The sequence below is a fragment of the Copadichromis virginalis genome, linkage group LG14 (genome assembly GCF_057382275.1).
Source record: "Copadichromis virginalis isolate Kocher_CV1m ecotype Utaka linkage group LG14, C_Virginalis_male_GT1.1, whole genome shotgun sequence".
In the NCBI taxonomy this organism is placed as follows: domain Eukaryota; kingdom Metazoa; phylum Chordata; class Actinopteri; order Cichliformes; family Cichlidae; genus Copadichromis; species Copadichromis virginalis.
This window is the reverse complement of record NC_140631.1, coordinates 9,010,728-9,154,906: the sequence shown is the minus strand read 5'-3', so window position 1 is coordinate 9,154,906 and position 144,179 is coordinate 9,010,728. Positions and strand designations below refer to the sequence as shown.

General features: G+C 42.7%; 2 protein-coding genes across 6 annotated transcripts; one reads left to right on the top strand and one right to left on the bottom strand.

Annotated features, from left to right (window-relative positions):
- Nucleotides 1-36,267: 36,267 nt before the first annotated feature.
- Nucleotides 36,268-41,542, top strand: LOC146693380 (uncharacterized). 4 transcript variants are annotated; one of them, XM_085479224.1, is made up of 6 exons: nucleotides 36,287-36,349; nucleotides 37,241-37,301; nucleotides 37,414-37,458; nucleotides 39,014-39,169; nucleotides 39,373-39,465; nucleotides 40,415-41,542. In XM_085479224.1, the coding sequence occupies exons 4-6, from the start codon at nucleotides 39,098-39,100 to the stop codon at nucleotides 40,727-40,729; spliced, it is 480 nt and encodes a 159-aa protein (XP_085335350.1). In that variant the 5' UTR covers nucleotides 36,287-36,349; nucleotides 37,241-37,301; nucleotides 37,414-37,458; nucleotides 39,014-39,097; the 3' UTR covers nucleotides 40,730-41,542. The 4 variants fall into 4 exon arrangements, with proteins under 4 accessions (XP_085335352.1, XP_085335350.1, XP_085335348.1 ...); XM_085479222.1 differs by having other exon boundaries at nucleotides 37,414-37,462; XM_085479223.1 differs by lacking the exon at nucleotides 36,287-36,349 and adding an exon at nucleotides 36,699-37,139 and having other exon boundaries at nucleotides 37,414-37,462.
- Nucleotides 41,543-43,828: 2,286 nt separating this feature from the next.
- epha4l (eph receptor A4, like) lies at nucleotides 43,829-106,542 on the bottom strand. 2 transcript variants are annotated; one of them, XM_085479221.1, is made up of 18 exons: nucleotides 106,239-106,542; nucleotides 104,385-104,452; nucleotides 100,972-101,635; nucleotides 79,279-79,434; nucleotides 70,668-71,003; nucleotides 65,432-65,556; nucleotides 65,164-65,323; nucleotides 63,349-63,460; nucleotides 58,952-59,007; nucleotides 58,381-58,494; nucleotides 57,663-57,848; nucleotides 54,179-54,240; nucleotides 53,504-53,713; nucleotides 53,244-53,393; nucleotides 52,671-52,867; nucleotides 50,347-50,505; nucleotides 47,567-48,849; nucleotides 43,829-45,559 (listed from the first exon to the last, which is right to left on the bottom strand). In XM_085479221.1, the coding sequence occupies exons 1-17, from the start codon at nucleotides 106,333-106,335 to the stop codon at nucleotides 48,735-48,737; spliced, it is 2,967 nt and encodes a 988-aa protein (XP_085335347.1). In that variant the 5' UTR covers nucleotides 106,336-106,542; the 3' UTR covers nucleotides 43,829-45,559; nucleotides 47,567-48,734. The 2 variants fall into 2 exon arrangements, with proteins under 2 accessions (XP_085335347.1, XP_085335346.1); XM_085479220.1 differs by having other exon boundaries at nucleotides 58,952-59,010; nucleotides 106,239-106,541.
- Between the last annotated feature and the right edge of the window lie 37,637 nt (nucleotides 106,543-144,179).

The following is a 144,179-nucleotide window of genomic DNA, read 5'->3' as shown; positions in this document are numbered from 1 at the left end:
ATCACACATTTTGTTTGTTTAGCAGTCTGATATTGGTACGGTCCAAAGGACAGCTCATGGCGCTTGGATTTACATTTCCTGTGAATGCCTCGTCAATGGGCAATAGTGGATATTCATTTCAAGCTAACACATGAGCCAAACAATCAAAACTATAATTTTTAAACAATGACATTACATGATATTTTAAATCTTTATACAGTTCTTTAATAATATGTTGACATATGAGAATCATAGTTATAAGGCATTTTGTCAATTTGGGGCCAATAAATCATTAAGCTGATCTTAAAAACCTTGGTGAATGTGAGCCAAATTTGAATGGACTGTTGACATGACCCCACTGTACACCCCAACAAGGATTTAACAGAATTAATTCAAAACCTTTTGAGCTGTCGGGGTTTTAGACAGAATGATGAGACATGCACAAATGCTACCAACCAAAACTCAACCTCCTGGGCTGAGATAATAATTAATTTTGCTGAAAGTGGACAGCTTGGCATCTAGTTTTTAAGTGGTTGGTTCATTAAAACAAAGCAAAAAACTTTACATTACTTTACACTAAAGAAAGATGGGGTTTTATGCGGTCACTTTACTGGTCAGGCCCACCTTGGCTCATATTGGGCTGCATGTGGCCCATTAACTAAAATGGCTTGTGTAGAACCGTGAATGTGCTCGTCACCATTGTTTTGTTAACTCTGCATAGAGACAACGTGGCTAAAGCATGGTGGATAGATGAGTACAGCCCACCTCTGAACCTTAAAATGCCAAATGCTGCTAAATGTGTGTTAGAGAAGACTCTGGCCAGAAACAGAGATCCTGCTCGTGCTCAGATCCAGTCAAAACAAAAACTGACAGCTGGAAGTTAGAAGCATTTTTTTTAAGTTAAACATGCTTCATGTACAACTGCTGTTCAAATAATAAAGATATTTGAGGCAATTTTTAAATTTGCATCTTACCTTCTCACTTCTTTTGTTTTCGCTCTTTGGAGTTGGCATATGGGGGGATTGTCAGAATCTTCTGAAGAAAAAAACCTCCTCAAACACTCCTCAACCTGCTCCTGATAAGAGAAGAAAGACAAAACCGTTTTCATGCAGATATTATTAATATAAACACATAAAATTCAATTTTAAGGCTTTAAAAAACAAAAAAAAGGGTTAGATGTTTTTGAGTTAAAGAAATCCATATTTTGCTCTGAGGACTAGAAAAAGAATAATTAATAATAATTTTTTTTTAAAAAGACCATCTGTTTCTGTGTAGCTGATTCTGCATATTTCTCATATGTCTAAAGAAAAAGGAAGGGAAAGGCCCACCAGGAGAGCGCTGGGAGGAAAAAATGCAGCGCAAGGCCGAGACTAAAAAAGGGAGTGAGAGCAGTGGAGAGGTGTATTTCACAGCACTAGGTGCATTGGAAATTTACAGCGTGTGGTCTCTTGCTCTAAATGCAGATATTAAAATTATTACCGCTGTGTGTTAGCATAAGCTTTCCTCCGGTAGAGCCAAAGGGCTGTGTTTTATGGCTCTTTTATTTAGTAATCCACAGTGGTTTCGGCGAAGCGCAGTTTCCCCTCCCAGCCTCCTGCTCTGACTGTGTTTCCTTTATCAAAGACGGCCATTGTGTACTTAATATTGAGCCTATAATCCAGTTATCAATCCTGGCACTGGGGGGAAAAGTACATACAGTTAGCTCTGAAGGTCGGCTCACAGACAAATAGATTTTGAGACAATAAAGATAGAGGTTGAAAGAAATATTTCCACAGTCGGAACCAAAGTCAGAGGCAAAAGCACCATCGTACGCACACGCATTCACACACACAGACGCCCAGACACCTTGTCCTCATTTTAACAGCGTTGTAAAAATTACAAATAAAAATGTGATGAATTTAAAACTCTTATAGGTGTGTGCGTCAGTGTGAGATGGCGGTCATCCGATATGTAAAGCCTCAGGGAGAGAAGCAGGTCTGTGTATCTGGCATTCCACTGCAGGGTAAACACAAAGTCAATGCTATGTTTTATGTCAAGCCAGAGAAATTCATTACGTCTTATCACACATTCAGGTTTCGGGGTCAGCGGCAGAGCGTAAACCCACACATGTACTCAGTGTTTATTATTGCGCACTTACATATTATTAGACTCCTACATTTTCATAACTCACATATGGGGCAAAAAGGCCGGCCTGAAATTCAGTGTTTATTAAATGGGCTGCTATGCAGGAGAATGAATGGAAAACTCATTGCTGGCGTTCCCCTGCACATAAACAGAAGCAAAGAAACACGGCAGACGGAGAAAAGAGAGAAAAGCAGCGGCATAAACCCAAAGGATCCCTTTAAACCAAATAATCAAAGTGCATTTTGTCTTTCAGTAAGCGGTAGCTCGCCAAGTCATGTGTGTTAGGTTTATTTATTTATTTATTGGTCTCAGATATTTAGAGGTTTCTTCAAAGTCTTTCTGAACTACAGTACTACAACACTACAGAAAAAATCCTATAAAAAATGCTGACAGATTATTGTGTGGCTCGTTTAGAGTAATGACCGCCCCTGCAAATTTGAGTGGTTCTCCTCCAAATTAAACAAAGAAATGTGCAGACATCATTTGCCTGTGTGTTTCATTAAGTATAAAAAATGAACCACTGAGGTTCAAGTTTTGTTTAAGCAAAAGGGAAGAAAAAAAAATATGGAGTAACGATCATTGTTTGGGTGAAAATGCCTGCTTGTCTCATGTAAAACAATTGCTGACGTTCAAAGCACCTAGAAATACCTGCCTTTCATGATCACTCACTGGTGTCAAAGTGTGTTTGCATGTCGACTGCTATCCCTATTTTTAATCCTGATATTGATTACATTTAGCAGGCCTTCACCTCTCACGTCTCAGCCTTCTTGAATGTTGAGAAAACTTGATAAGGGCTCTTTGTTTAAAAGGCCATAATATACTGGTTTGTAGTCCAAGAAGGATATCCATGTCCATGCTCATAAACCCTGGCCATAACCAGTATACTTATGTAAACAAAGTGGCTGAAATTAAATTTTGACTTCAAATTATGGTCATCAAGACTTGAGCAAGACAATTCTTTATTGGCGGTGCCACGGTCAAAGGAAACCAACATTAACTGCAGAAAAAAGGAAGCAAACAATGGTTTCCCAATGGAAGTTTGATGTTTTGTTGACCCTTCCTACAACCCCAGCCTCCTACGTCTCCTGACTTCCTGACTCGATAACAATTTTACACTGTTTCCACTCTTGCTCATCGCTTACATGACTCATTAGTCATGGCCGCCCGTATCTTGAAAGTAAACACATGTTGTTGCAGGGCTTTTGTCAGAATGACTTGCTACAACAATCTCCCTGTTCCTGCCAAATCTGGAAAAAAAAAGAAACCCAGACTGAGACTGGAGGCTATATTTTTCGTTTACTTCATCATGACTGACTGTTACCATGCCAGGCTCATGCAACACATTTGCCATGCTGTGTCCTGATCTCTTACTCCCCACTGGGCATTGTAGATCGACTTACAACACATGACAAACATAAAGGCAGAAAGGAGAAATATCTTAATAAATGACATATAAGTGAAAATAACCAGAACCATACCCAGCTGGAACCTAGAAGCTTTACGCAACAAAATGGCACAAACCCAAAGCAGGACTCAATAGTTGGTGAGGACCTGGTAAATCTGAAAAGCCTTTTGCAGTAAAACATTTTCAGTGCTTTCACATATGCAATTCAGTGTATTGACTAAAAGTGCATTTTGTTAAAGGTATGTTTAACCCCAAGTAACACCAAGATAATCTTTACACATGGACTGCATAAAGTTATAAGTGAGGAATTGTTTCTTTTTTGTTTAGTGACCCCTCAGAGAACCTAAAAGAATGACTCTGAATGTGAGCTGTTGAGAATGAAGGACAAATAGTTGTTTTAAAGAGAGTTGATTTAGATTCAGGCATTCCTGGCGTCCCTGACAGGGACCTTTCACTTTTCTCCTGTTGTTTTATTTTTTATTTTTTGCTGTCTTCAAATTGTATGCTTTTGATAAATAGCTCTATTCAAGGCCACGGAAAAAAAACTTCGCTTCGCTTGTTTCAAGCTATACCATTGTATAATTTACATTAATGATCACACCATGATTCAGAGCTCGTTGACTGTTAGCTCTAGCATAGCCTTGTCTTTTCTCAGTTGAGGTTTTCTACCTTGATATATTATATCCAAGGGGTTTGAAGGCCAAAGAGAAGAAACGCACATTCTGATATACTGCATTATTTGTTTTGACTGGCTGTTGCATGAGCTAATTACACCCAAAACCACACATTAAGCCCTTCCAGTCCTGCACAAACACATACTTTATTGATTTAAAATCCTGTCTAACTCCTCATTACCGAATGGCTTCGCGCTTGCACGCTAAGGCTTCCTCCCGTCTCAGTTTTCCTTGCATACAACTTTCTTGGCCTAGAAATGAGGGTGCTCTTCTGTGGATAGAGGCTCCCTTGTGTGCAGGATGGCTTTTCATCTGACTGTAGCAGATACCCTTGGCCCAGTTCATCTGCAGCTCATCACATGCACGTCAATATGGCAGCCGTGTAGGCCCGTTTCACGTGCTGTTGAGCATTAATGGCTGCATCGTTCACCTGGTGGCGTGCAAAAAGCCCCACAAATCACCCTGCGAAGTCACACTGCAGCGGTGCTCAAAACACAGGCTTGTACATGTGCAGTGTGCACCGCAGGTGACTTCTTTGATGCTTTCGGTTGCTGCTAATTAAGCCGTGTGTGTTTTACCCCGTACTGCATCAGTTACTGGAAGAGCTGAGTGTTAGGGGGAGTAAAACTGGCAGAGATCTGAAGCTACAAAGCAAGAAAGACAAATGGAGTATTTGTGTCAGTGTGCACAGCCGTGTGTACGTGTTCGAGCTTCTCAGTGTGTGTAACTTTGGATGTGGTGTGCTGCATTCTGCGGTTTGCAGCTCCGGTGACTGATGTCCCGTCCTTCCTGTCTTGCCTGTGTGGATTGATGTGCTCGGCTGCTCTGCTCTCAAGGCCGGCTCTGCCCCTCCCTGACCCTCCCTTAGCCCTGGCTCGGCTCCCATTAGCTCAACCTGACCCTCCCCAGCCTCTTTTGACCCTCACCAGCCTGGCTCGGCTCTGTTCTGCTCTGCTCATTCAAATCGGACTCGCCTCAGCCGAGCAGCTCTTACCGAGGGGAGGATGGGATGGCTGAACCTTGGGGCCGGCAGATATATGAGCCCTAACTGCTATTTCATTAAGCTGACTGTCATTATGAAAAAGCCCTTTCTTTTTCCTTGTTTTCCTTCTCTGACTTTCTCTCCTCCTCCTCTGCAACCTCCACCCACCTTGTCTGTCTCCCTAATACTTTTACGTTCAAGGACGGAGCAGTCGTTCGATGCTTTACGGTGGAGAGGAGATGAAACAAAGGTTTGTTCTACTCTGTGTTTGCGAGGGGAAAAAATGCACTCCAGGGGAGGAAACTGGGAGGTTATGAGGGTCTCGCAAAGCCTGAGGAGATGGATGGCGAGACATTGTGAGGTGGTGACCTCGGTGGTGTGGAGATTTAGTGTAGGGCAACGCACTGTTTTGAGAAATGGAGATCAGGTGATTAGCCAGCACTGGTTCCACTGCGGCACAGGCAAACAAAGTGTGTACTGTATTGAAAAGGAGAGTGCTAGTGCCCTTTTTCCAGCTTTGTATTTTGCATTTGCATCTCATGCAAACCTGGTGATCAAATATTATCACAACTCTGTTGCATGTGTTCCATTCAGTTGATTTATTCGTCTATCTAATGGGATGTAATGACAATTTGACGCAACAGCACCCGCACCAAGCATGCGCAAAGAGTTACGTGCACGACACGTCCCCCTCCCCCTTTTAAATTCTCCACACATGTGAAGCAGACAATCTTCCTTGACATCTCTGACACAGCAGGGCCGTATAGCATTTTTATTTTTCTTCTGTCCCAAACAAAACCCATAACTCAGCCACCCTTTCCCCTCCAGATTGTAAAGGCAGGGTGGAGGGAATGAAAGGCGAGCAACTGTTTTTACGACAGAGTGAGGGATGTAAATCGTGCAGGTCGTCAAAGCAGAGGGGCTGAAGAAGGCCCCTATGACTCTGGGGTACAACTCCAAACAAAAGATGTCGGCCTTTCTCAAAAATCATGAAGGACTACACCCCCACCACCACCCTCCAATCCATGGGTTTGTTACAATGGAAGCGTGTGACTGTGCAACCAGCTCAGCAGCAAAAACATTATATCATCATATTCTCGTCTTCATCCCTAACTCTCCCTGACTTGCTCTGCTAACTAGCCGGGGTTTGGGTGACCATAAGTGCTGAGAGGGTGCCATGCTGACGAGCGGAGCGACTGTATTTATGGCTCTCTCACAGGTCCCGCATGAATTATACATGAGTTCTCATTGTGGCGCGGAGGAGCTCTGGATGTAAATCGATAGGTGTTCACTTCCACTGACACAAATTATATCTCCCCTAAGCAGCTCCCTCATCTGCCTCTCTCTTTTTCTGTGTCTCGCTGTCATTTTACACCTCGTCCTGGGATAATAATGTTTACCAATCCGACATCACTCGCGCTTACAAAAACACATGTGAGCAAAACACGGGATTAGGGTAGCTTTGATGAATGCATTGATGCGTCGCTCGAAACGGATAAACAGATGAATAAGTAAATGCTATTCATTGCCTGAAAGGAGACGGGGACGACAAGCAGTGATTGGAGCTTCTCTTTCTTTCTTTCAGAGAATGCGTCTCGTCTGAAAGGGGAGAAACTGATGTAATGGAATGCAATAACAGTATGATCTCTGGATTACAGCACAGGATAAAAAGGTGTAATTTAGGTGCTAATTACTGTTATCATTCACATGATATCATTTCTAGAAATATTAATTTTTTTCATACTTGTCAAACTCTGTTATTTTTGATGGGCCCTGGAGTCTCATCCTTCATCCTGTCCAGATAGATAGAAATTATGCATTCTCCATGAAAGTTGTTGCAGTCAAGGTGAAGGAAGCATCTGCCTCTACCTTTTTTCTCATCCATCAGTGAGAGGGCTGAGTTCAGTTTCTCCATAGTGTTTGCCGGCATTAAATGTTCTACTGAGCATTTGTATTACATTAGATTTTGACTATAGATTACATGTCTAATTCTGCTACCGGGCCTGTTTTCATTCAGTATTTATTCCTATTGCATCAGTGTTTTGTATGTTACTCTGTCATCGTTTATGTGATTTTTACAGTTGCTTCTCCCATTTGATATTTTTCCTAGGGTTTTACTACTGTTACTGCTACTGCTATCCAGCTCAGTGGTCAGGACAGGTTGCAAATCTTTCAGAATCAACGTTATGATTTAGGGCCCAGTAACTGCATAAAACAGCTACTCTTTTTCTCTTTTAAGGAACAGAGAGCTACAAAATCAAAATTAAAGGCCATCTTATCAGCTTTGACAGTTTGAATATTGTTATTTAGTGAAGAAATGTTCACTGTGATGTTTAGTTTAGCAGACAGATATAAGTACATTAAAAAATAATTTTTTAAGATATTATATATCAGGACATAATGAAAATCAGTCCTTACCTCAGAGTCAGTCTTCTAGTCCTTGTTAGGGCTAAATACTATTTAAGTACAAACAGAGATGAAACCTGAAAACACATGAAAAATAACATTGTGCCATTATTTATGTAACTATATAACACTTATTTAACAATTAAACAGTTTAATATGTCACGTTTTGTACTTTATTTGAGGCTGCATTTATCAAATTTTAATACCTGAGATGGACCCAATTGTTTTTATGTTATAATATATAACACCTTTAGAATTTAAAGAGCATGTACATCTTTTTTTAACCGTGACTTGTTTCAGTAGTCTCCTGGCACTTAGCAACTAGAGCAATAGCATTATAGTTGCTCAGTGCCAGTAGTTGCTATTTTCTAGACGTACATGAAAACATAAACACACTCGATTTATGATTTATTAGACATTTCCAATACTGTTTTTTTGCTGAAGAATTCCCTATAGCAGGCAGACACAAATACATATTCTGAACAATAATGTTTTGAGCTATATTCCTGTTAGCGACCAAATTGGCTAGCTTTCTTGCATATAGCAAATTGGCTAGTAGGCTGTTAAATAGCAGCAAAAATAAAAGAATAAAGAAAAATATGGGTCTGGCTTCTAAAAATTAAAGCAAATAGAGAATGCCAAGATGGGCTACATATCTGGTTGCCTAAAAGTAATATGATTGTACAGATGTTTACAAAAAAATAACACTAATATAGACTAAATATCTTAGTTTTCTTCAATAATACATTAAGTTTATGATTTGAATAAAATCAAAAAGCCTATCTAAGGTTTTATGTATCCTACATCTGTTTTAGACTGTGTTGTTTTTGACATGTTCGTAGCTTGTACGCCCGTCCTCAGTCAGAATCACTCATAGTTTGTGACATCTGGCTTAAAAACCATGATGTTAATGTTTCAGCCAACAGGAAATAAATGTCACTGATTTAAATCAAATAAATGTATTTCAAATATATATTTAATCAGAATGTAATCCTCCTCTGTGTGTTTTTTTTTAACGTTCTCAGGTCAATCGCTCCTCTTCTGACTTTTTTCCACTTCAGTGCCATCCGTCACTTGTTGTTGTTTTTGAGCCTGAAGCTGTGTTTCTAAGAAATTGCCTCTGTGAGGACCCACTGACACACCTGTTTTAGAGGTCAGAAAGGTCATGGCCTACAGGTGAAGAGGCAGGGGAAGTACATATCCTTGACTTTAGAGTTTCCAACCAACTCAGAGCCGACACAACCACTGTTTGTGTTGTCTGGTTAGGTTTTCAGTGCACATTTTATTTGAGTCACATTTTATTTTGTTTCATTTAATGTAGTGCCCGTGGTTTGCCTTCTTTATTTTGTTTTCTTTTGTTTAAGGCGGCATTTTTATGCCTCTGTTATACATTTCAGTTCTCTTACACGCACACCCACACACACCCGCTTTCAGCGTGCTCACAGGGGCAAGTTCTCTTAATCCACCTGGCTTTGCCTCTCAACTTTCCAAATGCCGCCATGAGAGCCGGTCATAACTCATCACACACATACACACTTTCTTACACACGCATACACAGTCGCACAATGGCCGTTACTCCAGAGCCTTTCTTTGGTGAGCCATCGGCGCCGTATTACATTAAAGGTCAGTTACTGAGTTTCCATTTTAGCCTTGCCTTCCTCCGGTAGCATGCTGTGAGCTAAAGAAATTGGAGGATTGTCTGTCAGGCCGCCTATTTGATTTTTTTTGGATGGCTGGGATGGTTTGGCTTGAAGGAAACCATCTCTCCTTCACCCTATCCTCCCTCCTAGTTCATGCAACTTTATACTCCACCACATTACAGAAGGAAAATGATTGTACTTTACATTTATTTGGCAGTTTTAGTGACAAGTTATCATGTAAATGTAAGATTTTTTTGAGGAAAAAAAGGAAAGTAGCTAGTATATATAAAAAGTTGGCTCATTAATAAATCGATTGTGAAAAAATAAATCATATGGTAATATTTTTTTTTCTCTCTTCTAAAATGACCCCATATATTTCATATAGTCCAGTTACTTAAACACCCTATTTTATTTTTTTTAACCCTTAGATGCACACATGGGGTCAAAAATGACCCCATGGGTTGTTTTTCTTCAAAATCTTTAAAATGCAAAGTTGTAATATATTCATATTCCAGGTATTCCTCATAAAATATGTTTGTAACATGAGGCCATTTGCATTTTTATTTATTTTTTGCAGTTTTTGTATCACTACCCCACTCTTCCACAAGTGGGGTCAAAAATTACCCCAAGCAGTTCCTATGGAATCTTCTATGGAACTTTCATTCTTAGCAACTCTGACTGTCCCACTTACACTTCTGATGGATCAGGAATTAATTTTTACACTGTAACATATATGATTTATAGTCAGGGCTGCACATAAGTGGTCCGCAGGTGCGCATTCGCTGTCAAAATAAAAGTATTCCCGGAAATTCAGAGAATACACACTTCTTTTGCGGTGGAGGAACACCAAAGTAATTGCTTACGGAGCTTGCTTTTTCGACATCTTTAAGAGTTCTGAACAAATGTCTGTCCTCCTCCAGAACATCTAATTTACACAAACGAGCGTCCCAACTTCTTATCTGGTATGCGTTTTTTATTTTGGCAGCAAATGTGCACCTGTGGACCATTTATGTGCAGCCCTGTTTAAAGTTTCCTGTGCATTTCAAACATTGTCCTTTCTGATTTTTTTTTTTTTTTAATATTTAAAGTAACATGGCTGCTATGAGGCCAGCTGTGGACCTTGCCCTACAAATGATCCAGGACGGATGGGATGACGAGCCCATCGGAGGCACTGACTCAGAATCTGACATCTCCCCCCCCCACTGAACAAGGCAGTCAGACACAGAGGAGTCCTCTGATGAGTCCTCTGCAGAGGAAATAAATATTTAGTCTAACAGAATGAGCCCATCTTACTGCTCTAGCCACAATATTCTGAATTAGTCGGCCAGGGCTTGCACCTGGGTCTAGTACTGTCTCTCCAATAGATGCATGGAAGATGTTCATGTCTGATAATATAATAGGAGAGGTGCTGACATGCACAAACATGGAGGCACGAAGAGTAGCCACAGACAGGGGAAAAGAGTGGAAAAATGTAATCAAACAAAAGCTCCTGGCCTTCATTTGATTGACCATTCTTGCAGAAAGTGAGAAGAACTGGGATGTACCAGTCAGTGTGTTTTTTGGGAGTCCTCTGCATAACCCATTGTTCAAGGCCACTATGTCAATTCAAAGATTTAAAGATTTTTGCAGTTTCTTGCACTTTGATGACAAGAGGACCAGAGCCTATGGACTGAAAACAAACCACATGGCAGCTTTCCGCTACATATGGGACCTGTTCCTGGTCAACTGCAGGCAGAAATTCATCCTCAGTGATTGTGTTACAGTGGATGAACAACTTGTGCCTTTCAGAGGGAAGACCCAGCTTCTGCAGTATATGCAGAGCAAGCATACAAAAGTGATACAAGTGATACAAAAACTGCAATTTCTTAAAATTAATGAAAAAAATAAATAAAAATGCAAAGGGCCTCATGTCACAATCATGTTTTATGAGGAATACCTCAAATATGAAAATATTACAACTCTTTGTTTTAAAGATTTTGAAGAATAACAACTGAGTTTATAGCAAAATGCATTGTTTCTATTTGGGGTCATTTTTGACCCCATTCGTGGAAGAGAGTAGGTACTGGTAGGTTGTGCATCCAAGGGTGAAATGACTCAAAAAATTTAATTGCTGGTAAAGGTTTCTATACATTAGTATTTACGAAGAGTATGTTGTGACTTACCTTAAAAATTACAGCGGTCCCTCGCTAATAACGCGGTTCACCTTTCACCTGCTGTTTCGCAGATTTTTAGTGCAAGTTTGCATGCTTATTTTTTTTTACATCACATTGTGTCCTGCGTCCTGATCGCTGCAGACGATCTCCTCCGTGACGTCTCTCCTGTACAGTACAGAATCGCTGCATCGATCGCTAGCAGTGTGACTCTGAAGTGCAGTACTGTATGTCCACGATGTCCACGAAACGTTTTGCACCGTCAAAAAATAAAATTGGCAACTTGATTTCACCTATCGCTGGTTATTTTTAGAACATAACACCCACAATAAACGAGGGACAGCTGAGAAATATAACATTTGAATCCCTTTTCTCTTTTGCCCTGAGGTGCGGGGAAAAAATATCAACAAGTCGATGAACATCATTTACAGATATATTGGGTAAATGCCCAAGACATCTATAGAAATGTAAATCGCCGCTTGATTCATTCATTTGCTTAACTTGTTTTGGACCATAAACCAGGCGCGAATAGGACACCGGAAACAAAGCTCCCCACAGGAGTTTCCGCACCGGAAGTAGCATATGCTAACGTGCACACAGTCAATTACACAACTTAAATTTAGTCCCAACTTATCACATATGATTAGGTAGTGTATTTGTGAATCAATACAAGTTTGTGACATGTTCTTTTAAACGACTCAACCTAATAAATTAACAAGACACTGTGCTACATCGAGAAATATACCAGGTAATTATTGCTGCTCAACAGTAGCCGAGGGTGGAGCTTAGCAAATGCGTCAGATGCATTTAGAATGCGTTTTGTTCAAATGAATGTTGTCGTTGCATTTATTGAAAAAACACATTTTGAAGAATGCTGGCAGAGCTGGTACATGCACTTTGGATTACAGAGGAGAAAAAGAGAGGAGAGGAAAGAAAAAAAGATTATTTTTTAAGGTAAGGACTGCTCGACAAGTGACATTTGCTAAAGTGGAATTATTAAGGGGACATGCAGTGTCCACGTTTATGTTAAACTTTTCTAAACTCAGTGTGGAGAGGACAGGAGTGTTATTGTGGCATGGGTGTGGTGTGATCCTGTGCGCGTGCAGGAGCAGCTCGGAGTGACATAATCTGGTGCGCGTGCGAGAGGTGGCCCGGATTGAGTGGTGGGCTGGGTGTGGCCCTCTCTCGTGCGCGTGTAGGAGGGGCTTGGTTGGGGTGTAATCTTGTTGCGAGTGCAAGAGGTTGTCCAGTGTGACACTCTCTTGTGCACGTGCAGGAGTGTGAGGTTCAACGCTGGAACGTTGAACCTCCTCCCCCCCACTTCCAGGTTATGGATCGTTCCTCAGTGGGTTTGTGAGAGGTGGCCCAGATTGAGTGGTGGCTGGTTGTGGTGCCATCTTGCAGGACGAGCTCCGAGTGGCGTAATCTTGTGCATGTGCAAGAGGTGTGCAGGAGTAGCTCAGAGTGTGAGGTTCATCTGTAGAACGTTGAACCTCCTGAATCCCTCCTCCCGGACCAGGTTATGGACCTTTCCTAAGTGCACGTGTGAGAGGTGGCCCGGATTGAGTGGTGGCTGGGTGTGGCCCTCTCTCGCGCACGTGCAGGAGGAGCTCGGAGTGGTGTAATCTGGTGCGTGTTTGAGAGGTGGACTGGATGGCGTGGGCGTTGCGCACTCTTGTGCGCGTGCAGGAAGGGCTCAGAGTGGGTAATCTTGTGCGCCCAGATTTTATGTGGGAGCAGCGCCCTTTCACACATTAGCGAGAGGGCGCTGCTCCCACGCGTTTTTAATGTTAAACTTTTCTAAACTCAGTGTGGAGGGGACCAGAGTGTTTTTGTGGCGTGGGTGTGGTGTGATCCTGTGCGCATGCAGGAGCAGCTCGGAGTGACATAATCTGGTGCGCGTGCGAGAGGTGGCCCGGATTGAGTGGTGGGCTGGGTGTGGCCCTCTCTCGTGCGCGTGTAGGAGGGGCTTGGAGGGGTGTAATCTTGTTGCGAGTGCAAGAGGTTGTCCAGTGTGACACTCTCTTGTGCACGTGCAGGAGTGTGAGGTTCAACGCTGGAACGTTGAACCTCCTCCCCCCCACTTCCAGGTTATGGATCGTTCCTCAGTGGGTTTGTGAGAGGTGGCCCAGATTGAGTGGTGGCTGGTTGTGACGCCATCTTGCAGGACGAGCTCCGAGTGGTGTAATCTGGTGCGTGTTTGAGAAGTGGACTGGATTGCGTGGTGGCGTGGGCGTTGCGCACTCTTGCGCGCGTGCAGGAAGGGCTCAGAGTAGGTAATCTTGTGCGCCCAGATTTTATGTGGGAGCAGCGCCCTCTCGCTAATGTGCGAAAGGGCGCTGCTCCCACGCGTTTTTCCTGTCCCTGCAGGAGCAACAGGAACTGAAGGAGGAGCAGGATCGGCTGGAGATGCAACAGGAGTAGCAGGACCTGCCGGACGAGCATGAGTAGCATTCTTCACCTGATGGAAGAGACAGGAGCAGCAGCCATCATTAATAAATGCAACATCATATCAAAATAATAAAATCAATCAGTGTCATTCATAAAGTTGAAGTTGTGTCACTTCAGTCTTCAGCACTTCCTCAAAACATGCAGAAATCCTTTCTCCTTACAAATATCTCTGCCTCAAGGTTTTATGACAACATGATTCTTTGATTAAAACTCATTGTTTAAGTTTATTGGTAAATATTGACACTGATACACACTGTGAATGTGTATGTCAGTGTTGGTGGTCATCTCAAGTTCACTGTACAGATAAATATATATATATATATATATATATATATATATATATATATATATATATATATATATATATATTAGGGGTGCAACGATATTCGTATCGATATTGAACCGTTCGATACAGTGCTTTCGGTTCGGTACGCATATGTATCAAACAATACAACATTTGTAATTTATTTTATCAACTTTCCTTCTGACGATGCTGTCTGTGTGGAGCGCTCAGTGAATCTGCGTTCGACTACTCCGCCTAGGCTGCACTGTCGAGCGCAGATCCACTGAGTGCTCCACACAGACAGCATAGTCAGAAGGAAGAGCGCAGGGCAAGCTAGCGAGACAGAAGTTAAGCTCTCCTTGCAACATGGACCTCCCCCACCCTCATTCAGATCTGGCGTTTGGAATTATTTTGGTTTTCATGTGACGTATGACCCTGAAGGTAAGCGAGTCATGGACTAAAGTAAAACAGTATGTTGGATGTGCCATGCAATGCTCAATTACATGGGTGGGAACTAGTGTGTTAGCGCAGTTAGCTCGTTAACGTGTTGGCCGTCTAGCCCCATGCAAGGGGCGATCGGCGGTAGCTCGTTAACGGAGATTTGCCGTGTTGTGGCGTTAAGGTCATTTCAACGAGATTAACCTGAAAGCACTAGTGGGAACACAACGAATATGACTGCACATTTACGCCGACATCATCCTAGTGCAAAGACAAAAACAACAAGCATGCTACTAACTTTAGCCGAGTCATTTAGACAGCTGTTAGCACATGATTCTCCTTATGCTGCTGAGAATATAGCCCAGAAGAAGCGGATAGTATAGCTTTTATTTTGGAAAGAGACATTTCTCTGTAATAAACTCTCTTTTCCAAAGATGAGTGATTCCTCAATCAGATACAGGGCTTGCAATATCGCTAGCCTGACGTCCTGGGGCTAGCGATTTTTTCAGTCGGGCTACCCTGCCCGTCGGGCTATTGTAGGAAGAAAAATATATGTCAATGCTTTTGCATTCTTTCAGAAATGTAGCTGGGTAATTATGTCATTGGCATTGGTGAGCCACTGTCAATATGTGACATATTGAAATCGCGTTTGAATTTGCGCTTGTTTTTTTGCTTTCACTTTGCAATCGTGCGAACTGTGTATAGAGAGCGACAGCACTGATCTGTGAGTGATGATAATTTGCGCACCAATTCCTCTGACATTGTCTTATTAATCGTTAGCTTACTATGCAAACATGACAAGTGAAATCTCCTGCAGCAAGCTTAAACATGTGAGAGGTTGATCGCGCAGAGAATCGCTGAGCTTATGTGAGTGAGAGATTAGCCTGAAATATATAAAACACCCAGCACGCCCCTGCGGGCGGTTTATCCTTCAAGCTCGGGTCCTCTACCAGAGGCCTGGGAGCTTGAGGGTCCTGCGCAGTATCTTAGCTGTTCCCAGGACTGCGCTCTTCTGGACAGAGATCTCCGATGTTGTTCCCGGGATCTGCTGGAGCCACTCGCCTAGCTTGGGAGTCACCGCACCTAGTGCTCCGATTACCACGGGGACCACCATTACCTTCACCCTCCACATCCTCTCGAGCTCTTCTCTGAGCCCTTGGTATTTCTCCAGCTTCTCGTGTTCCTTCTTCCTGATATTGCTGTCATTCGGAACCGCTACATCGATCACTACGGCCGTCTTCTTCTGTTTGTCTACCACCACTATGTCCGGTTGGTTAGCCACCACCATTTTGTCCGTCTGTATCTGGAAGTCCCACAGGATCTTAGCTTGGTCATTCTCCACCACCCTTGGGGGCATCTCCCATTTTGACCTCGGGACTTCCAGGTTGTACTCAGCACAGATGTTCCTGTACACTATGCCGGCCACTTGGTTATGGCGTTCCATGTATGCCTTGCCTGCTAGCATCTTGCACCCTGCTGTTATGTGCTGGATTGTCTCTGGGGCATCTTTACACAGCCTGCACCTGGGGTCTTGCCTGGTGTGATAGACCCCAGCCTCTATGGATCTTGTGCTCAGAGCTTGTTCTTGTGCTGCCATGATTAGTGCCTCTGTGCTGTCTTTCAGTCCAGCTTTGTCCAGCCACTGGTAGGATTTCTGGATATCAGCCACCTCCTCTATCTGCCGGTGGTACATACCGTGCAGGGGCCTGTCCTTCCATGATGGTTCCTCGTCTCCATCCTCTTTCTTGGGTTTCTGCTGCCTGAGGTATTCACTGAGCACTCGGTCAGTTGGGGCCATCTTCCCAATGTATTCTTGGATGTTCCTTGTCTCATCCTGGACTGTGGTGCTGACACTCACCAGTCCCCGGCCCCCTTCCTTCCGCTTAGCGTACAGCCTCAGGGTGCTGGACTTGGGGTGAAACCCTCCATGCATGGTAAGGAGCTTTCTTGTCTTTATGTCAGTGGCTTCTATCTCCTCCTTTGGCCAGCTTATTACCCCAGCAGGGTACCTGATCACGGGCAGGGCGTATGTGTTGATGGCCCGGATCTTGTTCTTACCATTCAGCTGACTCCTCAGGACTTGCCTGACCCTCTGCAGGTACTTGGTGGTTGCAGCCTTTCTAGCGGCCTCTTCATGGTTCCCATTTGCCTGCGGGATCCCCAAGTACTTGTAACTGTCCTCTATGTCTGCAATGTTGCCTTCTGGTAGTTCAATCCCCTCAGTTCTGACTACCTTCCCTCTCTTTGTTACCATCCGACTACACTTCTCCAGTCCAAACGACATTCCAATGTCATTGCTGTATAGCCTGGTAGTGTGGATCAGTGAATCGATGTCTCGTTCACTCTTGGCATACAGCTTGATGTCATCCATGTACAGGAGGTGGCTGACAACTGCTCCGTTCCGTAGTCGGTATCCGTAGCCAGTCTTGTTAATGATCTCACTGAGGGGGTTCAGGCCTATGCAGAACAGCAGTGGGGACAGAGCATCTCCTTGGTAGATCCCGCACTTGATGGTGACTTGTGCTATGGGCTTGGAGTTGGCCTCTAGTGTTGTACGCCACATCCCCATTGAGTTCCTGATGAAGGCTCTTAGGGTCCCATTGATCTTGTACAATTCTAGGCATTCCAGTATCCAGCTGTGGGGCATTGAGTCATAGGCCTTCTTGTAATCAATCCAGGCAGTGCACAGGTTGGTCAGTCTGGTCTTGCAGTCTCGGCTGATTGTTCTGTCTACCAGTAGCTGGTGTTTTGCACCTCTGGTATTCTTGCCAATTCCTTTCTGTGTCCCGCTCATGTATTGACCCATGTGCCTGTTCATCTTAGCCGATATGATGCCTGACAGGAGCTTCCATGTAGTACTGAGGCAGGTTATTGGTCGGTAGTTGGAGGGGACCGGTCCCTTCTTGGGGTCCTTGGGGATCAGGACCGTCCGGCCTTCAGTTAGCCATTCCGGGTGTCTCTCGTTAACTAGCAGCTGGTTCATTTGTGCTGCCAGACGCTCGTGGAGTGCAGTCAGCTTCTTCAGCCAGTAGGCGTGAACCATGTCGGGCCCTGGTGCTGTCCAACTCTTCATACTGGAGACCCTTTCTTGGATATCTGCCACTGTGATGGTTACTGGACCCTGTTCAGGGAGGTCGCTGTGGTCTGCCCTCAGATCCACTAGCCACTGAGCATTGCCGTTATGGGTTGCATCCTTCTCCCATATGCTCTTCCAGTATTGCTCCGTCTCCAGCCTTGGTGGTGCTGTTCTCTTATTGTTCCCTTGCCACTGAGAGTACACCTTTGCTGGTTCTGTGGAGAACAGCTGGTTTATTCTCCTGCCTTCTATCTCTCTGGTGTACCTCCTCAAGCGGCTGGCCAAGGCTGTGAGTCTTTGCTTGGCAGTTTCCAAGGCCTCAGGTATGGACAGCTTGCTGTATTTCTTAGGCACCTTATTTGTCGCACCTTTCTGCAACTCCGTTAGTTGGCTAACCTCCCTCCGTGCTACTTTGATCTTGCCCTCTAGCCTCCTTCTCCATGGAGGATACTGCCCCTTGTGGCTGTTCAACTTGTAGCCAAGCATCTCACTGATCACTGCTGCCGTATTGTAGATCAGCTTGTTAGTGTCGGTAATCGTGGTTGTAGGTATTGCCCGTAGTGCTGCATTAACATCATCTAGCAGACCTTCTGAGGGTACTTCACGTAATCTTGGTAACCGGCTACGGGGGATCCAGGTTTCAAGCTTGGCCATGATCCTATTTTTCAGGTCAGTTCCTCTCGCACTCAACGATCCTTCTCCTATCGCACTTGGGGCTATGTACCCAATCTTGGGTGGGGGTGATGATATCTCCCCCCTGACCTGGCGTCCTGACTCCTCCTTGCCGTAGCATTTGTGTTGTACCTCGTCAATCTCTAGCTGTGAGAGCAGTCCCTTCTTTCGAATGTTGGAACACTGAGCTACTAGTTGTTTCGCCGTCATTGTGGATGTTGGGTATCGAAGAATCCATAGGTCCCTCATCCTATTCATGTAGCCCCTTCCGCCGGGGTTACTTGCGTAGTAGCATTCCAACAACGCCCTGTTTTCGTCCCTTGCCCACCGATGCCTTCTTGTTCCAGTAGCCCACTTTTCGTCAGGGTGCCCTGGTTCCTCAACACCTGACGCAGACCTTGTTGATCCGGGCGACGTCCGAGCCGGCATGCCTTCATATTTATCTGTCTCGCTCATGTCTGCGGTAGGCTTGCTTAGCATAGGGGGTCTAGCCTTAGGACCCTTACTGGATACAGACGCCCCAGGCAGGAATCGAACTTGCGATCCTCTGTTCCAAAGGCGTGTAGTTTAACCACTACGCTACCGCAGCAAGCTTAAACATGTGAGAGGTTGATCGCGCAGAGAATCGCTGAGCTTATGTGAGTGCGTGTGTAAAAGCATTTCAGTTCTGCTGAGCCAAATAAGACAGGTCAGGGTGAAGAAGTGACAGCCAAAGAAAAGCTTACCACAAAACGGAGAAGTTATGACAAATCAGACTATAAGGCAAAAAGAAAGTGCAGCTTTATGGTTTCATGGACAAAAGAATTTCTGTGGCTGCAATATGATGAGCTAAATAACCAGGGGTGCACATAAGTGGTCCGCAGGTGTGCATTCGCTGTCAAAATAAAAAACACGCACAAGGGTTAGGGTTAAATTTAAAAACTGTACTTTTGAGTTAAAATATATATTTATAATTTTAATAAATGACAAATTAAAAATGCATGAACATTTTTTTGTATCGAAAAAATATCGAACCGTGACACCAAAGTATCGAACCGAACCGAACCGTGAATTTTGTGTATCGTTGCACCCCTAATATATATATATATATATATATATATATATATATATATATATATATATATATATATATATATATAACACCCAGCACGCCCCTGCGGGCGGTTTATCCTTCAAGCTCGGGTCCTCTACCAGAGGCCTGGGAGCTTGAGGGTCCTGCGCAGTATCTTAGCTGTTCCCAGGACTGCGCTCTTCTGGACAGAGATCTCCGATGTTATTCCCGGGATCTGCTGGAGCCACTCGCCTAGCTTGGGAGTCACCGCACCTAGTGCTCCGATTACCACGGGGACCACCGTTACCTTCACCCTCCACATCCTCTCGAGCTCTTCTCTGAGCCCTTGGTATTTCTCCAGCTTCTCGTGTTCCTTCTTCCTGATATTGCTGTCATTCGGAACCGCTACATCGATCACTACGGCCGTCTTCTTCTGTTTGTCTACCACCACTATGTCCGGTTGGTTAGCCACCACCATTTTGTCCGTCTGTATCTGGAAGTCCCACAGGATCTTAGCTCGGTCATTCTCCACCACCCTTGGGGGCATCTCCCATTTTGACCTCGGGACTTCTAGGTTATACTCAGCACAGATGTTCCTGTACACTATGCCGGCCACTTGGTTATGGCGTTCCATGTATGCCTTGCCTGCTAGCATCTTGCACCCTGCTGTTATGTGCTGGATTGTCTCTGGGGCATCTTTACACAGCCTGCACCTGGGGTCTTGCCTGGTGTGATAGACCCCAGCCTCTATGGATCTTGTGCTCAGAGCTTGTTCTTGTGCTGCCATGATTAGTGCCTCTGTGCTGTCTTTCAGTCCAGCTTTGTCCAGCCACTGGTAGGATTTCTGGATATCAGCCACCTCCTCTATCTGCCGGTGGTACATACCGTGCAGGGGCTGTGAGACACCCGGAATATATATATATATATATACGTATATATATATATATATATATATATATACGTATACATAAATATATGTATAAAGTATGCATTTTTAATGTGCCGTGCTCAGTTATGTTGCAGCACTGACTCAAAACTCAAAAGAAACCCTTCAGATTTTTCAGCAATGTCTTAAAACCTGGCTTTTTACTAGTCAAACATGATAATTCCATTTAATATCACATGTAATTGTGGGTGCTAAACTTAAGGTTCCAATGCTGTAATCCACAAACCTATGGGTGATGTCAGGGTGGCTGCATTGATCTTTTACATACAGTCTGTGGTTACGATGCAGAAGTGCATCTTTTGTACCCCTCAAACATAAACTGCATCAAGAAAAAAACATAAATCTGTTTTTAAGCAAACTGAATTCACACAGTGATCACACTTTCTGCTTCTTTTACCTGCACTGTTCACAATTGTCTGCAATGGATATTTAATCTCCTCTGTTTCAAGGCTTGAATTAGTCCAGCAGAAACTTCATTTAGATGAGAAAGAGAGAGAAAGTTGAGGGGTGATGATTATAGGAGTCTGTTGATAGAATTAACAATCTCACAATCATGTAGCCAGCATAAATTATGAAAATATTCAGGACTCTTTGTGGCCTGCAGCAGAAACACCTAAGAACCTGAAAATTAGCAGCACCTGTTACAGTCAGCAAGTAGTTGCTGGAAGTTGCCAGCTGTTGCTAAATGAAATTGGTCACAAAGTGAGTGCTGTACCGAAAACCTCCTTATGATTGCTCCCTTGTGGATCTTCACCCTAAAATGTCACGGTCAGAATGAGGGTCAGGGGAGGGTGACCCATGACATAAAAATTACAATTACTTTATGCTGCTAACACAACTTGTGTTAGCAAACATGTGCACAGACAGCATGATAACACTAAGAACCCAGAGTGATGTTAAAGCAGAGTGCATGCAGACCCCAGGCCAGCAGCCAGAGCCTGAACAATCATCAGGTTGCAGCGTCACTTTTTACCTGTTCATATTTCTGGTAGAGAATCACTTTGCTTTGAAGCGTCTTTGGGCTGGTTTCGGCTTGTGTTGTTGGTTTTCTGTTACATTACATCAAGTAGACTCAGATTTATATTGCTAACCTATAATTTTGTGACAGTGGGTTTCAGGCCAGGGCAACATGGTGGTCAGCACTGTTCCCTCACAGCAAGATGCTCCTGAGTTCAAATCCACCGTTTGGCTGGGGCCTTTCTGTGTGGAGTTTGCATGTTCTCTGTCTGCTGACATGTCCAGGTTGTACCCCACCTCTCATTCTATAAGCACAAGAGAATAGATGGATTTTATGGAGTAGAGTAACAAATTACTTACTCTGGTGCATAATTAAGTAACATACTGCACTACTAAGTAATGTGTGACGCTGTTTTCTGAGTAATGACCTCAACACTGCAGTGTGTGTGATGTTTATGTGAGAGACAACAGTTCCTCTAATCTTGACTATTTTTAAGTTTCATCCTATTAAGTTCCCAGTATTTAAGTTTTAAAAACATCTCAAAGAAGAAAAATGAAATCCACTCTACACTTATAATTAACTATGAATTCTGACTGGAGAAAAGAAAACTCCTGAAAAACGTAAAAGAGGTTCTATTATGTTCATTTCATGCTCTATATATTTAGTGCTGGGCTCCACTAGAGTTGCTTAGCATGATTCACAAATCAAAGCAGTCCTTATTTGTTTTTCTCTGAGCTTTAGTGCATGCTCCCCAGTTAATCCTCGAGCTGAAACAAGCCGTTTCTGCTCACTTCTCCCTTTAAGCCAGCTTTCTCCGGACTCTGCCCCTGTCAGGGAAAATATTTGAATAGTAGGTGGGGGTTTCTTTGCTCACAGTCAGAGCTGTGTGCCTGAGACAGCTATACTATAAGGGATGTCCCCTCTCACTGACATCACTGTAAATCCACGAGTAGAAAAATATGTAAGTGTTTAAAGCCTGCTGCCTGAGGTTTTGTCTCACAGGGATTAGCGGTCCACATATGCTGACCTCATTATTTGAATCTTTGGCCACGTTTAATATGACACAAGTAAGAAAAGATTAACAAGTCCACATTAATCATGTATCTACTTCCTGCTCTTGCCCGTGTACCCGCTAATATGCAAACCTCGCCTTCATGCTTCACTGGTTAGCTGTTCACTGTTCTTTTAGTAATATCACACATGCTCGTGGACGAGGAGGACATTTAAAGTGAACCTCTGTGATTTGTTAAGACAAGTTTCTTGACCTAGTTTAATTGCCAATTAATAAGGGTTTGGTTTCCATGGTAATAGTCTAGCCACAAGTTCCCTTGATAGCTCCGCTGACCTGCAGTAATGATGGTATAGATACAGCAATTATAGTTATTAATAGATACAGTAACAGAGCTGAGCTGAAAATAAAGGTTACATCCTGATAACCAAAACTGAACCTTTCATGGAGCAGTGGCTTTGTGCTTCATATTGCTGTCACTTGTAATGATTTCTGCCCTTAAACTTCCATGCAAAGCCCCTCTTCTTTGGGCACGTTTACTGTTGGCCTTTTATTAGTACTTAATGGACTGTACGATCAGTGTCATGGGTTCAAAAAGCGCTAGCAGGCTAACCGGTGAACCAAAGCATGAGCCACTTCATTTAATTAGCCTGGCTGTAATCTTATTATGACACAGCCCTGTCTCCATCAGTACATGCTGTGTGGTCCCCCTGAACTAAAGTCAACTCATCAGATTTACAGGCAAAAAAAAAGCTCCCACAACAAAGAGACAAATAATAAAGAAATCTGCAGATACTTTTGTGAAATATAGCTGTTTTGATACATTTTATACAAGCGCACGCTCACTAAAAATTATACAAACACACACTCCTCCAATGTACACACCGTAATTACCTAACAAGGGTTGCTATCTTAAACTTTTATCCCCATAAGCACATTTTCTCACAAACATATAGAAACACACTCTGGCTCATTGCTGCACATTTATTTTTACTGGGTCTCCTGGGCTTATTATACATGCACACACACACGCTGCAACCGACTGGCCAGTCAGCCTTAGTTGTTTTTGGACTCAGGAGTCTAGTTAGCAAAGCCTAGAATCAATCATTTAGGCGGTGTAGAGCAGCTCAGTCGATGGGGTCGCGCATGGGTGAAGAACCCAGACCGGTCCCAGAATCCCTCACTCTGAGGGGGGGTGCAGGAGCCAGGACAGCAGGGGTTGGAGATCACAGATTGAATGATGTCTTCAATGGGATGTAAGGACACAAGCTGAGTGAGGGTGGGTGAAAGAATTGTAAATAAGTATGTCGGCACACTACCGGCGATGCTTATTATACGACTTTATTAAGCACTCCATTTTCACTGCCCAGCTGAGCACACTCCTCCTGCCTCAAATCAGATTATATCACTCTGTCAGAGCTTAGCTCAGCTGCTTTTGGTGATGCCTGATCTTAAGGAAAAAAACTTCTGTGAGTCATTAGTTTTCAATAATTTCTCATTCGGGATCACAGAGGGACTGGAGCCCATTCCAGCATGCATCAGGATATTTTTCATACAAAAACATACTGTACCCACAGCCTACTGAGAGCCTGTTGTTGAGCTGACCTTCTTGTTCTGTGATTGGGGAATCCATCAAGAATCCAAACAGCAGAAACATAAGTACCCACACTGTGAGTGTTCTATTAAGAGATTTGTTGGTAATGATTCAATCAAGACATCGCAATCCTTCAGGTAAAACTTTTTGCTTGAGGCACAATAGCTGCACGTAAGTCTTATTTCAAACAGGGAGCCAAAAAACATCAATTTAATTGATTTGTCATTGCCCCTAATTAATATGTGGGAAGGCTTAACCTAATGTAGAAAGGTAAGCTTTTCTTTGGATATAGCAGTTTGTACACAGAGTGAAAGCCTGAGTTGTGCTCCCTGCTAAGGATCAAACATCGCATCTGTTATTAGAACTCCCCAAGTGGGCTGTTAGCAGGCTGCAGAGGATAAGGGGGTTATATAATGAAGGAGAATCCGTAATGAACTGTTGCTCCTAATCATCAGTGAGAAAATTGTTAGTTACACCGCCGCATTTTCATTTTAGCTGTGCATTTTTTCACAGTTTGTAGCACGTTTGTTCAGTGTGTGGACAGGCAGTGCTTTTTTGTTGTGAGGATTCAGGTTGTCATAGGAGAGATACGACAAACAGCCCATTGCTAAGTACCATTGTTGTCTTCCATTATCCATCCATCCATCCATCCATCCATCCATCCATCCATCCAGCCATCCAGCCATCCATCCATCTTCTTCTGCTTATCCAGGGCTGGGTCGCAGGGGCAGCAGCCTAAGCTGAGAAGCCCAGACCTCCCTCTCCCCAGCCACCTCCTCCAGCTTATCCGGGGGAACACCAAGGCGTTCCCTGGCCAGCCAAGAGATATAATCTCTCTCCAGCATGTCCTGGGTCTGCCCCGGGGCCTCCTCCCGGTAGGACATGCCCGGAAAACCTCGCCCAGGAGGCATCTTCGTCAGATGCCCGAATCACCTCAACTGCCTCCTTTTGAAGTGGAGGAGCAGTTGTTCTACTCTGAGCCCCTCCTGGATGACCGAACTTCTCACCCTATCTCTAAGGGAGAGGCCAGCCACCCTTCAGAAGAAGCCCGCTTGTATCCACAATCTTGTTCTTTTGGTCACTACCCACAGCTCGTGACCATAGTCCTTAATAAAGTCTCCAATAAACCTGGAGAGATAGTTCTCCAGGTTTCTTCAAGGACATTAAAACCTCTTTTTTGGATGTTGGCTGCCTTTTGTTTTGTTCTCTATTAATGTGATCCAACACTGCTTTCATAATACTGAGGATAGATAGATGACACACATACTACCCAAAGGTGATGCTGAGAGTGAGATTTTATTGATTATATTTTAGCTATCAATGCTATCTACTGATAGAGACTACCAATGTACATGACATTACTGGGCAATGCTCTTTTGTATATTTTTCCATGTCCCATAAGTATTTTTTCTTTGTTTTGAAAATGCTTCAGCAGGAACGTTGTGTATATTATAAGCCAAACCATTCCCATGTTTGTATTTAGCATGGCTGTAGAAGTTGTAGTACATTTTTAATGTGAAATATTAAACCACTTTATCTTTTATATCACAACCGTGCATATCCCAATTTAACAAAAAGCAGCCAGACATGAAAGAAATGCTTACACACAAATGAGCTAAGCTGTTGCATACTATATTTCTCATGATCTTATCATAGAATGTTGTATCACTATTCCCTGGCACGAGCGCTATTCCCCAACCTGCTGAAAACTAAGGATTAAAATTGTACAGATCATGTGTCCATATGTTTGTGTGTGTGTGTGTGTGTGTGTGTGTGTGTGTGTGTGTGTGTGTGTGTGTGTGTGTGTGTGTGTGTGTGTTGGGTTGCATGTGTTGTAGCCCACATGTGAGCAGTGATAGGAATCTTATTGCTGTCAACAGACCAAAGGCCAAAGCTGTGCTGAACAGAGAAAATCCCACAGCCCGACTCTCAGCAGCATTACTGAGCTCTCTGTCTCTTTTAATCTAGACTCCCTTTTCTCAGCACGAGGATCAAAACAGCAGATGATGGATGGCTGCTGTGTCACATGTTACCTTTTCCCCTTCACTCTATCGCTTTCTCGCTCTTCTTACCTTTTTTCTCCCCAACTTTTTAAATAAAATGAGGTTAAAAAACTAGTTTGAGGGGCAATTGTTGGGAGTTTGAATTGAATCACTCGGCTGTCTCCCAAGTTCTCCTTTCATCAACAGTTCTCTTTTCACTCCTCCTTTCCAATTTTCCCCCTCTGTCTTTCTGTATATACATAGCTGTCTGTCCATCTCAGTCTATCAGACAGTTATCAAGGGGATTTTGAACATTGCTTTCACCGTGATAATCAGGTTTCTGCTTGAGCTGATAGCCTGCTGGACCTTCATCAGGCTTCCATCCAGACCCAGAGGGGGAGGATGAAGAAGAGTGCAAGGGCTAACTTGATTATCTGTCATCCAGCTTGCATGTTGAGAAGGCCTCACACAAGAGACTTGGTGCTAAGAGAAAGTATTTTGCTTTTAAGATTAGCATGTTTGTATATTTGGTTGTGTTGTGCATGTGTGCGTTCAGGGAGGTCAAAGGTTAGCCTATCAGGTGGGGTCAGTCTATCCGTGTGGCCAGCAGCCATGGATAAGAAGCCACTCAGTGGTCAAGTAGGTGACCTCCCTTTGGCTTCATTTGGGAACAAGCCACCCTCCAGCACCCTTTGGCCTGGAGGTGAGATTAGTCTGGTGGGGCTGATAAAGCTTCTCGTTCTCCCAGAGGACCAACAATCAGTGAGGATTATGCTCCTGGAGAGAAACGGGTTCCACAATAAGCAGGTGGGGAGAGATGAAAAGACTCCATACTTAATGGCTCTTCATGTTATTGCTTCACCGTCTGTAGCCCTGTAGCTTTTTTTTCCCCAGAAAAGAAGGTGCAGTCGTTGACTGGTCACCTTTTCAACTTGCAAATAGTTTGGCTTTGATACAAATGTGTCTTCCAGTGTTGACGTCTTCACTCTCAGACAGATGTTCATGGCCATGACATTTCTGAAAACAGCCATGCTTTATGAGGTGATAAATAGTGAGTTCATAAACTGTGGAAGCCTCCGAAAGTCTTCATTCACCTTTTCCCAAAATCTCCTTTCCATCCCTCTGTGTCCTGCAGGGATAAACTGCTAGTTTAGTCACTGGCAGTGCAAAGAGCGACGGTACCAAGATCAAGACAAGTTCATCTTGCTCTGTGATTCTGTGATTAGCAGTTTTGTTTTAGCATCATACTAAATAACCAAACTTTTAGAAACTATTAGAGTACATCTTTTTCTCATAAATACATTTATTTTGGCAGTGTAGTTCCTCTACTAAATGCTTTCCCCTTTGTGTGTTCCAAATAGGAGAAAACTTTATAAATCTTACCCCAACAGCTACACTCCAACACCAAAGGCAATCTGGTGGATGTTAGGAGGTAAAAGATTTCAATTCTAGAGTGTCTGTGCCCAAACGCAGCTCTATTTTGAGCTTTTTGGTCATAGACCAAAATACTAGGTAAATTTAGACTTGATGCTGGAACTAGATCTAGACGAAAGGTCAGGAAGTCTTCAAAGCTTATTTTAAAAAATCATTTCCAGGGATTTTTGATTTCTGTGCTACAATTTTCCGCAATCCATTCAACAGTCGTGATAATATTTCAGTTAAAGAAAAGAAAAGAAAAAGATTATTGATGCCAGAAGGAAAGTCTGTGGATCAGTTCATGGAAATCCATTCCCATAATTGGGAAAACATTTCACTCTAAGCTCAAAAGTTCAAGCTTTTGATTTCACTGGAATTGTCAGGGGATCACTAAAGTCACTGGACATCATATGGAAACAGTTAACACCGGCATCACATTTTTCGCCAATACATCTCATAGATACAGTGGGGCAAAAAAGTATTTAGTCAGCCACCGATTGTGCAAGTTCCACCACCTAAAATGATGACAGAGGTCAGTAATTTGCACCAGAGGTACACTTCAACTGTGAGAGACAGAATGTGAAAAAAAAATCCATGAATCCACATGGTAGGATTTGTAAAGAATTTATTCGTAAATCAGGGTGGAAAATAAGTATTTGGTCAATAACAAAAATACAACTCAATACTTTGTAACATAACCTTTGTTGGCAATAACAGAGGTCAAACGTTTACTATAGGTCTTTACCAGGTTTGCACACACAGTAGCTGGTATTTTGGCCCATTCCTCCATGCAGATCTTCTCGAGAGCAGTGATGTTTTGGGGCTGTCGCCGAGCAACACGGACTTTCAACTCCCGCCACAGATTTTCTATGGGGTTGAGGTCTGGAGACTGGCTAGGCCACTCCAGGACTTTCAAATGCTTCTTACGGAGCCACTCCTTTGTTGCCCGGGCGGTGTGTTTTGGATCATTGTCATGTTGGAAGACCCAGCCTCGTTTCATCTTCAAAGTTCTCACTGATGGAAGGAGGTTTTGGCTCAAAATCTCACGATACATGGCCCCATTCATTCTGTCCTCAACACGGATCAGTCGTCCTGTCCCCTTGGCAGAAAAACAGCCCCATAGCATGATGTTTCCACCCCCATGCTTCACAGTAGGTATGGTGTTCTTGGGATGCAACTCAGTATTCTTCTTCCTCCAAACACGACGAGTTGAGTTTATACCAAAAAGTTCTACTTTGGTTTCATCTGACCACATGACATTCTCCCAATCCTCTGCTGTATCATCCATGTGCTCTCTGGCAAACTTCAGACGGGCCTGGACATGCACTGGCTTCAGCAGCGGAACACGTCTGGCACTGCAGGATTTGATTCCCTGCCGTTGTAGTGTGTTACTGATGGTGACCTTTGTTACTTTGGTCCCAGCTCTCTGCAGGTCATTCACCAGGTCCCCCCGTGTGGTTCTGGGATCTTTGCTCACCGTTCTCATGATCATTTTGCGTGCAATAATCCTTTCTGTCATCGTTGTATTTTTACTCAGTTGTATATAGTATTTGTATTTGTATTCTATTTTTATCTTATTGTATATTTATTTTATTTTATTCTACTGTATATAGTATTTTATTTTATTCTATTCTGTACAGTTGTGTACTGTATTTATTCTTATTGTATTCTAATTTTTGCCTCATAACTTTTGCACTGTCCACTTCCTGCTGTGACAAAACAAATTTCCCACGTGTGGGACTAATAAAGGTTATCTTATCTTATCTTATCTTATTTTGACCCCACAGGATGAGATCTTGCGTGGAGCCCCAGATCGAGGGAGATTATCAGTGGTCTTGTATGTCTTCCATTTTCTGATGATTGCTCCCACAGTTGATTTTTTCACACCAAGCTGCTTGCCTATTGTAGATTCACTCTTCCCAGTCTGGTGCAGGTCTACAATACTTTTCCTGGTGTCCTTCGAAAGCTCTTTGGTCTTGGCCATGGCGGAGTTTGGAGTCTGACTGTTTGAGGCTGTGGACAGGTGTCTTTTATACAGATGAGTAGTTCAAACAGGTACCATTCATACAGGTAACGAGTGGGGGACAGAAAAGCTTCTTACAGAAGACGTTACAGGTCTGTGAGAGCCAGAGATTTTCCTTGTTTGAGGTGACCAAATACTTATTTTCCACCCTAATTTACGAATAAATTCTTTACAAATCCTACCATGTGGATTCATGGATTTTTTTTTCACATTCTGTCTCTCACAGTTGAAGTGTACCTCTGGTGCAAATTACTGACCTCTGTCATCATTTTAAGTGGGGGAACTTGCACAATCGGTGGCTGACTAAATACTTTTTTGCCCCACTGTACATCTCGTAGATGTACAATTGTGTGTCTTCAGTTGGCACTAAAGGTAAGTGTTGAACCTCTGTGTGATATTTCACTTTGAACTGCAGTGGAGGACTGGTCCACCATCGATCCATCACTCTGACAAAGCCACCAGAAGAACCCAAATAGATATCAGTACAGCTAAATATGTAAAATTCTGGACATATAAGTTCAGCGATGCATTTTTGTTCCGCCCTTTTGTTTCTTTAAGTTGCTCTCACAACAGAAACCAGAAGTTTCTCTTGTATTTGCCTTGAAAAAGCTTCAATGAACATTTAACATCTGTTAGATATTTATTTTTATTGTTTTCAAGCATCCTTGAATCAGTGTTCTGAGATCTGCTGCCAATTACTTGTAAAGTTCTCGACTCAGTCTTCTTAGCTTTGTGCCGAAGTTGTCACCGATCAATCTTCGCTCACTTTTCCCTTTATCTTCTTTTTCTCTCTGTTTCTTTTGTTATACCAACTCAAAGCTCTGTTTTCTTGTGTTTGTTTTTGTTCTGTGATTCTTAGTCGTCTCTCATTCATTTCCATTACTCACAGGAGGCTCTGCAGGAGGAAAAGGAAAAAAAGCTGCCTTTAGGCGCGGTTGCAACGAAAAGACGGTGCTTCTCCCGTAAGTGCTTTTTCATGTTCTCGGGTGTTTGTCTGCGATAGTTTCTGTCTCTCCGAACCAAAGCCGCACACACACAACATTTGACTGTGAACAGAGTGATTTCAAATGTAGCTAAATTAAGACACACTCTGTCCTGCTGCCAGAATTTTCTCATGTTCTGTTCCAGCACAGACATTTTTTGGCCCTTCACATCTAATGCTACATGTGTGTTGTCCATCGAAAGCCCGGAGACGTAATATCTCGCGGACCAGACACAAGGTCAACTCTGTGCCGGAAGCCTCTCAATCAATATGCTCAGACGTTTGAGGGGCTCTGCCTGGCTATTTTCCCAACTGAAGCTTTCAGTTCTTGTTGTTTTCTTCACCCAGCTTTTCTGTTTCGTTTTGGGGTTTTTTCTTTCTCCATAAAAAAAAACACTCTGTTTGCCTCTTCATTCGCCCTTCACAAAAACAAAAACGATCGAAAACGAAAAAGAAAACTCTTGAGTCAGACGCAACTGGGGATTAACACTGAAGTGTTTGGATTAAGGATTATAATATTGTTCAGACCTAAGGATGCACTTTAGAATGACAACACAAAAGACAGAGTAATATTGTCAGTGTGTTGTGCCCCGTTGTGAGCGGCTTAGAGGACGAGCCTGGAGGGGTTTCATCTTTTAGATCAGAAAATTGAATTATGAAGCAAAGTGACCGATGAAAAGGGGTTGCAGTGACAGTGGGGGTTAAGCCTGTTTGAGGGCTGCCACTTCACCTAAGGCTTTCTTAATTAGATTGGATGACAAAAGCACTCAGGCTTGTAGCATTGTGTGGGTGTATCTAGAAGAAGGGCTGAAGTGGTAGGCTTGTTGTGTCTTGACTTGGTCATCATTTTAGACTCCTTTGTCAGGTCTGCATGTGAGAGGGGTTACTGAAGAGAGGCTTGATTGAGATGTAGCCAGAGGCCCTTTGCCGGGGAAGGAATGGGCATGGTTGGGTAAAAAAAAACCCAAAACATTTACCTAAAAATTGGTTACAAATTTAGCGAGTTCTAGAGAGCCACAGTAGCTACATAAACATTAGGAGATGTAATGACAACTTCTCATCTCAGGCACCAGATTCAGCTAGAGGTTGAAAGAAGGAAGAGATTAAAAAAAAAAAAACAATATCTCCCATAAACTTTAATTTAGGTTCACCTTAACCTTCCTGTCGTGTTCGGGATAAATAAAATAAAGGGGTTACAGCAGGGATAGGCAACATTTGTTTCCAGCGTGACATACTATCTTGTTGCATCAGAAACCTCTTTGTGCTTGTTTTGGGTGTTAACAGATTACTGTGGTTGCCTGTAGTTAGCATGAAAAAGTCAACTTCTCTATAAACACTCACCATTTACTCACAGTGCAAACTGGAAACAGAGACTGTTTGTCTTCATACTAAGAGCTGGTTGCATTACCGCTGCAACCAACACATTTGGAAAGGGATAACTTCAAATTTAAAGGCAATTCATCCCGTGTTCTGGTTTGTGTTACTTTTTTTTCACAGTTTCATACCCCTTTGGCAAAGTGTTGGCAAATGTTTCCACGCAAGTCTACGTCTTCTGTGCAAATTACTGGAGACCAGGGTAACCTGCTTGCACAGGCTGACTAGGGCCTACCCTAACCTTGAAAGTCACATTATTAGACTTAAAGTTTTAGGTCTTGCCATGTTAGTTAGAGCTAGAAGTTACCTTATGCTAAGTTATCAGCTAACACAAAGTATCTTAGTTAGTAAGCAGCATTCATTCAACTCATATATTAAATAATTAGCGCTAATGGGCAAATCAAATAGAAGAATTTCACCATGGTCTGCACCAAACATCAAGCTGTACTAGATAATCTATTAGAAATGTTCAAGGCACCAATAGTGCAAAGTGAAAAGATCTAGTTTTGTGAATCAAAATAATGGAGGAGAGACCTTATACCTTATACACCTCGGTATTCACCACTCATCCAACGTGTGAAACCTGCTGTGAGGACAATTAAAGTGTGGCCAGAGGGGACAGACGCAGTGCTCCAGGACAGATTTAAAAACACAGACTGGAATATGTTCACCCACACAGACCTGGACCAGTACGCCTCATCTGTACTGGATTACATCTCCAAAACCACAGACAGTGTCACCACCCAGAAACGGATCACCATGTACCCCAACCAGAAGCCTTGGATGAACCGGGATGTTCGTCTCCTCCTGAAGGCCCGCAACACTGCCTTTAGGTCAGGAGATGCACACGCCTACAGTACAGCCAGGGCTAATCTAAAGAAGGGCATCAAAAAAGCCAAACACCATTACAAAAAGAAGGTAGAAGAACACTTCTCCAACTCCAACCCCCGACGCATGTGGCAAGGACTCCAGACCATCACAGACTACAGGACCACCAAACCCTCCCCCGCATCCTCTGATGTCTCCTTCCTCAACGAGCTCAACAACTTTTATGCTCGTTTTGAGCGAGGGAACCCCACAACCACAACCAAAGCAGACATGACGCCAGACCACCAACCTATGACTCTCTCCCCCACCGATGTAGGAGCGGTGCTGAGCAGGATCAATGTCCACAAGGCTGCAGGCCCTGATGGCATCCCCGGGCGTGTTCTCAGAGCGTGTTCTGGGGAGCTTGCAGGAGTGCTCACAGACATATTCAATCTGTCCTTGGCCCACGCTGTGGTACCGGCCTGCTTCAAATCCACCTCCATCGTCCCGATACCCAAAAACTCCAACCCATCTTGCCTCAATGATTACCGCCCAGTAGCACTCACCCCCATCATCACTAAGTGCTTAGAGCGACTGGTCCTAGCACACTTCAAATCCTGTCTCCCCCCCACCCTGGACCCCCACCAATTTGCATACCGCCGGAACAGGAGCACAGAGGATGCAGTCTCCATCGCAATGCACTCTGTCCTCTCACACCTGGACAACAACAACACCTACGCCAGAATGCTGTTTATAGACTTCAGTTCAGCATTCAATACAATCCACCCCTCACAACTCATCAGGAAACTGACAGACCTGGGTATCAGTTCCCTCATCTGCAAATGGTTACTAGACTTCCTGACCAACCGCCCCCAACATGTCCGGCTGGATAACCGCTGCTCATCTACCATCACAATGAACACCGGTGTACCACAAGGCTGTGTGATGAGCCCTTTCCTCTACTCCCTCTTCACCCACGACTGCAGACCTGCTGATGGTTCCAACACCATCATTAAGTTTGCAGATGACACCACGGTGATTGGCCTCATCAGTGACAACGATGAGGCCGCCTACAGGGAGGAGGTGGATCGTCTGGCTGAGTGGTGCGACAGAAACAACCTGCTGCTTAACACCGAGAAGACCAAGGAGCTCATCGTGGACTACAGGAGGAATGCTGACCCACATCCACCCATCCACATTAAGGGGACGGCTGTGGAGCGTGTGAGCAGCTTCAAGTTCCTGGGAGTCCACATCTCCGAGGATCTCACCTGGACGACCAACTGCTCCAAGCTGGTCAAGAAGGCTCACCAGCGCCTCTTCTTCTTGAGGACTCTGAGGAAGAACCACCTGTCCTCAGACATCCTGGTGAACTTCTATCGCTGCACCATCGAGAGCATCCTGACCAACTGTATAACAGTCTGGTACGGGAACTGCTCTGCCTCGGACCGGAAGGCGTTGCAGAGGGTCGTGAAAACTGCCCAGCGCATCGCCGGAGCACCACTTCCTGCCATAAAAGACATCTACAGGAAGCGGTGTCTGAAAAGGGCTGGGAAAATCATCAAAGACCCCAGTCACCCATCACATGGACTCTTCACCCTCCTGCCCTCTGGGAGGCGCCACAGGAGCCTCCGGACTAAGACCACCAGGTACCGGAACAGCTTCTTCCCCACAGCTGTCAGACTCCTGAACTCTGCCTCCTGACATCTGACCCACGTTAAACTCATGGACTGAACATACACACACCCACAATGGACAACTGTACCCTCAAATACAATAATAACATGGACTGAACCACCACTCACAACCACTAGCACTTTATATAGCCTCTGTAGAAACTATCTACACCCTCACTTATCTTAACTGCACTACTGTATAGCTCTGTGTAAATAATCATTCTGTACATTCGATAATTTTTAATCCTACAACTGTTTACAACTTGCATAGTTCCCATTTCTGTATAGCTGTATATCCCAGATTCTGTAAAGTTATTTATTTCATATTCTGTATAGTTTTTCATATTTATATTCATATCCTGTACATAGCTTGTACTCACTACAGCCTGTACATACTTATAGTTATAGAATATTCACAACATACTTCATACCGTGTACATTATAACATACCATAATAGACCCATTTCTGTAATATACTCACATATCTATATTATTGCTAATATATATTGTAATATATCTATATCACTAAAGCACTTCTGGATGGATGCAAACTGCATTTCGTTGCCCTGTACCTGTGCATGTGCAATGACAATAAAGTTGAATTCTATTCTATTCTATTCTATTATAGCTGCCTGTCAATAAACGCAGACACCAGTATTTTTAAATCACCCTCCTCTGTGTTATTATGAGGAAGAATCTGTCCACAAAAACCAAAACCATTTTATGCAGCAGCATGTTAACATGCTTTCTAATGCTGTCTGTTTGGCAATTTTAACATGGTAAATGGTCTGTATTTGTATAGCGCTTTACTTGGTCCTAAGGACCCCAAAGCGCTTTACACTATACACAATCATCCACCCATTCACGCACTGGTAATGGCAAGCTACATTGTAGCCACAGCCGCCCTGGGGCGGACTGACAGAGGCGAGGCTGCCGGACACTGGCGCCACCGGGCCCTCTGACCACCACCAGTAGGCAACAGGTGAAGTGTCTTGCCCAAGGACACAACAGCCGAGACTGTCGGAGCCGGGGCTCGAACCGGCAACCTTCCGATTACAAGACGAACGCCCAACTCTTGAGCCACGATCGCCCAACATGGGAGCCTTATAGGGATTTGTTTTTGAAGCCAGCCTCAAGTGGTCATTAGAGGAACTGCTGTCATAGGCACCTCGGCACTGGCCTTATATTTCAGCTAAGGAGGTTAATACTTGGTAATTTGTCTGTATAGGTTAGAGAATAGTAGGCATGTGAATTAGAAGTTTATGTTCTGTATTTATAATTAGCACAATAGCGATAAATTAATTTTATTAAATGGTAAATGGATTGGTACTACTCTGTTCAACTGAGCACTCAAGGCACTTTGTACTGTAATTCTTGCTTTGTACGTCAATTCTCATTTACTCAGTCACACACACGATCATAAAGCATCTGATGCAAGCCTCAGGGGCAACTTGCTCCAAGGATACTTGAGTGTGCAGGCTGGAGGAGTCAGGGATTGATCTATTGGCAGATGACCAGCTTTACCACATGATCCACAGCCATCCCAATTATATATTATTAAATATTATACCAACGCACCCAGCAACAGGTGGAATTGGAAGGTCTGGATATAACAGTTTACATATTGCAATGGAAATGAATTGGCTTTTTTAGTCTTACCGCACAAAGAGATTTAGACTGAAAGCCATACCCAGTGCTTTGCACACTTCAACTACCCACGGCCAACTTAGAATCACCACTTGCATGCTTGTTTTGAACTGTGGGAGGAAACTGGACTACCCAGAGGAAACCCACGGTAACAGTCACAGAAAGGTTGCAATCCATACAGAACCTTACACCACCACTGCACCACCGTACCAAGTCTGTTAACCAGGGAGCCTTCTGATGCCACGCCCCTGCACTCAAAAAAGTCAACTAAGGCAGTTGTTTGATTAATTCAATAGACATTTGTCTATTTAACATGAACATATTGAGTTTAGGTTTTTAAATCATTATCAGTTGTTGGTTTAACATAAAATAACAAAAAGTTTAATGAACTAGATTTGCATTCTTCAGTTCAATTAAATGTAATTATTTTAAATCAACAACTCTAAAACCGATGCCTAGTGCGCATGCTCAAACTTCCCAGAAGTGAAAAGGCACCGATGCCTAGTGCGCATGCTCAAACTTCCCAGAAGTGAAAAGGCGGGAACGCGGAGAAAGTTATGTGTTCAGTGAACTGCCATTTCCCCCTGCGGAATCTTCCACAATACAGGTAAGTAATAAATAACTCAAAATATCTTAGTCAAACGAAGTTGTTCTGTCCGTTAATTGTTTAACAATGTTTTTAATTCCAAATGTGTAAGTTGTCATTAGACAGCGGGAGTGGAGCAAATGCAGTGAAAATCTGGTATTAGACGGTGCCAATCGGTACCGTCTAATACCTGATTTCTAATCCGCTCTGGGTATATTTATACTATTATTAGCATTTCCACTTCATTGTTTTTCTTTCTTTTTTTTTTTTTTTTACCTGTTTTTGCAGTTAGTCTTATAGTGTTTTTAGCGGTTATTGATATGTTTAATTCAATATTTAACACGTTTGTAATTCAAAGTAAATGAAGTTAGCTAAAGCTAGTATGGTTGTCTCATTGAACTTTTACCTAGCTCTGTTAGCATTCACTTTGGTTTTAAATGACGGTTATTGCAAGACATGGTCTTTGTTCACTTTTTTTATTATTATTTGCATTTTTTCTTTCTTTCTTTCTCCTTTTATTTTAAGCATTCGGCCTCTCACAGTAATGCAAGTTAAACTAGCATGCGCGAGTTGCTAAATATTAGCTGTGTCCAAATTCAGGGGCTGCATCCTTCGAATTGACTTGATCGCTAGTGCATGGGAAAAAGAGCATAAACACGAGGTCAGAGGAAAAGGCAATGGCGGATAGTTATGAAAATTGCCTGTCGGACCTTTACCGCAACTACCAGAATCTTTATTGCATAGTGTGAAACACTGCTATTACATTTGGCAACAGATTGGATATTTATCTGTGAATTTTATATTGCAAGAGGTATTTATATGTATTTGTATTTTTTTTTATACATTTGCAACAAAGTAAAAAAAAATCCACTGGAATTTTTATAAAATAATTGTCTGTTTTCTTTACCATAGTAACACCACAAAGAAAGCTGACCCCTTTTTCTGATTGTTTGTGCCTCCTCTTTAATACATGGTAAGCCTTTTACCATCATATATTTATTATGATAGTTTTATGATTTAATCAAAGTGGAAAAAAAGGTGCCAATAAAACCATCCTTAAAACTGCTTTTCTTTTTTTCTTTCAGTGACTTGTATGTGGCAGTGCAAGCGTTGTTCCATCAGGGAGAGTAGTAGGTACAAATTATTGAAACGCTGTACAGGGCTCGCAAAATTTTTCCAGTCGGGCTACCAAAATCTATCTCTGCCCTGCCCGTCCGGCTTTTGTAGGAAGGAAAAATATATGTCAATGCTTTTGCATTCTTTCGGAAATGTAGCTGGGTAATTATATCATTGGCATCGGTGAGCCACTGTCAATATGTGACATATTGAAATCGCGTTTGAATTTGCGCTTGTTTTTTGCTTTCACTTTGCAATCGTGCGAACTGTGTATAGAGAGCGACAGGACTGATCTGTGAGTGAGGATAATTTGCGCACCAATTCCTCTGACATCGTCTTATCAATCGTTAGCTTACTATGCAAGCATGACAAGTGAAATCTCCCGCAGCTTAAACATGTGAGAGGTTGATCGCGCAGAGAATCGCTGAGCTTATGTGAGTGCGTGTGTAAAAGCAGGAAGATATATATTTCAGTTCTGCTGAGCCAAATAAGACAGGTCAGGGTGAAGAAGTGACAGCCAAAGAAAAGCTTACCACAAAACGGAGAAGTTATGACAAATCAGACTATAAGGCAAAAAGAAAGTGCAGCTTTATGGTTTCATGGACAAAAGGATTTCTGTGGCTGCAATATGACGAGCTAAATAACCAGGGCTGCACATAAGTGGTCCGCAGGTGCGCATTCGCTGTCAAAATAAAAAAACACGCACAAGAGAAGAAGTTGCAACGCGTGCTTGCGTACATAAGATTTTCAGGAGGAGGACAGACATTTGTTTAGAACTCTTAAAGATGTCAAGAAGCTCCTTTAAGCAATTACTTTGGTGTTCCTCCACCTCCAAAGAAATGTCAGAAGGAGTCCGAACCACAAAAGAAGCGCGTATTCTCAGAAAAGTGGTTGAAGGAGGTGAGCTGGCTTCAAACAAATGATGAACGCACAGATGTGGTGCAGAATGTGCCGTGAAAATCCCACTCTAGCGGACAAAAACAGTGCTTTTTATATGGATGCAAACGCGCGTTGCAACTTCTTATCTGGTGCGCGTCTTTTATTTTGACAGCGAATGCGCACATGCGGACCACTTATGTGCACCCGTGTAAATAACATAATGTTCTGCCGGGTGTGTTGTTGGTTTTCCCTCGATTCCTGAGTCGACAAGCGCCTTTGTTACTGGGACCAGTAATTTTAAGAAAGGCCCCCATTAGAAATGGATTATTGCTCAGTCTGCAATATCTTTCCCAGAACAAACACCAATTGCAAATAATATACTAAAAATAAACCTGAAAAATCTGTTTAGAACAGCATACTATGTTGCAAAGAGTGAACTACCACTGGTGCAATTTAGCAGTCTTTGCAAACTTCAAAAAGCAAATGGCCCAGATCTTGGTTCCACTTGCCTCTTACTTGTGACTTTAGTGGAAATTTCAAATTCAGGATCTGACACAGACTGATTCATGTTCTACACAGACAGCACTGATGTCTGCATGGTCTTCTAAAAGCAGCTTTAGTCAGCTTAGATGTGAAGTGAGTGAAATATACAGTTGAGTTTTTAATCAATGTATTTGTTCTCTATTGCAGATTGACAAGGAGTTTCTGCGAATCACCACAAAGCCTCTGCTATCTACTTTCTTTGCCGAGCTTGACCAATACGCGCCACGCTTAATGGAAATCTTTCTGACCAAAGGAGGGACACGTGGAAAGAAAATAAGAGGTCTCATGCTTGCCATCTCCAAGGTTTGTATTAGGATTGAGTAGACTTTGTCATAGGCAGCAAAAATAACTTTTATTTGGAGATGAAGTTGTCAATTTTGTTTCAGCTTAACAAATGGTACATGCCAGGTTCTAACCTAAAGAATAATTATGCAAGTTAACTGATTACCATAGCTTTAAGAAAAACAGCCTGGTTTTGGCTCATATTATCTCCTCCTCCTCTCCAGCATGACAACATCCATACCAGACGAGCATGCATCTTGAAGTCTTTGTGCATCTACCTAAACGAAGACTATGAGAAGTTAATAAAGGAGTACTTGGTGAGTCACTGTGACAGCATGTTGACCGTAACATTCTCATACAAATTGTGACGTTGCCTCAAATGCAAATCGTTAAAATTAAAATTTTGAGATTAGCAACAAGACACCTGGTATTGGGGAAAGGATGTCTTGAATACCAAACAGTATTAAGCGTTGCAATAAAGAATTTCTGGGATTTGGTATTGGAAGGAAAGAAATTTATGCCTACTTAAACTTGATACACAAACATACAATGCATTTAACATGCATCAAGACAATATTGCTTTTGAATCTGTACTTGGATTAAAACAAGTCCTGTTGTTTTTTCATTGCTATGGTCATCAGTATTTGTAAATAGAAATGTCTATGAACTTTGAGCTGTTTAGTACTAACACTTCTATACCTGTTTTATTTTAGCAGCTGAGTTAGCCTTTTCTCGAGTCCTGTCCCCCTAAGTTACTCTTGCTACGTCCGACAAACAAATGGTTTCCTCTGCGCACCAATGGGTACCCGAATGTGCAAGCAGACATGCTTCATAATGTTCGGTACAGTTACCTGGGAATGGGGCCATACACACTGTTTAATCCATTCACGTTGTTTTTGACTTTGTGAATGGAAAGAACACAACTCCTCCAGACACAATCTCTCGGCGTATCGGTGGGCACACCGCTTCTCCATCTTGCTTGAGGTTAATGTTTGTCAGACACAGTAACGGTTGCTATAATGTGTAATTGGACAATGGCCCTTTCGGGGGAGGGGCCGGTGAGAGGTCAATTATGCCACCTCTTTTGACATGAGAGGTGTATTTTATAATTTATGTATTGGAGTAATTACTAACAACTACTTTAGTGGTGTGTAATTTTCTGTTTATTACTTTAACTACAGTACTTGGATTTTATGAACAGCATAGAAACAGTTGTTTAAACAATCTCTTAAATTTTACTTTGTTGTCTTATATTTTTTCATGTAGGATACGGACAGCGAGGCAAAAAGCTGCATGGAGCAAACTGTGATGGGGGTGTACGTCATCCAGAAGGAGGGTGCTGAACCTGAAGATGACCCAGAGGACGTTGGTGTCCTGATTGAGGGTGTGGAGGCTAACACTGATTTGGGTAACATTGCACAAGCATGTGCTCTGTTGTTTGGACTCGTATACTGTTTGAACCTGAGCTACCCACCAGAACTTAAATGCACCTTTGAAGTCCTCCAGAAGATACTTTTAAATCTTGATGGACAAAAGCTGTCTTCAAAGGCACAGTTTCTGAAAAACAAGCTTATGGGGTGAGGGCACTTGAAAATGACTGATAGGTCTTGAATGGTTCATTGGTGCAATGGTGATTTCCAATATATAATGGTAATATTTGAGTTGTTTATATTTTTTTCTTTCATTTAAAATTTTTTTTTTTAAGTTTTTGGATTCTCTCTGTTGGGCAATTCACCTTTTATACAGCACTGCAGATGATTTTTATTTGTCCTTATATAGATGGCTCAAAATGGATCAGAAGTACTGACAGAAGTACTATGTTGTGTTTATGTGTCAAGGTCCTGTAAAGTTTAAGACCACTGCCACCTGTTAAGTTCACTGTATTATTGTTTCCATTTTGCTTGCTAGCATGTTTTAAAACACAGCAAAACTATATTGCTAGCTGTGGAGGACTGCAACCAAAATTAAAAAAATAAATACAGAAATGTAAAAATTGGTCAAACTAATAATTATTTCAATGAGATACACCAAACAAATATAGATTTTCATCACCTATGGATTGTTTTGTTGTTGTACTGCCCCCAAATTATTTCTAATTATTTTATTTTTCCAAATTCACACAATAGTAATTCTATTTTGTCACATGTTTTAACTTGCCAAGTGGGAGATGTATTTTTTATCTTTTAGTTTAATTTTTTTAAAATGCAGTCGATATATTGAGCAAATTTTGCATCTGTTTTTAGTTGTGGAAGCTTTGGTTCCAACATATTACCTATGTAAATAAGTATTCTAACGTTTTACCTTTTGAAGTGGCATAATGCTTGCAGGTGTACAAAAATGGTAAGCTTTTATATTGTCCACTAAATCCAGTTAATAAAGATAATGTTATCATAATCTGATTGTGACTTTTTTTGTAAAGTAGTGGGTTTCTAAATGTGTAACAAATGTAAACAAATCTAATTGAAATAATTTGGTTGAAATGAGTGAAATCATTGACTTGATTAACAAAGTAGTTGTTGAAACAACAAGATTTAATTCTGTTTTCCTAAACTTTTTAAATTGTGTAGAATGAATTAAAACAAATTTCACTCTACATACTTAAATAAATCACTTCAAATCAATGTAAGTATAGTATGTTGATCCAACGTAATCTGATTACATTAAACCACCAAATGCTAAATGTGTTGGTTTGACATGATCGAAAAGGGTTTATTGTACTTGGTTAAATTGTGTGCAAAAAGGGTGCCATGATTAAATTGTGTTCATCCAACAACAGATTTTTTTGAGTGTGGATGTTACCCCTGAAACAATGTTTCATGGGAATAATAGTTGCATAGCTGTCCCTGGTGAAAGATTGTTAATTCATGTTCTTATTCACTAAAAGAAACATTGTTTTCAGCACTGACACTGGGAGTAAAACATGAAAATTCCAACCAACTAGGCCTGTGTATCCCACATTACAAGTAATCTTTAGAGATTTGTTAGAGATGGAAAGCTTCTCATTATTTGGTAGATAAAGTCAACAGTGACCCAAATATCGGATTGTCTCTTTCCCCCAACATCTGTGTTTTATTTCTACCCATAAAAAGGGCCACATGCTGAAGTACCTGAGAGACCTCTTTTTCAGTATCTCCCTGAGAAACTGGCCCTAAAAGAGAATCTTTACTGACAGAGGTGTTGGATTGCACTGATTTTGTTAAGAGGAAGGCAGCAGTCCAGCTGAATAATGGCCATTACCTGAACTTTTAACTGACTTTGGTTAGCCAAGTCCAGCAGTCGGCCAAGTATTTCTGCACTCCCAGTGTCTCGGTTTCTTCTGCTCTGTTCTCCTTTTTTCTTTCAATTAGGGCTGCATCAAGAACTTTTCTTTGATTTATTTCCTGCCTTTTGGGTTTTTGTTTTTTTTTTAAGCTTCACACCTTCTTGATTTTAGTTATGCTGATTTACCACTTTGACTGAAATATGCCAACAATGTTAGATGTAGTACACATTCACGCTCCCCTGATGGCGAATCTTAAAGTAAACCTTTTATGCCTTTCCTTGTTTTCTGACATATACGGTTAAAATGGAAGATACATAAAAGGAATCTTTTTGGGGTAAAATCTCAGGTTTCTAACTGCTCTGAAAGCTTGTTTTTGTCTTCTCTACTCATTGACGTCACATGAAGGAATATCCTAATATGGTCATCTCAGGCATATACTTCTGACTTCAAGCACAGAAGCCTGACAACTGTTTTACAACTTGCCATGAAATTTGCTACAGATATTCAGGTTCCCTTGTGGATATCTTAAAATGACTTTCAGTGAAATAGTTTGACATCTCCATGGATCCACTGGCCTAGAATTTTGTACAGGTCTCCGTTTCCCAGAAAAGAATCTACTGTCAATTCCCACGACATAGATAAACCTGACTTTCTCTTGACATGCACAAAATATTCCCAGTGTTTAAATGCATGCTTTACACATGCAAAATCAAAAAGGAAAAAAAGAATTCTGAGCTTCAGGGAAAATTTATCAACCCAAGTCTTCTGACTAATCGTCTTTCGTGTTCCCCCTTTAAGCTTGCCAATAATCTCCAAAGGAGGCATACTTTCCCCCTTTGAGGCCGATAACCATCTCCCACTGCAGACTTCAGGCTTTAATGTACGCTTGCCTTGCGCTGGTGATGGCTCAAGGAACGTGTAAAATGCCACTTGGCTCAACGTTCACACAAGCTGTTTCTGAAACTGTACCCACCACCACTCTCAACCCCTCGGCCCTTATCAAAGACTGAGGACAATCAGTGGTTTATCGCTGCTGGAAATGAGTGCAGGAAGCAGATGTGGTTCTGATTAAACACACATACACACACACATTAATAGACATACTGTATGCCAAGTGAGCAGCCCCTGCTGCTGCCTCTTGGCCCGAGAGGAGTTGTCCAGAGTCATGATATCTGCTGAGCGTGTGCTGAAGAGCGAACAAACTTCCAACAGACGGGCCACAGCTACGAATCTGCCTGATGTGCTACCTTGGCCCGTTCCTTTAGTTACATAAGCCATCAATTACACCCAATCATGTAACACGGTGCTCCATGTGTGATAGCTAGGTTATCAGCTCTCCTTTACGGGCATAATAGCTCCAACAACAGATGAAGGGAACGCCACGTACGTGCACGCATAAATGAGAGGCACAACGATCATCATGTACTTTCTACTTTAATAAGAATGCACTTTGGCACCCCATTATTTTTCTTCACTTTAGGCTATTATTTTACAAACTAGATATAAAAGGACATAAATAAATGACATAAGTTACATGTACCTAGAGTTCATTGACCAAAACAAAAACAAAGCAAAAGAAAAAAAACTGAAAAAATCATGACCATGCCCCCCCCCCCGGCCCAAAAAAAACAAGTACAAAAAAAGATTGAGAGAATGTTAGATCTACATGGCTAGATCATATGGCATCGGAAGGCATACAATGACAAACATTAACTCTTGCTTTTTGTTGTTGATTTTTTTTGTTGGTTTTTTTCTTTTTAAATCATCTGACATTTAAGTAAAGGAAAAAAGTATTTTACAGTACATTCTAGTTTCATTCTCTTTCCCAGCATGTCTTGCATATTTCCAAACAGGTCCTTTTGTCCACAGATAACCCCAACATCCGAAAACACACTGCTAAAAAAAAAAAAAGAAAAAAAAAGGAAACAGTAGAGCTGTATTAAGGATGGAGGTGTTTCTTTCATATTACATGAAGCATCACTTACGAGTTCAAAACATTCACATAAGTATAGTTTAAAGAGATAAATGAGCAAAATATCCATCGTTAAACCTGTAACTGTATGTTGTGGTCTGAATATTAAAAAAAAAAAAAAAGCAACAACAAAATTAAAAAACAAAATTAAAAAACAAAAAAAAGCATAAACAGTTCTCCCTCCTTAGACACCATATTCCTCACGCCACTTGCTTCTTTAAAGGTGTGTCATTTAGAATCTGTTCTCCCCTCCCACCCCACATCCACGTGGAGAAGACGGCGCCAACGTTTCCTCCTCGACTTGTCACGGGCTCGCAGTAGTCTGAGGTCCAGATTGATGCGATTGTACGCACGGGGAGACCGTTAGTCACGTGCAGCTCTGTAGTCTCCATGTGTCCATTCACAAGCCGTCGTCGCTGCCGGAGCAGGAATGGGTCGGATTCCATGAAAGTTGTTTTAACAAATGCTGTTGCTGAGTAAAGTTTGCACAACATGACCGACACACCTTACAATGTTTTTCCTTTTTTTTTCTTTTTAGACGACACAAAAAAGCAAAAAAAAAAAAAGAAAAGAAAGAAAAAAGTCTTTTTTGTGTTTTTTTTTAATATCAAAAACTATACAACTCTGTTATCTCCTCCTCCTGCACAGTGGCATGAAAACAGACACATTTACTGATAGTACTTCAAAGACGTTGCCACTCACAGAGACGCACACACCCACGTGCACACTCGTCATCGCATTCGCTCAAATAAAACTCTTGTTACTTTACATGCAAACAGAATGAAACAATAATTAAAAAAAGCAAAAAACAACACACAAAATAAAACCAAACTTTCAGGAAAAAAATAATCATCATCATCATCATCAGCTGGAGAGGGGCTCCTCCGTTATTTTACATTCTTCCTTTGTTCTCTTTTTGATGCTGTTAAATTCATTCAGAGTAATTCCAGCGCGGGGCCGGATTGATGGACGGCGACGAGTTTGTCAAGTTGACGTGTTTTGAGGGACAGCGGACGTCTCAGACGCTCGAGGGGGTATACATTTGTCATCTCTGTGTCGGTGAGGAGTGGAAGGGTAGCCAGGAGGAGGAAGACAAAGAAGGAATAGCGGGGAAGAAATCCAGTTGTGGTGAGGGAGCGAGCGAGGATGGGATCCTGTTTGTGATGGACGGCAGCAGCTGGGAAGAAAAGAGGAAAAAAAAAAGAGGAGGAGGAATGAGAGGCTGCATCAGTCACGGTGGTTTAGAACATAAACAATTTCTGCTTGGCATCCAGTTCTGACCAACAACCCTGCTCGCCGGCTCCAGCTCCATGGAACATTCGACTCATCTGCTAAACAAAAACCGAGCGCCAAAGCCAGAGCGTCCAGAGTCTGCGAACTGCCGGCCTGAGGGGGCGAAATATGGATTTCCAGGCAAGAAGTGTACTAACTTCTGCGTGCCACATGTTGCTCTGTGCGCACAATATATGAAACATGCCCTCGACTTATTGGCGCACGTCAAAAACTCAACGATTTAATTCCTTTGTAAAGTTGTCAACATTTCACAGGCAAGAAGTGATTGATCGTTTACAATTAACCACACGTTCAAGAAGATCTTTAATAAATGATAGACACTGATATAATAAGAAACACTAATAATTAGAAACAACTGCCTGTGTAACAAAACATGTATATAGTCACACATATACAGTAACAAAACCAGAAACACTCTTCTGGTGTGTTGCTAAGACAAAACAAGCAATGCGACTACACCGGCTTGAGCTTTGGCTAATCCTGCATAGACAAAAATTAATTAATTAAAACGCAGCGAGAAGTAACCAAACGTTCCAACACTCGACTTTTAATAACAGAGTTTTTGAGAGAATGCTGGTGAGGGTTCTGCTGCTCACTTGTTTGCAAGGAGTCACCACAGCAGATAAATCAAATGTTTACACCAGATTCCCTTCCTGACTCAACCCTCCCAGGGATCCGTGTCTCCTCACAATCTCAAACCGAGGATCTTTTGCATGTTACAACTGATCGATTTGCCTCAAGTATGAAAACACTCCTAATTGAGCCAATCTGACAACTGAAACATTCTCTTTAAAGATATTTATTACATGTCTCTTTATTGGAATTATTGTAGGGTCTTTGCCTCAATACAAAGTGTCTTGAGGTGATACATAAATAGAACTGAATTGAGTTGAATGTATACTTAAATGCCACTGAGAAGTTTAGGATTTCCATAATACTGCACACAGTGTTAGATAGTTTGGCTTTTTTCAGAAAGTAGGGACTTTTTACTCCACTCGCCTACATGTAAACATTCATTTTCTAGATCTGGTTCATCTTACTTTCCACTGTGTTAACAACCTTCCATCACAGAACCAGACGGGGGTTTGCATCTGGGGGTTTAACTGGCACTGTACTCACGTAAAATATGAACAATTACTTTTGGTATCTAGTTTCTCTCTTGTCAATGAGGACAGTCAGCTGTTTCACATCCATACTGCTTTACCAGTATCAAAGTGGTAGCTGTGTCCAATAAATCAGTGTTGAATAAATGAAACTAAGCCTTGAACTGTGTAAGCTTAACCTTCACTTTATTACCTTGTGGGCAAGTGCTAATTTATGCACATAAATTATGATGCTCAAATTATTTAAAAAAAAAAAAGTCAAATAAATCTGGCCACGGGTTAACCAACAAGAGAGCAGTACGTAGCATCTGATATGCCAAAATTAATTAAGACCCTGCGTTAGGACCCTCTGGTACCGTGACAACGTGCTGGTGTGTTGGCTCAGAAGAAAGTTAACACCCCAGAGCGCCTCTCTTCGTTCTTGGAAAGTGCCTTGGAGCTCTGCTGGGCTCTGTCAGGCTCAATGGGAGTCAGCCGCTGATAAATTTTTCTCATTAATATGCCAGAGGCATCAGGCCCGCAGACTGATCACAGACCAGTGGCTATTGATCCGCTCTTGCTGCCTGAGGTGGAGCAACCTGCTTGTTAATTAACACGGCTTCTAGAGCTGAGGGGCCAGTGATAGGGGGATCTAATGACTCTCACAGGCACTCTGTGGTTATATTAGAAGCACACTTCGATAATAAAGGGAGCTTTAATCCAATGTCTGTATTTTCTTTTCTTTAATAGAGTTGTTTCTTTGCTAAGTTTTGGTAACAAAATGAAAACAAAAGACTGTCAACTCTCACCTTGATCCTCCATCGTTTTCTTTTTCTTTCTTTGAATATTTCCTGACGCTGATGACTCTTTCTGCATCCCTGTTGCCCCCCGTGTCCGATAACGTCTTGGCAAATTTCTTCATCTCACATTCCGCTTATAAAACCAACTCATGTGGTCCAAACGGGCGTCCGTCAAAAGTGGTGTGGAAGAGTTGGTTGGTCCTGCAGTAGTGATGGGGATGGGACTTCGATCCACGTGGGGAGATGGATGGGAGAATCCGAACTGCGTGTTTATCGAAGGTGTAGCAGGGTGGGATTTTATTTTTTTTTTTTGACTGTGTTTTTTTTGTTTTTGTTTTTGTTTTTTTGGGAAGACAGGGGAGTGGAAAGGCTCCTCTGGAAGATCAAAGACATTCTCAGAAATGTCCTGAGGGCAACATAATACAGCGATCTGGGAGAAAAAAAACAGGCCAGAACAGAGCAAAAAACAAAAAAACGCAACACAAATAGCTCCTTAAAATAAGCCCTCCCTGCACAGCCATCTTGACCCCTCCCCCCCCCCCCCCCCGAAGAATCCAACCCCCAGCCTGTCAGAGAATCACTGTTTATATCTGACGGCTAGGATTGTCCATTTTTTCTGGAAGATATCAAACAGTTCCAGCTGAGAGAGAGAACAATGGTGGCCGGGGCAGCCTCTGAGTCCCACAGAAACAATTCATGTACAATAAACACAGAAAATCAAAAAAAAAAAAAATGCTCTGTGGATTATTCCAGAGAGAAAGTTCCAGAAATAACACTCTCTGCAAAAGGAGGAAGAAAAGGTACGATCCCCCTCCCCCGCTTTTCATTCCAGACCATTAAAGGCACTCCAGATTGGCCTCTCGGAAGCACTTTTCCAGCCGTCCCCTCCATCTATCCATAAATGCTGCAGATAGAAGTGTCCCATTCTCCAAAAACAACTAAAAGGGCAAGGTAAAGGTATGATTTTTGAAAAAAAGGTGCCATTTGCAACACTTTTTCCCTTCTTCATCAATGTCTTCTTTTCTTTTAGATCCAATTTAAAGTGCATGGATGAGGTAAACTATTTCTTCATAGTTGATTTGTCTCTTTTTTTAATATTTAATCTTTTTTTGTTATTTGTTTTTTTTTCATAAGAAACAAAGTCGTTTTGCTTCCTTTTTTCTTTGTTTTAATCTTCTCAGACGGGAACCATTCTGCCTTGCATCTGTTGCATTTGGGATAGCATTCCCTGGACACTGGTCAGGATCTTGTTCTGGTGCGCTGCGGAGGAGATGCCTATGCGTGCCATGTCCCTGAAAAGGATTGGGAGAAGAGGCCTTTTAGGACCGAGGACAACAATAACATGCACACGGAGGTCTGATCCACATGATGAATTTTACAGCCTACCAGTGGAAACTGGTCTGACAGTTTAACTGCTGTATAAGGAATTTCACTTGCCAACACGGCAACTCTAATCGTGTAATCTTAGCAGAAGAAAAATGTGGATATAATAAAGAAGTGACAAATTTAACTCATGTTTTCCTTTCTAAATGTGTCACAGAATACCTTAATAAGGGGATAACAGAAACTGTGTGCTAAAAATGAAGCAGAGACACCGGGGGAACCGCTTAACTTGACTAAAAACTTAAGCAGAGGGAAACAGCCAAAAACATGCTCCAATTACTTGAGCTAACTAGCATAGCTTAGCTTATCCTTAACATCTGAAGCAAAGTTAAGTCGCTAGCAGTGTGCTCAAATTATTTGAGGTGACTGGATTAGATTCATTTAGTTTATTTTAGTTCATATATAACTGAAGCAGAGGTAACATAGTAGCTTAATTCCTTGAATTATTTTTGAAAACTAGCTTAGCTTATTTTAGTGTAAATTCTAAAAGCACAGTTTGCCAGGATTATTTCAGGAAATTAGCTTATTTTTGCCTGACGTAAAACCGAGTGTTTGCGTATGAACACAACATGTTTCTAAGCTGTTACATTTGGAAACAGCAGGTTGGCTGTTTTCATGTCTTATGCTAAGCTTAGCTTTATATTTATGAAGGTGTTTTAATCTGTCTCTCTTTGAAAAGGTTTAATGAGAAAATGTGATTTCACCGTTTTGTCATAAAATAATAGATAAACACAGTTGTTGCTAATCATGTCTCCTAAGATCTCTAGTAATGTCTAAATAGGATCCCAGTGACACCACTTGCCCCAGCCAGTTGGCAACTGTGTTCCCAAACAGCTTTGTAATGCTGCCCTAAAACCTCTTCACAGTTGTTTTGGTTGTGAGGATATTCCTGCAGGCACGGGTAGTTTGCGTGGAAATCACTGACTTGCCTGCAAACTCTCACCAACTACTTGCAAACTGGATGGCAAACTGAAAGGGGAGACCATTCATCTTAAAAGTAGATGTTTCATCTTTTGAAACAACTTTCACTTACTCTGTTTCCGGTTTGTGCCACACTTTTGCAGGTTTTTCTTCTGCTCTGTGGTAGATAAGTGGGTGTTTGCAAACAAGTCACCGTCTGCCATGGAAACTAAGAGCGACCTGTCGACCCACTAGTAACCAAAACAATCACAAGGAGGTGGTGCAGCACCCTCTTTGTAAACTGTTTGTAATGGTTTGTGTGAGCTATTACAAACTCAATAATAGCGTAACAAGTTAAAGAAAAATCATAAAATTGCCTACTTTTACAAAAACTTTCCTATTTCACTGTGATGCTTGGCATTTCCTTTAGTTTTCTGTTTCATTCTCCTCATCCTTCAAAATCACTTGCAGCATGGTAAAAGTATGATTGTGGGCAAAGTGCTTACTCTTGCGTCATGTGGACCACGGCCTCTGGAGTTGTGTAGCCGGCGGCCGTGAAGTTATCGCAGTATCTCTCCATGCCGATGGCCTGCAGCCAGTCCTCCACTGTGCCCACAGCCGCGGACACCTCGGGACTCCCTGGCTCAAGCAGGGTGGTAGTGGGCCTGTAATAGGTGGAGAAAAGTGACGAGGTTATTTCACGAAATCAAACTCCTCGTTGTGTTTAAAGCTACTGCACTGTATGCAGCTGTTTGCATGTAGATGATGAAAGCCAGTTGTTCAAGTGCTTTTTACTTGAAGCATAATCATCTCCATCTTTGATTACCTCCGATTCACCTCAACTGCAGCAACGGCCACATTGCGGGAATTATTCCATAATTCTTAACTATGCTTCTGTGCTGTAGTGTCAAAAATGTGTGACAATTACAAGCTGTAAAAAGCACCGAGCTACACTTCTCCCTAGCTTGTCCTCCCTGATTGAAACACCAAATGTGTCAGCTTAGCAATTTTGTATTTTTTTTGTGTCTGTATTTTGCAGGCTGCACCCAAAAACTGAGCCAAGTCAAACACAGCTCCTCCTCTGGTGTCACCGATACAGTTAGTTAATCCTTATTTCACGGAAAACACACAACCTGGGCACACTTCGGTGAATTTTACAGTGTGCTTGGAGTCCCTCTTCACATTCAGATATTCATCAGCATATTTGTCCTCCCTCTTTTTTCCCTGCCTTTCTCCCTTTCTGTGGCAGCAGCTGTGAAACATTTACACGAGGCCGGTGAGTCTGAGTCACACTTGTCCCGCTTGGGTAAGTCTTGCGCTCTCGGCCTCTTTATCGTTCTCTCCTTTTTAAAAAGGATGTCGAGTAGAGCTGTGAGAACTGGATGTCAGGCTCTTTATTAAGTCGTCACTTCTAAGTAGGTGGAAAAGATTATGCGCAGGGATACCTTCCCACACACACACATACTCTTCTTTCCTTTTTGTAACCGTAGAGCTGCAGTTATAGGATTCAGCTCTGCTAATTACTCTACACAGACTCCACGCTTGCTCTCGCTGTATCCTATTAGGAGTGCGCATCTGTGTGCGATCGCGCAACCCGCTCGTGTGCGCTCGCACACTCGTTAAACTCAAACAGACTCCCGTCGGCCTGCGTCGAGTCTGTAAACACACAAAGGTCATCCTTAACACGTTTGGCTGCTCAAGAGTAATGGTGTTGGAGACGTAGGGTCGTGTTTGTTTTTAACTCGGTGTAACGTTGTAATTCCTCCCCCTGTTAGAGCGCCTAGATTCCTGTGTGTAAAGCACCATTAAAGCTAGTTTGCAGAGAAAGCCATTATGGAGGTTGTTTGCGTTGTAACGAGCCACACGGTGCTGGCAGATAATGTTTAATGGTGAATGTAAATAGCGGTGACAGAGTGGGACGCTGTGTGTGTGCGCGTGTCAGTACGTTGGTGTGGCTTCTCAAATATTATGTGTTATGGAAATTTTGATGCTCTCATACAGAACTGTATGTAGACGAGAAGCAGATGATGAAGAGTATAAAATACAGATGCATTAATTATGAATGTCAACGTGATATCGAGGTTGACAGGTGAACGCACGTGTTACAGCAGGCAGTCACCTCACTCTCAGACTCTGCTCTCACACAGAGCATCTTAACTTGTCTCAGGCCCACTCTCAACATACGGCTCTCATTTTCCTGCAGCTGGCCGGTCCTCGAGAACCATCATAGAGCCCAAACAGAAAATAACCCATTGAAGTATCCAAACAGTATTTGTATTACTTTTATACAATTTGCTGTACTTTGCAAATGTGGCAGTGAATGTGTGACTAGCACATTTCCAGGCTGTTTAATTAAACTAAATGGGAAATTCCTGTAACACAATTGCCAATTTATTTTAAATTAAGTGTAATAAACCTATATAATTGTCAAATTTCCTGATAATGTTAATTAGCTCATTCAGTGGATTCCAGAGCGATCTTCCCTTAACAGCCACAAGGCAGCAAGCTGATTATTAATAATTAATTCCTATTACGCAATCAGAGCAATCTTAGAAGTCTGACAGAGAAAACTGTTTTAAGATGTTGCTTTTTATTTTATTTTCACTCTCCTGCTTTTATGCATATGGACTGATACTGTTTAAGCCCGAGACTGTGTGACCAATATTGGGACTGCTCATTGCTAAGATTAAAATATCCTCTGAAAACACACTCAACACTAACTCAACCATCACCTTATGATATTTCCTGTCATCGTTCATTTTCCAAAGCACAAACGGAACTGAAAACTCTTCCTCTTTTCAGCCCCTTGTGTCATTCTCCTTCCTCTCACCTGACGGTGGTCTCTCCCCCGGTCCTCTTCAGGGTGTTGGGGTTGCGGATCAGTTTGTCCAACATGTTGACTATTTGCCCAAACTTTGGCCGGTCGGCCCTCTCTCTCTGCCAGCAGTCTAGCATGAGTTGGTGGAGTGCCACGGGGCAGTCCATGGGCGGGGGCAGTCGATAGCCCTCATCAATGGCCTTGATCACCTGGATAGCAGATAAATGTGGCTGTAAGACTTTATGACTGAGCAGAAGTGTTATAAAAACTTCAGGCAGTTTGATTACTTTGTCATTTTTATAACTTTTTTCTTAATTACTGTACTTTACACACCTACACAATACATTATCTTTTTTTTTCCCTTTTTCATAATTAGTGGAACCACACATGTGAGCTCACTGCAATAAGGAAGAGGAACGCTCTGCTGGTGTTTCATCACAGCTGCAGGTAATTGTATAACTACGTTAAAATGATGAAGCATTCTTATAAAGTTGTTTGACATTACCCAGCCTTAATATCTCACAGTAATTCACCCTGTGCATTATTCATGACTATCTGCATATGATTACGTTGCTTCTGACTTACATCTTGGTTGCTCATGTCCCAGTATGGCCGCTCGCCGTATGACATCACCTCCCACATGACGATGCCGTAGCTCCACACGTCACTGGCCGAGGTGAACTTCCTATAAGCGATGGCCTCCGGGGCCGTCCAGCGGATGGGGATCTTTCCTCCCTGTAATTGAAAGCTGGGCTGATTAATGAAAGCCGACAAGTGAGGGTACAGACAGCCCGCTGACTCAGTCAGACAGGTGCTCGCCAACACACAAACATGCTTGCACTCACCCTGGTAGTGTATGCGGCCTCGGGGTCGTCCTCCAGGACTCGGGACATGCCGAAGTCGGACACCTTGCACACCAGGTTGCTGTTAACCAGGATGTTGCGAGCGGCCAGGTCACGGTGGACGTAGCTCATGTCTGACAGGTACTTCATGCCGGAAGCGATGCCACGCAGAATGCCGACCAGCTGGATGACAGTGAACCGACCGTCGTTCTTCTGCGGGGGAAAAAAGAGAAACGCTCATCCTTATTACTGTTAAATGTCCACACTGTGACAAAAATGTCTGCTAAGTAAATACAGGGACACTTGTGAAGGGTCACTCCTAATAGCTCATTGGGTATAGTAATAAGTAATAGTCTTAAGGTTTAACTTTATAGCGTAAAGATCCGTAAGATTAGAAAAGACCTATAAAAAGTCCACTCCATTCCACATCTCCCTTTAACTAGCACTGTGCAACTGGTTAAGATGTATAGTGGACCTGTAGTGCTGTGAACCTGAGAAACACAAAGTTTCACCTGTTTCAACCTCATTGTCAGGAGAAAAGCGAGACGATAAATGGGAAGGACAAAGTGCGAATGTTTGTGAACCGACACTTGTAAATTTGGTGGATAACATGGGATCAGCGTTGATGCACAAACACGCATGAACACGTGTGTGTGGAGACAGAAACGCATGACTTACCCTCAGGAATGCATCCAGGGATCCATTTTCCATGTACTCTGTGATAATCATCACCGGTTTACCTAGAAAGAGAGAGAGAGAGTGGGAATAAGAGTGAGAGAAGGAAAGGCAGATGATTATAGAGGTAAACGACGCACATCGCAGCTCAACGCAGCAGGAGGGGGCTCTCCAGGGAAAATGCATGTGTGTCTGTGTGTGTGAGGCCATCCATCTCTGTCCCATAGTGATTTAATTAGCTGTGTGTTACCGTTGCCCTGACGTCCCCCGTTTTTCCCTTAACATGCAAAGGCATCTCCACTGAAACAAAACACCACACACACACACACACACACACACACACCATCTTGTGTTTATGCAAATATGATCTGACTCTGGGCGTATTATCCAAAGTCTCATCACAGTCACCCACCCAGAATCCCCCTAACTCGCTATTTCTGTCACTCACTGTCCCTTTGCCCTCTTTCTCCTCTGCCAACTTTCGACGCATCTGTCACTCTCCTGCTAGCTCATCTCTGTTGCTCTCTTTTTCCCCCACTCCTCCCTCGCTCATTCCCTCTCCTCGTTTTTATCCTCCGTGAACCCTGCCAATCCTCTCTGGCCTTTTTTCACCCCATCCCTCTCTGTCTCTCTTGGGGGAGCGTCTGCGTCTTTATCCGAGCCGGGGCAGGCGGCGGGGAGGGTGGACATTCCCTGGTGGGTCTCTGTCTGTCTGTCTTTGTCTCTTAGGACGGAGGGAGGGAGGGGCATATCAGAGGAGAAGAGAGATAAAAAAGGGAAAGGAAGGGCGACCTGCTTGTTTTTGTCCCAAAACTGCAGCAAGCTGGTGCCTAACCAGCCACGGCAACAACACATGCTGAAAAGTGCTGCCACACATTCGCCTCCTAGAACAGCGTCGCTCTTTGTGCTCCATTTCGAGTGGCACAGTTAAGGTGGACTTAAAAGCTTACAGCCTTATAGAAAACTGCTGACTTAAAGCCTCCGCCTTAAGGGGAGCTTGTATGAAGCCTCTCGAGTGCTCCAGCAGAATGTCGAGAGCTGCAGAAGCCCGCTGAGAAGGTGAAGTTCCTCTGCTCTGCTGCGGGTCTCTGGCCGTGCCAAGAGGCCGTCAGTCACTGCCTTACCCGCTGCGTGATTGGCACTCCATTAATTACGGGGCACTCCGGCGATGCCCTAAAAAGAGGAAGTTCGGCGAAAGTTGTATGAGAGCAGAGGGGGCCGTCTTTGTCAGCCATCTTTGTTCCCTTTGTTGCGTGCCTCGGCCTCAGGGCCGCCGGTGATTGACAGCTCCGCAATCAAGTCTGAGGAGAGTCTGACCTGCGACCTTAAACTCTCGCCTTCCCAGCCCCGCCCTCTTCCTTCCAGTCCATTTGCATGCTAATTCCTTGTTTACTGAATACGCCCTGCCGCCTTTGGCAATGAACTCTGGGCGAGGAACCCACCAGTGGGCCGATTATCACCTGCCAACAAAACAGGGAGATGGCAGAGGGGGAAAAAAAACGCGTCAGGGGGACAATATTGGGGGAACGTTGGGCAAATGTCCTCCGGAAGCCCTGGCGTTAGCAGCAAACAAAGATCTGGGTTTTAAAAGCGGACCTTTTTAAAAAAAAAAACCAGCACGCTCTTACTTCATGTAAATCACCCATTAAGAACATCACGTCTGATTTCAAGCTTTAATGGATGCTCGATTTTTAATTACACACCAACGTGATAGAAACATTAAATATAGCCTTCAAGATGGTGGACCACAGCCAGCAAGTCTTCAGCGAGAGATTTTTGCACATTTATGTATTTTAGTCCCTATTTGGAGTTCCTCCATAATTAATAAGCCTTAATTGGCTCTGTTGGACATGCCAGCAAACTGAGGCCAGATTGAGAATTCCTTTTAACTTGATTGTAATGGAGAGTGGGGCGCAATTCAAATAATGGATTTTTAATAGATTCCACTGACACACTCAAGTGTGAAGGACTAATTTGCCCAAACCTCGTGTCAAGCTCTCAAAAGTAAGAGTGGAAGGAGGTGGAGTGGGAGTTTTCGGACGCCCTTCTTGCGTTTGGTTCGCCGTCCTTTCACTCCAGCTCTCTTGTCACCGCTGCGTCGCTCCTTCCTCCCCCCCATCTTTTTGTTTTCAGCCTCCGGTTGAGTAGCTCGAGCACCCTCTGCTTTCCCTCTCTCTGCGTCGCCCTGTCTTTCCTCTCATCCATCAGCTCCTAACTGTCCGGCATCTCTATTTGCACCTTCCCTGGCAGCAGCTCGTCTCTGGTTTCTCTTCCTTTCTCCATCTGTCCGCCTTTTTTCTCTGTCGTTCTCACGCCGCCGCTGCGAGGTCTGAGAGGTCATTCCCCGCCATGTGAGGTGTGATAGGTGATAAGCAATTCTGCCTGTGCTGCTGTTCACTTTCAGCTCCGGCTGGGCTGCATGTTTGTGTGTGGGTATATCTATACATACATATATATATATATATATATATATATACATATATATATATACACATATATATATATATATATATATATATATATATATATATATATATATATATATATATATATATGTGTGTGTGTGTGTGTGTGTGTGTGTGTGTGTGTGTGTGTGTGTGTGTGTGTTCTACAGTGAGAATGGCAGTTTTATCTAGCACAGATAGAGATGAGCAGTATCACGACACATTAAGGCACATGTAGCCGAGGCTACATGGTAACACTCAGGCACACATGCATGCAATCAAAGGTACCGGATGTTGGCATGTGCTGACAAGACACCCACACACACAGCACACACCCACACACACATACCTATAGCCGAACAAATAACATCAGGGGAAGGTGTAAAAGAGGGGGAGAAACGGAGAGAGCACTGAGGGCAGGAGGAGGGAGATTTGGCCAGTGTTTTGTGGCCATGCAGCAGCAGATAGAGAAGGGATAGGGTATCACTCCCTAACCCCAAACACATTTACAGCTGACACCATGATTAATGAGTCTGGTGCCGTGCTACAGGGCCTGTTCCTGGGCCCATTAGACTCCCACACCCACCCCTCTCCCAACTGCCCAGCTACCTCTACAACCACCTCCCCCTCCACGGCAATGCTGGACCCCTTCCATCTGGACAGAAACCCACCTGGGGATAAGCCAGGATGGGACGTGCGGACGATGCTCAAAAATACGCATTTATCTGAGAATATTGTGAAATCTTTGTAAAATGTCCGCACAGAAGCATTAAGATATACACTAGTGCGCAGGCGTGTGAGTAAAAACAGGCTTGTCCCTACGCTCACCTTTCTCCAAAGTCACCCAGAACTGCACTTTGTGATGATTTATTGCTACATTTTTCGAGGGAGACAGCAGAAATGACTGCCCTTTTAGAATATAATAGTAATTGTATGTGTGTGAGCTAAGCATTATTGCAATTTCCAGAAGCAATTTCACCTGCGCAAAACACTTTCCTCCCCTCATTTGAAACACATTCTGTAAAAATGAATCCTTGACATACATTTGGTGACCACGCCCTCCAGGTGAATGATGTTGGGGTGGTCGAACTGGCCCATGATGCTGGCCTCGGACAGGAAGTCCCTCCTCTGCTTGTCTGTATAGCCAGCCTTCAGAGTCTTTATGGCCACGCAGATCTCCCTCTTGCCGGGCATCTTCAGGCGTCCACTGCAGACCTCTCCAAATTCCCCTGAATCAACAGCAAGAACAGCAAAAAAAAAAAAACCAGATGAAAATGTGAAGCGCTGATACACGAGCACTCTGATCCACAGACTATAAATCAAATCAAAAAGAGTGTGCCCCTACACGTCTGTTTGTGTGTGTGTGTGTCTGTAGGTTAGAAAGGTTCCACTTTAAACATTGATCAGGGTCTCTAATCCTTTACTCCCCCTCCTCCCTCCACCCACTGGAGCAGAGAGAGGGGGAAATGGATATTGATTCTTTCTCTTTATTATTTTGTCATTGGATGACTTTTCTCTGGCCCAAGGAATAGCATGGACAACGTATTTAGCCACTGTTGATTTTTTTTTTAACTTGTTGACCTCTCTAGAGCCAGAAGCCACATGTTAAAGTCTGGGAAAACAATGGATTTTAATCTCAAAGAGGCCACAAAAAGTCCACATATCACAGAGAAAGGTGTGTTTGTATGAAACAAATACAAAATGTGATCTTTTTCCAATAGGTATTCATGCATGTAATGTAGGAAAAAAAAATCTCCTCACCAATGCCAATCACTTTCTCAATCTTGATACAGGAGGCATCGATCTCTTTGGCAAACTCACGGACGGCCTGGTTGGGGTCCTCATAGGTAAAGGGGTCAACATATATTCTCACTCCTGGGGAACGAAGTTTGAAAAAAAAGGAAGCAAAGAGAGAAGGAAGTTTAAAAAAAAAGTGAAGGTTAATTTATTCCGACTACTACTCTCCATCTGTTCTTTATTTCCATCGTGCTGCAGGCTACGCTGCCTTCCTCTATGGATCCTCTCCTCCTCCTCCTCCTTTCTTCTCTCCATACCTCGCTTCACACACTGACTCCAGCGCTTTTCATGTCACTATGGCTGACTCCGATGAAGATGGAGCTCATTAACTTGAAATTTTTGTGGCACACAAATAACAATGCTGATGACTTGATAATGAGGTGTTTGGAGCATGTTGGGTTGCAAGTACATTAACTTCAAAACAGTTTGTTTTTCCTCCCATTTTATGGGCTTCATTTGTGCACACGAGCATACCTGACAGCAATAATGTTTTACAATTATAAGGTCTGTAGGCGGAGTGTTAACTATGAGTTACCTTGATGTAAGTGCTTCTCTTCATCAGAGTCCTGCTTGGCTTTGCTGTATTTACTCCTTCTAGGGGGCAAAGAAAAGCAGAATGATCACTCATGGCAGGGAATCAAGCTTCAAATCTCAGGAAGTTAGAACACAATTATATCTTATACATATAAGATGAGATATGGATATTCCTTTTTTAATATAATTAAACAATGCTCATCACAAGGATTTTAATTGTCTGTGGGTTCTCAATCATCCAGTTCATGTGTCTTTTGCCCCAAGTCCACTTGCCTTCTTTTTTCAAGCTCTCAGGAAAGATGATTTAAAATATCATGTTATGATAAAACCTTTAAAAATAGTTAAAACCTTTTGCAAGCTCATTTTCTTGCTTATGTGTGGCACATTTATGTCTGTAAAGTAAATACATCGAACACATCGGACTACAAACACGCACATTACCAACTCCGGAAGACGATCAAAGCAGCCAAACGTGAGTACAGGGACAGGGTGGAGCAACAGTTTGACAACCCTCGGAGTATGTGGCAGGGACTAAACACGATCACAGACTTTAGAGGGAAAACCAGCACACCGCAGACCACGGCCTCTCTGTGTGAGGATCTAAACGTATTCTACGCTAGATTCGACGCAGCGAACACCATGAGACCGGACAGTGTGCGCACCGCGGATGACGTCAGTGCGCACACTGTGTCTGAGGACGATGTGCGGAAGTGCTTCAGGAAGGTGAACGCACGCAAAGCTACTGGTCCAGACGGGATTCCCGGCCGCGTCCTCAAGTCATGCGCGGCTCAGCTGGCTGGAGTGTTCACACACATCTTCAACCTTTCCCTCTCTCTGTCTGTAGTCCCAGCCTGCTTCAAAATGGCCACCGTCGTCCCTGTACCCAAATCCTCCACCATCTCCTCATTGAACGACTGGCGATCTGTAGCCCTGACCCCCATCGTAAGCAAATGCTTCGAGAAGCTGGTCAGGGACTTCATCTGCTCTGCACTACCCGACTCACTGGACCCTCTACAGTTTGCATACCGCCACAACAGGTCCACTGATGATGCCATAGCCCTGACACTACACACTGCCCTGTCACACCTGGAGAAGAGAGACACGTATGTGAGAATGCTGTTTGTAGATTACAGCTCAGCATTCAATACCATCGTTCCCTCGAAGCTGGACAGGAAACTGCAGGATCTAGGACTGAGCAGCTCCCTCTGCAGCTGGATCCTTAGCTTCCTGTCTGACAGACGCCAGGTGGTCAGACTGGGCAGCATCACCTCATCCCCCATCACACTGAACACTGGTGCTCCACAGGGGTGTGTACTGAGCCCTCTCCTGTACTCACTCTACACCTACGACTGCACAGCCACTAACAGCTCCAACATCATTGTGAAGTTTGCGGACGACACTACAGTGGTGGGTCTTATCACCAACGGTGATGAGACGGCTTACAGGGAGGAGGTCAGCGCCCTGACCCACTGGTGTCAAGACAACCATCTCACCCTCAACGTCGCAAAGACAAAGGAGTTGATAGTGGACTTCCGGAGGTGCAGAGAAGTACACACCCCCATCACCATCAACGGCGCTGCTGTGGAGAGAGTGAACAGCTTCCGGTTCCTTGGAGTACATCTGGCTGAGGATCTTACGTGGTCAGTACACACAAACAAAACAGTGAAGAAGGCGCAGCAGCGCCTCTTCTTTCTCAGGAGACTGAAAAGATTCGGCATGAGCCCCCGCATCCTCAGGACCTTCTATCACTGTGCCATTGAGAGCATCCTCACTGGATGCATCACCACCTGGTATGGCAACAGCACCGCTTACAACCGCAAAGCTCTCCAGCGAGTAGTGCGGTGCTCTGAACGGATAATTGGAGGTGAGCTTCCCTCCCTCCAAGACATCTACAGGAAGCGCTGCCTGAGGAAAGCGGGGAGGATCATCAAGGACTCCAGTCACCCCAGCCATAAACTGTTCAGACTGCTTCCATCAGGAAGGAGGTTCTGCAGCATCCGGTCCCGTACCAGCAGACTGAGAGACAGCTTCTTCCATCAGGCCATCAGACTGCTGAACACGTCATAGACACCTCAGCTTCACTACTGGAACTTCAACATTATGCACTACACACTGTATATAAATGCCACTTGTTTTGCACATATTCAACTCTGTATATTTTATATATTTTATTATTATTATTATTATTATTATTATTATTATTATTTTTTTTTTTTTTTTTTTTTTTTTTTTTTACTATTTAATTTGTAAAAATGTGTATACACACACACACACACACACACACACACACACACACACACACACACACACACACACACACAAACACGTAGGAAAATATTTAGTATACACATCCAGAAATGCATACACTATTATACATTGTACATATATTTATTAGTTTCAGGTTGGCCATTCTTGTATTTTGCTCGTTTGTGTTGTTGTGTTTGCACATCTCTGTTGCTTGTGGGGCTCGCACACAAGAATTTCACTCGCATGTGCTGTGCCAGTGTGCCTGCACATGTGATGTGACAATAAAAGTGATTTGATTTGATTTGATTTGATATTTTGCCCCCAGTTGGCTGGAAAAAGGGGCATGTGTGTGTTTTTGATTGGCTACCAGACTTCCTCAAACAAAAGACGTTACTTCTTAGCTCTTCCTCCATATTTCAGGGAAATTCATCTATAGCTCTCAGAATAAATCTATGGGGCCAACATGAACCTGTGTCCCCATTAAAGGAAGGGTTTCAGGTGACTAGTTACTAAAGAAATCCTCGTGAGGTGACAAAAACAATGCTGGAAACCAAACCCTAATCTTTATGTTCATATTGCACACGTGGACTACTTTTTCCATTTTCTGACCCTGTTACCTGAGATTTTGACCATGCTTAAAGATGATAATCCACAATTGTAGACGTAAATATAGCACAAATATGTACCGATACCCTTTAAGACTGTGTAATAATAATACAGTCTTATTAGTATTATGCAAAAACTAAATGATTACTTCATAAAATACATATCAGTGCAACAATAATAGTAATAATCCAAATAAATACTATAAGTGCCTTTAGTTTAGATGTTTGTTGATAACAGTTTTACTTCGATATATTTTTTGCATCAAAGTCAAGTGAGAAATCTTCCAACATTGAAGCTTCCTGAAGGGCACTGAGCGTATAACAACAACATGGAGCAGAGAAGCTGAACGAATATAAAAGCTATAAATCAATTCTAGAGAAGATGCACTTAAATCCCTGCGAATCCCTCAGGCTGCCTGACACCTGTGCTTATTATTGACGTGTTAAGGTCAGTGGTGGAAATGACCAGATGTGCGAGACATTGTCCTCTTCTACGGCTGTGTAATGATGGTAAACGGCTACGTGATTACAGTCCCTCCCCACAATCACAGGATGAACGCGGCAGCACAATGACAGTGGCCGTCACATGCATATAAAAAAGCCTGAGACAACCACCTGCTTGGCTGCAGAGAGAGGCAATCACATGGAAAAGAGAGCACACACACACACACACACACACACACACACACACACACACACACAATCAACAGCCCCCTTCACTCCCTATCATTCATGGCACCAATACACACATGCAAACAGTGATTTGGTCAATTCAAGAATCAACACACAAGCCATTGACACCCCCCTCCCCCCACTGCCACACCACACGCACACAAAACTTTATTTTTTTTCCACAGGATGTATGCACTCGCACCCCTAACACATATGGAAGCGCACACAAACACAAACACATGCAGAGAGTGTGTGTGGTTTTACACCCTGAGGTGAGGCAGCCCCATCTGCATGTAATCCCATCTGTGTGATGGTGCTTTGTCCTGCTCGCTGGTTAACACCCTGAGATTGGGTCACTGCAAATCCACCTGATGCCTCTCAGCCTCGTCCTCGCTCTATTCTATCTCCTACTTTTTCCCGCTTATCTCATTGTCCACCCTCCCGTCGCTCTCTCATTCTCGTCGCGGCGGTCAGCAAGGTGCAGCAGGAGAAAATAACTAGCGGCAGGATTACAGCCACTAGCTGAGAGATAGTGGGAGAGGGACGGGGTGGAGTGGAGGCGGGTGGGACTATGCGAAGGGAGCGGGCTGGATGCAGAGGACAGGGAGCGAAGGGTCGCTGATTGCATCCCTTCAGCTGTCGGAGCTGTCAATCACATCTCCGGTGTGGCGAGTCATCACTCATCCGACGTGAGCGAGTTGCACTAGCTGTCTGGGAGTGTTAGTGTGTGTATGTGTGTGCTCTTTTGAGTGACTTCCATTTCCTGACGGCACTAAGTAAGACATCCCTCATCTGTGTGCCGAGAAAGAGAGATAGACAGAAAGCAGAAGGGACAGAGTTCGATGGAAGGGCGGGGGTGGGTAGCGAAGCTCACCGTCGGCTGATGACGAAAGCACTGATGAGGATGATGAGCAGAACCACGCTGCCCACCACTGACACCAGCAACACTGTGGAGTTGGCCCCGTCGCCGATAATGGGAGCTGGGACTATCGGAGAGAGGAGAGAAAAAAGGTTGACGAGAAACAACAAAAAAAGAGCAAAGTAACTCGATACCCCTCATCCCTCCGCCTCCTCCTGTCCCCACGCAGTGTTTGCTCGCTCTCCCTCCATTTTACTATTCTGATCATAAAGTCCACTGTTTCGCATGCTTCATTGGGAGACAATGACAGCCCATTAGGATGTGAGCTTGACCGTGTCATTATCATGCGCTGCTGTCTCTATCTGCATTACAAAAGGGACACCTGGGCTTCTAGTGGATCTCTCTAGCCCTCTGTGTCATCAGTAACGGGAAACATTATGTGGAAATATATTCACTGGACCAAAAGCTGAATGCTAAGAAAACACAGAAAGCTGAGATTAGATTTAATAGGCCACATATTATTATTGGAGTGATGGTGCTGTTTACCACTACTTACAAGCTACTCGGGTGCATAACAACTGTTTTGTGTGTCACCCGTTGGCACACAGACCATCATCTTAGAGGCCAAGTCCACCATAAACAGAAGCTCTAGCAGGTGGACGGCTGGTGTATGTACCGTGCTGTCAGACTGGAGAGATTACTACTCAGTTATTTATCGTCACAAAGTATGTACGATATGTATTGTTATAGACGTGCCCAACTCGTGCCCCTTTCACCACCACAAATGCAGTCTGATGCCAAATCTTTGCTTCAGAGAGAAATCTGTGTCGTAACTTTAATCAGAGACCCCTCTTAACCCTGCACCAAAACCTTCCATGCCAATGAGAGTCGTTGCAGGCGGGTTGCGTGTAGTTACATTTCTCTGGAGGTGCACGTCAGGTTACGTAGAAGGTTGTGGCCTCAGGGTTAAGAGGGGTTCCCGGTTATGCAGATTTCAAGTTGAAGCACAAGTCGGGCATTAGTCAGTAGTAAAATTCTTCCTGAAAAAACAGACTTTCATTTACATCTTGCACAGTTTTCCTCATTCATTTCCCCTCAAAGGAGTTTTATAAGGTCATGTTATTCCACTCTGTCTTATAGCATTTGATTTATTTTGTAACAGATTTTCCCAAGTTTTTTTTTTTTTTGCTACTCAGTATCAAATGGAAATCTTTGGAAACTGTGGGATCTCCACTAGAATTTCAAATAAACTTCTCAGGGTCTGAACAAGTTTTGGCTGCACTCTATATCACTGTAGTAAGTAACCCACTAGTGGGTTAGTGAGGTTTGAGAGGCTAATCTGAAATTGTGATCAGAGTCCACCTACACAGGCGCTGTTGCTCCGGTTATCACAGGGTTTGTGTGCCTTAGACTCTGGTAGAGAAATGAATACATTTATTTTGGCTTGAAACTGATTCAATTAAAGAGTTCTGGCGAGCAGTGAGAATTATCTAGCAGCAGCTTCTGACTGAAAACGCCACAAATGGTGCCATTCTTCAAAGCTTCATACAGTTTAAACATCAGCTGGCACGTCTACTGAGGCTGATACTCAGACGTGAATAATGGAAGATATTCAAGTTGCCAGTCAGGTGCCGGAGGACAATATCATTTATCTTTTATAGACAACAGCAATTTTGATTAATGACTCTCCAATGAAAGAGACAAACTTGTAAGAGATGCTATCATTGTAGGAATTTTTCAGACACTGCCGTGGCGGAGCTGGAATCAGGCCTCTCTTGGCTCTGCAGGGAGAAGAAGACGAAGATGAACAGGCAGTGTGACTTAACTCACCCGAGTTGGTCATGAACTCAAACGGGCCGCTGAATTCTCCGTAGCCGGCCGCTGTGCGAGCCCGCACATGGAAAACATAGGAGGTGAGGGGGGTGAGGCCCTTGATGTCGGTGCTCCTTGATGAGGTTTTTATGATGCGGTAGCTTCTTTCATTCTGGTCCTACAGCGGGACAGGAAAAAAAAAAGAAAGAACACAATACAACTTATTCAGAGGCTGCTTTTGCTTTGACGGTTCAGCAGAAACAAAATCTCTCGCACCGTCCCTCACCTTCTCGTAGTACTTGACCTCATACTCCAGAATGACCCCGTTGGCTTTTTCCGGTGGCTGCCAGGCCAGGGAAATGGTGTGTCTTGTGATATCCTTGGCCTGGATGGAAGTCACTGGAGAGGGAGCTGGTGAGACGATCAAAGAAAGAGGAAACAGAAGAGAAAAAATATGTTTAGCTGTTGTTTTCACCCTTGGAGACATTGAGTCTGTTCTGTCCCACGCGTTCTCCTGCTCATGCTGAGAAAGTCAAACAAGCCACGAGGCAATCGCTTCCACTTCTCTTTAGCTTGGCTCTCATTCAGAATCAGGGGTCTTGCGAAACCGTGCGGCCACACAGTTGATTTGACAGAAGGAGCGTGAACTAAACGTTGGCGTCTATAAAACCGATACAAGCTCTCCCGTGACACGAGCGTCTCAGGCACTTTTCTCAACCGCAAAGTATATGAATAAAATCAAATGGGCTCGACACCTTTGCATTTTTTTGTCTTTAAGAGAGCAAATCAATTGGTTTTCATTAAAGCTCCAGAGAGCGATCTTATCTCGAGCCTTTTCTGCAGCAGCTGATAATGAGGCCATATTTCAAGCAGCCGTGCTATCTGTCTTCAGACGCCTTTAACACATGAAGGTTAAAGCACAGATAATGGCTTATGCTCGCCCCTCCCTCCAAGTGCGTCGCCGCTGCACAAATCAAACCTCTATCTCCGGGGAGTGTGACAACACGTAAATTGGGTCATACACGCTCACGACTTTACGAAGAGAAAATCCATAGGTGTAGGAGAGATAGAGTTGTAAACAGAGGAACAACTCGTGTAAGGACTGAGTTTTGGGAGATATAGCAGTGCAGTCACGAGATGATAGAATAAAGCTCCACAGATAAACACAGACAAAAAGACCAAAATAAAACCATGATGGATTTATCATCAGCAAAGTTCCTGTAAAGTAGAGGGAAAAATGCAAATACTTGTGATACTTGTGTCAGTTAAAATGCTTGCTTTTGGTTTTGGCCCCTGATTGCAAAAACCAAACGTCACATATTCTAATAACACAGCGTTAGGGTTAGGACTCAGGGCACCGAGACCACAGAGGGTTAAATAATACTCCCAACAACCTCGCCCACAGAGTCAGAACAAAGCACCACATAGACAAACATTCCCACTAACGCCCAGGTAACACAGTTTTTTTATGGCATCTGCTCTTACGACTCCAAACGGAGCAGATCTTTGACCTCTGCCCCTCGCTGATTACTGTAACCTTACTCGTTCCAGACCATCTGCCTTTTAAAAAATTACAGTGGGGATGATTAATGAGGGGTTCACAGTCCACCGATTATGATTGGATTATCTATGACATTATATACATTCTCATCACTTTGAGCGGGGGCTCCAGGGAGCCTAGCCCACAAGCTAATGCTAACAAAACCCTGCTTTTAGCTGGGGGATTGAGTTCAAACAGGCCTGGAATTCAAGCACCAACCAAGGGATTGAGTTTCATTGGGGTGAAGAAGCGACAGGGGGAGATGGGAGAGGGGAGGGGGAGGCAGAGGGCTTGCGACTGGTGGGGGTCGACTGTGATGGAGAGGGATGGGATTGCAGACATCTCTTAGTAAATAGATTAACCCAAGGTTGTGTCATCCTGTTGGCCTAATGTGTTGCGTCTCCCTTAAACAATTACACGGCGGCCATTTGTAGCCCTCCGATCAATCTTAGCCGGCAGCAAGAGCCAATTTGAAGGCCCTCCTGGGGCCGACTGAGGATGCTCCAACTCCGAAAGGAAAACCCCCGAGGAGGTCACGGGCCTTCATTCCCTGGAGGTAATCCACACATCCATCTTCCCCTCCGAAGATGACAGATATGGCGATTTAATCGTGTTCTGCTGCTCCTGTTGCGTTTTTATTTTCCTCTCGACTAATGTGAGGATAAAGATGACAGATTTTCTGAGTGATCCCTTCTAATGGACACGACCAGGCAGCTCGGCTCACACACAGAAGAAGAGATCCATTAAGGTCTCTTTAAAAAAACTACAAAAACAAAAAACGTGGTAAAAATAAAAAACAAAACAAAACTGTGCACAAATGCATACAGACAAATCGTGCACAGCTAAACTTGAGATCCTAAAATTGAAACATTCACCTGAGGCACAGCGTGCTAGACTTGCTGGCACCTCTGTAGATGAATTTAAATATGTGGGACAGATCTGTAATTTCTTACCGCCCCCCTCTGAACGCGTGGGCTAAACACGCCGGTGGAATAATAAGTGTTAGACGCAATGAATATTCAGATCTTATTTCAGAATTGTGCTCTCTCTCAAAAAAAATGCTTTGCAACACACACAGACATACACATCCCAGCAACACAAAGGAACTCATTATACAAACAGAAAGATAGAAATTCACATAGAAAAACACACACCTAGCCCCATTATCTCACACAGCTCAGACAGCAAAAAAAAAAAAAACTCAATCACTGCGCACATGCATAAATTATAATCGGTAAAAACCTGGCAGAGGCACACAGAGTTCAGGGTTTGGTTTGAAAAATAACCTTCCCGACAGAAAAGATTTTTATTTTTTATTTTCTTCTTTCTCCTTTTCCAGCTCGTTGAGCGGGCGTGCTCATCACGGAGTATTTGTGCAGCGAGGAGCATCTGCGGTGGAGGATTTGCGCGAATACGCGGCCGATTACAGTTTGACATTAAAACAGACAGGGGCTGCACATGTGGTTGCCAGATTGGAGCCTGGTTGCCAGATTTGAGTCACTCTTTTTTTCTTTTCTTTTTTTTTCTTTGCCTTCGCCGCCAAGGAGAAAGAGTCGAGGAGGGAGCCATTTTTCAGGGTGTTGGGAGAAAATGGCTCCTGCTTACAAGATTCCCTCCTCGCCCCCTCCACCTATCTAGAGTCAGCCTCCACCTCCCGAGAACACATTTCCACATGTATGCCGGCCCATTTGTTGCCAGAACGATGGAAACACACACACGCACTGATGGAAGTGCCCACACACACGCACACACACAATCCTTATGCATGAATTCACTTTTAGCCACCTGAAGTATTTTGTATCAGGACATAAATGGCCCCCTCCCTCTCTCACACACAAACACACATCGACATATAGAGCGCTCGATCTTATAAAAGGGGAAGAAAACATCCATTTACAGCCAGGGGTCAGTTCAAAGCTTGGACATCTCACCCTCCCCATCCCCGTTTCCCCTCGCTTTCCTCCTGTAGCCCGGGTGAAAGGGTTACACCCCGCCTGATTTACGACAGTGGAATTGTTCGTGGCGACACATGGAATCTGACCTTCTTGTACGCGCATAAATACATGCCTGGCCACAGACACACACACGCACATTAAGCTGCACTGCTCATTTTTATCTGACGGCATTCATTTTTCTCCACTGCACCTTCCTACACTTTCCTCTCGTGCCGAAAAAAAAAAAAAAATCCAGATCCTTTCCAACCTGCCTAACTCACTTCTTCCTCCCTAGCCGAAATTTGAACTTTAATGGGGCGGGGGTGTCTTTTCCACAGCACTTATAAATCCTAATAAATCTATCATAATAACTGTGTAATCCTCGGTGTCTGGATGAGGGGAGGCGATACAGAGAGAGGGACAGCCACAGATGACTGGCTGGATTACCAGCGGCTGGATTACCAGCGGCTGAAACCAGAGCTTCTAAAGCCCCTACCGAGCATTAGCAGGAAGAAATCCAATCAGTCTGGAGCTATTCTCTTTTAACACACACACACACAAATTATAAGAGACACACACACACACGGATACACACAGAGGACATTGTTTAAGAAGCAAATGTAGATCATCTGCATTCATGCAAGCATCTCTGCAAAACATTTTTTTACTTCTCACCATGCATGCAGTCAGTGCTGCACACACACACACACACACACACACACACACACACACACACACACACACACTATAATAGAGCTTCCAGCTGCAGCTTCATATAACTAATCCTGGCGAACATTTGTGAAACATGCACCAGTGACGAGCCAAAGGCAGCATCATCTGTATCTTACAACTTCAAGTCAGCACATTAGCCTCCAGCAACCTTAGGGGGCTCTGTGTGTGTGTGTGTGTGTGTGTGTGTGTGTGTGTGTGTGTGTGTGTGTGTGTGTGTTTGGGACTGAATCTCTGTAAGAAAAAAAAAATCTGCATTTTTTTGTGCAACTGTGCATCAGCATGGTCACGCTGACATGCTATTATGAGCCTTCAGCCCGGACTCCAGGGTGTGCTGCATTACAGCTCCCACAAATGCCTTTCTGGCAGTACTCGCAGCTCTCCCACAGGCAGTACATCCATTCATCTCTATCTTCCTGACCCCGGCTGATAAATCAAGCCACTGTGTCCTTAAATTGCCAGTCCAAGCCCTATTGAAGATATTCGCTTTTCCCAGGGATGGAAATTAGCGATAAAAGAAGACACAAAAAGGCACTTAGCTTGCCACCCAAGAGCAGAGCAGTAAAGCAGACCAAGGTAATGATCGTCTATAAGCGGAGGATAGACGGGAGGGATGAAGAGAAAAGACCCGGGTCATAAAATCCATTTACACAACAACTGGTCACAAAATGGCTAAATGACTAAATAACGGGAGGCTTTGAATACAGCATGGAAGCTGGAGGGCTCTTCTCCTGCTCAGAAGGGGAGCCTGTGGTTGTATTCTATGACAATAATTACACACACAGGCACATGTAATCCAGCAGAATTTGTAATGAATCCTCCCCAGATCAATACCACTCATCTAATTCATTAGTTTGGGTGCTAAATATAGCACGGTGCCCCCATCGTCAGCCCTGGCTTCTTATGCCTAATTATGCAAAACTCCAGTGAAATATTGCATAAAATCATTTCCCTCTGCTGAAAATCCATCATCATCCTCCTCAGTAATCACCCAACCTACCCCCCAATTATTCACAACTTTAATAAACATGTTTTTGACATGCCCCCCAAAAAGTACTTTCAAGCATTCAGTCAAATGAACCCGTGCTCTGTATCATACATGAGCCAGCACACTCTGGTAACATAAACTCTCACACAGTGTGAGAGTTTATGTTTTGTGATCTCCTGCAAAACCAGAAGACCCCCCTGAACTCACTAAAGTAAGCAAGCGTAAGGAGGGTTTGGAATATATGTTAATAAGTGATTAAACAGATGTTTGATGATTATGGGGTCACAGGAAACCATGTTAGGATCGGCTGAATCAGCTCCCATCGCCTTACCGGCCTGGTTGGTGGTGACGGTCACTGATGTGGCCTGCTCAGGCCCTGGGCTCTGAGGTGAGACTCCATTCACCGCCCACACCTCAAAGGTGTAGTTGGTGTGGGCCTGTAGCTCGTTGATGGACACCCTGGTTCCCTTCAGGCTCAGCTGCTGTGGGCTGAAGTGGATTCCATTTCCGCAGGGTTGACAGCGCCGGCCGTCAGAACCGCAGCGCTTACACACTACGTTGTATGTCAAGTCCTGGCGACCCCCAGAGCTCCGGGGTGGGCTCCACTCCAGGTTTACGGAGGTTTCGTTCACATTGGAGATGAGATGCACAGGTGCCGACGGAGGGCCTGCAGAGGGAGGGAGGAGAGCTGGCGTTGTAAAAAGCAGCATGCCAAATGCTAAAAAAGCACACAGATGCAATAACATTGACTTGTGGTTACTGAAATTGAGAAGAAATCCATAATACAAGCAGCCACACTTTCACGATTCTGTCTTTTACTGTCCTTTATTCTGTCAGTTACTTTTACAGTAACTGCTAAGCTGTTAGCTACTCATGTGTTAGCGGTGCTTTGTGGTGGAATATGCAGTTTAATTGAGCTTGAGTTTAGCCAGCTTTTGTTTAGAACATATTTTTGTAATGATTTAAACAGCAATCTGTAGGTTTAAGAAGCAGCTTCAGTAATGTGTTAAGTAATTATAAGCTAATTAGCTGTGTGCTCATGTTGCTTATGCTAATAAGCTATCTAAAGCGGCAGTGGTTAGCGTATGGTTTAAAGCAGCGGGGTTTCTGCCAATTTATTGCAAGATGGACACAATTTCAAACCCAACCCCCACCCCCACTACTGACTCTTTTCAAAGACTGTTAAATGAGCTAAACGTAGCACATTCAGCTAGTGTTCCCGTTAACCATTTTTTGTTTTTACACATATTAACAGGCCTGTTCAGCCAGTGTTGCCAACTCCTCAGTAAGTAAAATCGCTATTGGCTGTCCTAAAAGTTGCTAGAAGTCACTAAATGACGTCATCGCCCAGTTTGCATAATTGGTCATGCCTGTGTAATTGTAACAGACCCTGTAGGAGAGAGAAATAACATTGTGAAAGAGACATAGTGAGTAAAAAAAAATCATCCTAAAAGCATTTAGAATATATTTAGAACTAGAAATTAAATTTCTTTTAGCAATTATTGGGTTTTTTTTATGTCACAATTCCAACCCTCCTTCTTTATCTGGACTTGGGACCGGCAAAAGTGACATGAAATAGGCCCTCTGGCAGAGTTAGCTAGTAGGGTAGTAGTTAGTAGGGGTGAATATCTCCTATGTGCTTTCACGTCAAAAAGTCGTCATAAGTCTCCAATAACACCAGAAAAAAGTAGCCAGATTTGTTGCTAGTCACTTTTTAGAAAAAAGTTGTTAAGGGGGTCTGAAAACTTGCTAAATATAGCGACAAAGTCGCTAAGTTGGCAATACTGTGTTCAGTATCCATCTACTAATGTTCACGACACACAAAAAAAGAATTCTTGGAACAACTTAATTATGTTATGTAATAATTATGTCAACTGGTAAAACATGATGAATTAACTTGAGTTAATAAGGCAGACTAAGCCTACAGATTTAAGATACACACAATGCACAATAGGTGAACCTTAACTTGCAAGGTTTTACTTCAGTAAAAATAACACGTTAAAGGAACAGGCTGTCATCATATTCACCAAACCGCAAAAAAACATCAAGGTCTGAAATTAACTGCTGATCTGGACAGTTGTCATAATCCTCATGAATACCTGTGGCAATTAATCCTCTCTATGCATAAGTTGTGAATTTGTAATTGACTGGGTTCTCCGTTTATTGGGAGCTGAGGCTTCTTGAGTTACCTTTTAATGTCCTGTCCATTACAGAATGGGAGGATCCAGTTTCACCTCAGTTAATTCAGAATGCTAACAGAAATCCAATAGGCCAACAGACTTTCTTTCAGATTCCTGTCGAATCAGCTGGAAAGTGGTGGGATGCCTGAGCCCACTGCTAACAGTGGGACTTTATGGCAGTCAGTGAATAACTTTAAACAAAGTTTGCTTTGGAGCCTGTTATTTAGTCCCTGCTTTGATATAAAAAGCCACATGCTGTAGTTTTATATGGAAGCAGCTCTGCAGCTATGTGACAAACTTCCTGGCACATCAATCCCAATTTACATGTCAGCTCCGTTGTAATTAGTGTGGTTTTTTGCATTGTTTTCAAACATAAGCGGCGGTAATTGACTTAACTCTCACTTTCTCTCTCCCCATGTCTCTGTTTTCCCTGTCTCACTGCTCTCCACTCTCTCTCTCCCTCTGACTAATGAAGCGCACGCGAGCTGGCTGAGGGGATCGATGCAGGGTGAAATATGAAAGCTAGTCAGTCCGCAGACGAATCATTTCACAACGGAAATTAATTATCAGTGTTATTTTTGGAGAAGGAGAATGGCAATGAATGATTTCACAGAGACACCAAGAGCAGCAGAGGGAGGACCGCGTGTGGGGCTGTGCACGCATGGTCGCCCGAGGAGGAAGAAGCGCGCTCTGAGTGTCAGCGTATTAATGGAGACGAGTAACTGTGCGCTAGGAAGGCGCTTGGCTGTGCGTGTATGGACACGACTCCAGCGTTATTCTGGCAGATAGCGGTAAATTCGCAAATGCTGAGGGGAGGCAGAGGCTGAGAGGAAGGAGATGGAGAAGACAAACACCGTCTGTTCACCCAGAAAGCAAAAGAAAAAAAACCTGATTAGTATGTAAGGAGCAGGTCTGGAGGGTTGGATACAAGGAGGGAGAGCAAATAATGAGCGTGGCTGGTAAGGAGAGGTATCTGTTTAACTGCCCAGTACATGAGCGTTGAGATGAAAGGATGCAGAATGGACTGCGCTAATAGCACCACCGCTCAGCCTCCCCTTACCAAGTGTAGCCCTCCATGAAAATCTATTAATACATTCCCATTAAAAATCATGATAAAGGACTCATCCACCATCCTTTGCCCCTGCCTTTTCATCTCCTCGCCCACTTTTCCTCATTTGCTCTTTCACCTTATTCCCCACATCTGCTGCCCAGACAATGGGAACAAGTTACAGATGGGATTTCTAATTTAAGGTGCCCACTCAAAGCGTTATCACAATAGCGGCTTTGTCAGTGAGCTAGGTTTAACTCACACCTACTACCTTTACACCAATTCTTGACACACTATCTGAGATACTGGGCTCTTATCTGGACTTCAGGTGTCATAAACGTAACAGGACAAAGGTGGCTGATCATTTGCACAGCAGTGCTACGCTGTTAAATTAATAATTGAAATGTTATGGAAACACAGACGCAGTTCCATTACCTCAAATCTATAAAACTAGACATCCTTATGTTAGCTGAGTTTTCTTTAGCTTTTCATATAAGAGACAGCTAAAAAAAAACAACTCACAAGGAAAAATTTTCCCTTGTGTATGTATTGAACAATTACATATACTGTGCTGATGAAAGGGTGTTAGACAGAACTAATCCATCAAACATGATTCAAACCCCAAAATCAGCTCCCTGGTAAAAATGTACAAACTGAGAAATATAGATCATATTATTATCCAAACTCATTTGTATTTGCTTTGCTTTTTTAAACAAATTTGTGGCATTCATCTTTTTCTATCCAAGCTGGATTTTTCAGATTTTTGAATGAAACAAACAGATCTGACCAATCAGACCACTGCATTTAGGAACAAGCGCACTCACAGCATTGAATATCCAAATATTAAAATAATCCGGTTTACCTCAGAAACACAATTAGACGCTGTTCCGGTTCAATCGACTCTCTGAAATGATTACTCGGTCTCCTCAGATGTGGTCCCAACTCTGCCAGCAAGAGCTCAAACTGTCCCACTGACTTCCCAATATGTGTACAAAAGCAGTCAGGATACAGTTTCAACTCCTGGATCAAACAATAAAATTCTCCCTGCTGCTGCTTGCGAGAATCGTTTTTTTCCTTTTCTTTTGTAGAAACATCAGTACCAGCTCATCATTGCTTGACGTCAATTCAATTTTTTTCGTAGTGCATTTTCGTAGGACAAATGTTTCGAAAAAATTCAGTTCTTGGTGTGTACGTTATAAAACAAGCTTGCATCCAAAAAGTTTGGAATTTCAATTTTTTGAAAAGTAGCAATTTTTTGGTGTGTAAAGGTCTTTAGGGGGCAGGATGTCCATTGACAGGAGAATGTGTATAATCATCCCATAAAGAATTTTTTGTTCTGCTAATACAAACCTAACAACTGCACTATGTAGCTTTGCTTTTATAAACAAATAAAAATAAAATCTAAATCTTAAATACCATATCAGTATTCTTCCTTGCAAACACACACACACACACACACGCAAACTACATTTGCCTGTACCTGTCGCTCTCCCAGAAGGCACCATTGGGAACAAGGGAGCGTGGGAGAGCCGTCGGCTGTGACTGACACCCGGTAATTAATCCTGGGAGAAAGAATGGCAGGGGGAGACGGGAGCTCATGCTCGCACAACCTTCATACAACGTTAGCTCAACATGGCCTCAAAATTCACGCTCCTTATGGGAGGTATCCAGGGGGACACTTGGAAAGTTTCTCCTAAAGAAAGTTGGTGATTTCTTTTCCCTCCCTTTCTGTTCGTTTATGGCCTAGCAATTTGCTCAGAGCATTACTTCTTTATTTCCTGCTGCTCTTTCACTTCCATACTCCCCCCCCTCCCCACCTTAATCTGTGTTTCTCATTTTTACTCCACTCCCATTCTCCATCTTTCCCCACAGCAAGCTCCCACCCTCTCCACCCCTATCTCTGTCTGTCTGTCTCTTTCTATCAGTAATTGTTAGCCTAGTGCAGCGCAGGACCAAGTTAAAGAGCCGGGCTAAATTGGCCAGAGCTACGACCCTGCTATTACCATCCGGCTGGGATTCATTCAATGCCCCCCTTGAGTCCTCCACAGTCTGCGTTCATTCCTTACTCCGTACCTCCTTCCTCCACAAAACCACCGCTAAGAAAACTGGGGAAAAATCTGAAAAACACATCAAGGGCCAACAGAAACCCCAAAATGGAGAACAACCCCTCCTTATAACCTGAACACAAGCAGAGCAAGCAGCTCCCACGGGTGTCTGTCGCTGGTCCTCATTACTGCTTTGTGTGTGGGTGTATTTATACCCACTCACATGGGTATTTTACCTAGTTTTAATATTGTACACTAAATTGTGTTCGGTGATATCTTCTACCTGATTACTTTATTAAAAAAAAAAAAAGAAGTGTATGCGTGTATGGATCTCAGTGCTCCAGCTGCAGAGCAAGATCATTTCTATAGAGGTGGCCAGGCTGAGACTATTAGACACTATTACATAGACTGGGGTGGTACAGAAACTGAGGTCCAAATAACCAATTTTTTGGTCACTTTGATCTCTTTTGTCATTTACTTATGAAGGCATAAGTGCTACATATCTCTATATATTATTATGTAATATAAAGTCCTTAAATAATTATTCTTGTTTACGGCTGTAAAGCCTGAAGCATGAAATAATTGCCAGAAAATTCTGGCAATTAGGGTGGCCATAGTAGTGGCCAGTGCCCCCCCTCTGGCAAAACCTTGGTTGCACCCCTGCTGAGAACATAAAAATCTTTCCTAAAAATGAAAACAAAAGTAACCACAGCTAAAACCTGTATCCCAACTATGAAAAAGACTAGAGCTCAAGGTTGATGGAACAAAAAAAAGAAAGAAAAATGAAACCCCAGAATTCTCAAAAAAAATTGTTATAGTACATAAAATCTCCTAAGATGACTATCTGACTAGTAACCAACGTTTCCATTCACATGCAGCGTGCATTAATGGCTGGCCAAAAGAACATCCCAATGAAAAAGGTGCGGGCACTGAGAGCTAGAATACAGCTGGAGTCGTGCAAATGATGAAACTACAACATCCAGTTTTAATCATAATGTTACTTTGCTAGACTGCAAACTAAGAGAGAGGAAAAGTGTTTTCAATAACCCATACACGCGCACACACGCGCACACACACACAAAGACATGCTCCCCAATTACCAGAGATGCTGGCTCGTTCCCAGCCTGACCTTCAGCAAAGCAAACTGGGAAATGAATTTAAGAGGCTTTTTTTCTTCATCTGCTCTGTTCGTGACTCTGAGTGGGTTTTTAGAGAAACAGAGAGAGGGAGAGAGTGAAAACAAAATGTGGATGAGTAGGGATGTAAGAGTGACAGCTGTAATTACAGAGCTCTAACATGTGGATGAGATGTGCAAAAAACAAAAAAAGAAATGTACGGGGAAGGAAAACAGCAGTCGACAGACAGGGTGAGAGTTCAAAGATCAAATGTTGACCGGCTGACGAGGCAGGGCAAAGGTCGCTGAGAGAGTCGGGCTAATGTTCAGTTCCTAACCGCCAAGTTAGGAATGTAGCTGGAATGACAAAGCAGGGTCCTATAAAATCAGTCGAGTAATGAGCTTCGACAGCTGTTACTTGCAGCCGCCGTTGTGAAATGCCGTACTGACTAACGAGACAATGGGGATGACCTCCCTGCTCGTCCATTAAAAGACGGCTAGTAATCCAGTTTATATGAGATGTTGCTGAACAGTGAGGCAGGAGGGTGGATTAGCAGTCTGTTACTTTCATTTATGAATACTTGGGGATTTATCAATATTTGCACTGCAATTGAAAAACAATTCAAATCAGGTGTAAGTGTATTAAAGAATAAACAGCAGGGAATCCTGTTTTTTGTTTTTTTTTTCAAAAATATGTTTTGCAGCACAGATTCTTTGTTTTTGAACTATCTTGTTTTTTTCAGTGATTCATAATCAGCAGCACTGCACTTATTTTTCTTCTTCTTGTTTTCAACTTTAATTTCTATTACAGGAAGCTGAACGCCCAGGTGGAGATTGTTTGCTGAAAACATTACATGTCCTTATGCAGCATGAAAAGCATCCAAGCAGAATTCCTGCTAGAATATCAAGCTCTCAAACAGCCTACAGCACAAGATTTAAAACATTTATTTATTTTGCCTCAGGCCTTTATGCATCAAGCTCATTGCCAAAGAAAAAAGAAACAAAATTCCGATTTTTTTTAATGCCAATTTCTCATGTAACGTATATACACACTGTAGGTGTTATTATGTTTTTTGCAAGTAATTTATCCTCACTACGAAAAAAAATTAAGTCGACATGCGAGCCGATTATTTGAAACCTCGGTCATGTTTAATGAGCATCCACCATTATAACAGTACGTGTACTTCAGAAAAAGAGGAAATGCATAATAGGTCCCCTTTAATGGAGTTTTTTGTTAAAGCTCTACATTGTTGTCTGTCCTTCAAATAAAATACCCATTTCACTCCTTTCTATTGCCACTTTATGTGACACATCCAGCCACTGCATAAAAGCTTTTGTACTCGCTGCTCTGAGTAAATACTTTCCTACTTTCATGTTTAATGACAGTTGGAAAATACGTGTAAACTCTGTAGTACTTTGTAGCAAAGTCGAACATTTCCAATTTTACAAATTGCTCACAGTGGTGTATTGCTTTGGATCCTGTATAGATACTATGCTAGAGGGAAATAATTAGGGCTGGGGGGGGTACTTCATCCACTCTGATTCAGTGAGCTGATTTGCTGAGTGATGACTCCTCAGGAACTTGACAGAAAGGCGAGCCAACTATGAGCTAAGCACCTTAACAGATGTTTTCGTTGTTAAAATTACTTCATGACACTAAAATTACTCATTCATAACACAAACGGCTCTCAAACGAATGTATCAATCTTATTATTTTCCCGTAAGATGGGAGTGCAGGGATTCGGGTGTTATGTGGCTTTTCCTGTTCTCTCCGTGTTTGTGTGCATTTCTGCCACTATGAACTCCCAGTTCTGTGACTCAGAGTGGGAACGAGGTCTAAAAAAAGGCAAGAGGTATCATTAGGCAGCAGGATTGTTGGCAATATTTGTTATCACAGACGTGGTGAGTTAGTGGGGTAGGCTTGGAAGGACCAGATTCACTAGCAGTTCACTCATACAACCGGAAGGAGGAAAGTGAAGACACACACAGATGAATTTACCACTGAACACCTTCCTCTAGCTTGATTCATTGCTGTCTTCTAGCTTTCTTCCCTTTATCCCCCTGGTCCCCATTGCTTTATTTTACATATGTCTTGCCCTTGTTTTCCTTTTTCATCACCTCCCCCAAACAGTTTCATTCCTGTTCACCGTCTGGAAGACTGAATCTGGGATGCAGCGGTTTTTACCCTCATTAGTTCTATGTCACTGTGACCGATGACTAAGTACCACCTGAGATCAAAAGACGCCTATTAAACCAACATGCGCCTTTTTTATGTTTGCACAATTTGCATGATTATCTGTCAGTGTGTGTATACGTGTACGTGTACATGTGTGTGTGGGTGTGAGGGCCTGGCAATGCATGTTTTAGAATCAATGCCCGTGTTTCGGTGGAGGCGGTCTATCTCAGTGTGTGTGTCGGGGTTCCTTTCCAAAACAGTGTTTGGTTACAGCTATCTTTGGCTGTTTAGAAAATCACTGCAAACCACAGCCTGTCACGGCCTACTGGTAACATAACTGCGTGCTGTGTATCGTTATGCTACATGTGGGTGTACTTACGGGTGCAGGGCATGGATGCCGGGTCCGTTTCGGAGCGGAAGTATCCCTTGTCGCAGGCACAGGAGGTGGAGCCTTCTCTGACCGAGTAACTGTGAAGAGGACACTTGGAACAGGCGCCATCGGTGGCCAGAGCACGGTAGTAACCAATCTTACAAGCTGAAAGATAGCAAAAACACAGAGAGGAAGTCGGGTTAGGGTTGCAAATCTGGACAATATGAAATACATGTTTATGACTCAAATGCTTTTGTACTAGAGGGGAAAGTTCTGGAAGAAGCTGGGAGGCTGTAGTTCCCAAGCAGCCCACTAATAAATTAGTGGTGGTTTTAGCTGTATGCTTCGGTCCTTCGACACAGCATTTGCAGCTAAAATTCATTGGAATGTCATTGAAGGGTTTTTGCTCACAAATCAAAGTATGGAACAAAAATTTAGATCTGATTATATAGATTAAGATTAAAAGTCAGCGAAACACCAAAGTTATTACAACAGTCCACAAAATCTTTATCCACTGTATGGACTGCAATGGACCAATTACACTGCAGCAAATGCTATGGCAAGACATCCAATAGTTACTGAGATATTTTAGGCCAAACCAAAGAGGGTGAACACAGCAGAAACACCCACAGTTAATATATGCAGTCGCCTGGGGTTTGTACTCTCTGCAAACTGGAAACAAATGTGGAGAATCTGAAGGCAGTGGTCACGATTTTTAGAACTGGAAGGTTTCTGGTTGTGTAGCTACTTTGTAGTTTTTGATCACACTTGAAAAGGCTTTGGATGAATAATGAAATGCTGACTTTAACTAATTTAATTACGTGCCACTTTTCCATGTAATTTTGTTACATAAGTACAGTGTAAAATTTTAACTAACATCTAATGGAATCTAGTCAAATGAAATGGCCTTGATTTGTCTACACCAAGCACATCTTCCTTAGTGATTAATTATTTGATTTTAGATATTAGTTGGAATTTACTCAAAATTATTGCATCACATTTATTGAGGATGAAGAATCTTTTTTTTTAGTGTGTGTGCCAAAAAGGAATTGAATTTGCTGAAATGCAATCTTAAAAGCATCAGCAACATCTCTCTGTGTAGCTTTTTAAAAATTATGTCAGATTTACATATATATTCATAAACGACGAATGGACTATTAGATATCACTTGGATACATTTAAAGCCCATAGAAATCGCCTCTTGTTCCCAAAGGCTAAATCAGTAGACTCGCCAGCGTGTCCCTCAACACTAGTTTCAGTAATAAGGATTATTACCTACTGACTGAACTTGAAATTTACCTGTATTTTATCCCTGAAGAGAAGAAGAGAGCAGTGTGGGCTTGACCAATTCCCCCCAATTAGCAACAGAGAACAACATGTTGCAGAGAGGCCCCTGTTCCTTTCACCAGTCCCCCCCCCTTCCTCTCTCTCTTTGTCTTCGTTTTTCTACTTCAGCGCTTTCTCTCTTTTCACCTTTCTCACCAGCCTGCGTTCCATTACCAGAAACAACAGAACTGGAGGAAAGGGTGCTATTTCCTCTGACCAAAAAAAAGGAGAAGATCAAATAACTACCTCTTGTCTCTCTCACAAATTTAGGCTATGCTCTGTTGGCAAGATGTGGAGCTGCAATGAAACCAGAGCCGATGGCATTTCAGACCATTTAACAAACAAATGCCACCACACTTGGCACACCGGGAGCTCTGTCACTCTCACAAGGCTGTGAGCCCGGGCCTAACACACACACAGACACACACCTCACAGCCTGAAATGGTAACCTAAGTGACACTTTTCCTAATTTTGGCGACATTGCTCGCCTTTCCTTTGAGTGACAGTTTGATTGGAGGGCTCGTCTTTCAAGGAGTTTCTCCTTCCTCTATCCATTTCTGTAATGGTCGGAGAAACCTAGCAGGGTTACGTTTCAGCCCCTGAGCGCTGAACCAGAAAGACGAGGACAATAGAACAATTCTCCGAAAGGTGCGGCGCAGACAGTCGCAACACCGATTGGACCGAATAACCTGTCAGTCAGTGAGGCAGCCGTGTGCTTGGCAGTGGGTCAACAAATGGTATGGAGGCCAGAGGGCTGTGGTTTGGGTTTTGTTAGAATGAAATACTTGAGTGTCTGTCTATATTGTTATGGTGTTAAAAAAAAGAACTCCAATGAAGACAGATGGGTAAACTCATACCCAATATAAGTCAGATAATTACACACTCACAGTCTGCAGGGGTAAAGCAATCTCCCCTTTTCTTCAAAAGCTCACGCACAACCCGGATCTCAAAGTACGTTTTGAAAGGCATATGGATTTCAACACCACAGTCATAAATACATCAAGAAAACCTGCATATAGTCGAATAAACAAACTTTTGCATGAGTTACCCACACCAGAAATCAAATCAGAGCCTGTCCACGTTCACCGCACCAAGAGGGAAGCCGGGTCTTCCAACAAAAACACATATTCCGCCACCCGGCTGACACACTTGCACACACAAACAGCAGAGGAAATCCACAAACCCTCTAAAATACTGGGAAATCCCTGTCTTGGAGGCGCAATAAAGTCAGGCTATTTAGCCTGCAGACTCTCCTCCCTAGCTGCTGGATTAGCATAGCGTGGCGTTAACAGAGCCAAAGCTAGCTGCTACCTGCTGAGCCATTCTTTGCCCAGTCCCATTCCCTCAATCAGCTCTAAATCCCTGTCGCTTTGCTCGCTAGCACTAAGCTAAGGGCCTCATTGACTGTAGCCCGCAGGGGTGCGTGAAGCCTCCATTTCTTTTTCTTCACAGTAGCAAAAAAAAAAAGTGAGGAGATTAGTAAGGGGGTACTTTGTCTTATCTCCCTGTCTCTAAAGGAATCTTTCAGCGCCCGGTGTCATCATTAGAAACAGGAGGACACTAGGGTTTGTGGGTTTTGTTCGAGAGGTTGTGACCGCTTCAGTCGACAAAACACAAAGTCAGGGTTTGTACATGTGCGCTGACCAGGAAAGTGTCCGGAGCTGAGAGCGGGGTCAAGCAGCTGTTTGAGAAGGTGCCCCCCACCCAACCCCCGAATCCTAAAAGCTGGTGGGAGAGTTAATTGAGTCCCATGCTTCACAGCCTTTGGGTCTGAGCCTCTTAAAAGTCTAAAGACAGTCTAAGAGCAGCCTACCTCAAACTGTGCACGGTTGATGAGGTTTTTTTTTTTTTTTTTGCCCGTCAATTATTAAGCTGTCCCAAGCTGACCCTCACAGGCTGTCCCAGAATTCTTTGCAGAACTCCAAATCCCCCCGTTTTGCCATAGACAGGCTCTGGCATCTTCATCTGTGGTTTGAAACTCAGGATTTCAGAACTTGTGTTTGAAAATGTGATGTCAACATATCAGGGCTTGTTTATAGCAGCGACTGCCCTGCAAAGGGAATAACTGGAAGAAAAGAGAGGTTGATATCCAAGTAAAGCTGGGGGAATTTGCTTCCTATTAGGAGCCTTCGTGTGTGTGTGTGAGAGGAAAGAGACCACAATAGTGGGTGGTCCAAGAGACCGTGGCTTCAGAGAGGAATCTCCCTTAAGACTTGCTGGATTTATCACTGTCCGGACCAGCCGTGGCAAACCTATACAGACGCAAATAGAGGCGCACAGGAACACATGTGTATTGAGTTTTAATGGGATCTGAGCTGAGACGCCCTCGTCATATCCTCTCATGCAGCCCTCAAAAGTCTAACCCAATTTTTTCCCCCCACACCATCTTTTTTATACGTCTCTTTTTTCGCTCCCGATGCTCTCTAACTCTTTTTTTCCTTAATTTGTTTTACTCTTTCTGTCTCCCGCTCTCAGAGGCTTTCTCTCAGCAAGCCTCCTTTCAGAGACAGAGAGGGGTTTGTCAGGTGCCAAATCCCTGAGCTGAGAGATCAAAGACAGACAAAGAGACTGGTGACTTACTGTTCTATTCTAGAAAGGCAAAAATGGAATCCCTCATAGACCGGGGACATCACATTCTTCCCCTTTTCTACCCCAGCAGCTCTTTCACTCATTCAATCCTCCTCTCTAGCTTTAGTCTTTTTCCCTCTTTGTCACTCCTTCCCCTGCCCCATCCCTGTTGTCTCTGAACTAAAGTCCGTTTGGAGAAAAGGAGACTGGAGTGAGTTGCAAGAGTTAATGAGTAGTTTTGTCTGTGCAGTCGGGGACTCTGCTGGCTGATTTAGTTTAATGGAGAGGGGGGGAAATGGGACCATCGATGCGTCCATCTGTAAAAAATAGGAGCACAGAAAAAGCTAACGATACAATGATAGCTACCCACAGGCGAGCCAACTACAAAAAAACACAGCTAAGTTTTCCTCCGAGTGGCAGCAACCCACACACCAGGCTTTGAACAGCGATAGATGCCGCCAAATAAATCCACATCTACCCACACACCCACCTACTGCAGCCCACCTTGAGTGACCCGCATGCTAAGCCTGATAGGCAAGCTATTCTGCAGCCTACACAACAAAGTAACCAATACACTAGGGAATGAAAGCATGAGAGCGAACTTGCACTACAATAAGCATCCGAAAACCCCGGGAATGTAACACCCAGCGCACGGCGCACAATAACCAGGCCTGCCCAGGCAGAACAATTGCCTCTCTTGTAATCAAAAAAAGGGAGAATTAAGTTCAAACTGCTGCCTTTCCCCCCGCTTTCAAAGCCGTGCTTTATCTTCTATAGGTGATGAAAACTCGGTCACTCTTTTTTAGTCATAACAGACAGTGAGCGCTCTTCAGAGGAGCGGTCGGAGGCATCCTCACAAAGCCGCTCTTTCAAAAAACCAAGCGATCAGCTTTCAGGACCTGAGGGCAAGGAGAGTCTCGCCTTCTCCTGCACCTTGAGGAGCCAACGATCTCTATTCAAACTGCCTTTCTGCCTTATCCCCCTGCCTTTGTGTGTTTTCAATCTCTTTTTTTACCCTCTCTGTGGAAGGCAAGTTGCTCAGGTGAGACTCCTGCTAAAAAAGATTACGATTCCAATAATGTTTCTCTTTATCCCCTAGCTATGGAATATACACTCACAAGCTGAACGTATATTCCCCACACGAACATGAATGTATAAAACAAAATAGCCTCCATATCGACACACCTGAGCCAGTGGCATATTATCGGGGCTAACTAGCTGCTGACCGTTAGCGTCTGTCACTGGGACAGCAGGAGAGTGGAGCAGGTTAACTCATTAATTCTGTCACTCTGGTTATTAATTACCTCCAGCCCTGACAGCGACGCAGAGCCACACGGCCAGCGAAACACATCAGCGTGATGGATGAGGGACACACGGCCACCGAAACTGATCACCATGATTGATGACATACACTCGACACACATCTTGACCTTGACCTGGCAGGGGAAAAGGTCCTATATTAGCTGTAGCATCCTTTAAGATGCAAAAGTGAAAAAGTCTGGGAGCGACATCTGGGCCGACATCCTCACTGGTGTTAATGAAGGCTTCAAACAAAAGCCATCGAGGCTAACAACGTTAATAAGACCCAAGCCAACCTTGCTGACAATCACCGATGCTTCGCTACCGGCGGCCGGTGCCAGCAAGCGCGAGGGTTGCCAGCAGTTTGTCTGTCGAAGGCCAGATGATTTATAACTGTATTTTCAGCCACACCAATCCATCACCCGAGAACCACCCAAGACGCTGCCCTAATTAAAATGTCTGTACCTGACATATAGGAGCACCGGCCAATGAACCAGATGAGCAAAGCGTGTTGTAAAAAAGGAGAATTATAACAAAAGAAGGCTCCGAGAACCGAGGTTACGCCCGTAAAACAAACTGTTCCCTCGTGCTGATGCCTTGGCCTTTCATCCAAATTCAACATCAGATCTGAAATGTTCTAACCTGCAGCGTTTCCACAAGTCAGTACTGAATTTTTGCAGACACTGTAAAAGACCTTTGACAGCACTGTTCACCCAAATATAGACTATACCGCAGACTGGATATGAAATATGGACGCAGCCACAGTGACGCCACCTATTGGTTTTGGACTCCGCAAAACCAGTGAAGCCTTGGTGAGTTTGGTTTTTTTGGAGCCAAAAGCGATGAAATTTGGAGCACATGGAGTGCTCAGTTACCAATTCCTGCTAGCTTTTGTCTGCTAATCAGTGCTAAATAACAGACTAATAAAATACGATTAAGTTTATTAGAACTGAAGCACAAACCACTTGGATGGTCGTGTACCACACTGTACCACACAGGTTAGGCCTAGCAACCAACAGCAGCTCACTGTGTGCATATGTCAGACAGGAAGGGTTTTCGTAGCATTTAACTGAATGAGGTATCCATCAGTTAACCCGATGTATAGTGGATATGAACGAAGAAACTAAACCAGTTGTGAACAGAGGTACTTTTGAAGCCAAGCTCAAGTGGTGACATGTTGTCTTCATTTTTCATCCCAAGGGGTTGCTGCTCAAATAATACAAGAGACTAACGAACAGTTTCCTGCTTCATTATGAAGCCGTTTTTGCTAAGAGCACAGTGTGGTGCCATATTGTAAAAAGAAATTGCAATATTGTTCTGAGGACTTCCTGTAGACCAAGGTCTCGGCGTTCTTATTGACACGTAGGCCCCAACTTCCTCCCTAATTCCTCTAAGTTCACCTTAAGAAGGAATATTAGTACAATGGTCATATCGCAGAAATCTAAAGTATTCCACCCAGCCAACTTCACAACATACAATACAATTGCTTAAAGAATGAGAGTCCTGAAAGTAAATGTAAGGAAAAGAATGAGGCACTTCAAAAAAAAAAAAAGACTTCAAGAGAGGAGGGTAGAGAGCAGAAATTGTTAGGACTTTGAAACGAATGGAGAAGAGCTACAGCAACAGGATGGAAAGATGAGGAAGAGGTGCAGGCAAACAGATCCATCTTTGTCTGGTGAAACACTATTTGACTTGGCTGCATTAGGTGGGAGCCACTCAGATTCCACATTTGCGCCCATGCCAGGTCGGCAAGGGTGGCACCACCCAAAGCCGGGCATCGTGCCAACTGACTAAGGACCTTTTGTGACCTGAGATTCACACAGCAGGTGGGTAATGGGCTATAATTCAAGGCAAACAAGACAAGTGAAACATACACAAACAGAGGCATGCAAACTTCTGTGCACCTGCAGACCCTCAGGTATGAACACAAAAGCCCTTCAAACGTCCTCTGGACTATGCAGATTCACTTTGCAGAGCCATGCATGCATGCAAATACACACAAAGATGCACATATCAGCTGAACAGGCTTTGTGTAAGGAGGTTAAGCACAGGCAGCACAGCAGGGACCAGGGGAGGTAAACAAACACAATCATGGCATTGTCTTGGTCCAATTTCCTCAGGTTCTCTGGGGGGGGTTAGTGTCTCATGTTGGATATGTGTGTGTCTGCATGTGTGTGTGTTTAGCATACTTTCCTGACATTGTTTACAATGAAAAGAGCCGCATTTCATTTCAGTTATGACAAAAAAAATAAATAATAGGTAGATAGGTGTGGGAGGTGGGGTGGTATGCTAATGTTGTTGTGTGAGGGGACACTCGCAGGGGCGCACACGCTGCTAAACAATTGGGGGAGTTTAACTATTCTGCTCGCGGTGAGTCAAGGAGAATGAGGCAGGAAAGGGGAGTATGTGTGAGGAGAACACACACTAAGAATAGGTGAAGAGGAAGTGATAGGGAAGCGGTCTCAATGGGGCCTCGTAGCCAATTCTGTAAACAAGTGTAAACCACTTGTGACATTGCAGTACAAATACACAACAAATCACTGCACAGACTCAAGGTGACACATGCTCAATGCACAGCTTGTTCACTCGCATATCCATTTTTTCTTGCACAGTGCATAATACGTCACACATACGTTCTGAAACTGGGAAATACATCAACATCACGAGCTTTCTGCGCAAAATGGGAGAAAATATCACAACAGCTAAACAAAGGACAATCTAGCTATGCGTCAGCTGAATATATACATCACACACTACGAAGCGAACTTGGTAAGATTAATGCAAGTAACAAACAAAAAATGTGCCTTTGTGATTAATGCATGTGTATGATGATGTTGCTATTTCTCTTGCAGGGTAGCACTGACTGCTTGCTGCTGATTACCACTGAGGCTGGGAAGCACGATTAACAAAAGCTAAACTAAAAACTAAAACTAGATGTGAAAAAATCATTTTTGTTAGTTAGCTGGTTATTTAAAAATAATAAGAAAAATTTGACTTTCACCAAAACAGGAAAACTAACTGAAACAATTTTGTGAATTAAAAAAAAATTATTAAAATAAAATGAAAGCATAGACAAAATATCCTGATTTCTAGTGTTTGCTACTTTGCCAAAAAAATAAGTCAATATTAAAAGCCGCCTGCTGAGGCCTTTATGGTGGTGTTTATTGAGACTTTGGATTACTATAAGACTGTGAATCTGCTATTTTCAAAAGGTTCAGTGTTTTTATTCTAATACCTGGAATCATTTTCCTAAATCTTGCCTCTGACACATGCCCTCCCATACATTATTAATTAATCAAGACTAAAGCTAAGACTGAAACTAATAAAAACTAAACTAAAACTAAACATTTTCAAACAATAAACCAAAAAAAACAACAACCCCAAAATACTCTGGTAACTCACTGAAACTAGCCTAAATTAAAAGCAAAAAGTCGAAATGAAACAACCAAAAACTAATTACAAAATACAAAACTATGACAACTTCTTGATAGTAGTGTGGCCCATGACACATAAGAAAACACCAACATATAGAAAAAAGGTTGCAAAAGCACAAAATAAATAATAAACAAAAGAAAAAGAAAAAAACAGAAGTGTTTCTGGGGACACATTAATGTGACAGACCAGCTGTGACAGAAGCGACAGAGACCAAAACATGTGACGAACTGCTGGAGGATTCACCGGCGCTGTGAGGGAGATGTAAGGTAATGTGTTTTTTAATTGCATCATTCATCTAATACTGTAGTTACATGTTTGCTATTAACCTTTTCCTGTTAGCTTCTTACATTCTGGTTGGTTTGTCACCCTAAAAACACTTTTGTTGTGTTGGGTCAACTTTCGTGTGTTTTTTTCTATTTCTGTTGTTCTGTTGCAGAAAGAAGAGCCTCAATAATTATTAAAATGTGCTTCAAGATCTAGATATGAGTAGTTTTTAACTAACATAATAATCTCTAAATGTTCCTTCTATCTGCAAACTCGGCGTGGAACCAGCTGCAAAAGAAACTAACTCTAAGCAGCTGGTCTCAATAAATAAATTTAAGGTGATGTGGATTTGGATGAGCACTGTTTGTTTTATGTATGTGTGTAAGACTAATATGTCTTCTTGTGGGTGTTGTTCTGGAACCACTGTTCACTCTCATGTCCATTTTTGCTGGGAAACTCAAACATCTTATGTCCAGATTAAACAAAGCGTAAATTAAATTAATTAAAGTTTTTTTTCCAAAAAAGCCCATAAATCTGCCCTCTCTGGCCTGGTTGCCACAGGTGTGTGACCTCAGGTGGAAACATTGCAGCTGGAAAATTGTTCAAATATGATGTAATTGCTACATTTCTGCAGATAGCTCAAAGCAAAAATAAACCTTAACCTCCATCACATGTATTCTGATATCCAGATAAACATGAAAGCAGAATGGCTAAACCACTGCCTGTAGCTGTGGATTTTCAACATTAATTTCAGTTGTCTTTTCAAACGGAACACATGGTTTATTTAATCTTTAGTTACAGCGGAAGAAAAAGGGCTCCGACTTACACTTGGATCATTAAAAACGACCCCACAGTGACAAATTCACCACGTAAAATATTTACACCGAGCTTACATGTAAGTTTAGATGACTCCACCACGACCCCGTCGTAAATCAAACACGCTCCACCACACGCACACGGGACGTACAGTTTGTCAAATGAAAGTGCGCGCACATCTGTCAGCGCTTAAGCTCGCACATGCAAAAACTTAAATTGCTTCGTTGTCTGCGGTCTCGGGGGCGAGTTTAACATCAACCTTGACGGTTTCTCAGAAGCAGCTCGGTGCAGAGGTTGCAAAGGGTCGACTTATGGGTGAAAAAGGGAGGTATTTTTAGGTTGTTTGTTTAGGTAATCTACTTGTAGCTCCCAGACGACAGGCTGTCTGGGGCCTCAAAACACCTTCTATTGTGCATGTGTGTGCACATGAGGTGTGTGTGTAGCCCTGGGAATGCTGCGCTGCCATTGTGTCTCTGCACTGGGGGACACGTTTTTGATGCTCTGGATGTGTGTGTGTGTGAGTGCACACATACACACACACACACACAGGTTACATAAAAACTGTCCCGGGTCACTGGCTCTTCAACAGCTCATGTCAGCCCAGTGACGGCCTGCTGGTCTCCACCGCGACTGTCCCTGCCCTGCCCTTTGACCTCACCTGGTGTCACTCAGGCCTCATCAGACCACTTTCCCCCTCTCTCTGTCTCTCTCTCCTCTTGAAACAGAAACGAGGTCACTGCCATCATAGAAATGACACCTCCCATCCTGAGCCTCCCCCCAGTTTGAAACTGTGTTGACTCCTGCTCATGCTGCATGCCTTGACATGATGTGTGTACACTCCTAAGCTGGCAGCGTATATGTGTGTCCAACAGCTGGATGCATACGCTACCTTGCCTAACCCCCAGAATAGTTAAGCCTAGCCTTGTGGGCAGAGTGGAGAGGGTGTGTGTGGGGTGAAGGGCGTGCAGGGTTTGTAACAGGAGCCTCGGGTTAATGGCTGCTGCTCTGACAAGGTTACTCTGCTAATGTGTTTTAGCCTTTAGCTTTGATGTGACAGCAGACACACATGCACAAGGATGATATTGGAGGGGGCAAACAAAGGGATATGAGGTAAAATGCACAGCGTGCTTTGAAGTAAGTGTGTGGGCACCACCGCGGTCGAGTTTCTGTGTCGTGTTTTTCACATTCCTCTAACTCTTTACATTCTTCCAACACAAGCATATCTACAGCTCTCTCTGCCTTTCCTTATCTCTTCTTATCGTTGCGATTTATCACCTCTTAAGTTGACGTTCTGCACTTATCAGCTTTGCTGATTGTGAAAGCAAAGAAAAGCGCTCATAACTTCCTTTATTCTCCCGCTTAATGCCGTCAATAATCAAGCTCCAACCTCCAGGCCTGAAAAGTAAAGCCAAGAAGAGTAAAGCCAAAACCTGCAATTCCTAATGTGGCCACTTGAGGCTGAACCAATGCCCATAGATGCCAATGGAAGAATGCTCTAAAAGAAAATCCCAACATGGTGGCAGCCGAAATGCTTAAGCTGAGGTTTCAAAAAGCAGAATCCAAAAATGAAGAAATGCCCTGGTGGCTTGGTCTGTCTGTTACTATATACAGTCTATGATTTCAGCACACTAAAACCCAATACTAATGTAAACACAACATATCAGGACATATAGCTTTGGTTTGAAATTTTTTTCCTTTTTAAAAAAAAAAACACAGCAGAAGCTGCTTTTATTGAGGAGGTTAGCTCTGGTGTCTTTCCAACTCAATGCACTCTTTAAAGGGTCAGTTCACTCATGCTCCCTGTAGGCCCAATGAAAACGGTTCAAGATCAGGTGAATCAAGTCTACAATACACACAGCTGATATTGACTGTAATATCTACCGCAGCTGCCAGAGGTCATGACATGACTACGCTACGCTTGTTCAAAGAGGGATCACCACCCATACCCCCTCCCCACTTCACCTTTCACATCTCCAGCCATTTATCAGGCCACTAGGAATCAATTCATCTTGCTTTTTCTTTTATTGTCTCACACACACACACACACACACACACACACACACACACACACACACACACACACACACACACATTCCTTCTGTCAAACAAAGTCACTTTTTGGTGCCCTTGTTTGATTTCAATCGCTGTCTTTTCTCTTAAGCTTGATCCTATCTGTCTGCCTCGCTTTCTCTCCCTTCCTCTTTTTTTCTTCCAGCGATACAAGTCTTCAAGGGAACACGTTACTTTTTTTTTCTTTCCCCTTCTAGCAGTATTTGAAAACTCACTAGATATCAGGAAGGATCAAGGTTTCTAATCCCAGAGATGTGCCCTGCCACGGACATACCTCAGCCTCTGGCTGGAGATCAGCAACTTTGGGTCCACCGGCGCAGCAAGAGCTCCACATCCCCAAATTACATTTCAGCTCTCCTGCACAGAGGTTACACCTCAGAGGCAAGCCCACGGTGTGTTTGATACACATGTACGTTGCCATATTTGTGTGCATACCCATCTCAGCAATGTGTCAGCCACCTGTTCTCAAAATTCTGGGGTGAAATCAAAACTGTAGACGGCAAAAAACGTGTTAACAAAGGTAAGAAAGAAAGCTTTGCTTTTCTTGGAGAAACTGGTGTCACACATTGCATAGAAATATAAAGCTACAGCTAACAGACAGTGAGCTTTGCAGACCTTGAGGATACAGCACATGGGCTAATGTAGTTGTAGGCTGTTTTTTCACCGGAATCATCAACTGTACAAAAATAACAGACGTAGACATGACCGACTGGTTTGTGGACTAACAATCTGAAAGTTTTGTATTTGGTCAATGGTCTATATTTGGTCTATATTGTAAGGTAAAGACCTACAGAGAAATGCAGAGAAAACCCCAACAAGATGGCAGACAGACACAGATACCGGCTAACTGAAACATATAAATTCCAAATTTTCTCACATTAACAAAAAAAAAAAAATCTGACTTCACTGACAGCCTGTTTACACAAATAACCACATGGTTTTTGGTTATCATCCCATATCCCATATAATAACTATTACAACACATGCACCAAAAAGCACCAACAGCAAAACAATTCTGTTCAGTTATTCAAGCTAGTGAACGTGAGGTCTAGCAGAGAGCTCACAGTCACAGCTACTTACGTCACCATTAATCTGGCATAACTTTAAGACTTCTTGTTTTTTGTACTGAGTTGAAAACACGTTCATTTGCAGTGTAAAGATGGGAATTCTAACATGGGAAGCTTCCAACAATGACTTGCATTTTTAGCCAGCCTTGAGTGTCATTACAAGCATTTGACACTTGTGTATTTCTTCATTTTTCAGCCGCAGACCTTGCAGGGACTGACTGCAGTGTAAAGGCAAAGAGAATACTCTCCTTGTTCATCATCTACAGTACAGATGTAGCTACGGTCCATTGGTGTGGCAATGTGGATAGCTCTAAATATGGCACTACATATGAGCTTCAACCATTATTAGAACAGAGGCGGTACTCGTCAGAGCAGTTTTACATTTACTTCATGGTTCCAACAGGCAGGAAATCAACATGCTAGAGCTGAATTCTGTTAGAAGTGTCAATTTAAGCAGTCAAACATATGTTTTAAGTTTTAAAAAAATAAACTTTACTATTTATTGTTGGCCCTACATGTCTTAATTTCTGCACTTAAGCCTGTGTTGTAAATGCAACCTGTAAGTTGTAACCAGCTTCTCTGTTTAAGCTTTCTCATTACCAAAAAACAAGCCATAACCTAATGCACCGACTCCTCCGCTGAAGCACCGATTCACACGCAGGCGAGCGTAATGTCAGTTTAGGCTCTCCAAACTCATCTTCCATTGTTTAAGATGAAGGAGGCTTTGGATGCCCAGAATACTTCCTCCCACTTCACATCTTTAATCTGTTTTCCTTGCAACAATCTGCATGTAGTCTTTTATTCTAATCACACATTCTAAGTGTGTGTGTGTGTGTTTTTCCAGGGAGAATGAAGCACTGTGCCACTTCCTCCTATGCTGTGATTAGAAAAGGGGGATCTCGGCTCATTAGAATGGGCACTGCATCCAGTCTCAGGGCCCATCAGATTACACAGCCGCCCTTTATTGCAAGGCTTTTTGTCATAACCCCTAACTGATTGCTACGGAGCTGCCTTTGATTTGGCCACTGAACTCTTTGCCCTCTGAGGAAAAAAAAGGATGATGACGAAAGAGAAGAAAAAGACCACCTAGATACTATTGGATGGTGCTGGATTGTGTGTGTGGTGGGAAGGGGGGGTGGGGGGGATCTTAAGTTGGAAATCAGCAGGAGAAAGAGAGAGGGAGAGATAAAACATTTCAAGGTGTTTGCAATCAGCCTCCCATTGTCAGATACTGAAGGAGAGCCGGCCGTTCATCTGAGGGGCTGCTGAGCTGCTTTGTCTGCAGGCAGAGATCGCGCACTGCGATTCGGGATGTTAATAGAAGTTTCTGATACAGCATGTGATACGCCTGCTGAGACAGATGCACTGAATAAACACGGGCCAGATAACGGTTCAGACACACACACATTTACTCCGCGTCCGTCTGCGCTGGTGATCACTAACACACTGCCCCAGATCGAAGGGATTTCCGTGCGATGGTGAACCGACAGATGAAGTGCAAAAAAAAAAAAGAAAGGCAAGGTTGCCAGACTGGAACTAAATCTCTTTCCACTTCACTCCCTCCCGTGTTTTTTGCCTCCTTTTCTCCCTCCCTGTCTCCTCATCTCGGATCTCCTCTGCTGTTCTTGGCGAGTGAGGTCCGTTCTGCCTCTCTTTCAGCACAAAGAAGGTGGCAGAGGCCCTCGTTCTCTTTCATAACCACTCTCTCTCTCTCCATCTCCAAAACAGTTCACCCATGCCCACTTGATGGCTGTCCACTTCTCCCTCTCCGTCGGCCTTTCTCTGCCTATACATCCATCCATCTCCCTCCACAAACGCCACCTCTTCTCTCCGTCTGCCTGCCAGCTCGGGGAGAAAACAGGGCTTTTTTTAGGGGGGGGGGGGGGGGGGGGGTAAGGAAAATCTGAAAAGTGAGCGAAGGAGAAAGAAAAGGGCAAAGGAGCAAGAGGGAGAGTGTGCAGGAAAAAAGGAGGGAGAAGAAGGGGAACAGCCTGAGGAATGGGGGAATGGCAGAGATGCATGGGGGGTGGAGGGGTGGGGGTGAAAGGACTGCAGGGTTGTGTTGGTAGAGAGCTGGGGTATTGATTCAGGGCCTTTTGACATGCTAATTTGCTTGCTGACTGCTTTAATCGCTCCCTCTTCCCATCGCGGGCTTCAAAGAAAGGATGCTTTTCAAAGAGGAGAGGAGAGGAGAGGAGAGGAGAGGAGAGGAGAGGAGAGGAGAGGAGAGGAGAGGAGAGGAGAGGAGAGGAGAGGAGAGGAGAAATGTTATCATCCTCATGGCCCATATGTTGTTAATGCCAGCTGACAACCATGTAAGCTGCACTGTTACAAACATAGTGTACTTAAGAAAAGTAGTGTGTCTTCACAATATCGAGTGTATTTCAATGAAATTAAAATGAGCTGAAGGCTTAAATGCTCCATTATAGGTTGAAAAAGCAGATCATTACAAAAAACGGATTATTCAAAAGTTTAAAGCAGGTCCAAGTTCATCAACAGTTGCTGTACAGTGTTAGAGATTTGTGGCCTTAATAGGGAAGCAACGGTATATTCTGTACTCTGTGGATCATTCGTTCCCACTGTGTACCACAGTGTCCAACCAAAAACAGAAGTCCCCAAATTTCCCTAATTAATTTAGCTAAAACAACACCTGTCATTTTTTCCAGTGTGGCTAAACTACCTAATGAAAAACCTAAACAAAGCATCGAATGGAGCCGATTTGACACTTGTTGCTTTTTCAGTCAGACCCACTGTAATCAAAGAAAGATTTCCGTCTGCAGTAACTTGTCTTTGGCAGGAGTGCTCTGTCATGGGAGAGCGGCAGCAAGACAAAAAGCACAGAACAGAGCAAGCCCTGACGATAACAGATATGACACAGATTGAAGCAGCATGACAGGAGGAAGTGGATTGTGAATCTGCTTGCAGATGTGCAGCAGGAGGCTAAAGCAGGATAAAGAGTGGGCTCATAGAGAGTCTGGCCGAAGATATGTGTAGAATGTATTGAGCAGTCAGCTGATGTGGGTTAGCACTGAGATCAGCTGATCTGCCCCCCTGGTAGCTACTTTCCTTTTCATAAAGCTTATAGTTGGGGCTGGATCAGGTGACCCTGAATCCTCCCTTAGTAATAGACTTCTGAGGGCTTCCCATAATGCACTGAGTGTTTCTTCTTCTCTCAACTTTTTTCACCTTAGTGTAATATACACCACTCTGCGTTTGATCATTAATTATTATTAATCTCTGGCTCTCTTCCACAGTGTGTCTTTGTCCTGTCGCAGCAGAAGTCCACCACTTTCCGGGAGATTTCTTGGTGACAGTGGGAAGGGAGTTTTTCCTTCCCACTGTCACCAAGTGCTTGCCCTAAGGGACTCAACTGATTGTTGGGGTTTTCTCTGTATAATTGTAGGGTCTTTACTTACAGTATAAAGCCCTTGAGGTAAGTGTTGTTTTGATTTGGTACTGTATAAATAAAAACTGAATGGAGTTTGAATTGCTTGACCTAGTGCTGCGCTCGATTTAAATCTATTCAAAACACTTATATCAATCTGATTCCAATGACAACAACATTTAGTACGCCTTTAAATAATTTTTTCAGAAAACAGTCCTGGTGATTTATTGAATCCTTTAGCTCATTTTAAATATAGTTACTAGATCTCTCTTCCAGCTGGTGTTAGAAACAGAAATGAGGCCCAACTGTAAATTGTGACAGAGGAGCTTAAGTTGCATAGAAAAAGAAAAAAAAGAAAGAAGGAAAAACATGGATAAACATGGATACTTGTAGCAGCATAGTCATACACCCTGAGGTGTAGCTGGCACTGTGGGAGTACTGCAGCTATCAACCCGGGTCATGCTTGATCACCGGTGGCTTCCCGCCTTAAACAGGGCACGACGAGAAGAAACAGAGAAGGGTGATGAGTGTCGAGCCATGAAGGGAACAAACACAGAGGCAGGACGGCCGCCTGAGCAGGAAAAGCATTTCAGCACCTCGACTAATGATGGCTGTATTACCACCAGCATCCCCGCCCCACCTCCCTCCTCCCCTTCTTTACCATTCAAGTAGAGGGAAGATTTGTGTGAGCTGAGAGGACTGCTTCTTTTTTTTTAATCAGAAGAAAACAACAGCAGAATATTTAAAAATCCCTTAAGCAATTATTTTAGCAGGAACGAGGAAGAAGGGAGGAGGAGTTGAAGGATTCCTCATGAGACATTTTGTCCTCTCTTTCTGCATCTGTTGTTCTTTGCTGCTCTCCGTTGGTAATAGCCTCCGTTCCTCGTCTCTATTCAGCGGCACAAAATGAGCCTCTCTGGTGGCAGCGAGAGTGATGAGTACATTCACCTCCATTCTGCTGCACTCTGCTCGGAGTGCGGGTCTGTGTGCGCACGAAATTAAAACTAAAGATTGTGAGTGCGCGCGTGCATGCGTCTCACTGCTTCGTCTATTTCCATGCATTTGCCTGGATATATAGAGTTTGTTTGCACGAGCATACGTATGGCAAATGTTTATCCCAAGATGTAGATGACTGGGGTTTGTGCGCACGCTCTCGGGTGTCACTCGCGCATGTGTGTTCGCTGGGAGAGTGACGGGTGATGATGTTTGGTGTGCCGCCTCCCTCCCCACAGCGAAGGTAATCTCATTATTCAGCCCACTTCCTGCTGCTGCCACCAGAGACAGGCTGACAAACACTAACCACCTCGACGGCCGGAGCAGAGAGAAGAAAAGGGGGGTTAAAAGAAGAAGAGAAAAGGAGGGAAAAAAAAGACAGCGTGAATGGGTGAAAATTGCTTACAGAAACTCGGCAGTAAAAATGGAGGGCTATGAAAGGAGAAAGAGACATATGAAAAGAGGAGGAACGCCTGTGAATAGCCGCTGAAGCAACAGGAAATCTGAAGAGACAGAAGACATGGAACAGAAAGAAAAAAAAAAGACAACCAAAAGGAAGATGCAAATGCTTAATTTGTGTATATGTAGAAGAGAAGGAAGAAAGGGAGCAAAACAGGGGTTGGAGGAGTGGTGGTGGGGGGAGAGAACAAGGGACTGAGTTTGTGGATTTAAAGTCACCCGGGACCGGCGGGCTAAATAGAATTACGTGGTGAATTTAGAATGATGCTCCCAAGCGCATATTTAACACTGTCAACAGAGGGAGGGATAGAATGGGAGACCTAGATACACACACACACACACACACACACACACACACACACGCACACACACACACACACACACACACACACACACACACACACACACACACACACACACATATAATGAACGGAGCACAGGAGAGAAACTTCATCCGTAAAACCTCTTAATCCAATACCAATGAGAGTTTCCAGCTCAGCAAAGACTGCTGAAGCAAAAATGCTCCGATCGCACACCGACATCACAATCGGGTCCTGAACACACACACGTGCACAAGCAGGATTTAAAGAGGACGCAAATGCACAGATGGAATTTAAAGTGGATTTTACCATGCATTTGCTTATTTTCTGTCTTTTATATGCTGTTACATTAGTGGATGCTCATATTAAACATGGTACAAGTTTTGATTATTCAATTTGATCCAATTGATATTACATGTTTGTATTTAAACCTAAATACAAAAAAATAAGGGGTTAGGGTCTTTGGAAAGTAGTGATTATGGTCAGAGTAAGCCTCAGTTCATATAATGTCCTCTCATACACTTTGACAGTTTAAAACATGCAAGGCAGGGCCTTCTGTCTGATCTGTGGGACAGACCACACAGCTGATGAATCGGAATCACGTTAAAACTGGGTTTACAACAGAATTAGACTAAAGGTTGAACATTTAGTTTTGATAGTTAGGATTAGGATAAGGCTCTAGAGAAAGCTCACAAAGAAGTAGAAACTTGTTTGTGTTGTGATGAGAGGCAGTTATGAGTGAAAGCTTCACAGCTCAACTATGTGCAAGCATTCTGCAGTGTCAGAAGCATCTGTCAACTTCACACCTTAAACAAGCTACTCATCCCCAACAAACACACATGACAACAGAAGCAGCTTCGAGGGAAACAACTTAAAATCTGATTCATGAAAAAACAACTGCCAAAAACGTTATTTCGATCAATCTTCTAATCAAGAAAAAAGCGGGCAATTATCATTTCTCCATGATGATACACATGATGGGCCAAAGTGCCCACCAATCTCTTCTTTGCATTACCTCAGAGACACTCCCGCACTTCCAACAGCAGGGACTCCCTCACCAGATGAGGAGTGAGACAACAAGCTGACCCCCGCGCCCTCCCCACAGAGTGGGCGAGGTGGTTAACAGGGAACGAGATCCCAAACACAAACAGACAGTCCCCTCTCCTTAGATCAGGGGGCCCCTTGGCCCACAGTGCCCCGGTTGTCCCTCTTGCCTTGGCCCTGGCTATACACCCTAGTCACCCTAGGTCCACCTAAGGCACAGACACCCATACACACTCCCCCTACCACAGCTGTCAAAACCCTGACATCTTAATCAATCCTGGATCCCCAACCCTGTCATACACTGCAGTAAGATGGATGCGGAAGGGGATGACCCCTGACCTCTGCCAGGGGTAGAGAATACAAGTCCTACATCCCCTGTCAGCTCCCCCTCTAAATCCTTCTCCCCCTCAAACATCACCAGTCTCAGACGGCTCCGCTGCTGCCCCAAACAATGATGGAGGGGAGCCCATTCATCCTGGGCTGGGAACCAGGGGCCAGGGTGCCCTTGTAACCCTGCACGTACACAGGACAAGCACACACACACACCACTCACACAACTGCACCAAAGAAAACCTTTTAAACAAAAACAGTTTGAACTTTATCAAACCACCTCATAGGCTGACACTCTCATACACATTTTCAAAACAGCAAAACAATACTGAAGAAAAAAATCACACCTTAACTCATGTTTCCTTTAATTTCACCCTCACCACAAAGAAACCCCAAACCTCTGCGTAAGTCTGTTTGTCAACACGGGCATAGAAAAGCGGAGGCCCTCCCCCCCAGAGCCTGTCACATGGGGAAATATTAACCAGCTCATCTGTGCACTTGAGGACCAGCACCTTTTAACCCACAAGTCCCTGACCCACAATCAAAATAAAGCCAACACATGTTATCCAGCTGAAAGTGAAATTTAGAAAGAGAGTAGAACTGTAGGTAAAAGTGAATAGTGGGCGTACTGGCACTGTAAACTTAAACAAACTCAAGCAGATGCAGTGATATGGGGACTAAATGGATATATTGGCTTGAGCAACAGTGCTGGTGCCAAGCTGGCAAACACTACAATACTGCATTAGTCACATAAAATCAAAGCTTCCAAGTCCTTTATTGCCTTCTATGATGACTATAACAGCTATTTATCTCAACGAGAATTAAAGGGAAGAGATAAGAAGTCATTTCCAATGATGCAACAAAATGGAAGTTATGGTATACAATATGAGATCAGGGTTCTCATACTGAGTCATAAGAGGTTGTTGTGGTAAACTGATTGCAGATTTCTCTCTCTCTGCTTCTCTAAAACTGACTCTGGATATAGAAACCTGGCTGGAGCCATCTGAACCCCGAGGAGGTGGCAACACTCCAGGAGAATTCTTACTGATCGTACAGTGCGCTCAACAAATAAACTCTGAACTATACACACAAACCTCCATCTGTGACTACTTGAACCCCTTTGCCTTTCCCCCACCCCCGAGCAGCCAGTGGTAGCCCTAAATCACCAGACCTGTTTGTCATGCAATTAGTCCTCCGAGATAAAGGCTGCCTCGTAAATTAGGAGAGGTGTAGTAGTCCGCCCCCCGTTAATCACCCGTGCCCAGCCTCTGACCCCTCACTGCTGCGGCCCACTGCTTTCTGTGTGATGTTGGTGGGTGGTGACGACCGGGGTTTACCAATAAACTTTCCTGGCAGAACTGGCATCCGCTCATCTGGCCAGCTTACAAGTGTGCCCCCAGCTTGGCAAAAGACTGATCAACAAAACAGCTGCTGAATCCTACTAGATGTTATTAACATCACAGTACTGTATACCATAAGCCACAGACCACTGGGTGCAATGAAACAAGGGAGTTAAAGTGGGTCAGAGGCAATCAAAAATGCCATTTATGAAGAGCTTGGAAACTGACAGAAATTTGAAATGATCCATTGGTGGGTTTTTGATTGGCATTCCTAGGATCATTTTAAATTCACCAACAGGCTTCAAGCTCTATCATGATTGTGATTTTAAAAAGTCTGAAGGGGGAAGCACTCTGTGCTGACCTTAAAACCTCATCAAACTGCCTGGTATAGGATCACGGCAAGCCAAGAGTAGAATAATTGTCCACAAAGGGCTATTCCTCTCCTACCAAATAGAACTATTTCAGCCCCATCTCCCAGCTGTGTATTTTTACTCCTCTCATACCTGCTTGGAATTATAAACCCTTTTCTCTCTCTCCTTCTCTTCCTCTAAAGCTGTCTATCTCTTTTCCACAGCTTGGGGCTCTATTGGGAATAAGAGAAAGAACAGTTGGGGGGGTGAAAGACACAGCGTTAGTGCAAACCAGTTGGGGCACTAGTCTCCTCTCTCCGTGTCACCAATTCTCCTGGGATGCATCCCACTGCACAACACCTCCCAGTGGGCCCACTAATTACTCCATTTACAGTCATCTCCGCTTCTATCACCCAACTAAACACTGGAGAGAAGGCTGTAGAGAGCTAGGGAGCAAGGAGATAAAAACATCCAACGGAGAGGGAAGAACAAAGAGAACAAAACACACGAGATAAAGACAAAAAGACAGAGACAGGATATTGTAAGGGTGGGACGGACTGGAGGAGAGGGGGGACGGTGGTCTATAAATCGAGAAAGGAGCCAAAAAAATGCCATAGACAAATATTAGTTCCTTACCTTGACATTCTGAATTGCGCTCCTCGTATCCAGGGTTGCACAGACAGTTCCCAATGGGCACCAACCACTCGCCGTCTGCCCCGCAGTACATCTTGGGCACCTCCTTCTCCTCTGAGTTATCCACGCATGAACCACGAACTTCCACAAGTGAAGAAGTATCAGCTCCAGTGATAGTATCTGGAAACTGGGCCAAATTACGCACGGCTAAAGGACATTTCTTATAGAAGACCCTGACAGAAACAAGTGCAATGCACGCCCCAACATCCTGGAAAGCCAAATAGAAACCCTTGCGGTTCAGGGCTCCCACATCCCGGACTTCTGTGTTCAACTTCATGATACGATCGCCAATGTCCACCTGAGTGAAGCTCTCATCTGCAGCGATGGTATCGATCTTGCCGAACTGGTTCTCTCGGATGTAGCGCTCTTTGTCGTTGTTGGACTCGTAGTAGTAAAGGTTGAAGGTTTCCTTGCAGGTTCCCATGACACCCGGGAGACTATTGCAGTCTCGGAGAGTGAACTTAATCTCAATGTAGACTCGCTGGGCACCTCCTCTGGGGATCCAGTCAGTGCGGAGCCAGTTGTTTTGATTGGGTTCCATGACATTGCACACCTGGTACGTCCGAATGGGGATGTTCTTTTCATCCATAATACTCACTTCCTCCCACTGGGGAAAGGAAACAAATAATAAAATGTTAAAATCAGAATCAGAGAGACTTTATTAATCCCAGAGGGAAATTCTTAAACTTTATTCATCTCCACCAGGTCACCAGTGACTGGTTTAGAGTTAGTTTCAAATCTACCCCTTTATATGGAATTTTCCTGTATGTAGCTTTCCCAAATTAAAAGTGTTCAACAGAGGGCCAAATGCATAGAAGAGCTAATTGGAAAAGTTAGATCTTCCAGTTTAAACTGTGCTTGTTCAGCAACCTAACCCTAAGTGGTTCCCTAATGACTGGGTGGATGACGAGAGTTTAAACTTTAAATCTGCTTGTGAAAATGGTATTTTCCAAACAGCAGCTAAAAGGAACCTGTAAAGAAAATTTGTTCAACATTAAGAACATCTAGAAAATGCCAGACATAAAAGCTCTCCTAACTGCCAATGTGTAATATGTAACCAATTAAGCACCAAGTACATATTACACGGTGCCAGTTTGCGCCAAGCAATACAGCGCAAAAGAGCATTTTGTTGGTTTAGCCAAGCAGAGCAGTTCATCGATGGCTTAAATTAATGCATATTTTATGAATGACACCTAATAGAGTTGTGCAAAGATATTAATATTTATTGCTTCTCCTCCACTATGAAGGAAATATGTGATTAGGTCTCTGGCTCAGCAATGCCTACAGTTCAATTACTTGGTGAGCTGTACACAAAATCTTCGTCTCACACACACAAACACACACCTAGGCATTAGAAGATTGCTAATGATCTAATGTGCGCCTGCTCTACATCTGCATACATGATTGGCACTGATGTCAGTATGAGCTTGCGCGGGGGGTGCACAGATTACCCGGTGTGGTCTGACTTATTTTTTACCCAGGGAGAATGTTTGTTCAACTCGTAATAAAGTTTCTCTCTCTACACGGCACCATTGAGGAAACGCAAGTATTTCTCGAGAGCCTCGGAGCAGCCCGCTGCCTCTGATTTTTTTTTTTTTACCGTGTGTTTTAAATAGAGCCTTTGACTGAGCTGGGCTGTAAACAAGAGCAGACAAGCTTTTGGCCGTTGTCGTTTCAGCCATTTAGAAAACTGCACAAAAAAGAAAAAAAAATTGAAACATGTGAGTCAGGCTGCCAGATTTTACTTGACGCCTTATCATAAACAATCTGGATTTAAGCCTTATTTCCCCAAAGCAGAGTGGTACGATAATGCTAAACATAGCTGTGGCTGTAGGATTTAGAAAAATGTCTGTCATTTCCCTCCTGCTCTCTGGCTTCAGCCCCGCTTTTGTTGTGGAAATCAAGCACCGCTGAGATAACGCTGCACCTTTCCCCCCGCCGATAGCAAGAAAGAGGGAGAATAAGGCCAATTGGTCATAATGAGAGGGTGAATGCAGGCTTTGCGCGGCTGCCGGGACCCTGTCAATCACTTGCTTGTGATAAAATGGCTGAGGGGAGGACCGGAGCGCAGCACCGATCAAGTTCATTTAGAGAGGCCGACAACAGAGCTCGCAACAGATGCACAAGATGAGATCCTGCTCCCCTGGGTTCATATTCATTAGCTGACATGGCGGTTGCTAATTTGTATTCATTTTCATAAAACATTAAAAGGCTTAATTGTGGTTTTCATCACATTTGTGCAAGCAGGACAACTGGAAGAAGTGACTTCTGACTGACGATCACTAACCTTCTGTCGTTTGAGTGACCCTGACCTCTAAGCTTTGACGATTTGTGATTTTAAAATTTATTTATTTATTTATTGGCCTTTGAAATTTGTTTTTTCCCCCCAGGTTTGGACAATCAGAGGACAAAAAATGAATATTTTATCTAAAACATCAAAACCTACTTTTTTATTTATAAAAGGCTAGTTAGGGTGAGGGTTAGTTCCCAGCATGCATCTGAATACATATTTACCTGTTTCTATACAGTCACGTTTAGGCTAGGTTAAGGCATTGCATGTGCCTTACGTTTAACTAAAATCTAACACTTGTGGCCATCGTGGGGCCCTCTGCGGCCCCTGTTCTTTCTCGTACCAGATCCACTGTAGCCCAATTAGAACCACCAGAGATCACACATTCTGTCGATCCTATTCCCCGTTGCTTTGTAGCTGGTCATACTGCAGGCAAGAGCTGAACCCCACTGCACTTTCCCCCCCTCATTCATCCATTCCAGAGGACCCTCTCTCAGCTGCCAAGTTCCTCTCCCTCTCCCTCTCGCTTTCGCTTCGACTCAATGGTGGAAAGGGATATAAAGTTTCTCCACAAAGGCCGATTCAATCCACGGTCTATTCAGGAAACCCGACGCCCGCTGGAGTATCGGTCCCCGCATCTGACCATTACAGAGTGGTTGGAGAGGAGGGGAGCAGAAGAGAAAGAGGAACAGGGCTTGTGAGGTTACTGGGGTGCTTACACACCCCATGGTTCTCAAAGCAGCTTCCTGAACCCGATGTGGGTCTCGAGGTGGGTTACAGGTGGCCTCTATATAAGATAAAAAATGAATTTATTCATTTTTTTGTGAAATGATCTAATCCTGAGCCCAGATGCACACAAACACACACACACACCAACACACACGCAATACAACAACAAAGATATTCCCATAAAATGCTCTCCAGGACAGAATCTTATCAAAGGGGGCTGTGTATCTATTTGGCGGATCACTCTACAGCTCCTGCCAACAATGGATATCATCTCTCTATTTTTTCCCAATAGGGGACCATGCGTCCTAACAAGGGGACACTTCTTTGCAGCACTTACCCCTCCTTCTGTCGGGTTGGAGACCCATCCCAGCTCCCCCTGTACAGCTCTGGAGTCCAATAACGTGACTGGAAAACAAGAATGAGAGAAGTGAGCATGCAGTCTCAGACCGTCCACACAACATCAGCACTGGCATATAATCCAATTAGGCCTTACACTCTGAGGAGGAGAAATGGCTTCCTTTTTTTTAAAATGATTAAAGCAAACACACACACACACACACAAAGCTTTAAAGCGATTTATGTAGTTGAGGAAATCTTCTCATGATGATGGTTCAGGAGTAAAAACTGTGGGCCAGCAAGTGTTACAAAGATGTACATGTGAAGGCTTTGTTCTGCATAATTCCTTGCTGTGCCTAAGAGATGTGGTTTGATTGATTTTCGTTAAGCAAAGGGATCTTCTATCAACGACAAACGCGTTTCCCCCGGAGCCTTTCACATCGTGATTTTATCGGTTGCTCACCGTCGGCTTTACGCGTTTGACTGAATCCTCGTGCGTAAACTTAAAATAAAAATTAAAAAAAAAAGAAAAAGCATTTTATAAAAGGGGAAAAAACACAGTGACAGACAGAAAACCGAACACAATACTTTCTCCAAAAAAGTAAAACATCACGCACAAGAAAAATTCACGCATATATTTATAATTTAAAAAGGGATCAAATTTATTTTATATTTGCGGTCCTTTAAATTTTCTTTTAAATTCCCACTGAAAGGAAAAAAGCTTAATCAGCTGCATGTGTTGTAAATAAATAAATAATTAAATAAAAAACCGAGCACGTAAGCACATGAAATACATCATCGTGCACAATGAAGACTCGTTTTAAATTTGAATCTTTTGAGTCCCAACTAAACGGCGCTCGGGGTTTCTAACTGTGGACTTGTTGTGTCGGACAGCTTTGCTGTGCCGAGCAGAACAGACGCACACCAAAGAGTCCGTCAGAGAACAGACGTGCAACTAATGGGCTCGTCTTTAATAAAATAAAGTATTGATTTTATTAGTGTTTACAGTAGAAAGTGGGTTTGAGCCTCATCTGTAGCGGACCTAACACGCGGCGCTCCGGGACTCGAGCAGGCGACTGCAGCCCCGAAGACCTCCGAGCGCATGTTTTGAATGAGATACACCACACTTCATTTAAATAGTTCTCATTTTAACACTTGATCCTTTTTAAGTAAACGTGTATCTGACACATCATCGGCAAAAAATCTTGAATGAATCGACGACAAATATTTTGTTGTGTCGGCGTCAATGTAATGCGCCAGGCAGGAAAGCTAAACTTTTAGAATTTATTCGGATTTTTTCCCCTAAATGACGAAGTGACAGCAGGAGACATCGCTGCGGATGCTTCTGAAAATGATGGATTAAGAGCTGCTTTGTCAGTCGGATGTGTGGTTTGCGAGTCTCCAAACTGACTCGTATATTCATTTGGTTTCTCTTTTTCGACACATGTTTGTGCGAAGTGCTTTTTTAAATTGTATTTATTTATTTTTTTTTTGGGGGGGGGGGGGGGGGGAGCAGATGTCTCCTTCACTGTCCTACAGAAAACAGCACGTATTGCTGGAGGGGAGAGGGGGCAAAAGTATCAGTACTCCCAGGCTTTCCGCAGCTGGCACGATCCAAGTCCGACCCAAAACAACGGATGCGCGCTCGGTCAGGCACTTCTCACTCCAGTTTCGCTCGCATAAAAGCTCCGCAGAAGCCGCTGAGTGCGTAAAGGTGACCCAACTCGTCGCGGCTCCACGCACTCGCAACTACTGGGGCTCGGCGAAGTGAGCCTCCGCGGCGCAAAAGCCGCACAGACGCGGGGGAGCGGGGATGAAGTCCCGCCGCAGTTAATTTTCCTCCCAGCGACCTTACCTTCATTTGGGGGATATATCCGTGACGAAGAAAGAGATGTAGAAATCCCAGAAATAAGAAAAGTGGCCGTGAACAAAATCCCTGCCATGAGTGCCATTTGTGTCGGTGCTGCGTTTTTTCCCCTCTCCTCTTTTTCTTTCGGTGCTCTTCTCCCAGGTCCTGCTGTCTCTCTCTCTCACTCTCTCACACACACACTCTCACTCACTCCCTCGCTCTCTCCTCTCTCTCTCCCAGTGGAATATGGGTCTGAAGCGGACAGAGGGGGAAGAGAAACGCACTGAGCGCTCCACAGCCAGGAGGCGGGTCCACTCCGTGCGCTCTGACGCGGACTCCGTCAATCCATATAGGAAACGAGAAGAACTGGGGGTGGGAAGAGAAGAGACGGGGGGAAATAATCATTAACTACCCCCCAACACACACACACTCACACAAATAGGCACACACCTCTGCACACACCAAACAGTGGTCACTACAGTTCAGACGCATGAGACTGGGAATCATAGCGCACATTTGTCCAACTCACACTGACTGTGAGCTACAAGATACAATCTGCCTGGTGTGTGTGTGTGTGTGTGTGTTTGGGGTTTAGAAAAAGCAACACCTTAACTAACTGTAGAAAGCGCTCCTGAACTCTCCAGTATGGGAGTGAAATGCACTGCGTCAGTCTCAGTCCTTCGCGCTCGCAGCACTCTCACTGTGCTGATAGTTCGGCTCCAGGTGAGTCCGAGGTGAGCGAGCCGCACCGGACCAAGGTCGCCACCTAGCGGACAACTCGACGCCTGTTCTCCAAAAGAATGAAAGGGGGAAAAATTGGATTAAAGAGCAAGTGTGAGCATGACCTCCCCTAACATTACACAGAATTGCACTTTGTAAAATTGACAATGCACATTTCAGGATGGGTGGCGAGCTTGTATTGGATTATTGTCACTTGCTGTTATTCTGATATTATCACGGCTTTATGGGTATTTACGATGAAACCTATAGGCACAGTGCAGCGTGAGAGAGGCAGACCTGGTTGTCTGTTGAGCTCCTGCTGCTGCTGCAAAAAAGCAAAAAGCAAATGGTTGTTACCCCTGCAGTTTTTCTTGAAACAAAGGCGGCATTGTTCACATCTGAGAAAAGCCAGCTGTGTCCACGTTTAAGATTTTGCCCAGGGTGCTCTCACTCATCTTTGTCCTCCTACACAGGTCTTTCTACTGCTCCCGTGAGATGCGCCCATTGCTGTGGCTGACAGGCGGCCTCTCAACGATCTGCAGAGAAGACTGTCACTGTGTGGGCAGATTAGGGCTTTCTGCATCACCACACACTGCAGCCGGTGACTGCAGCCAGGCTTCCGCAAACCACGACCGGCACCCTTTGAATGTTGTGTCTCCTTTGGAGTGAAATGTGGCCTTTTCACAGATTACGAAGGCAGTGATTCAGCATGCCCTCTGCCTTCATTGTCCTTGGGCTTGTCATTGTATCCCTATCAGCTGTATGGCTGCCTGTTCTTTCTGGGGGTTGGAAAGTCAAAACAGAATTTTTCACGAAGATCAGAAAAGTATTCCAGCGCTGTGTGCAAACTGCTGTTTTAAAAATCCAAAATGCACCTGCATGCATTTTGGATTTAGACTGCTTCATTCACAGCCCAGATTGCAAAGGCGAGCCAGCAAGGGCGAGAGCCATTAGAAACTTTCCTCACTCTCAGCAGGTGTGTGAATGCCTTTTTTTCTGGTTGTTAGTTTTTTCTCGTTTCATACATATATGAATGTGTCTGTGTGGATATATTGCCAAGCGCACCAGCTCTTATCTGCTTTTGTAGCTGTCACACCAAACTGAAGCTTCCAAACTGTGGCTATGATATGTTTATATGTGCCCATACAAGGAAACATCCAGGAGTTCCCTCACAGTGGTGATCTCATGGCAAATAGACTTGCCTTTGTCTTGAGTGATTCAACAGACATACTGTGGCTTTGTTTTCCCCCTCATAGATGCCAATAAAAAAAAAGAAAGACATATAGAGTGTTTTTGTGTCTCACATGCTCTGAAAGGGCAGCTCTTGAGTCCTGATCTTGGATTGCAAAAAATGAGGCTGATTTAAGAAAAAGATGGAGAGATGAGTGTGTGGGTTTATGTTGTTCTCGTCGGCCCTGGACACTCTGTCTCATTGTGGCTTTATGGTCTTCCTAGTTTGTCCAGTGTAATGATGCAGACAAAGCATCTGGTGTCCACTGAAATTGGTCAAACAACCCAAAATATACATTATACCTCTTGTTCGTCAGTCAGATGTGGAGCCTGATCGGTGACTGGAGTGGTGCTTTTGATCTTCGTAGACCAACGGTGGCAAAGGTTTGAAGCAATGACGAGGGGCAGCAGTGGTGGTCGGGACAGGCTGCTAGTGGGCGGGTGGTGTCTCTTGTCTCCCTTTATTTGAGCGGCTGTGTTTTTGATTGATTACACTCCCATCGTTTCCTTTATGCTCCTGTCAGACTGGTGGTTTTCTTTTCTGGAGTTGAGGGAGGGTGGGTGGTGGTGGTGGTGAAGGGGGGGGGGGGGGTAACTCCCCCCCCCACACACACACTACCACCACCACCCCTCTTTCTTCCCTCCACCAGCAAACTCCGCTTTCTCCAGATGGCATCTGCTGCCCACACATCTGCATTGTGTGCCAATCATGCACACCGACTCCAAATCTTTTGCTTGAGTTTGCACACACACACAAACACACTGATATGCTACAAAGTCCAGCTTTAACATTGTGTAAGTTTTGATTTTTAAGTTAAGGTGTACAGAATTCATAGCACACAACAGTAATTAAATTAAGTGAACATCATACCTCATGCAGTAACTAAAAACCATCCTGACAGACAATATTTCATGATTTAGTCCACAGGACTTATACAGCTCGAGGACAATGAAGCTATCTTCCAATAGTGGCTATATCATATCTCATCTCTATCTATACCTCATCCTGATGTGACACATACCGCAGTTTTGTCAGATCCCTGTGTGTGTGTCTCTCCATTATACACGATATGTCTATCGTCACCTCGAGGACCACCATATGGGCCACAGAGAGTTTTAACAGTCCTACAAACTCTGTGTAAGGGTAGTGAGTACTAGAAAGACTGGAGGTAAAATGAGTTGTGTTTTGAACCCTCAAAGTCAGCGTTATGGACACCACTAGTGTGACTTTTTAGGAAGTCAGAAGTGGTCATATTTGGTTTAATGGGTAAAGTGCTGAGCTGTTAGCTAATGCTAGCAACGTTGGTTAGCAAGCGACATTCATCCATCCATAAACTGCACTACAATGCAATAGACGCAAATATGTGTTAATGAGTGATGTGTAACAGACGTATAAAACACTGGAACCTCACTGAACAAAACTGAAGTACAAATACAGCTCAGAGGTCCAATTCAGTGATTCCAGCAGAGATGAGGCCTAGCAGACCGCTATCAGCTACAGCTGTCAGAACACTTGTCAGTCCAATTCAATTCAATTCAATTCAATTCAATTCAATTCAATTCAATTTTATTTATATAGCGCCAAATCACAACAAAAGTCGCCTCAAGGCGCTTCATAGATACAGAGAAAAACCCCACAATCATATGACCCCCTATGAGCAAGCACTTTGGTGACAGTGGGAAGGAAAAACTCCCTTTTAACAGGAAGAAACCTCCGGCAGAACCAGGCTCAGGGAGGGGCGGGGCCATCTGCTGCAACCGGTTGGGGTGAGAGAAGGAAGACAGGATAAAAGACATGCTGTGGAAGAGAGACAGAGGTTAATAACAGATATGATTCAATGCAGAGAGGTCTATTAACACATAGTGAGTGAGAAAGGTGACTGGAAAGGGAAAAACTCAATGCATCATGGGAATCCCCCGGCAGCCTACGTCTATTGCAGCATAACTAAGGGAGGATTCAGGGCCACCTGGTCCAGCCCTAACTATATGCTTTAGCAAAAAGGAAAGTTTTAAGCCTAATCTTAAAAGTAGAGATAGTGTCTGTTTCCCGAATCCAAACTGGAAGCTGGTTCCAAAGAAGAGGGGCCTGAAAACTGAAGGCGCTGCCTCCCATTCTACTTTTAAATACTCTAGGAACAACAAGTAGGCCTGCAGAGCGAGAGCGAAGTCCTCTAATAGGGTGATATGGTACTACAAGGTCATTAAGATAAGATGGGGCCTGATTATTTAAGACCTTGTATGTGAGGAGCAGGATTTTGAATTCAATTCTGGATTTAACAGGAAGCCAATGAAGGGAAGCCAAAACAGGAGAAATATGCTCTCTCTTTCTAGTCCCTGTCAGTACTCTTGCTGCAGCATTTTGGATTAGCTGAAGGCTTTTCAGTGAGTTTTTTGGACATCCTGGTGGTGGTCAGAGGGCCCGGTGGCGCCAGTGTCCGGCAGCCTCGCCTCTGTCAGTGCGCCCCAGGGCAGCTGTGGCTACAATGTAGCTTGCCATCACCAGTGTGTGAATGGGTGAATGACTGGATGTAGTGTGAAGCGCTTTGGGGTCCTTAGGGACTAGAAAAGCGCTATACAAATGCAGGCCATTTACCATTTACCACCCTGATAATAATGAATTACAGTCGTCCAGCCTGGAAGTAATAAAAGCATGAACTAGTTTTTCAGCGTCACTCTGAGACAGGATATTTCTAATTTTAGAGATGTTGCGCAAATGGAAGAACGCAGTCTTACATATTTGTTTAATATGTGTGTTGAAGGACATGTCCTGGTCAAAAATGACTCCAAGGTTCCTCACAGCGTTACTGGAGGCCAAGGTAATGCCATCCAGAGTAAGAATCTGGTTAGATACCATATTTCTAAGCTTTTCAGGGCCGAGTACAATAACCTCAGTTTTATCTGAATTAAGAAGCAAAAAGTCCAAGCAGCCACACTCCTACCTTTAAGTCTCAACAGCATCCAGATGGAGGAATTTGTTGTTGTTGTTTTTTTGTTTGTTTGTTTTTAATCCAAACCAGGTCTTTGTAGTAGGTTGTAAACCTGATTTTTAATGCTGTTTAATTCCACAAGCTGAGCCTGTGGTATATACTATACCAGGGGTCGGCAACCGCATGTGGCTCCGGAGCCGCATGCGGTTTTTTAGTCGTTACAGTGTGGCTCGGGAAGTATTCCGCTGAAGTGTGTTTTATTTATGTTAGTTCTTTTTTAACTTGTAGTTTAAATTGGAAGATGATTGTGATATTGAAATATAAAAATACAATTATATTCTTTTATTTTTTCATCGCTCAAAATAAGCGTCCCACTCGCGGAAGCCGGTGTACCCGCTGAAACGCCGTGAATTTATCGAGACTTTCAACCCCAGGTAGGCCAATTATGGACCTTCGGATCCACATTATGTCAGCAGCGATTCTCCACCGTGAACTATGTTAAAAACAAACACCGCTCACGCCTCACAGACGACAGCTTACAGTCCTGCGTAAAGATGCCCCGATTTGCAGACGCTGTGCGCAGAGGTTCAGGAGCAGAAGTTCCATTGTAAACATATCACGGCAGACCTGACGATGTTTGCATGAGCAGGCTTTTCAGCATGTCTTTATTGACCACTTTTCACACACGGTTGCTGTACGTATACAGCCGGCTGTAGCTTTTCAGCTCACAGCCCGACGCACACCAACACAACAGCATAGATGGCACAGACGTTAAGGCGGTGAGGCGTGATTGCGGGTGCCGCTCAGGTGCGTACCCTCCCCTGCAGCGACGCTGCAGACCACGCCCCGCCACACACATTAACCAGGTAAAATACATATTTAGGCAGAATTTTGCAAATATCTATTTTTCATTTTTCAGCAGCATAATGCTTTTTTTTTCCCAATTATTTTTTAAAAGTCAGGTCAAGGCTCCAAAAGCCCAAAGGCGATATAAGGGTGGCGGCTCACAACAGTTTTTGTTTGCTACATGGATCATTTTAGTTCAGCGTCTTTCCTTTTGCTATATTTCTTTAAGAGTTCAAAATGTGTTAATTACATAAATAAAATGTAATTTTCTCTGTAGCACTTCATGGATTTCATAAGCAACACACTTTAGTTGTTCACACAAAGCATAAAGGTAAAAAAAAAAAAAAACAATATATACAGTGTTATCTTCATTTTACATGTCAAAATGTATTTGCGGCTCCCAGTGTGTTGTTTGCGTGGAAACCGGGTCCAAATGGCTCTTGGGATGTGAAAGGCTGCTGACCCCTGTACTATACCATATATACTGTTTACTCCTGTTTGGAAGCAGCCTCAAGTGGCCACTCCGGGAACTGCAGCTTTTGTCACTTTGCTTTTAGCCTCATTTTCAGCCTTAAAGCTTTACCTGCCTTAGTGCAAGATATCAAACCTCTGTATTGCTCACAAAGCATCACATGTGTATTTGCGTGTGTGAATGGATAAATGCGCCTTGTAGTGTTTTGACTGGTAGAAAAAAAATGTAAAATCACTGTATAACTGCAGTCCATTTGACATTTCTGTTTTTATGAAATGTAAAATGATATCAGAGGATGCTGAAGTCAGCTTTGAAGCCTTGAAAACCAGAGACAAAAGTGAACTGAACTGTGCTGTAGATTACTGAATCTTCATTTCCCTGCCTGCTGTTTGGATGTTTCTCACCAAGTCCACTTTGGAAGTCCAAGTCAACGTCTCCCTTCAGCATTTTATGTCCAGAAGCTTGTACCTTCAGCTTTAATTTCAGATTAGGGAAGCATATATTTCATAACACAGCGCATGATGGCAGAGACATTATGTTTTAGTCTTAAGTTCATTATAGCAGGAAAATGTTAAATAAAAATTACCAAAGCTAACCTTCAGAAAGTCTCCAAACAAACCCATCACACACTGAGCCAACAAACTTGCCCAATCTTCCACCTTTACAGGAGGTTTACCACATATTTATTGGCCCCCCTTCCCCTTCCTTTTGTCCTCTTCTCCCACTCTCCCCACTACAGTTTGGTTCATTGTTCCATCTAAAGTCCCTCCTGCTGGCCTGCGACCCCCCCTCAGGCTAAAGGCGCAGCCCACCGCCTTCGGATCCCCAGCTTCATGCCGTGTTCCTCGAGACCACAGTCAGGAAGACAGTCCCCGGAGGTCAGAGCGAGTGGGAGTCGGAGAAGACAAGAAGAGAAAAAGGGGAGAGGAGATCAAAGAAGCAGCGGGAGAGAAGCTCTGAACCAGAATGTCAAAGATGAGATAAAATCCACTGGACTGGAAACATTGCTCACACAAACACATGGATACACTCTTACAAGCTCTATACTCTCTAAGCACATTTGTTTTGGGTTCAGTTCAACACATCTTTGCCTGTGATCATCCACATGTCCTAAGGCAATTACTCTGAAAACTCCATTAATTCTAAGCTTATGTCACTATGATTTACTGGGCTCCACATTAAGACATTCCTTACATTAACCGTTTTTATCATCCAGTATTTCTTTTCAATGGACACTCGTTATCCCCATCAAGCAAAGCTCTTAAAACATATTGTATGCCCCACTTCATGCCCATGTTTATCTTCCAAACAGATGCTCAAACAGTCATCTTCCTAGTGGTTTTACTTACATTTGAAGATGCTGTTACCTGAAGCAACTTGCAGACCTGTTCTAAATGGCAAAATATTTTTGATGATTTTAACAGCTCATATAAATTTTAAAGGAGGGGCTTAAAAAGTAACCTGCACCAAGTGGGATACTAGCTGTCTGCCAAGCTTTTCTCACATTTTTGTACTGGTTTATAAGTGTTTTACTTTTATATAATATTTAAAAAATTTTGCATTCTGCCTTACTTTTACAAGAGAACATGTAAAGTAAACACAACCCTGACACGGTGGTCAAGTTTAGCTAGAATTAGCTTCAAATTTGTCTCCCTCATTACAAGAAATTAAAGTTACACCAGGTAACTCTGCATGTAAAAAAAACTTTCATTATACGTGATCCCAATATGGCTATAAATATTAATAGACTGATGAAATTTTATGTTTCTAATGACACCTGTAATCTCGACCTGCAAACAGTCTCTCAGTTAACAGCAGACCCTCGCCTTTGAAAAATACTGCTTTACTACTGTAGGCAGCAGGATATGCTAACAGTTGTAGCATTAGCATGTGTGTCAATTCAACCTTCTGACAAATTTACAAAAAATATATCTATTAATTTGAATATAGTCGTATTAGTTAGTATCACAATTGCACCAAACAATTTGTTGTTTACTTATTGCTTAAAAATGTATTGTAAATGTAGAAGACTCAAAACCTTCTATATTACATAAAAACCTGTATGTTTATGATACACTAGGTGTTAAAGGGTTAAGGTTTTACATGTGTAGTCCATACTGGTAAAGTCCTGCTAGTGTCACAACTGGGTAAACAGTTCACAGAGAAAGCCACACTTCTGCCTTGCCATGTTAACTCCCTCCACAAGCACTTCACCGTGCAGCATCCATCCGTGTGCTCCACGAAATGTTGACTGGTTGTTCTCTGACCTATTCACGCCCCTGCCACCCAGCTCTCTACCCCCCGACGGCAGTGTGTCAATCAATAAGCATCACGGCAGGTTTGGCAGTCGAGCCCAGCAGGCGCGAGCTCTCTCTGCTGTTGTGGAAAAGCAAGCGACCAGTTAGAGATCCTTTGTGTCATTTCAGATTTACCTGGGGGTTTTCAGAGCTGGGCCGTTATTGTGTCTACCCTGTTGTTTACCACCCTTCATGTTGCAGTCCTGAGTTGTTGTTGTGGGAAATGCCACTGGTTTGAGAGTGAACAGCAGGTGGTATGTGCTCACACAGAGCGTTTCTCCACGCTCTGATATAACCTCTCTGATCAAGACATATCGAAGTCGCATGGCATTTTCTGGAAAGTCTGATATAAATACATACAAAGTATAACAGAATCTTTTATGGATACCTTTATTCTGAAGCTGTGACTAAAATGTGTGATTTACAAGTTGCTGTGTCTTGTTTTATGAGGCGTTAAGCCTGCGAAGTCATATCAAAGTCACAAATTATTCTTTGTAACCCCATGAAAACCTACTTATGCTACTTTTTTGTTGTAGAGGCATCATTTTTGGTTGTTAGGGGGCTGGGTAACGATCCAGCGCATACTCAACTGGCTGCCAGATTAAACCGCTGCCGTTAGATACATTTAGATGTCTGTGGCAGTGCAATCGCTCAGTGCTTAAAGCGTCAACACAAGCTACAAATCACCTCCGATTCTAGGCAGCTTTCGAATTTGTATGTGAAAGATTACACGCGAAATACATTTGGCAGCCGCAAAAGGGAATAAGCACTGAAGGGGAGATGATTTAAGGTGTCTCTAAGCTATTTTATGGCATGGTGTCAGCTGCTTTGGAGCCTCAAAGACAAGGAGGTGGATTGGTGAGTTTATGCATGTGGAAGATAAGCTGTACAAATGCACACGTATAGCTCTTCACATGGATTTCTTTTCAGGCGCACATGTGTCAGTCACATTGCATCCATAAAAGCCATGTACAGACTTTCTCTCCCTCAGTCTGATGCATTGTTTTAATTGCATAGTTAACAATTCGCAGATGCACATGTGCAGACACCATCGTCGCGGTAACAAATGAACTGACACTTGGCTGACCGTCGGAGCTGGTGGCGTGATTTGGTGATGGAGTTCACGTTCCATCTCGCGTCGTCTCCCAACTTAGTGAGAATCAAGAGGCGGCACAGAAGGCGGTGGGAGTTTACGAGCACACAATGAACATTTGGCCCTTCAGCTGTTACTCTCAGACAAATTGGGACAAATGGAAGGTGCTATGTGAAGAATTGTGGTGCCTTCATAACAAGTGAGTTGACAGCCTTTATGGTGTGCTCTTGGCGTTACTGATGTTACAAAAGAAGGGGTTTAAAAAATTGACACTGTATTTTCCAGTGGTTCCCCAGCCACAGTGATTTTTGCTAACCAAGCAAAGCCTCAGATCATCATGTGGCGTAAGGACAGCCCCTTCTTCCTGCTTCCAGCCATAAAACAATCACATTTTACTGCCAAATCCACCTCAGCCTCAAGACGAGCAAGCTGCAAAACCAGCAGAACAAGGCAGCAAATGAATAAGTGATTTACTAATGTTAAATGGTGACACATACTTCACTGCATTTAATTGACTGAATTCATAAATCTGCATATTCATTACATGGATTGGCATCGCTGATGGCATAAAAAATAAATCACGTATTTACGATGACGGACATGTGAGCAGTAGTCTGGCCTCGTCAGTTACAGTAAATGCTATCTATAAACATGATTTTAACAGGAAGTCCAGCTGAAATCAAAATCTCTAGAAGAGCCAAGATTGCAGAAGTACCGACTAACAAAATGTTAAAATGCAACATTAAGAGCAGCATATACAACATGGGACACAATGTCCACAACAAAAACAACAATGGTCTCTCATGAAAACCAAATACATGCCGACTTCAACACTTATAAATTCAAAGCAATGCAACATTAAAGGGAAAACCCCAACAATCAGACAGTCCCCTATATGCAAGCAATTAGCGACAGTGGGAAGGAAGAACTCGTGTTCAACAGGAAGAAACCTGGGCTGAACCAGGCTCAGGGAGGGGCAGCTGGGGATGGAGAGAAAAAAGAGAGAAAAGCACTCAAAAACACAAGGTATGTGTGTATTTTAATGGAGATGTTTTCTCCAGATCAGTCAGAACTGGAGGTACATTGGAAGCCAACTGTATTGTTTCTGTATTGAAACCTTTATTTTTACTTCTTTTAACATGTATATTTGTGATTTGCTGACACAAATAAGCCAATCTGTTGATCTATTTATTTCCATGAACAGAAATGGTCACATGAGTAACATAAATCTATTAAAATTATTTTAATAGGAAGCATATTTTGTGTCAGAGGAACATATTTTATCCAGACAAAGCATCACCATGGAAACCAGTAATGTAAGGCCTTTAGAGTATTTTAAACCAATCCATGTCATTTTCTAAACTCAACTCAGTAGTTTGTAATGCCAAACCTTAACCAAGCTAATACAATACATCTGACCAAATATCATATTTACAATCAATTATGTATTAAAAAAAACTATACAAATGCTCTGTAAAAATATGTGCTGTAACCCTAGTGGGGTATTTTTTGCTTTTTTTTAAAGGTTATGTCTATCTCACAGTGTGTTGTGAGACGACATTAGCTACTGTGTTGAGGAACTCTTAAAGTTTCTGTCTTCTTCTTCAGAATGTTTTAATTGCAGCTGCTTGTGTACCCGGCAGTGTTTTGTGTTACAGCAAACCAGTAACAGTATGAAAAATAGGTGAGGTGTTTCACTAGAGAACACAAACCTCCTTGGGTTTTGCAGTAAGATAAGTACATCATCCTGTCTTGTTTGACAGTAAAGAAAAGGGCTGGCGCATTTTACAGATATTGAATTTCATGCCATGTCTGTATTGCAGCACAGCAAATTAAAGCTTAAGTCAAGTCATATCACATTGTACTAGGTGGGGTAATTCTTGGAAGAATTTTGCATTTCAGGTAATGCCTTTAAAATAAGCCGACTTTAATCTTTAACTAAAAGGTACAGTGTCTACTTTAACTAATGACTGACTTCTTATTGTTTTTATCACTTTAGTTCAAGGGTTCTATGCCTTGAACCATTTCAGCCTGGCATCACAGAACAGTGTATGAATAACACAACAAGTCATTTGTGCATTACCATTAAGCATTTTGTGCTTTTTTTGCTGATAAAGTTTGCAGAACTGTGTATATTTTCCCCATGTGCAGGTAGTCCAAAGTCCACAGTCCAAAGACAGGTTAGGCATGATTATAAATGTAAGTGTGAATGGTTGTCTCTCTCAATGTTATAACTAAACTAAAATAAACTCACTCAACTAACTAAAATAAAAATTAAATCTAGACTTCCTAAAAACAACAAAACTCACTGAAATGAGTTTGTGAAGTTGGAAAAATAACTAAAATATGCAAATTATAGAGCAAATACCCTTAGTCTTAGTCCCTGTTCATTTAGTAAAATTTCTTACCACAACTTGCCCAATTAGGCTTTTTTATTGTATTAGTTGGACTAAGTTTCACTGGCATACACCCTCCATCCAATAATAGTAAAGAAAACTAAAACCCACACTGAAGCAAATAAAAACTCAACTAAAATGCACAAGCCCACTCTGGAAACCAAACTCAATTAAAAACATGAAGTAAAAACAAAGGACTAACTATAAAATCCAAAAATACCCCCTCTGATGACTGGTTTAACCTCCCACCCAAACTCAGTGGAAGAAAATGGATAAATCTGGTGTGCTGCTGAGCAACCATATATATTATTTTACATAATACACAGATCTTTGCATTAGGCTTTCGCTGCAAAGGATTGTTAGTAGTCTAATTATTGTCAGTTTTTGATCTTATCATCACAGCTGGTGAGAATGACAAAAAACAAATATCTTGAAAAGCTAATTTTGTACAAATGCAGAGGTGAAATATTTTGTTTAGACCAGCAATTCTTTCCCTTTCCTGCCCAACCACCTCCTCCTCCTCTCTTCCTTCTCCTCCTGGGGGTGGGATGTATTTGCACCATGGGTGTTGATGGAGGTGGATGAGGTTGGGCTGAGCATGGTAATCACCTAAAGGTGGGCTGGTTGCTATGGCGTCCCGCCACTGCACAGTGACAGCAGCATACTGAGTTGCACAGAGGAGGGGAGAAGTGTTGAGCTGTCGAGAGCACTGAGGATTACACACACAACACAGTTTGGCTTGCCATACCAGTGAAGACCCTCTATTGGTATCATTTATCCTCCGACACAACTTTAGACTCTAAATAGAGCCTAAAACTAATCTTGCACTACCACTGAATTATTTCCTCTGAGAAAAAAAGGGTGCATGTTTTCCTGCAAAATAAACCTGCTAGTGTGCAAATGTAAAAGGTTCTCGTAAGGATGGAGCACACATATGCACGCACAGACACACACACACACTTGCCAAAACAGACACATGCGGCTCAGAGTCCCATCTCGCAACCACATCCTAACACAAAAACAAACTCATTCAAAACACACAGAAGCGCAGTCGTCCAGAGCAACTGACAGCTGCCCACATATTTGCTTGAAAAAAGCATATTCAGACACACACACACAAAGTAAAGCGAGGGAGGGCAGCAGCGAGATCCACGCACACCAACCATCTAAAACACACAGCAGCACACTTGCAGAATGGGACAATATGTGCTGATAACACATGCACCAGCCCAACACTAAATATCAAGCGGAGAAGCTGTGTAGCTGTGGGCTACAGAGGCAGCCTGCTGTTTCCCACTGGACCCAAACTAACACAAACAGTCATCTAGACATGTGCTGCAAATGAAAAAAAGAGAGAAGAAGAGGAAGAGGAAGAGCTTTATTCTGTCAGAAGCCGAGCATGCAAATACAGACACACACACAAATCCCTTACAAATTCACTACTCTTACTTTGATTCTTATTCAGATGCTGCTTCCTTACACCCACACACACACACACACACACACACACACACACACACACACACACACACACACACACACACACACACACACACACAGAGTCATGCTTAAGCGCACACACAGGTAGCACCTCCATGCCAAAATAGCAATTACCCATCCTGTGCTGTGAGATAGGAGCCTCTGGCCCCCGGAGCAGCCGCTGTTATTACTTATGTAAATATCGCATGGCTGTGTCTCTATCCAATTTGAAAAAGAATGACAGTGTGTGAATGTGTGTGTGTTTGTGTGTGTCAGAATGGTTTATCTGCATAGGGATGAGGGTAGGAGCGAAGTGTGTGTTTGGGTGTTCAGTGCACGCAGTTGAGAAAACAGAGATTTCAAGTCGTTGCAGTCTGGTGGGATTGGAAAAAGAGATCCATATATTTAGAATAGTGATAGCTTTGTTATTGAGTAAATAACAGAGTCTGAAACAAAAAAAATCCTCACAATCACATCACAATATATAGCTTAAAAAAGAGAAAATGAAAGGAGAATTCTTTTGAAGATACATAAAAGAACCAAAACAATCTCAAACTGATCATTACTTTATGTTTTTTTTTCAATCCTCAGACTTTCAGTGGGTACACTGAAGAAACACCACAAATAAAACCTTTTTGTAGATAAAAACAAGAGACATCAAGTCAGAGGTTCTTTAGCAACAGCAACAACTATATATACTCACTCACTGGCCAAGTCATTATAGCCTCTTTTCCACAAGTACCTATTCTGGTTGGCTCAATTCAACTCGACTTTTTAGGGTTTTCCATTAGGTGGTAGTGCCTGGTACCAGGTACTCTTTTTGGTACCTACTTGCCCAGGGTTCCAAGTGAGCTGAGTCAAAATGAAAACGTGACATCAACAGACTGCACGTCACTGATTGGCTAGGGAGGGATGTCACTGGATGAGTGAGGTGAGCAACTCCTTCACAAGAATCAAACTCGCCATTGCTGGAAACAATCCTCCGATATTCTGATCCATATTGACATGACAGCGTCACGTAGTAGCTGAAGATTTGTCAGCTACCCTCTATGAATGAATCTCCCGTTCCACTACATCCCAAAGGTGCTTTACTGGGTTGAGATCTGGTGACTGTGGAGGCCATGAGTACAGCAAACTCTGTCATGTTCAAGAAACCAGTTTGAGATGAATTTGACATGATGTATTATCCGTCTTAAGATGTGCACACTGAGGTCATAAAGGGATGAACATGGCCATCAACAACACTCAGGTAGGCTGTGGTATTTCACTAAGGGCTACTAAGGGGTCTAAAGCGTACAAAATATCCCCCACACCATTACACCATTACATGCAGCCTGAACCACTGACACGAGGCAGTATGAATCCATGTTTTCACGTGGACCCTACAATTTTGTAGCAAAAATCAAAACTCATCAGACCACGCAACATTTTTCTATTTTCTGTTGTTCAATTTTGGAAAGTCTGTGTGAATCATAGCCTCAGTTTCCTGTTCTCAGCACCCAGTGTGATCTTCTGCTTTTGTAGGCCATTGTTCTGCACATTCAGAGATGCTCTTCTACAAACCTTGGTTGTCATGGGTAGTTATTTGTTTTACTGTTGCCTTCATATCAGTTGAAAGCAGTCTGGCTTTTCTCCTCTGACCTCTGACATCAACAAGGCATTTTCATCCAGAGAACTGCCTGTTTTTTATGACCATTTTTGGTAAGCCCTAAAGATGCTTGTGTGGGAAAATCCTATCAGATCAGCAGTGTTGTCAGCAGGTCATCTAGGCCACGTCTACATACCTAAATGTATTTAGTTATGTAAAAGTTGATGCCATGTGATTTACTGCTTAGATATTTGTATTAACAAGCGTCTGAACAGTTCTGACTAGTCAACTGAAGTGGCTGGTTCCACATACTATATTATAAATAACTTAATTAATTAATATATTATTAATTGAAATGTATGTAAGTTTTAAGACAGGTGAAAATCTTTTTTATTTTCTTACTGGAGGCCCGTTAGCCTAGATAGATACATAATAAAAAATACTTTGCAATACTGTGCCCATTGATTGCAACATTTTAGGAAGATAAAGCAGGAATTCCATACTTTAAGCCTAAAAGGTTTCACAATCAGTTTCAAAATCCCAAATCATTTTGTAGAAATGTTTGAATTTATCAAATGTTTGCATCAACTTGTTTATTCTGCACTTTGGTCAAAAAGTACTTGGGTATCTTATCGACATGGCTTTTTGCCACAGTGGGTGTGTAGAGGGTAGAGCTGTGGACTAAGTAGAATGCAGGGCACAGAGATTTAAAGCAGAGAATAAACAACAGATAACACTTAGACCCCCACGGCAACATTATTTTGTGTTTCTACCTTTAAAAGCCGGAGAGCAGTCAAATGGTGGAAGTGGAAGCTAAATTGGCTAGTCATTCATATGTAGATTAGGCTGTTACGTAGGAATTCTGGAGGGAGGGGAGTGGGGGTGAGTGATTGAGGGGGTGGGGGAGTGGAGTGTTTCAGTTTGCCATCTTAGGGAGAAATCAACACACATGGGTGTATGTCCTTTGTTGCTGACATTTATTGATGAAAACAGTACAAAAAACCCACCATTTGTACACATATTTACAAATAATGATAAAAAGTGAGTGAGTATATTACAACATTATCAGCAATCACTCACAATCCTGGCACTGCCACGGTATCTGTCGTCTGCATTTACCACATGTGTATCTGTAGCAGTGAACACATCGCACAGTGGCCTGATTTCTCTTGCATTTGTGTTTGACCTGACACATGGCTCTTTTTCCAGGGCTCGGTGTGGAGGGTTGTGTCCGAAGCAACTGTTCTTTTCTTGCCTTCTTCGCAGCTACATGAGAGTGAGCCAATTCTGTTGCAAGCGCCACCAGGAAGTCCACCCGTCTTTCCTTCGTCCCGGTGCATGCTTGATACAGCACATGTGCATTCAGTGCTGCCATGTCAATCATGTTATAAAACACGGCAACTGGCCAGCGCCGTGTTCCTCTGCGGACAGTGTACTCCCGAACCATCTGGTCCATCACATCCACGCCACACTTTGTTTTGTTGTAAAGGGTGACAGTGTTTGGCTTCCTTTTGGTAGTGTTATCAGTCTGAACCACGCTGTGCATGCTGCTAAGAATATAGACTGTCTTCTTCCGTTTGGCCGCATACGCCGTCAGCGTGGCAGCAGAGGTTGAAAACACCTAAGAAATAAGATAAATTGTTATTTCCATAGCCCTTTTACACACAATGAAACACATAAACATAGAACCACAAAAGACCTGCAACATACCTGAGTGGTGAATTCATTGCGATCTGTCTGTCTAGTGGATTGGGGAATTTCCCTGCGAATCTTGTTGACTGTGCCGAGGATGGTGGTTTTCCGTCCAAGAAGTTTTTGCGCAAGTGAAAGCGATGTGAAGAAATTGTCCGTGGTAACATTTCTGCCCTTGTCTAGGAATGGTTCCATCAGCCTCATTACGACATTTTCAGAAAGTCTCTCCCCAGTGGGACGATTGGGGTCCTTGCCAAGATATGGGAAGACATTGCAAATGTACTTGGATTTTAGGTTGCAGGCCACCCAAAACTTGATCCCAAACTTGTCCGGTTTACTTGCAATATACTGCAGGAAACAGCACCGAGTCTTTGATGGGAAAAGCTGTTCATCAACGGTGATATGTAGACCAGGGTTGTAGCACATGATGCAGTTGGTGACAAATGATCCCCACACACTGGAAATTGCAGCGAACTTATCAGTCTTTGCTCGATCACTGCGGGTGGACTTGTCATCAAAGCGTAGGTGTTGCATGATGTCTTGGAAGCGGTTTCGTGCCATAGTTCCAATTATCTGTGGGATTCCCAGGTTTGCTGACCAGCAGTCATTTACAGATGGAACCTTGTGAACCCCCCGCAAGATGACAATTGCAATAAATGCCATTAGTGGTGTACGGACCTCCTCTCCAAGGAAAGAAAATGCAGAGAAGACTCACTACTCAGCAGGCGTTGGAAATGATCCTGACGGAAGTCGACCCTTGTGACTCGGACACCACAGAATTCTTCAGGGCAATGAAGAGTTAGGCTAAGTGCAGTGAGATTGTATCATATATATACCCAGTACAAAAAACACCCAGTGCTCTGATTGGTGCACAATCATAGAGATGATTGTGCACCAATCATAGAGCACTGGGTGTGCCCCGCTAAGTGCCCGGGGCACACCGGGGCACTGGGTGTGCCCCGGGCACTTAGCGGGGCACAAAAGAATTCTGTGGTGTACGGACCTCCTCTCCAAGGAAAGAAAATGCAGAGAAGACTCACTACTCAGCAGGCGTTGGAAATGATCCTGACGGAAGTCGACCCTTGTGACTCGGATGGAGAAGACCTAGAAGTTCAGCCGGATTCGGACTCAGAGCTGTCTGATCAGTCTTCCGGTTAGTTTCATTTCATGTTATTTCCTTTTTCATTTCAAACAAGTAAGTGGATGTAGTTAGTAAGTAAGATATTTCAGACATTATTCTGATACAGAGGAGGAGATACTGGAATTATAATTAGTATCTATGCATGCATTTGTGATTTTGTTTGACCTTCCCATTGCTCACAATTTGAATTTGTTCACACTGCAGATGAGGAGACTGCTTCTCCACCGAAAAAGAGACCTTGTTTGGGGACTGAGACAGCGAAAGATGGCACAGTGTGGCATGAAGAACATGTGGGGACCAGTCTCCCTTTCACCCCAATAGAACCGTACGCTGCAGATGGAGAGCCAACGGCTAAGGCCAGGAGAAGTATCTCGAGTCGCCTTCAGAGCTTCCTGTGTTTCATCACTCTTGACATGCTTCATAGCATTCAAGAATGGAGTATTCAACATGCACAGCAAACGGAGCATGTTCATTGGTTCATGTTCAGTCGGTAGAAGCCTGGGACTGTATCTGGAGCCTACCCTAAGCATGATAACATACGTGTAATGCAAAAGAGACAGAAGAAACACAAGCAAACGCTGGGGAGGCTAGAATAACAAAGAAAAACCAAAATTCGGAAAACACTTTGAGAACTAAGATTCAAAATCACATAAACTAAAACTATGATTTAATGCCAATGAAATCAAAAACCAGACAAAAAAATTTAGACCTTGGGCAGGTTTTTACTTAACCTCCTAAGACCCGAACTCTTCCACGGCATGCATTTTTAATTTCTCTTTGATATTTGGGCTGATTGGGACCTGATGAATGTAAAAACAACGAATTACCAGATTTTTTTTTAACCTGATTTTTGTTTCTAAGTAAAATGAGGAAATATGAGGATATTTCTTTAAAATTTTGATAGAACAGTAGCAATATAATGTCCTCGTAAGTGGATATCAGGCCCTTGTAGAGCAAAATTGAATATTTTGGTGTACATAAGCCAAAATGTGATGTCCACATATGTGGACGCCAGGTCCTAGGAGGTTAAAACGAAGAGAGGTGGGAAATAATGAGGTACAAATACCTCGTTACTGTTCTTAAGTAAAGTTTTTAGGTATCTGCACTTTACTTGAATATTTTTTTTCTGAAAACGTTTCACTTTGACTCCCTACATGCTTACACAAATACCTGTACTTTTTACTGCTTACATTTTCAAAACAGGCTCATAAGCGGGCATTAAAGTGGGCAGCAGCGACTGCAGGTGTCTGGAAGCTGTGGCCTTGCTACTTTGTAGCATTTACTAGCTAGCTACAGAACAGCAGTGATCATGAAATAAGTTTTAAACTTTTGAAACTTTAAATGTCTAAACTCTTTTTAACTGTCAGGGAATTACAAATTCAATGTTTCTATCAACTCACCAACAGCAAACACACAAACTGGTTGTGTGCAGTCTGTAGCACAGTGTGTTACTAGCTATAGGTATACTTGTTTTTCACAGGGAGAGAAGAGTGAGAGATAACTGGAGAAAGATAAGAAAGACAGGCCAGGAGAGGAAGAAGCGAGGTTAGATTTAAAGGTAAGAGCCATCACCTGTAAGGATCTGTTTTGATAAATTCTTTATTTGTGTATTATTTTTTATTATTAGGATGTGGTTCTGAGATTATTATGTATAATTATGTATTATGTAAGTATCATATTGTGAAACGTAAACTAAGTATGGTAACTTTGTGTTATTCAAAAGTGGCATGAAAATACTGGGCTTGTATGGGATAAAGAGCTTAGCTTGCCATACTATGTTAAATTTATTGTCAATTTATTTATTTTGTCGATGGTTGTGGTCCTTATGGTCAGTGTAAGGTTACATCAAGTGTTGCAGACTAATTTGTATTTAAGGTGACAATGTTTAGATTCATTCATTCCATCTCTATACCAGTTTTATACTGTATAGTATAATGACACTATACTTTTAGTGTAGGAAATGGAAATCAGCCAAGATGGCTCATGAAAATGCTCAAATTCAGTGTTGTAACTCCACAAAAACTGCAGGTCTGCTGATCAGAGCCTACTGGAGCTCTCAACAGAAATTATTGTGAGTTGTGATTCTTTTTCCCATGCTGAACCACTACACTACAATCTTGGGGTTATATGGCATATCTCACTGTAATCCCTGACTGTATTCATATCCTGTTTATGTGTGAAGCTAAAGTCACCACCTATAATGTAGGCAACAAAAAGTCTTACTTTTTAAATGATCTTTCACTGCTTGTGTCCTACACAGCAGATTCAAACTGAGTACATTTATTAGAATTAGAATTTAGATTTGTATTCTCACATACTACTATTATTTTATTATTATGATATTAATATAGGACAGGTTTCAGTTAGCATTGCATAGAATTAGATGGTAGAATTTTCCTTCAAGGAGCTACTTTTTAATTTCTGTACTTTTACACTTATATGAGTAAAGACGTTGAGTCAGTACTTTTACTTTTACTCAGCTTTTACTGCACTTTTACTTAAGTACAACATGTGTGTACTTTTGGCACCTCTGTTTATAACTGCCAAACATGTAAGCTAATCACATTGTTGTATACAATTAAGCTTCATGACATTTTCAATTGTGAGATGACAGGCATGTGTTTACTGTGGTAAAGATGCTGGTAATTTTACTTATGATTTTTATCCCCAACATGAATCAGCATGACATTTTCTCGGGTGCAGTTGTAGATTGAGCCATAGATGAAGCTGTACTTTCCTGAAACCCTGTTCAGTCATAGAAGACGGGTTTTGTTTCCAACAATGTCAGTTGTGGTTCAATCTCCATTCAGATAACTGCCTATTCATTTGTCCAGAAATAACCACTCACAAGATGTTGTGAATCTCATGTGGATTTCGTATGAAGACTTGTACAATATAAGTAAAGCCTGAATAGAAATTATGTTAGAACCAATCACACTAGTATACAAGCACAAAGATGTAAAATGATTTTGTTACATTTCTAATTATTTATTATTAACGCCAATTACATTACTTACTGTGAAAGTGTGGCAATAAAATCTGATGAATTTGCAAGGCGTGAGTGTGACTAGTTGAATGGTCAAAGTGCCTTAATTACATGAAATAATTAGATTTACTTAAAAGCTAGCAGTGTAGCGTATGTTTTTCAGGCCTGTGTAATCCTGTTGTCAGAGTTCAGCTTCACCTTTTTATCAATCACAGCACTTTACTTTCAGCAATCTTCATAGTTACTGTCAAATGATAACAAGTAACCAGTAGCTGGTTAATCACTGACATCCTGTTTGTCTTAGCTTAGACAGGGAGATGATAAAGTGTTATGACCCACCTCCTCTTTGACCAGCCTTGACCCAGCAACCTCTCTCACCTTTCTTACAACCACAAAGCTAAACACACATTTTATGCATCAACCAGCTGCTCTATTTCTACAGGAAATGTAATGTTTATTCACTGTGGTTAAAACAAAGGCAGTTCTCTTGAGATCTGAATAGTGGCTGTGATTGGTATAATTAAAGCTTATTTTATTGTCATAATTCTTCGAAAAGCTGCATGTACAGTGGTGACAGCTAACCCAATAATTAGTAGCTATAATATTATGTAAGTCAGAGATTATTGTATGTGAAAATCATAACTAATGCCACACTTTCAGTTGAAATTTAATTCAGAAAACACCATAAATGAAAGACAAAAATTCAATATGGAATAGTGATACTGGTGGGATATTACAGGGGGGACAAATGTCTCAGCTCTAAAATGTTTGTGACAAGTCTGAAGAAAGAAATTTGTCCACAGTAACAGCAAATATGTACCCATCATTAAATTTACTTTGATTTATAAAATAGTCCACTTGATCAAATACTAAATTATAAAGTTAAATAAATGAAATTTATAACATGAATAAAAAGGTACATTCTTGGTTGTTATCCTTCATCCTATGGCATAGTTACACTTTTATACACTTTTTTACATGTTGCCATCCATTTCTTCTGTTGAACACAGAAGAATCTTTAGATCTGAATATGAAAATAGAAGAGATCACCCCACTTCTGATGGCTAGTCTGTCAGGGGAGCGTTCCATTCTTCAGATCATGAGTCTCTGCTGGCAGACTAACTGATCTATTGTAAAATCAATACTCTCTGCACATGCTTCCATTATCCTCATCAGTCTAGTCTATAAGTCTAGAAATCAAAATGACCCTAGTTCTGCTCAGAAAATCTTTAAATCTGATATTGTTACTTATTTGTAACAACTTTAACTTAACTCAACATATTAAGTTGACATAACATGAGCTCACATGACAAAAACAAAAGTTCAGCAAATTAAATCTATTTTCATGGAGTCCTGGCTTTAAGTGGAAACTACATCCTTTTTCAATACGGATAATTTTCTGTTATTAGAAAAGATTTCAGTTGAATCTATGCAGTCTGGTAAAAAAAAAAAAAATCTTAACTGTTATGGAATCAGTCTGGGAGTACTTACTGCTACCTTAGGAGTTAAGACGTTAAGTAGCAGCCAGGTGCTGCTAATTAAATGCACTTGATTAACTAAGGCCCAGAAGTAAAAGCAGAGGTTTTGGCACTTTGGTTTGGAGCATTCAGGTGTGCCAAGTAGGAAAGATATCAACAATGATCTTAGAGAAGCAACTGCTGCTGCCCATCAATCTAGGGAGGGTTGGAGAAAAACAAATGCAGCATATCAGCACAAACACCTCACGTGAGCTGGCAAGCGCGATGATAGAGGGGTAATGATATGAGCTTGTTTCACAGCTTTAGGACCCGGGGACTTTCCGGTCACTGAGTCGACCACAAACTCCCCTGTATATCAAAGTATTCTAGAGGCCATCTGTCCAACAGCTAAAGCTTGGTCCAAACTGGGTCATGCAACAGGACTATAATAATAATAATAATCCCAAGCACTGCAGCAAATCTATAACAGAATAGTGGAAAAAGAAAACACACAGAGAAGGCCATGAGATTTAGCAGCAGCACACAGAGAACAGTGGTGGTAGTAGTACATTATTTCTACAGCTGTTAATAAAGTGTAAAGAACATTGGCGCACTATTCAAATTCTCATGGTAGGACTCTAGAAGAGCTCATCATGGCTCCTATTATAAAGATGAAGTGTTTCCTCAGCTTTAAAGATTTATTCCTAAAAAAAAAAAAGGGGGGGGGGGGTGTAATAATAATTGGCAACTTCTACTCCGTAATGTCTACTCGTACAGTATGTTCTGACCAGTCCAGGTGTCCAGGTAGGCACACAGTATTTGGCACTTGACTCATGAGACTACACCGTGTATTTCATTCTGTACATGTATGACTGTTTTTCTTGCTCCCAGCGTAAAGGAGAATCAGACCAGATCACCAACCGTTCTTGCTTATGTTGTTATTCTCCAAATAAAAACCGCAACAACTCTTTGTAGTCAAACCTGCCATTTCCTCACCTCTTAAGCCACTGTGATTAAACATGAAATATCCTGCCTCTGTAAGTTGTAATTTTGTGCATTTCTATCCATCAGTCCCGTTGCCTCTGTTCAGACATGTTCTCTGTTGATAGTGGAAATGTTACTGGTAACTTTCACGTAAAGGTGACCATGGTGTTTATCCAAACATGAAACTGTTTGTAGCATCTTTGTGCTCGTATATATACTGCTGCACAGCCCTACAAGGTGCAGCAGTAAGTAAGCCCTGCATTAAACCACTTCAACAGCACTGAATCCACTTACAACTAAAAGCAGGTAGGCTTCCATCCATCCCACCACTATATGTACAGATATACCTTTGGAGTGGAGTCCCCTGTGTCCCGTAGCAACCTAACCTCCGCAAAAAAACTCTCTGTCCTCCTCTCCAGTTCCCCCTCACAGGTTGCAGGTAAATGGGATAATCTGCTGCCCCATCACCCCCTCTCTCTGGATTGTTGAAACTCAAGCCCCCCCCCCCCCCATCACAGCATTTAGACCCCCACCCTGCCAGCTCCCAGTAAGGCCCACCTATTTCTCTCTTTCTCTGTCCTTCTCTCTCTCTCTCCCTCTACTCCTATCTAATCACAGTCCATTAGCCGCCCCATTAAAATTCTTTTGTCCAATTTGGGAGGAATGCTACCCTCGTGGAAAAACAGAATGAAGCCACAATAGGGCCTTTTCAAATCACGCTCGACTTTTATTACTGAGAGTCGCTGAGGAGTGCCACCCACCTCCAAGCACCACTGTGTCTTCCAGTCCACTGTTTGGTCTCCCTGCGTATGTGTGTGTGTCTCCAATGTAATACAATGTAATAATCCTGGGTTTGTCTTTTTTTCATTGGCATTACTTGAAGTGTATAAAAAGACAGCGTGTTTCATGCCGTTGATTGCAACAACTATTTGTCTAAATGTTTCTGTATAAAAGATAGTTTGTTTAAAACATAGTGATGCTAACCACTCGTATGATTGGGATGCACAATAGTAAATCGAGGCTATGTATTGCAGGAATGTGCAAGTCATCTTTTTGCAGCTGACCGCCCCATATGTGCAATTCATGTTTACACCACTGTTGTAAATACAAACCGTGCTTTGACCACCACACCCATCATCCAAATGGACAGCTGTTTACATGCATTTGCTGGCACTGTCAAGGATTTGGAAGAGGCAGGGATGATATTTTACTACCAGTAACAGTGTCCAAGGGTGTGATATTGTCAGGCTGCTAACATCGTCTCAAGAGATGAAAAGGATGATTTAGTTTATAATCAGAAGCAAGCAAGTAGTCAGCTTTGAAAGTGCAGCAGTGTTATTACATGTTATTTAATGAAGCTCTCGCTCCAACTAATTAAAGCAGGTTCCAGATTTAGAGAAACCAAGATCTTGTTCAGTTATTTGTTCTTATTGCTAGCCAAAAATTCATGGTTAGTGGTTTGTGATGTTGTTGATGTTGATGTTGATGTAGAGTGTCTCAAACTGCTCTTGGGAGATTGTGCTTGCTGAAAGCATGTTATGTAACTAAGGGTTTTTCAAATGTCACCTCCAGACAGTGTGAGGAAAGTCTGCCCTTGCATGTAGGAAACAGCATGAGATAGTCAGCATCAATGGAAATACTCTTATTTCTGCCTGGGTATAATGTGTAGGAGGTGGGACATAGGATAGCCACTGGCTTGCTGTGAATGCTCTGGACCATTCACATGGACTTTGTACTTAAGGTGCTGACAGGTCAAATGCCACTTAATGTCGGATCTGATATTTACTTTCTCATCTCTAGCATCACAAAGTTATACAGAAAAACAAATCAGGGTTGCGGAGTGCATTTGCGAAAACCGCTGTTGTGCAAGAACAGGTTATTGGGGAGTGAAAAAGACAGGCTTGTTACATATAAGGACCACATCAAGTTTGCAGTTGTTATTAAAGGATAAAATATGCACAATGCTGCATCTTGTTCAGTATTGATCTTCTAACATTCACCAGGTCACTGATGACCCATCTAGAGCTAGATTTAGGGTTTAGGTTAAGGGTAGAGTTTCAGACTGGTTAACGTCAACCGTCTTTTCAAAGGTTAAAGATTCAAATGTAGAAGCTGAAAACTAATGCCAAATTGTATGAGACATAACTCAATAGTAATTCCTAGTTTTTGAAAATTTGCCTTGTTAGGATCATTGGCTCCCTGTTAAATCTAGAATCAAATTAAAAATCCTTCTCCTCACATACAAGACCTTGAATAATCAGGCCCCATCTTATCTGTAAAGACCCTCTAATACCGTATCACCCTAATAGAGCACTTTACTCTCAGTCTGCTGGTTTACTTGTGGTTCCCAGGATATTTAAAAGTAGAATGGGAAGCGGAGTCTTCAGCTTTCAGGCCCAGGAGACAGACACCCTCTCTGCTTTTAAGATTAGGCTTAAAACTTTCGTCTTTGATAAAGCTTATAGTTAGGGCCGGATCAGGTAACCCTGAATCCTCCCTTAGTTATGCTGCAACAGGCCGCTGTGGGCTTCCCATAATACAGTGTTTCTTCTTCACTCACCTTTTTCACTCTGTGTGTGTTTATACATCACTCTGCATTAATTTATTAGTTATTATTGATCTCTGGATCTCTTTTGCAGTGTCTTTGTTCTGTTTCTCAAACCAGTCACAGCAGATGGCCCTCCCTGAGCCTTCTTCTGCTTTTCCTGTTCACAGGGAGTTTTTCCTTCCCACTGTCTCCAAGTGCTTGCTCATAGGGATCGTTTGATTGTTGTGATTTTCTCTGTATTATTGTAGGGTCTTTACCTTACAATATAAAGTACCTTGAGGCGACCCTTGTTATGATTTAGCTCTATTTAAATAAAAATTAATTCAATTGAATTAGCTCAAATGAAACTCTTACAGAGGTAATGTAAGCAATCTGAAGACATCACTAGTCAAACGGCTGCAATTTTTTTTCAAACTGTAACCACTTAATATGGACTTACGGTGGCCCTGAGAGGCCAAACGGACTGCAACTTAAGAAAACACCAGCAATAAGAAAAACGCTGCAAAAGCACACAAAACACAATGGAAATAGGAAAAAAAGAAAACAGAAATAGGAAAAACCACAACAGAAATGTTTCTGGGGAGACAATAACCCGACGGACCAGTTGCAGGAACCCAAAACATGGTAGGCGTGTTTTATCATGATTCATATAATACTGATGACGGATTTTTAGGCTAATAGTTTAGTTTTTAGGCTAATAACACACTTACCTTTCATCTTTTCTTTCCTTACAAAACCGATAGATCCTCCACTTCTTTTAAATGTCTCCCGGTGCAATTTTCAGCATATTTTGGTTCCTGCAACTGGTCTGTCAGGTTATTGTCTCTCCAGAAACACTTCCCCTGTGCTTTTGGAAATTAGTTTTTTCCTATTTCTGTTTTTCCTCTTTCTGTTTTGTTTTTTTCCTATTTCCGTTGTGTTTTTTGTGCTTTTGCAGCGTTTTTCTTATTGCTGGTGTTTTCTTAAGTTGCAGTCCGTTTGGCCTCTCAGGGCCACTGTATGGTAAATGGACTGATTCTTATATAGCGCTTTTCTACTCTCCCGGAGTACTCAAAGCGCTCTATACAACATGCCTCATTCACCCAATCACACCCATTCTCACAAGCACTTTATCTCTACGTAGTGCTTTCTAAGTACATTCACACATAGAGAAGAAGACACATAACTAAAACAGAACGTTATCTGCTCTTACGCGGTTTTAAGTCACACTTAAAAAAAACTCTAGAGACAGCTCTTCCACTTTTTATCTTCTTTTTTCAATGAGTGAAGCTCTGGAGTTGTGGCCTCTTGAGCTCCTAAGAGCTTGTGTGTTTGAGAAAGGCCATGTTCCAAGTCAGTATCAGTGTATGACTTGTTTTCTCTAACTTCACCCTTATAACAAGTATCAGTTTAAATTGCCAGGCTTTATTTTATGCTCAGTTATGCCATTAAACGCAGCGCTAAACTGATGTTATGGTTTCGTGAGCGCTGTGTATTTCTGCTACAACAGTTTCTACAGCGTGACATCATACAGTGTGTCCTTTCACTTGTATTCATAAGCGTGTTGTTGTATCCATGTCCTTAGAGTAGTGTGGATGTCTATGTGGGTTAAAAAAATGTGCTGTCTCTGTAAATTGGCCATTTCAGTTGGGCCTAGTGGGACTAAGATTAACCCTGAGAACGTGGGAAACTCTTAAAAGTGGGTGAGTGTGGGATGCGTGAAATGTTCGCTGACGCTAGCACACACGCACATGCACGCACACACAAGCACAGGCTTATCTTGTCAGCATTCTGGGACACAGGCTGCAGACGACAGGCAGGTATGACAGGCCAAGACATGCTGATAACAGATACGACTGGCCATTTGACAGATGGCACATATGTTTGTGTGTATGTGTATGTGTGTATTTTTGATAGGCAGACTGACTAGAGGAACAATTCATGCTGTGAGTGTGTGTAACAGTGAGAATTAACAGGGGAAAAGTAGAGAAGACACTTATATGTAGCTCTATATGCTGATAAGTGTTTGAATGTGTGTGCTTGTCTGCATTCGTGTGTTGCTTAAGGGGTTAGGCTTCCATTACACCTTCCACACGGTAATTACTAAAATGAGGCCAGCACTTACAGAAGGGGCTTTCCATCAGGGTGCATGTGCCATGCGTGTGAGTGTGTGTGTATGCATGTATGTGAAAACCTATCATGGCTGTTCTGAATGGTGTGTTTTATGTTGCTAATGCTCAGTACTTTGGGTGTTTTGCTGGTTGTCCATTAACAACACTTGCAAACAGATTATAACAAGTAGGTATTAAGTGGGATGGGAAATAGCTTAGATGTCATAGCTTGTGCGTGCGCTTATGTGAGCTTGAGTAGGTGCAGTCCCGCAGTTTTGGTAACCCCTGCATGAATGTGAGTAGGTGGGAAAGGTGAAAAAAATCAGGGTAAAGAGAGGCCAACACAGAGACAGTCTCAGCATCTATGTGTGCGTGTCCTAAGCCTAGATGTAATCCAGAGCAGGAAGCAGTACAGGGCGTTACAGTAGGTGTTAAAGCTCCACTGCTTCCCTGAAACACTGCTGTTGACTGTTTCACTCAGTGCCTCCTAATATGGAGCCCCTATTGGGTTTCAGCACCGCAGCCCATTGAGCTCCTCCAACCATCATCGCTTGCTGCCGAAACCAACCAACCGTAAATTCAAGGTCACTCTGCGCTGAGACACGGCGAATAAAACGAGCGGGCTCATTTATAAAAATGTGAGATTGTGTGCAGCATTGCAGAAAAGGCTAAATGATAGAGCAGTGTTTCTGCAAAGTGGCACAACTCTTGAAGAAATAATCTTATTGAAGCGCATTTTAGAAACAGGCACTTGAGGTTTTTTGCACCTACGCTAATTATAATATAAATCTTTTCACTTCACTAACTCGAGTTATTACAACATGAAACCTCGTACAGTATATGCTTAAAGCTGGTGTCGGAGATCAGAGTTTGACTTCCATATGGAAACATTTTCCTTTGATATTTATCCCAGTTCTGTCCACTTTTGACAATTGGGAAATTACATGACATGCTATTTTCCCAACTCTGAGCCCAGTATTGCTGAATCAGTCTAAAAGAAGACAATGTGATATATCACAACATGTCAAGAGCTTCCTGTAACACACTGTGGCAGCGGAAGAGATGCTCATTTGCTTCCTATAACAATGACCAGGACAGAGAGACACCCAGCTGTCTCTTCAAAGAACAAGACACGTCAACACTACTTCTCTGGCAGGCCTGTCAGACACAGTCTGGCCCATCGAGCAACTACCTGTCAACAAGACTTCAGTGCTTTATCACCCTCTCCTCCCTTTCCCAGACCACCCATCCACTCTTCATTTGAAGATAACGACAGCAAGGGCAGTATATTCGTCGGGTGGTATGTAGGTGAGAGTGAGCCTGTTGGCCCGTTTCCTTGTCTCCTTGTGCTACACATGGACTCCCATTAGCATCTTCAAGGCCTGAACTAATTGATGGGTGCTTTCAGTTGAATCAGGTTATTAAACTGACCTGAGAGCAGCTCTCCCTTCTCACCTTTGCCAAAACACTGAGTGATTCATCCATTTTCCAGCTAATTCTAATTCTTCTTTACTGGCTTTGAGTAATTCTGGTAGCATCATGGAAGGATTCACTTGATTTCCTTGAAAATTTGAACATATTCTTCCTGAATTTGTTGATACCCTGAATATTTCTGTTGCACTACCACTCGGCTCACACTTACTGTAAAGTGTCTCCACATTTACCTGTCAACTCAGATCTTCACGGTTCACAGACACTGTGTTTTAAAGGACTTGCATGACTCTCTGATAGAGACTCTTGTGTCACTGTGAAGTTGGCATTTCTGACCAGATGTGACCAACTAAATGCAATTTGGTGCATATATTGAGATTATTCTCAGGCTAATCAAAATATCTATACCAGATATCGTCTGCTGATGCTTTACCCACCACTAACATGCCAACATTTGCATTTATCCTGTGATCATGTTCACATTAGCTGTAAACCCAACTTTGTGTAAGAGTTTGTTTGCATATGCCAGCTGAGATGCTTGGATAATATAGTACTGCATAAACATTAGCATATTATTATTGCTATTATGAGTCATTATTATTATGCTAACAATTAGCTAATCTACATAGTGGCTCTATAGTGCATAGTAGACATATGGTACATTTGCATTGTAGCACCACTAAAAACCACAGAGGTCAGCACATTTCTATAGCTGTTTTGAAAGGTGCACATACCCTCTTTTCCACCAGTGCCTACTTGACTTGACTGGAGTCAAACTAAAATCCAGAGACCCCATCCACATTGAGCCGCTACTCAGTTGTAATGGAAAATGACCAAAACAGTGTTGAGCATAATCGAATAGGTGCTAGTGGAAAAGAGGCTTTTGTAAACATTTAAACCCATAAACATGTAAATAGCAAATGGAAATGTGCAAATGGTGAGCTCTGTAAACATTGTCGTCACAGCTTTGTAAATTAACTCAAATGCGATTTCACCTCTAAACTTTTCCCTACCATATAACTTTTCCCTCCCATATCCTGCATTGTATAGAAGGTAGCTGTAGCTTCTGGGTCCCAAAATTGTGAAAATTAATGCTCAACCTTAATTCTTTCTGATGGCCAGCAGCAGGCAACCAAAAGCGAAAACAACCTTAAAAGAAGTTAAAGTATTGCTGTGTTGATGCTGGATCCAACTGCAAGTAGCCACCAGAAAATGTTTATTGGAGGGTGGATGGAGTCGGGGGTAGGTTTAGACAGAAGTTCCTGAAGATTAGCGATGACTAACGACTTGATAACAAGTCAAGGACTGGAGCTGGGGTAAAAGCAGTGGTAGGGAGCGCTAAGTCATTTAGGACCCAGCTGATGACAGCCTGTTTCTGGAGTAAAGTTGGCCTCGTACCATTTACCCCAAGGCAGTCCACCAGACAATAGTAAGAACAGAATCAGCACTTCTGTGGAAACACAATATGTACTCATCTTAGAATTTCACTTAATGACTGTTAAATCCAACCAAAGTGTTGTAGCAAGCATTTATTTGTTCTCTTTTCTCACACAATATAACCTTCTCTTTCTTCTGAAATGACCCAGTTTACCCAGAGGTATCATTAAAGTTTTATGTTATCTTAACTGTTCCGAAAGTTGCTTTAAAAGCATAATATATTGCTCATTAATTTTCAAAGAAGATCCACGAGATTACATCTTTTCTGTAGAGGCTAGTGTAGGAGAGCCATTTTCCTTCAGAGTTAAGCGGATCCAGCTGACTGTTAGAGGAGACGTATGTTGGTCATTTGTGTTTCACTTTCCACTCTGCAAATATTAGGCAGCATGACATCATAGCCATTTGTCTGTCCCCTGGAATGAGTACAGACAAATTGAGCAAATACATGAAGCAGCATGACAGCTTGACTTTTAAATTCTACTTGAGCACTACATTAAAAATGGATTTAACCCTCTGAGATCTAACTCCTCTCAGGATTAGGGTTAAGTTAATAAGTACCTGGACAAAGACACAGTGTTTTGTGATTTTGCTCTCCACCACAGTGAACTTTAAATAAAACAATCAATATGTGATTGAAGTGCAGACTTTAGAGGTTAAACAAAACTATTGGATTAACTGTTTAGGAATTACATCTGTTTTTATAATGCCCCATTTTCAGAGAGTCAGAAGTAAATGGGCAAACTAACATAATTCTGAATATGAGGATTGTTTTATTACTTGGATGAAAATCCTTGCAGTCAATGATGGCACTTGCATCAACATTTCTTCTGACCTCATATTTAGAGGTCCAGTGAACAGCTATCACGTTCTACACTGGGAGTCAACTGCAGATCTTTTTATTTGCTTAAACCTATGAGATACTAAAGGAATAGGCCTCACCTGGTTATGGAGCTGCTTGTCAGTCAACCACTGAATTACTTTTGAGCTTCTGAAATTGGGGCACTATATCTAAAAATAATTCACAATACTTTTATTAAACTGCTTTAATTAAAGCCAGGAAAGTCTGGACTTTAATTACATATTGATTGTTTCATTTAAAATCCACCGGGTATTTGTACAGAAGTAAAAGTACACAAATTATGTCATTGTCCCAAAATGTACAGATCTAACTGTACGCCTAACCTTGAACCTACATGTTTTGGAGTTTAAGAAAAGTACTTTCAGGGAAAAAGATGCAGATACTTGTTTTTATATATAAAATAATGCAGTGGTAATAGTCACATTTGAGCTGAAGAGTTCTAGAGACTTCCTAAAGGTAAATGACCACTGGGAGCTCACTCAAGAATGACTGTACAACTGTTACAACCACTATCTACTAGTGGAGACTATCTACTATCTAAGTAGGAGCCAAGAAACATCCCAAAATTGTTCTATGAAGCTAGTCTCTTCAGTGGGGACTCACACAAACAGGGACTTTCACCAAGAGTTAGAGGAATTATTCGGTTCTGCAGATTGTCTGTATAAACCTCAGTTTCGAGAAGGTCCTTGCACTGTGGACCTCCGGTGTGGTTCCAGTGCCAAAGACTGTAAATATATCCACAGCTATCATCACTCCCCCTGCAATTTATGTACATACAAAAAATAAATAAATCCTGGTGTATTTTAGTGTATATAGTAACCCTTTGCACATATTATAGGATTTTGGCTTTTTTATACACTATTTCTCGTATTTATTTACTCTTTTCTATTTGTATTTTTCTAATATATCTTTAATTCGTCTTTTCCTTCTGTCCCTTGTGCTGCTGTAACAAGTGAATTTCCTCACTGTGGGTTTAAATAAAGTGTATGTTTTTTAAAGTTTGTTCAATTTGTTGGGTTTGGTGTGTTTGTCAGGTCATAGACGAGCATTTTAAAATAGTGTCCTCACTTGGTATCAATTCAACACACGTGGAAAGGCTACCAGGTTTAAGGACAGGGTGGATTTCAGACAAGGAACAAAGCACATAGATGCTTATAAAGCTCTGCCTCTTGCCATCATGATTTGACTCGGTGGCCTCAGTGAATCAGCAGATGCAAATGCTGAAGATATGCATGAAACATGAGCTCCCTTTGTTTGGTCTGCATCTGTGCATGACATGCTGCTTTAAATATGCAGAAATCTGTTGCAAAATAAAGACAAAACAAGGATCTAGCCAATTATTGTACACTCTTTTCTTACTGAAATACTCAGAAGATGCTGCTTGGAATATAATATCTTAAAGTACGTGATTAAAATTATTTTCACAGTATGTTTGTAGAGATGTGGAAAGGTAATGATTGCCACTCTCTTCTCTTTATCTTCTCTTAGTAATAATTACTGCATTAAAGTACCAAGAAACAGATTTTTCAGGATTGATTTGAACTGCTGTACACTAAGAAATCAGAGTTTGAAAGTTCATCTGTTACCTTAAAAACAACAACTGATTAAATGTCAGCACCTCAAGGGACATTTAGTAGCTATTGTGGTCATTTTAATCATTTGAGATCATCTTCAACAGCACACAGACATGAAATCTTTAAAGTGCGTGAAAAAAGTCTTCCAAAAAGTAGAATTTTGAGCACTTACAATTCTGTAAAAGCCAAGCAAACTCCGCAGTTGGGTGACCGAAAGCTCCAGAGTATCATATCAAATGGACCTTGAAGTGAGTTTGTTTTGTCAACCGACTCGAAAAAGGAGTTTTGCATTTTTTCTACAATGACCTGTTACACAAATCTTTTACATAAACACACACCAAAAAAAAAAAAAAGAGCTGGAGCTAGGATTATTTTCTCAATGTGGTGTCTAGAAAGTTTAATTCCCCCACATTCGTCACTGACGTGCTAAAATTTCCAACAAGCACTGGAAGCAGTTACAGAGTACAGGGCTCCGGCCCGTATAGCTACATATGAAGCATGAACCAGAGCCCTAGGCGGAGGATTTTCAAATCAGGCTTTGTTATTGCAAGAGGCCGGGAAGGAGAGCAGATGCGCCGCTCATTCAATCATGCATGTCACGAGGCGGTCGCTCTGCGGCTGCAGAGCTCAGCCTCTCTGTTGCCACCGCTCTGCAGCACTCCTGCTCACTTATTATGTGCTGCAGAAAAGACACATCTGGCATAAGGTGCTAGTCTAAACCAGGTGGCGGAAGACCCCCATCACTGTTGTCATGAATGTGACAACAAACTGCCAGCAACCTCACACCCCACACTGACCCCTCAGTGAGGAGGAAATGTGTGTGTTATCTTTTCCTCTGTGCATGTGTTGAAGTCAGGGAACCTTCTTTTCTTTTGTTAAGAAACGTACCCAGAAAGAAAGAAAATTTTGGTTATTCCTGTGTTATTCAAACGTAGCGTATAAGAGGTTTTGTGTGAATCTGTGTGTGTGTCCTTCATTTAACTATCCACAGAAGCCCACCCGTGACTTGGCACATTGGGACGATCGGGGTCCTGGTGGAGTGTCAGCGGGTGTCAGAGGGCTGTTTACCTACCATGACGGATGGGAGTGGGGTCGCCAGAGAGGCAAGTATTTTATCTAATGCCACCTTTGACCAGTACAGCATGCATGCACATCCACACACACACACACACACACACACACACACACACACACACACACACACACACACACACACACACACACACACACACATACTGTGCCTGTTCAGTCTCTACTCAAACCATGAGCCAACTTAATTCATTTGTCATTTTCTTCCCTACTCGTTTACCCTATCTCTCTATTTAACATATGCTTGAATGGGTTTATTATGAAGAAAAGCGTGCTTACTTTTCTCATCACTTACCTTAGTGAAGTCATTTCCAGTGATGGCTAGTGATTTTTCACCATATGGAGTTGGAAAAAGTCTGTATGGAATGACTAGAGGGCATCCATTAGGAAAGAAAACACTAAATAAACTAATTTAGCGGTTCATTTGCTAATGAACTTTAATTAAAATGCATAAAAAATAGAAACTATTCACCCATTTAAAATACTTTATATTAACCATATAGTGAGTTTGCTGACTATGAATTACTCTTTGTGGCTAATTTGTGGCCCCATTAACCGAACACCCCTAATTATATTATTAAAAAAGTAGTTATAGTGCTCATTCTCGCATGTTTTTATATAAGATATTATTTTTACATGTGCAGAAATTGCCAAATAAATCATAATTTCCTTTCATTATTTTTACATTTGTCATAGGTTATAAAACATTTGTCATGGGCTGTCCATGTGACATAAAGCCTTTTGGTTTGTCATGCATGGGACCTCTGATGAGGAAAGGAATATTAAGAGTAAAAGTTACATTTTTACGGTTTTCTAGAAGTAATTTATTACAGTTATTCTTATGCATCATCATCTAAATATACTTTAAAGATGACAATGTCACCTTTTCAGTTTGTTTGCTAGGCTAAACTAAACAGCCTTTTATGTATTTATACAGCCAATTGGTGTGGTGCAGCACCCATTTAATGTTATGTTTCTGTTCACCTGATGATCATAAGTTCATTCATCCTCCTTATTTGGCACAGTTTGGGCACAGTCAAACCTAAAACAATTAGCTGATCAACTTTAGAAATTAGACCTTAGTCACACTGACTTGAGTCAACATCATCTGTGAGCTTTTACGCCAAGTAGGCTTTTTAGAAAATGGGCACATTTTACAGTGCAGGGCTTCACTCCACATATGAGAACTCACTTGTTAAGTTAAACCACGAATGCTAATTTAACCTCCTAGGACCTGGCGTCCACATATGTGGACATCACATTTTGGGTTGTCTAGACCAAAATACTCAATTTTGCTCTACAAGGGCCTGATATCCACTCACGAGGACATTATACTGCAACCGTTCTATCGAAATTTAAGACCAGTGTCCTCATATGTGAATCTCTTTTTTGTCAGGAACAAAAATCAGGTTAAAAAAAAAATCGCAATTCTTTGTTTTTACATTCGTCAGTTCCCAACATGCCCAAATATCAAAGAGAAATTAAAAATGCATGATATGGAAGAGTTCGGGTCTTAGGAGGTTAAACACAGTTATTATTCTTTAATGTCTTCAAGTCTCCTGTAGATTCTGAACGTTTCTGGCTTTGATTTACTGGATGCTCTGATTTTTTGTTATTACAGTAATATATTTGAACATGAGAAAAAAAGATATGTGTTATTTATAGCACAGCCACATTACATACATATGATTTAGTAGATTAGATTAAAGTACCTAACAGAGGTTTAAGGCTTCATATTACAGCCATTTTATTACAGTTTTACATGAAGTTAAATGTTTTCATAGTGTGGTATTACTCCTGGACACTGTCAGTTAATGATAAATACTTTGATGATCTCTATAGATGTATTTTGTAAAGTTAGCTTTCTTCTATAAAGTACATTATAGGTCAAATATAGGTGAATACTTGCAGAAGCTCTGCCTGGAGACAGGCAGCAGCAGTATGCTTTAATCTGGTTTAGTTTGTCTCATTGAGGAGTTAAACAGTGGAATTACTCATTAAGATTGTTTAGTGGTCAAGGGATTATGGGTATGTCATGGACTCTGCTTGACTTTCTGCAAAATGTACCAGTCACCAAGGATTTCTAATGTAACTTAGTGTTAGTGGTGGATTGATTAGAACAAAACAAAAAGGTTCCTGGTTTGAATCCAATGTGGAGCTTGCATGTTTTCCCTGTACCTGCATGGCTTTTCTCCAAGTGTTCTGGCTTCCTCCACTGTTCAGTGCATGTTAGGTTCATTGGTGATTATAAATTGTGCTTGTGGGGATAGGTTAATTGGATAATCCAAATTGTCACTAGGTGTGAATGTGCGAATGAATGTGAGTGCGAATGGTTGTCTGTCCCTGTGTGTTAGCCCTGCGACAGACTGGCGACCTGTCCAGGGTGTACCCCGCCTCTCGCCCTATGACAGCTGGGATAGGCTCCAGCGCCCCCCGCGACCCTGAAAAGGATAAGTGGTAGCGAATGGATGGATGGATGGATGGATGGATGGATGGCATGTGGGGTGCTTGGAATGTACAGATTGAAGTGCTGTCTGAATGGATGAAATGTTATTTATAGTCTAAAGCACTTTGAGTTGTCAGCGAGACTAGAAAAGTACTATATAAGTGTAGCTGTCTTTTACAATATGGCAGAGGTGTTAGTATTTGGTATAAAAATGGGTATTTGCCTTGGCAGCACTAGATATTTCACTGAAGACTGAGAGCACAGTCTTTATATCCCTGATTACTGTGCAGCTTAGTGTTCACACACATGCAGTCGCAATAATTTAGCGCTGTCCTCTCCATCTCAGCGTATTCCATGAGAGTTATACTGAGAGGTGAAAGGCTATTTCGGCATTTGGCCTTTGAGACAACAGAGTAATTAAAAGGGACCCTACACCCTGTCACCTGCAGTAGAGCCAGCATTAGTTTTCATGTCTGGTAAGGTTAAACACATAGGGAAGTCCTCTAAGCTACAAGGGACATATCAAAAAGGAGACAATGATTCATAAGTATTATAATTGTTTTGAAGTAAGATATTGATGATAAAATAATAAAGGAAGCTTGTTTTATTGCAGAAATATGACACGAATACTTTCTATGATCAAAAGAAGCAAAGACAGAAGAGAAAAGAAAGAACTTCCACATATAACCTCAGGCTCGGAGCCATAAGCTACTTTTGTAACTAACTAGGTAAATGTCTTCATGGATTGTCTGTATAATAGCTGTAATCACTTCAGTAGCTGTGTCACTACTGATAGAAAATTCCCCAGCCTGGAGTACTTAATCATATTATTTAAACAGAAACAATATCATACACTGCAGGTTCTTTTATTTTCTGTGTGTGTGTGTGTTTTCTTTTGAACTCCTGTGTTCCACTTCCGCTGTGACTGCCTGATATCAGGCCCAGGGCTGACTAACACTAAAAAGAAAACGATTCATAACTTTCTGCTCCTGATAATTTGTGAAGTGCTTATCATTTTAGGAAAGTGAATGAATGAATGAAAGAGCAATCTGAGGTGAAGCAATAGCATTAGGTTACATAACTCAGCAGCCCTCTTCCTGCTGGCGGCGGTTGTTCCTTTATCTGTGAACAAAACAGCTTCAATTCCAGTGCTGCGGCGCACACA

What these genes read in the sequence shown, in the direction of transcription:
- LOC146693380 (XM_085479226.1), top strand. Translation starts at nt 39,098, where the DNA reads ATGGAAATCTTTCTGACCAAAGGAGGGACACGTGGAAAGAAAATAAGA. An exon ending in TCATGCTTGCCATCTCCAAG is followed by an intron (nt 39,170 to 39,372) that starts GTTTGTATTAGG and finishes CCTCCTCTCCAG; the next exon opens with CATGACAACATCCATACCAG. An exon ending in AGTTAATAAAGGAGTACTTG is followed by an intron (nt 39,466 to 40,414) that starts GTGAGTCACTGT and finishes TTTTTCATGTAG; the next exon opens with GATACGGACAGCGAGGCAAA.
- epha4l (XM_085479220.1), bottom strand. Translation starts at nt 106,335, where the DNA reads ATGGCACTCATGGCAGGGATTTTGTTCACGGCCACTTTTCTTATTTCT. An exon ending in AGGTCAAGTACTACGAGAAG is followed by an intron (nt 65,324 to 65,431) that starts GTGAGGGACGGT and finishes GTCCCGCTGTAG; the next exon opens with GACCAGAATGAAAGAAGCTA. An exon ending in AGAGAAGCACTTACATCAAG is followed by an intron (nt 58,495 to 58,951) that starts GTAACTCATAGT and finishes TTCGTTCCCCAG; the next exon opens with GAGTGAGAATATATGTTGAC.